At 44.6% G+C, this 144,179-nt stretch overlaps 1 protein-coding gene across 1 annotated transcript; it reads left to right on the forward strand.

Annotated features, from left to right (window-relative positions):
- Positions 1-35,688: 35,688 nt before the first annotated feature.
- On the forward strand, positions 35,689-97,895 carry LOC136619770 (cytochrome P450 2G1-like). The gene is made up of 9 exons (XM_066594536.1): positions 35,689-35,876; positions 50,573-50,735; positions 50,874-51,023; positions 78,800-78,960; positions 85,178-85,354; positions 86,695-86,830; positions 88,265-88,452; positions 94,254-94,395; positions 97,521-97,895. Exons 1-9 carry the CDS (start codon positions 35,700-35,702, stop codon positions 97,703-97,705), a joined length of 1,479 nt encoding a protein of 492 aa, XP_066450633.1. The 5' UTR covers positions 35,689-35,699; the 3' UTR covers positions 97,706-97,895.
- Positions 97,896-144,179: the final 46,284 nt, after the last annotated feature.

Raw genomic sequence — 144,179 nt, forward strand, 5'->3', positions numbered from 1 at the left:
AAATGCGCGGGTGCTCGTTACTCGGGACGAACTTTTCGCGATGCTCGAGGGTTCGTTTCGAGTAACGAAACCCCATTGAAGTCAATGGGCGACCCGAGCATTTTTGTATATCGCCGATGCTCGCTAAGGTTTTCATTTGTGAAAATCGGGGCAATTCAAGAAAGTGATGGGAACGACACAGCAACAGATAGGGCAGGCGAGGGGCTACATGTTGGGCTGCATATCAAGTTCCCAGGTCCCACTATTAAGCCACAATAGCGGCAAGAATGCCCCCCCCCCGCACTGTCAGCATAAAGATCGTTCTCCTCTGCCATAGCTGTAACAGCTGTGGCAGAGAAGAACGATGTTTGCCCATTGAATTCAATGGAGGCAGCAATACAGCACGTTCCACTGAAAGCAATGGGCTGCCGGCGATCGCGGGATGAATTGTCGGGAAGGGCTTAAATATATAAGCCCTTCCCTGCAAATCATCCAGAAATGTGTTACAATAAAAATATATACCGGCATATAAGGCGACGGGACGTATAAGACGACCCCCCAACTGTCACCTTATACGCCGGGAATACAGCGGAGCAAAGAATAAAAATCATTACTCACTTCACAGGGCGTTCTGCGATGCTCCTGCAGGCTGTCGCTCCCTCCTGGTCCCCGGCAGAGCATTGCTTTCTGGACGCAGTGGTTGAAATCCCCGCCTCCAGAAACACACGTGCCTTCAGCCAATCACAGCCATTCAATGACATCATTGTCATTGGCTGTGATTGGCTGAAGGCACGTGTGTTTCTGGAGGCGGGGATTTAAAGCCCTTCGTAGAGAAAGCAATGCTGGATAGTCAGAGCACCCTCATGTCTATATCTCAGCGCGTTGAGGAGGAGGAGGAGCATGAGGAGGAGGGGGAAGAGACAGCTTGGCCCACTGCTGAGGTTACCCATGCTGCTTGCCTGTCATCCTTTCAGCATGTATGGCATGAGGAGGAGGAGGAGGAGGAGGATGATCCTGAAAGTGATCTTCCTAGTGAGGACAGCCATGTGTTGCGTACAAGTACCCTGGCACACATGGCTGACTTCATGTTAGGATGCCTTTCTCGTGACCCTCGCGTTACACGCATTCTGGCCACTACAGATTACTGGGTGTACACACTGCTCGACCCACGGTATAAGGAGAACCTTTCCACTCTCATTCCCGAAGAGGAAAGGGGTTCGAGAATGATGCTATACCACAGGGCGCTGGTGGACAAACTGATGGTAAACTTCCCATCCGACAGCGCTAGTGGCCGAAGGCGCAGTTCCGAGGGCCAGGTAGCAGGGGAGGCGCAGAGATCAGGCAGCATGTACAGCACAGGCAGGGGAGCACTCTCCAAGGCCTTTGACAGCTTTATGGCTCCTCAGCAAGACTGTGTCACCGCTCCCCAGTCAAGGCTGAGTCAGCAGGAGCACTGTAAAAGGATGGTGAGGGAGTACGTATCCGATCGCATGACCGTCCTCCGTGACTCCTCTGCCCCCTACAACTACTGGGTGTCGAAGCTGGACACGTGGCCTGAACTCGCGCTGTATGCCCTGGAGGTGCTTGCTTGTCCTGCGGCTAGCGTCTTGTCAGAGAGGGTGTTTAGTGCGACTGGGGGAATCATCACGGATAAGCGTACCCGCCTGTCAACTGACAGTGCCGACAGGCTTACACTCATCAAGATGAACAAAGCCTGGATTTCCCCAGACTTCTCTTCTCCACCAGCGGACATCAGCGATACCTAAGCAATACGTAGGCTGCACCCGCGGATGGAAGCATCGTTCTATATCACCATCAAAAATGGGGACCTTTTCATCAATCTGTGTATTATATTCATCCTCCTCCTCCTGCTCCTCCTCCTGAAACCTCACATAATCACGCCGAACGGGCAATTTTTCTTAGACCCACAAGGCTCAGTCATATAATTTTTGAAAACAATTTTTATACGTTTCAATGCTCATTAAAGCGTTGAAACTTGCACCTGAACCAGTTTTTATTTTAACTGGGCTGCCTCCAGGCCTAGTTACAAATTAAGCCACATTAACCGAAGCGATTAATGGGTTTCACCTGCCCTCTTGGTTGGGCATGGGCAATTTTTCTGAGGTACATTAGTACTGTTGGTACACCAATTTTTGGGGGCCCTCGCCTACAGTGTAATCCTATTAATTTTTAGCCCACCTGCATTAAACCTGTCATTACCTCAGCTGTGCTGGGCACTGCAATGGGATATATTTATGTACCTCCGGTGGCTTCCTGGGACCCACCCATGCTGTCGGTCCACAGGGAGTTGTAACTGCATGTGTCCACTTCTAAAGAACCCCAGTCTGACTGGGGCATGCAGTGTGGGCCGAAGCCCACCTGCATTAAACCTGACGTTAGCTTTGCTGTGCTGGGTACTGCAATGGGATATATTTATGTACCGCCGGTGGGTTCCAGGGAGCCACCCATGCTGTCGGTCCACACGGAGTTGTATCTGCATGTGTCCACTTCTAAAGAACCCCAGTCTGACTGGGGCATGCAGTGTGGGCCGAAGCCCACCTGCATTAAACCTGACGTTAGCCTTGCTGTCCAGGGCACTGCAATGGGATATATTTATGTACCGCCGGTGGCTTCCTGGGACCCACCCATGCTGTCAGTCCACACGGAGTTGTGACTGCATGCGTCCACTTCTAAAGAACCCCAGTCTGACTGGGGCATGCAGTGTGGGCCGAAGCCCACCTGCATTAAACCTGACGTTAGCTTTGCTGTGCTGGGCACTGCAATGGGATATATTTATATACCGCCGGTGGGTTCCAGGGAGCCACCCATGCTGTCGGTCCACACGGAGTTGTAACTGCATGTGTCCACTTCTAAAGAACCCCAGTCTGACTGGGGCATGCAGTGTGGGCCGAAGCCCACCTGCATTAAACATGACATTACCGCAGCTGTGCTGGGCACTGCAATGGGATATATTTATTTACCGCCGGTGGACTCCAGGGAGCCACCCATGCTGTGGGTCCACATGGACTTCACAATAGGGAGTTGTACCTGTCTGTGTCTATGAATTAAAAACCCCGGTCAGGTTGGGGCATGCAGTGTGGGCCGAAGCCCACCTGTATTTAATCTGACATTAGCTCTGCTGTCCAGGGCACTGCAATGGTATACATTTATGTACAGCCGGTGGGTTCCAGGGAGCCACCCATGCTGTGGGTGCACACGGAATTCCCATTGCGGAGTTGTACCTGCCTGTGACTATTTATAAAAAACCGCGGTCTGACTGGGGCATGCAGACACCTTGACAGAATGAATAGTGTGTGGCACATAGGTTCCCCATTGCTATGCCCACGTGTGCAGCTCCAGATGGAGGTGGCACAGGATTGGATTTCTCATTGCTTCTGTACAGCATTGTGGACTATCGCCCCGCCCCTTTTAAAGAGGGTCGCTGCCTTGCCGTGCCAACCCTCTGAAGTGTGTGCCTGCGGTTCCCCCTCATGGCAGACGCACTTATAAATAGACATGAGGGTGGTGTGGCATGAGGGCAGCTGAAGGCTGCGCAGGGACGCTTTGGTGTGCGCTGTGGACACTGGGTTGTGCGGGGGGGGGGGTTGGGCAGCATGTAACCTAGGAGAAGTGGCAGCAGAGTGTCATGCAGGCAGTGATTGTGCTTTGTTGGAGGTAGTGTGGTGCTTAGCTAAGGTATGCATAGCTAATGAGGGCTTTTCAGAAGTAAAAATTGTTGGGAGGTGGGGGGGCCCACATTTGCCGCTATTGTGGCTTAATAGTGGGACCTGGGAACTTGAGATGCAGCCCAACATGTAGCCCCTCGCCAGCCCTATCCGTTGCTGTGTCGTTCCCATCACTTTCTTGAATTGCCCAGATTTTCACAAATGGAAACCTTAGCGAGAATCGGCGAAATACAAAAATGCTCAAGTCGCCCATTGACTTCAATGGGGTTCATTACTCGAAAGGAACCCTCGAGCATCGCGAAATTTTCATCCCGAGTAACGAGCTAAGCACCACACAACCTCCAACAAAGCACAATCACTGCCTGCATGACACTCCGCTGCCACTTCTCCTGGGTTACATGCTTACCAACCACCCCCCCCCCCCTGCACGACCCAGTGTCCACAGCGCACACCAAACTGTCCCTGCCCTGCCTTCAGCTGCCCTCATGCCACGCCACCCTCATGTCTATTTATAAGTGCGTCTGCCATGAGGGGGAACCGCAGGCACACACTGCAGAGGGTTGGCACGGCTAGGCAGCGACCCTCTTTAAAAGGGGCGGGGCGATAGTCCACAATGCTGTACAGAAGCAATGAGAAATCCAATCCTGTGCCACCTCCATCTGGAGCTGCACACGTGGGCATAGCAATGGGGAACCTATGTGCCACACACTATTCATTCTGTCAAGGTGTCTGCATGCCCCAGTCAGACCGCGTTTTTTTATAAATAGTCACAGGCAGGTACAACTCCGCAATGGGAATTCCGTGTGCACCCACAGCATGGGTGGCTCCCTGGAACCCACCGGCTGTACATAAATGTATCCCATTGCATTGCCCATCACAGCTGAGGTAATGTCGTGCTTAATGCAGGTGGGCTTCGGCCCACACTGCATGCCCCAGTCAGACTGGGGTTCTTTAGAAGTGGACACATGCAGTTACAACTCCCTGTGGACCGACAGCATGGGTGGGTGCCAGGAAGCCACCGGTGGTACATAAATATATCCCATTGCAGTGCCCAACACAGGTGAGGTAATGTCGTGCTTAATGCAGGTGGGCTTCGACCCACACTGCATGCCCCAGTCAGACTGGGGTTCTTTAGAAGTGGACAGATGCAGTTACAACTCCCTGTGGACCGACAGCATGGGTGGGTGCCAGGAAGCCACCGGTGGTACATAAATATATCCCATTGCAGTGCCCAACACAGCTGAGGTAATGTTGTGCTTAATGCAGGTGGGCTTCGACCCACACTGCATGCCCCAGTCAGACTGGGGTTCTTTAGAAGTGGACACATGCAGTTACAACTCTCTGTGGACCGACAGCATGGGTGGGTCCCAGGAAGCCAGGATGTAACGTCAGCTGTAATGCAGGTGGGCTAAAAATTAATTTGATTACACTGTAGGCGAGGGCCCCCTAAAATTGGTGTACCAACAGTACTAATGTACCTCAGAAAAATTGGCCATGCCCAACCAAGAGGGCAGGTGAAACCCATTAATCGCTTTGGTTAATGTGGCTTAATTGGTAACTAGGCCTGGAGGCAGCCCATTTAAAATAAAAATTGGGTGAAGTGAAAGTTTCAACGCTTTAATGAGCATTGAAACGTATAAAAATTGTTTAGAAAAATTATATGACTGAGCCTTGTGGGCCTAAGAAAAATTGCCCGTTCGGCGTGATTATGTGAGGTTTCAGGAGGAGGAGCAGGAGGAGGAGGATGGATATTATACACAGATTGATGAAGCAAAAAGGTCATCGTTTTTGATGATGATAGAGAACGATGCTTCCATCCGCGGGTGCAGCCTACGTATTGCTTATGTATCGCTGCTGTCCGCTGGTGAAGAAGAGAAGTCTGGGGAAATCCAGGCTTTGTTCATCTTGATGAGTGTTAGCCTGTCGGCACTGTCGGTTGACAGGTGGGTACGCTTATCCGTGATGATTCCCCCAGCCACACTAAACACACTCTCTGACAAGACGCTAGCCGCAGGACAAGCAAGCACCTCCAGGGCATACAGCGCGAGTTCAGGCCACGTGTCCAGCTTCGACACCCAGTAGTTGTAGGGGGCAGAGGCGTCACCGAGGACAGTCGTGCGATCGGATACGTACTCCCTCACCATCCTTTTACAGTGCTCCCGCCAACTCAGCCTTGACTGGGGACCGGTGACACAGTCTTGTTGGGGAGCCAGAAAGCTGGCAAAGGCCTTGGAGAATGGTCCCCTGGCTGCGCTGTACATGCTGCCTGATCTCTGCGCCTCTCCTGCTACCTGGCCCTCGGAACTGCGCCTTCGGCCACTAGCGCTGTCGGATGGGAAGTTTACCATCAGTTTGTCCACCAGCGCCCTGTGGTATAGCATCATTCTCAAACCCCTTTCCTCTTCAGGAATGAGAGTGGAAAGGTTCTCCTTATACCGTGGGTCGAGCAGTGTGTACACCCAGTAATCCGTAGTGGCCAGAATGCGTGTAACGCGAGGGTCACGAGAAAGGCATCCTAACATGAAGTCAGCCATGTGTGCCAGGGTACCTGTACGCAACACATGGCTTTCCTCACTAGGAAGATCACTTTCAGGATCCTCCTCCTCCTCCTCCTCCTCCTCCTCTGGCCATACACGCTGAAAGGATGACAGGCAAGCAGCATGTGTACCCTCAGCAGTGGGCCAAGCTGTCTCTTCCCCCTCCTCCTCATGCTCCTCCCCCTCCTCCTCCTCCTCTGGCCATACACGCTGAAAGGATGACAGGCAAGCAGCATGTGTACCCTCAGCAGTGGGCCAAGCTGTCTCTTCCCCCTCCTCCTCATGCTCCTCCCCCTCCTCCTCCTCCTCAACGCGCTGAGATATAGACATGAGGGTGCTCTGACTATCCAGCAAAATACTGTCTTCCCCCGCCTCCGTTTCCGAGTGCAAAGCGTCTGCCTTTATGCTTTGCAGGGAACTTCTCAAGAGGCATAGCAGAGGAATGGTGATGCTAATGATTGCAGCATCCCCGCTCAGCATCTGGGTAGACTCCTCAAAGTTTCCAAGGACCTGGCAGATGGCTGCCAACCAGGCCCACTCTTCTGTAAATAATTGAGGAGGCTGACTCCCACTACGCCGCCCATGTTGGAGTTGGTATTCCGCAATAGCTCTACGCTGCTCATAGAGCCTGGCCAACATGTGGAGCGCAGAGTTCCACTGTGTGGGCACGTCGCACAGCAATTGGTGCACTGGCAGATTAAACCGATGTTGCAGGGTCCGCAGGGTGGCAGCGTGCGTGTGGGATTTGCGGAAATGTGCGCTGACCCGGCGCACCTTTCCGAGCAGGTCTGACAAGTGTGGGTAGCTTTTCAGAAAACGCTGAACCACCAAATTAAAGACATGGGCCAGGCATGGCACCTGCGTGAGGCTGCCGAGCTGCAGAGCCGCCACTAGGTTACGGCCATTGTCACACACGACCATGCCCGGTTGGAGGCTCAGCGGCGCAAGCCAGCGGTCGGTCTGCTCTGTCAGACCCTGCAGCAGTTCGTGGGCCGTCTGCCTCTTCTCTCCTAAGCTGAGTAGTTTCAGCACGGCCTGCTGACGCTTGCCCACCGCTGTGCTGCCATGCCGCGCGACACCGACTGCTGCCGACGTGCTGCTGCTGACACATCTTGATTGCGAGACAGAGGTTGCGTAGGAGGAGGAGGAGGGTGGTTTAGTGGAGGAAGCATACACCGCCGCAGATACCACCACTGAGCTGGGGCACGCAATTCGGGGGGTGGGTAGGACGTGAGCGGTCCCAGGCTCTGACTCTGTCCCAGCCTCCACTAAATTCACCCAATGTGCCGTCAGGGAGATATAGTGGCCCTGCCCGCCTGTGCTTGTCCACGTGTCTGTTGTTAAATGGACCTTGGCAGTAACCGCGTTGGTGAGGGTGCGTACAATGCTGCGGGAGACGTGGTCGTGCAGGGCTGGGACGGCACATCGGGAAAAGTAGTGGCGACTGGGAACCGAGTAGTGCGGGGCCGCCGCCACCATCATGCTTTTGAAAGCCTCTGTTTTCACAAGCCTATACGGCAGCATCTCCAGGCTGATCAATTTTGCAATGTGCACGTTTAATGCTTGAGCGTGCGGGTGCGCGGCGGCGTACTTGCGCTTGCGCTCAAACAGTCGCGCTAGCGACGTCTGGACGCTGCGCTGAGAGACATTGCTGGATGGGGCCGAGGACAGCGGAGGTGAGGGTGTGGGTGCAGGCCCGGAGACGGTAGTGCCTGTGTCCTCAGAGGGGGGTTGGATCTCAGTGGCAGGTTGGGGCACAGGGGGAGAGGCAGTGGTGCAAACCGGAGGCGCTGAACGGCCTTCGTCCCACCTTGTGGGGTGCTTGGCCATCATATGCCTGCGCATGCTGGTGGTGGTGGCTCCCCAGCTGATCTTGGTGCGACAAAGGTTGCACACCACTGTTCGTCGGTCGTCAGGCGTCTCTGTGAAAAACTGCCACACCGTTGAGCACCTTGACCTCTTTGGGAAACATTTGGTGGATTATTCGGTCTGGCCCTGCCTCTACCCCTGGCCACCGCACTGGCTCGGCCTGTGCCCACACCCTGACTTGGGCCTCCGCGTCCTCGCCTGCGTCCACGTCCTATAGGGCTACCCCTACCCCTCAGCATGGTGTATTACCAGTAGTGCAGAAACAGAATGCTGTAATTAAATGTGCCGCTTATTGGCCTGTGGTTGGAGGCTGACTTCACTTACGGAACGCCAGGAAATAATTTTGCACAAGCCTGCTGTAATACTTAGCTGGCTGCGTATGAATTAGGAGGACTACTTCACCCAGCAGAGACCCAGAACACTGAGGACAGTCACAGGCAGCCCAAATAGATTTTTTTCCCCAAATGTTTTTGCAAAGGCCCACTGCCTATATTCAATCAATATGTCTTCTGTCCCTGCCTCACCGCTACTGGCCCTGGAGTATGTCAAATAACTGCAGAGTGTTGCACTGTGGACTGGAATACAGCGGTGATTTAACAGCCAACAGAGAGCCAGGAAATAATTTTGTGCAAGCCTGCTGTAACACTTAGCTGGCTGCGTATGAATTAGGAGGACTACTACACCCAGCAGAAACCCAGAACACTGAGGACAGTCACAGGCAGCCCAAATAGATTTTTTTCCCCAAATGTTTTTGCAAAGGCCCACTGCCTATATTCAATCAATATGTCTTCTGTCCCTGCCTCACCGCTACTGGCCCTGGAGTATGTCAAATAACTGCAGAGTGTTGCACTGTGGACTGGAATACAGCGGTGATTTAACAGCCAACATAGAGCCAGGAAATAATTTTGTGCAAGCCTGCTGTAACACTTAGCTGGCTGCGTATGAATTAGGAGGACAACTACACCCAGCACAGACCCAGAACACTGAGGACAGTCACAGGCAGCCCAAATAGATTTTTTTCCCCAAATGTTTTTGCAAAGGCCCACTGCCTATATTCAATCAATATGTCTTCTGTTCCTGCCTCACCGCTACTGGCCCTGGAGTATGTCAAATAACTGCAGAGTGTTGCACTGTGGACTGGAACACAGCGGTGATTTAACAGCCAACACAGAGCCAGGAAATAATTTTGCGCAAGCCTGCTGTAACACTTAGCTGGCTGCGTATGAATTAGGAGGACTATTACACCCAGCAGAGACCCAGAACACTGAGGACAGTCACAGGCAGCCCAAATAGATTTTTTTCCCCAAATGTTTTTGCAAAGGCCCACTGCCTATATTCAATCAATATGTCTTCTGTTCCTGCCTCACCGCTACTGGCCCTGGAGTATGTCAAATAACTGCAGAGTGTTGCACTGTGGACTGGAATACAGCGGTGATTTAACAGCCAACACATAGCCAGGAAATAATTTTGTGCAAGCCTGCTGTAACACTTAGCTGGCTGCGTATGAATTAGGAGGACAACTACACCCAGCAGAGTCCCAGAACACTGAGGACAGTCACAGGCAGCCCAAATAGATTTTTTTCCCCAAATGTTTTTGCAAAGGCCCACTGCCTATATTCAATCAATATGTCTTCTGTCCCTGCCTCACAATATATGTCTTCTGTCCCTGCCTAACCACCACTTCTGGCCCTGGAGTATTACTACAGGGCGCAATGCTCTGCACGGCCAATATACCAAAAAAAAAAAAAGTGCAACACTGCAAAAAGCAGCCTCCACAGTACTGCACACGGTTAGATGTGGCCCTAAAAGGACCGCTGGGATTCTTGAAGCCTAAAATACTCCTAACGCTCTCCCTATAGCAGCTCCGGCACCAACAGCACTTTCCTCCTCTATGTCAGAACAAATCTGTGGCGAGCCGCGGGAGGGGCCGATTTTTATACTCGGGTGACACCTGATCTCGCCAGCCACTCACTGCAGGGGGGTGGTATAGGGCTTGAACGTCGCAGGGGGAAGTTGTAATGCCTTCCCTGTCTTTCTATTGGCCAGAAAAGCGCGCTAACGTCTCAGAGATGAAAGTGAAAGTAACTCGAACATCGCGTGGTACTCGTCACGAGTAACGAGCATCTCGAACACGCTGATACTCGAACGAGTATCAAGCTCGGACGAGTACGTTCGCTCATCTCTATTTTGTATAAATTACCCCTATAGATGGGTCAGAATTGTAGGTTTAAGAATACATCTCTCACCTGGCACATAGGAAATTACATCACCCTATAACCAACAGTTGATTGCGATTATTGAACTGTGCTCTAAATGACCAGACCAGCAAAAAAAAATTTTTTCTATACATAGTGTTGAAAATATTTGCAGTTACCAATTAGTGTCTTGATCATACACAAGTTGGAGCGTAAGGCCTTTTTATTTTGTGTGTGTATATACATATATACGCAGCTAACACATGCCAGCTATGCAGAAAGGCAATTGTCTACTGCTTTATGGTCATTCCTGCTTATATACAATTAAAAAGTCCTCCCCCTCCCATCAAGTAAAAAGTGCTGAGCTAATTCAACCCATTATCCACATGTTGAAGTTAGCCTTAGCCTAAAGGTTGTTTCTCCAGACACACTAACCTTGCCACAAACCATCTCCTTATCATAAAAGCTTTATTGAAGAAGGTCAGTGTCTTTACAGACTAAATACACATTAGGAAAACTAAATAATGATCTCATATAGTATAGTATTGCATTTGATCTATATATGTATAAAATTATTCCAACATTCCCCCCTTTAGATCAATACATCAATAGTCTTTTGTTCAAAATCAGGGTTGCTCCTTAAAGAATTTTTGGCCTTGATTCAACATTATCCGATTGATGTTTCATCTTCTTCATATAGTAGAGATTGTTGTCCATCATGATACAAAGTCTCACTTATTAAAGTATCAATCAGTCTTTGGAGCAATCCTCTGATACAAGGGATACAACAGCAACTAAAACACACTAATGTGAGGGTTATGAACATATTAATTTATATATGTATGTATCTTTGATATACGTTTCCGGAGGCTTTAGGCCTAAATTGTACACTCTATTCTGTGTCCTATGAAAAGCTCTGATAAATGCTTGTACATTTAGGTTAGTACTTAATTACATTAAGTAGAGGTGTAATCTTAAATGTCCATCATGTCTCCAAGATCTTGTTAATCTCGTTACAATGATCAAAGGATAATGGAATGCTTCGATCATTAACTGCTGTCTAGGGCATGTGATTAAAATGTAGATTGTGATAAAGAATCAAGGTACTAGACAGTCAGTCTACATTCCAACAAAAGAAGCCATGTTTATTGAGAAAACGCAATTATTCACCACCTTAGTACTTTGACCTCAGTATAACAGATTGAACTTTGTAACACTAGCCTTTGCACTGATACGCCTACTGATACGCCTACTGATACTCCTTCTATTTTTTGTATAAGAAATGACAATGTACAGAATAAACACAGATTGCTTCTAGACACAGGCCTGATCTCTGTGTTTCATTGCTTTCTCACGGCGGCCGCCATAACCACCTCTGATTTGGAGCCTCACAGCATATTGACGGAACATTGAATTCCATAACAGTAATTGGTGCCCAGAACGTGGGGCTTGAAGGAACAAGAGGACCACCTGCACCTCAAACCCCCCCGGACCCAGATGGGATAAGGAGCCACTCGGAACCACGGATTTACAAAAACTGCGCAGTAAGGTAAGGCTTTATCTTGCCACAATCTATCCGTGCTTCTTGGCTGCTCCTTTCCTGTCCGAGGGGTAAGAAGTGCATGCCTCTTATAAATCTTCAAGCTTTTTAAGAATTCATATGGTGGGCTGAATATGCTGTGCAGGTGTTCTTTAACTGTTATTGTCTTTATTTGTTACTTTGCATGGTCAGTGTACAGAATATGAAACCCTCTTGCCGATCTCTGGAAGGCATGGTATAAATTGTACCAGGGAAGCCTAAAATTTTCAGGGGATAAAATCCCTGATGGGAGCCTCTTATAGGTATAAGAGAAGTAGTTGAGACGGGGGAAAAATAAGCAGGGTTGGGAGGTACCGACACTTACAGACAAGTGAGGAAGTACTGACACTTAAAAAAGTAGTAACTGACATTCAAATGTTTTTGTCTTTATGTGTGCCTGTTTATGCACGAGTGAGTGATTGATGAGTTGACCTGATCGACGGAACCTGACCTCCGTGGTGCAAATATAAATCTCTGTGTCCCGTGTTAACAGGAACCTGATCAGTGACGCTGAAAGGAGTCCCTAACAAGGCCACGATTCTGGACAGGGCCCCCTGCAGTTCCGTTTGTATATTTCAACGGTCAGGGGATGGTTTTATGTGTGTGAAAGGATAAAATAATAAGCCTCTTGGTGTACATAAACCGCCAGCCATGGGCAATACTGCTGGTAAAGAGGATAAGGTATGGAAGACAGCTAAAGAAATTGTACAAGAAAGAGAAGGCAGAGCTGCAGTTGGTAGAGGATGTGATAAATTGTTTAAGCACATAGGATATAAAGGGACAGGAGTATTAGATCTCCAGCAGTGGGAAAGGTTTTCAGACAGTCATGCTGGGTGGGCAAAAGATAATGGATTACAGGAAATGTTGAATAGTTGGAAAAAGGCAAGTAGAGATATAGAAGATGCAGGATATCAGAGAAAAGAATTCAAAGGACAGATATATTATGCTCCCCCATTGCCAGGTCAGTTCCCTCTTCCACCTCCACCCCCTCCTTCATCTCAATTCCAACAGTCTCCCCCACCCTATGCCAAGCCATCCACTCCAAGGTCAAACACTGGACAGGAGGGATGGACCTGCTGGCATTGTGGACAACAAAACCCGGATTGGAGAGAGAGCTGCCCTGCTTGCGGAGCTCCTCGGCACAAACCGGTTATGCCTATGCTCACTAGATCCAAGGCTAGTGAGTGGAAGCATGGAGAAGAGGACAAGGAGGAGATGCAGGGAGCGGAGAGTGGTATAGGAGCTGATGTAACACAGGGGGAAGGCAGAAGGAGCCAATATGGTATGACCTCACAAAAAGTTAAATATAGACCATGGACACCTCAAGAGCATATGTCACTTATACAGCAATTACCAGACCCCATGACCAGACCTATGCCTTTCTTTAGACAGATAGCACAAATACAAGACACATACTCTGCAACATCAGCTGATCTGGGTCCTTTGATTATGTTAAAAACAGGGGAGGCAGTGGGAACTATAATTTTAAATTATGTGAAAGACTATTGTGGCACAGATTGGGATAAAATTAAACATGGAGAATTAAAAAGTGGTAAGATATTTTTAATTGGTCTAGAACGTTGGGCAAAAGAAAAAAATTAAAAGAATCCCCCCTGTCTCTTTCTAATGTCACACAAGAGAAGGATGAAAGTGTAGAGCAATTTTATGCCCGCCTTCAACAACGTTGGTCAGATCTGGGGTATAGGGGCATACAAGAATTGGGTGACCATGTACTTAGCATGGCCTTTGTAGAGGGGTTGCGAGAACCCTTGAGGTCTAAACTCATGGATAACAAGCCTGAGTGGAGACAATATGAAGCAGCAGGCCTGGTGCAAGCAGCCAAGGGCATTGAACTAAATTTAAAAATCAAAAAAGGACATAGCTCTGTTATGATAGCACAATACAGCACAGGAGAGAACAAAATAAAATGGGGCACCCATCCCAAACATAACCTTAAGTGCCATTTCTGTGGTAAGCCTGGGCACTTTAAACGGGAGTGTAGAAAATTCCTCCAGCAGAGGGGTAGTGAACAACCCACAAAAGCACGAGTCGCCAAGGGAGAAATAGAAAACCAAGATTGAATAGTCGGCGACCCTCTGCCCTTCTTCCCCATGAGCAATGTAAAAGAGGGTGTGGCCATTTTTCTTAAAGGGGAAGTACTCAATAAGGAAATTCCTTTCCTTGTTGATACAGGGGCAGCAACCAAAGCCACCTAATTCCTCCAGCATACCGGCAAAATACAGCTCAAACTGTTGTAGGTCTTGAAGGAGTTCCTAAGAAACTTCAGGAAACAGACCCTCTCCCCATAAAATTCAGAGACCAGACAGTTTTAACAAAACTATTGGTGAGTGATGATATTCCACTGTCAGTTATGGGCACAGACATACTCTCTGCCCTGTCAGCTTCCATTCAGTTTACTGAAGAAGGAACAGTGCAGATTGATTTTGCAAAAACAAACGCAGAACAATTTTGCCAGATGGTGGCTTCTCTAGATGATCCACAGCCAATTTTCCTCTTAACTACAGAAGAGGAAATAATATTACAGGAAGTTCCACAGGAACTCTGGGCCAAGTCCAAAACAGATATTGGTCATATGAATGTGACACCCATGGTAGTCACACTAAAACCAGGATGCGTAGCCCCCCAAGTAAAACAATATCCATTGGGTAGGGCCCAAGAGGATTCTATAGGCCCACAAATTACAGACTTAATTCAAATGGGGGCACTACGGGAAATAACATCACCAGCCAATACTCCCCTCTTCCCAGTTAAAAAGAAAACACAAAAGGGACAACCAGATGTTTATCGCATGGTACATGATCTTCGGGAAATTAATAAAGTAACTGTACTCGACACCCCAGTAGTGCCAAATCCACATACGCTTTTAGCACAAGTCCCGCCCACTGCGACATTTTTTACAGTGATAGATCTTGCAAATGCGTTTTTCAGTGTACCAATCCATCCGGATTGCCAGTACCTTTTTGCTTTTACCTTCAAGGGTAAACAATACGCTTGGACCGTCCTGCCACAAGGTGCGCAGAATTCTCCAAACATGTACACCCAGGCACTCCAGTCTGTTTTGCAGGCCTGGACTCCGCCTGATGGAACTGTGCTGTTGCAATATGTTGATGACCTTCTGCTTTGTGCTGAGGATCTGAAAACATGTCAATCTGCATCCATTTCTCTTCTAAAATTTTTAGCAGAAAATGGCTGCAAGGCTTCAAAGGAAAAATTACAGCTTTGTAAACAAAAGGTTGTGTTTCTAGGCCATTGCCTAGCTCAAGGAACCAAACATCTCACAGAAGAACGAAAAGCTGCAGTTCAAGCCATTTCTGTACCTTCTTCTGCTGCCAAACTCCGCACCTTTTTGGGGCTTGTCTCATACTGCCATCCTTGGATCCGTTCTGCCTCATCCCTGATGCAACCACTCTATGATTGTCTTCCAAGTGTTCCTTTCTCTCTCACTCCTGAAGCAACTGACAATTTCCATACACTAAAACTCTCTATTCTCAGTTCTCCAGCACTGGGAATTCCTAATTACACTCTACCTTTCACTCTCTTCTGCACTGAACTTTCTGGTCATGCGACGGCAGTGTTGACACAAAAACATGGAGGACGTCCACGGCCACTTGGGTATTACTCCATGAGATTGGATCCGGTGGCCCGAGGAGCCCCCTCCTGTGTCCGTGCGGTAGCAGCAGTACAAGCAATGGTTGACAAATCTTCTGAGTTGGTCCTGGACTACCCCCTAGTGGTTCTCACCCCTCATGACATCCAGAGTATACTCACTCAAGTACAACCTAAACACCTGTCTCTAGCTCGTCAAATAAGGTTACAATGTGCCTTGCTCATGCCTCCTAACATCTCCTTCCAACGGTGCACTAACTTGAACCCGGCTACTCTTCTTCCAATCGAGTATCCCGATTCAAATGGGGGGGGGGGGGATTTGGGTACTGCAGATCAGTTATTTTTAAATTCTGTACAGCATGATTCTGATTTATTTGATTCAAAACACCAGCATGATTGTCTAGAATTGATGCAGCAAGAAACTGCAGGTTTTGAATCAGTTACTGAAACGCCTATTGACAATGCACATTTTGAGCTTTTTGTAGATGGTTCACGGTACCAAGGTGAGGATGGCCGATTCCATACCGGGTATGCAGTAGTCACACAACATGATGTCCTAAAAGCAGAAGCTCTGCCTCCGCATGTCTCAGCACAAGAAGCGGAATTGAAGGCCCTCACTGAGGCGTGTAGAGTGGCAGAAGGTAAAACAGCAAACGTTTACACTGATTCCAGGTATGCATTTGGCATAGCTCATGATTACGGCCCAATATGGAAGGCCAGACAATTTTTAACTTCTGTAGGACAACCCATTAAGAATGGTGCAGCAGTACAGAACCTTATGAAAGCCCTACTCCTACCAGATAAAGTAGCAATCCTAAAGGTGAAAGCTCATACTAAAGCCGACACTGCAGAAGCAAAAGGCAACGCCCTCGCAGACTTCACAGCAAAGGCAGCGGCCCTCAAACCATGGAAGAAAGAAGAAAAGAAGATACTGACCGCACAAGTCAGAGACTATGATTTGGACTTTGATAAAAATATGGACATTGATGTACTAAAGACATTACAGTCACAAGCCAGCAAAGAAGAAAAAGATAAATGGACTAATATGGGAGCAGTAGAACAGGGTGGCGTATGGCAAACAGTCAGTAGAACTTGCCTACCACGATCCCTGTACCCCATGATGGCCCAGCTGATCCATGGAAAGACTCACCTATCGAAGGCAGCTATGCTACTGACGCTTGAGAGAGAATGGGTGGCCCCTGGGTTCTCTGTAACTGCTGCATCATTTGTCCAATCTTGTATGATCTGTGCCGTGAGCAACCCAGGACAGAAAGTAAAGGTCCCGCAAAAACACTTGCCTAGGCCACTCTACCCATTTCAGAGATTGCAAATTGACTATATTCAGCTCCCACGTGTGGGGAAATATGAATATGTGCTTGTTGTTGTTGATATCTTCTCAGGTTGGGTTGAGGCCTACACCATCACCAAGGCAACTGCTCAGGCAACAGCAAAGAAGCTCATGAATGAGGTAGTCTGCAGGTATGGGGTACCAGAGGTAATCGAGTCAGACAGGGGTACACATTTCACAGGTGAAATAATGCAACACATCATGTCTGCCCTGGGTATTTCCCAAGCATTTCACACCCCTTATCATCCACAAAGTAGTGGGAAGGTAGAAAGGATGAATGGTACCCTAAAACTAAAAATACAGAAAGCAATGAAAGAAACAGGCAAACCATGGATTGAGTGCCTCCCATTGGCCCTTTTCTCAGTCAGATATGTGCCTAACAGAAAAACAGGATTATCACCATATGAAATCTTGTTTGGGTGTGCACCCAGGTTGGGTCTGTACTTTCCACAGGTACTGCAGGCCCAGTATGGTACTCTAACTGACTATGTTATGTCCTTAAATGCACGCTTAAAGGCAACACACAATCAAGTGTTTTCTTCAATTCCAGATCCAAATTCTCTTGAAGGAACGCATGATCTGCAGCCCGGAGATTGGGTAGTGACAAAGAGACACGTGAGGAGGACATTGGAACCAAGGTTTGACGGCCCGTATCAAGTGCTGCTCACAACCAGTACTGCCGTCAAACTAGAGGGTAAAACCAATTGGGTACATGCCTCACATTGCAAAAAGGTTAAGAAACCACAATATGAGAGAAATGAGACTATTCCTGGTGCTTGGAATTCTCCTGCTTATCGCCAGGGCCTGGACCCTGACGCCAGCGGGAAAGTTGAAATTGGCACAAACTAAGGAAGGAGGTGTTGTTAGAAGCTACTGGGGTTGGGCAAATAAAACTAAAGCCAGACAGCAAGACGAGTTCATATGTGAAGGCAATCATAGGTGCATAATAGCCAATTTTACACTAGGAGAGACCAGTGGCTTATATATCCCCTCCAATAAATTTAAAGGTCGTTCATATGTCATACAGGAAGGAGAGCATCCTTGGATAAACATTATCAGTAGAGTAAATATCTCATGCTATAAACTAACCCAAGGATGTGTGGCTCATATAGATAAGCAGTTCACATATGAGCATCTTTCAAAAACGTTAATGTGTAAGGGTGACCAAGTTGGAAGAGGAGGCACAAACCAGACAATATCTTTAAAAGATACATATACTCTCCTGTGCATTAATGGTACTCCTATAGCTAACTCTCTAATGTGGTTAAACCTTTTGACCGTCCTGGAAACAACCCCTGTGGTACACACTGACAATTTAGTTAGGCTCCCCCATACATGTAAAAATGTCTCAACCAAACAACAGAGGACCGTAGTGCAGTTTAATATATCTTTCCCTGTAATGAAATCATGCTCTAGAATGAAGAGATAATGGTACGATACTCTTCTTGGAGGAATAGGAGCAGGCACAGGGGTTTTAAATTCAATAGATTTAGAAGTAATGAAAAATAAGATGGCAGGGGAAGGAAGAGATGTGTCTAATCTGGTCAATATTCAGGCACAATGGATGCCCTCCATATTCCTCCCCCAACATCTTGCATTAGGATATAATAAGGATGTATTAACGCTTTTTAATCTGAGTTTTGGGGTTCAAAATGATTTGTTTGTAAATATGAGTAAATTCATAAACTATACACAATGTAGCCTGCAATATGTATATATGATTCACGAGAAGGATAAAGCACAGTCAGATTTGATGACAAATAATGAAAAATTGTGGAGAAATATTTTCAAGAATGTAATTCCAGTAGCATCCTGGATACGGCCCCGGGCTGATAGTGTAGAATGCTCTGATGAATATTGCACTGGAGAAATGACTTTTTATGATGTAAAGGACACAAGCCTGATGTGTAAGTTTGTAGTACTACCTGTGGTGTTCGGACCGCCTCTATATGCTTTCCAATATTGGTTGCCCAAGTTCACAGGTACTATGATTGATAGTGAAAATAAAACCCATGGCATAGAGAACTGTGAAGAAACACTGGATGGCCTAGTATGCGGACGGAGTACAGCCGCATATGAGCCATGTTTCCTGCAGCCTTCAGTCAGCATATGTGATTGGACGGTGCTACCTGCGTCTTTCCATATGCTGATAGAAGTTGGCCCCCAATATATATGCTTTGTTACCAACCAAACTAAAACCACCAGTATGTATAATCTCACCACTCCATTTTCTGGATGTTTACAGAACATATCGGTGATACATTGGTTTAAAGAAACTTACACCTTTTTGCCAGATGCTGAAGCTGCAATAAAGTATTACTGGCACCCAGATGCTATCCCTATGTCAAATCTGACTATATCCTTGGTAGAATTGTAAGACTAATGAAAGACACTGAACACCTTCAAAAGCATTTGGATGTTACTAACCTCTCCCTTATGGAATTAGAAAAACAAACTATATGGGTAGGAGATAAGTTGGTCAGCATAGGTAATAAGATCCAGATAGACACAGAATATAACTGGTATGATATTTTTACTGGATGGTCACCTACAGCAGGAAAGATGATGGATTTTATGTTTCACCCATTACTAATACTGTTTCTTTTGTTCATTCTTTTGAGTGTTTGCAACTTATGGACATTCTGTGGGATACGGAGACAAGCAAATTATCTGGAATCGCTCCCTCTACGATATCGTTAAAACAGTCAAAAGAGTAAAAGAGCAACAACAGTGGGGATCCGGCGAAGAGGATAGAAAGACCGGCAGGGGTGGCTTAGCACCCTTGATAGTACCACAACAAAGGCTCTTTTCAAGATGGACTGTTTCAAATGGGGGATTGTGAGGGTTATGAACATATTAATTTATATATGTATGTATCTTTGATATACGTTTCCGGAGGCTTTAGGCCTAAATTGTACACTCTATTCTGTGTCCTATGAAAAGCTCTGATAAATGCTTGTACATTTAGGTTAGTACTTAATTACATTAAGTAGAGGTGTAATCTTAAATGTCCATCATGTCTCCAAGATCTTGTTAATCTCGTTACAATGATCAAAGGATAATGGAATGCTTCGATCATTAACTGCTGTCTAGGGCATGTGATTAAAATGTAGATTGTGATAAAGAATCAAGGTACTAGACAGTCAGTCTACATTCCAACAAAAGAAGCCATGTTTATTGAGAAAACGCAATTATTCACCACCTTAGTACTTTGACCTCAGTATAACAGATTGAACTTTGTAACACTAGCCTTTGCACTGATACGCCTACTGATACGCCTAGTGATACTCCTTCTATTTTTTGTATAAGAAATGACAATGTACAGAATAAACACAGATTGCTTCTAGACACAGGCCTGATCTCTGTGTTTCATTGCTTTCTCACGGCGGCCGCCATAACCACCTCTGATTTGGAGCCTCACAGCATATTGACGGAACATTGAATTCCATAACACTAAAATAGAAGCAAATACTGACATGGAAATTAGTACAGAGTAAATAACTTTTGACCATTGTCCAAATATGCTTTCTAGCCAGCCAGCAAAAGGATTCTCAATACCAGAATTTTTAGCTACTTCATTAGAGAGGGCTGTGAGGCCCTCCAATGCTTGTGTAACATTACCATCAGGAGCAGTATTATTGGGAATGAATGTGCAACAGTAACCTCAAATCATTTTATAAACACCTCCTTTCTCTGCTAGCAACATATCCAGAGGCATTCTATTCTGCCTGGCTATGAGTGATGTAGGGCCCAGTTGCTCAGTTATACCTTTAACAGCATCTCTGGTGTAGTTGACAAATCGTTGCTGATTATAATATATGTAATTGATCCAGTCAACATTTTTATTCACTGTCACCCACCAGACCAACAGAGATTCAAACCCCGCTGCAATCTGATTCCGGGCCTTGTATTCATCTGGCTCTCCTCGGGGAACTCCTATTGTATCGATGTAAACATTGGCATCACAAGATCCTTTAGGAGAAGTGTCTCTAGTCTTCCTGATGTGGTATTTAACAGTCCCAGCAGTCATGAGGTTCATGGGCATCACTATTTGTACTAGTGCACAATCCCCATTTGAATTGTGTTGCTCACAATTTCCTGTCTCCACACAACCACCAGACATGTGCATGAGGTCTCTGTGAGCCACTTGGGAAGTTGGAGAAATCCTTTATCTTGTCCACGATGATCCTCTCAGCACAGTAATCTTCAGGTAGGCTCCCGTAGTCTACCCCACTTTGCTTGCCAGATAAGCGAAGACAAGTGTAATTTTCAGAGTATGAGACCACAGCGGGGGGAATCTGACTCCTGGCCACGGGGGAAAACAGCAAACTCAAAGTATGACATAAATCATTAGTATGAGGTTTGTAGTTATGGTCAAACAGTTTTATCATGCATTTCAACCCTTCAGGATCTATGGTATAACTAAGTGGAAAGGGTATTGTGCCTAGGTGTGGCCTTGCTGTAGCACAAATTATGCAATACTCTTTTCTTAAGTTATGTGCAGTGTATCTTAACCATTCCAACCACTCATTTTTTCCTTCATAACCCACTTCTAAGGCTAGCTGATCTTCCATTGTGAGATTTGTGAACCTTACAGTGTCACCCAGGTTTTCAACCATAGTTTCACTCTGTGCTTTTGTTATTTCTTTATATTTTGTGGTCTTATTTTGCTTTATCTGTATAAAGAAATATCCTATTAGATCTGTTCCAGAAACCCAGGCTCCTATACCAAACAGCCTTTGATCTTTTAGAGTAGGATTTTTTAGTGTGCTCAACAATTGGCTACAATCTTTGTTATGTGTGCATGGTGAGTGCCCTGCCTTTGTTAATGATAACCTTTGCTTCAAACTTTGTGCATCTCTCCTTGACATTGTATAACCCAATCCTGGGCCGCAGAAGTCCATAATGCTTGGGGCCAACCTGTGCATTCAGTTCCAATATCAAGAAAACAGATATATTTGTCTGCCCAGGTAAGTTTCTTTGCTGCTGTATGATCCCCATAGTTCATGGGGATCATACTGTCTACCAGTATGGTGCTTGTCACTCCTTCTATAAAAGTTAAATTCAGAGCTCTACCAGCACCATCCCATCATGTAGGATCCAGGTAAATATGACGATGACCTCTGAAAATTTCAGGGCTGTCATCAATAGCGTTTCCCAGACTCAACAATACACCGAAAAGAAATGCTATTCCTTTCATTTTGTCCTTACTGAGGAGGTCCAATGGGAAAGGGGTGTGGATTTCCTCACTGGGTTGAGATGGAGACCACCTAATGTGGAACCCCCCTTTGTAGCGGACTGGACTAGAACCCCCTCAGTACAATGTCTCTGCTCGGCCTGTGTTACCTTTTTACACAGAGATTGGTGACTCCAGGTCTGCCTTTCAGCAATCTTTATTACAGTAGGAGTAATCAGGAGTACCTGGTAAGGTCCTTCCAACTTGGAAGTCTTCCAATTCTTTTTCTTTATAACCTTGATGAGGACTAGTGATGAGCGAGCACCAAAATGCTCGGGTGCTCGTTACTCGAGTCAAGCTTTTCGTAATGCTTGAGAGCTCATTTCGAGTAACGAACCCCATTGAAGTCATTTTTCAAGTTGATGCTCTGCATAGGGGAGGGTGTGTGATTCACCTGAAAACATCAGAAAGTAATGAAAACACCACAGAAATGGATAGGAAACAGCAGGGGCAGCATGCATGGATGCATCTGAGGCTCCCAGGTTGCACTATTAAGCCAAATTGTGGGCAAGAGCCTGGTGGTCACCCCCCTAACAATTCACTTGGGCCAGACCATAATCAGCAAGGCACACGTGCTGGCACATCTTACCTAAGCACCACACTGCATGCAACGAAGGCCAATCACTGCCTGCGGGTGACACCACTGCCTCTTCTCCTGTGTCACATGCTGGCATTGCTGTCCAATCCCCCCCCCCCCTTCCAGAACGCAGGCACGAGCCTGCATCCACAGCGTACTGAAATCTTTTCCCAGCGCAGTGTCCGCCTGTCCCTATCCCAGACGGGGTAAGGCAGACCCCTTCGCCTACTCAGTATTCCACAGCGTACTAAAATGTTTCCCAGCACAGCGTCCAGCTGTCTTCATGCCACACGGTCGCTTGATAGCCACACCACCCTCATGTCTATTTATAAGTGCGTATGGATGAGGAGGAACAGGAGACACACACTGCAGAGGGTTGGCAGGGCCTGGCAGCGACTTGCTTTGAAATTGAGGGTGATAGCCCACAATGCTGATGAGAATGATGTGTACCAAGAGTATAGGCGAACCCCTTGAAACATTTGTGTACTAATAGTATAGGCAAACTCCTAAAAGGATTTGTTTACCAAGAGTATAGGTGCCCCCTTGAAAGATTTGTTTACCAAGAGTGCAGGTAAAAACCTGAAAGATTTTTTTCAGTGACAGCTCGTACTTGCTTAATGGGATCCAGGTGGCGGTCCACCAACAGGCAAGCTGCCGCCTGTCCCAGCCCCTGCCTCTCCCAGAGGGGATTATTAACCAGTGGGCCAGGGAAAGACACCACGTACTATGAAGAAATTAGAGTGGCCAAACCAGGCTGTGTTTCACCTCGCCCAGGACCTCGGCCTCTACCCACACCCTCATGCAGAAGCCCACGTCCACGTCGTCGACCCTTACCCCTAAGAGTATTTTGCCTACATTTTTAGCCAAAAATAGATAGGGTAAAATGTGTACAGTCTTGTTATATAGTGTGGATCGATAGGACACAGACTAAGGGTATTTTGCATATGCTTTAAGCCAGAAATAGACAGTGTAAAATGCGTACAGTCCTGTTATATAGGGTGGATCGACAGGACACACACAGGGGTATATAGCGTACGCTTTAAGCCAAAAATAGACAGTGTAAAATGCGTACAGTCTTGTTATATAGTGTGGATCAACAGGACACACACTTGGGCCTATTATGCAAATGCTTTCAGCCAAAAACAAATAAAAAAATGAAAAATGAGAGGAGTTTTGTTAGTTCCTATATAGTCTGTGTACACCAGTAGCAGTATACTTAATAGAACCGGTAGCAGTATGCAGTATACAGCCAGGATGCTTGTGAATGCTTTGTGCATACTACTGGTCCCAGGCAGCCAAACTAATGATGCACAAAAGTGGAGTTGTAGTCCTAAAAAGGACAGTTAGGTTCAAATAATTCCAATCCCATGCCACCTCCATCCCAAAATTTCATGAGCCACAAACGTGGGCATAAAGGGGACTCAGATGCCAGTACTTCTACCCATCTCCACAATTAAACAACCCATTCTAAGGGCGCCCACCCACTGGCGTTTGCGATTTCCGTGCATGAAAAACACAGCGTTTTCCGCGCGTTTTTGGCGCGTTTTCCGCGCGTTTTTCGCGGCGTTTTCGCGGCTTTTCGCGGCTTTTCCGTTAATTTCCATTGACATTCATGGGTGCATTAAGAGAAAAATAAGGACACATATGCAACTGACAGTTCCTATGTTAAAAATCGCAACGGACCAAAAAAAAAACGCCAGTGGACAGGAACACATGTTATCTCTATGCCTGTGCAGGAAAAACGCAAAACGCAAAACGCAAACGCAGGTAAAAAAAACGCCAGTGGGTGGGCGCCCTTAAACAAAAGATTTTTTTTTACCCAGCGTGTAGGTGAACCCCTGAAAGATTTGTTTACCAAGAGTATAGGTGAACCCCTAAAAAATTTGTGTACCAAGAGTATAGGCGAACCTCTTGAAACATTTGTGTACCAAGAGTATAGGTGAACCCCTAAAAGGATTTTTTTACCAAGAGTATAGGTGCACCCTTGAAAGATTTGTTCACCAAGAGTGCAGGTAAAAACCTGAAAGATTTTCTGAGTGAAAGATTGTACTTGCTTAATAGGATTCAGGTGGGGGTCCACCAACAGGCAAGCTAATTTCTCATCTATTACTTTTTGTTGTGTCTTTTTTAGCCTGGAACCTATAATTAGGTACCTTCTTATGTACGCTTTTTGGGCTTCCCTTACAGTTGGTATCCCTAGATCCCCCATGGAATTTATTTGGAAATATTCCTCTAGTAGCTTTTCAAGGTGGGATCTATTATCCAATAATGAGATATTTAAGTGCCACCTCCACTCACGAGGTGATGCCTGAATTGGCCTTAGGTTTAAATGAATGGGTGTGTGATCTAATACTGTCATCGTATCCACACTCAAGCTCTCCAGATATGTCAGAAGGCCCGAAGAGATGAACAGATAGTCCAGTCTCTGGTAAGAAGAGTAAACCTGAGAGAAGTAGGTATAGTCCTTAACAGAGGGATGCATGGTCCGCCACGCGTCCACGACCCCCAGCTCAACCAGACAGTGATTTACCTTTCTCAGTTTTAACTGCGAGATCTGGGACTTGCCTACCGAAAAATCTAAAAGGGGGTTTAGGGTGATATTTAGGTCCACCTCCGAACTGACAGTGAAATGCTTAAGGTTATCTAATTGCTCAATGAGCCAGGAAGCTTGGTCCGAGTTGGGGGCGTATAAATTTGCAATTGTCACTTTAGCATTGCTAAGTGAACCCTTTAGGAAAAGTACTCTGCCCTCCGCATCTTTATACTGGGACTCACAAATAAAATTAGTGGATATGTGAATAAAAATAGAAACCCCTTTAAATGCAGAAGTAGGGTGTGAGCTGTGGAATCACTGGGCGAATTGTTTCCCTAGCAGGCTAAAACATCTGCCTCCTTTGTAGTGTGTTTCCTGCAATAGAAGATTCCCGGTGCCATACCGTTTCGTGAGGAGAGCCACATTATGCCTTTTGAAAGGAGAGTTAAGACCCCTCACGTTAAATGAAGTAAGACGTAAAGAATCTCCCATTACAAGGACAGAGAGCAACAATCAGCTTTATTCAGAGAACTCGGGAAGACAAAGAAAGTAAATTAGCTATCAGTAGAGCACAGAGTAATACTTCAATGTAATTAAATCACCAATCAAGAGCTACTTGTATAGGGGAAGGGGAAGGAGAGGAAAGAGGGAAAAGCAACAGCAAAAATACAAGGGTAAGTTACTGTTAGATTTGGGGGCAGCCAGATCCAGAATCTCGAGCCTAATCGGGAAACGACCCCTTAATTTCAGGAGCCCCCTCCCAAGCGAGACATTAAAAATCGCTTGTCTGGGGGAGAAAAACAATTAAAAAATCAAGAGAGATGAGCAGGTACCAATCACGGCTCCCTGAAATAACCAGCGGGTCAGACTGGAGGAAGGACTATTGCAGCCCTAGGAGAGAACATTGATTGCACACTTCGGGTCAAGCGTCCGCTCCCAGAGTGTCCTCTCTATTCTTTTTCTTTTTGCCTCTTGGCGATTTGGTGCTGCCCATGGTCGTCCAGCTCTCTACATATCAATTGTATGCAGGTTACAACACTTATGCCGTCCCTGCTCTTCCAGAGTTAACCCTATCCTCATCACTCATTCAATTAGTAGTGGGATCGCAGTAATAAAGAGGAGGGTAAATTAAGTGCGGCATAACATTGAATATTGCGCACCTATCAGTCCTCCTGTACTATAAATTGTCTGGTTCTTTTTGGGACAATTTAAATTAATCTGAAGGGTGGACATTAACTTCAATTCGCATCTTACTTACTGCCTACTTAGGCAGACAGAGAGAAAGGGGCACAATTTAAACACAGTGGGCTAACACAAATATAGGAAGGGAACCGCGGCATCAGAGTCTCTGAAGTCACAAAATATAGGCAACATTAAAATAGTTGCTGCTCTCTCTTCAGATTAAACAGTTTGCGACCTCTGAACCATATAAACTGAATACTCAGACAACAATTATTTGCTTGAAGTCTATGGTATGTGAGCCAAAATATGAAGGCTTTCAGATAAAAAGGAAGTGCCATCCTATTCATTTAACTTCTATAAGGTGCGCTTGACTATTGTACTTCCAAAACAGGCACAATTAGAAGAAATAGGTTATGAAGTGATAAAGTTTCTGGTGCCCATCCATAAACCAGTACCCCACCTCACATATATATGTTTTAAATCTGTCCCAAATAATTTTTAAAGTATGCCTAATTAAGTTAGTTTTTAATATTTTTTCTTTTTCGGTGATTAGCTATTTAAATTAAAAGAAAGTAACTGTCTCTTTAAATAGAACCCTATTTTAGGCTTAAAGGGGTTGTCCCGCGGCGAAATAAAAAAAAAATAATTTTCTACATAGCCCCTTATTGTGCCCTGTTAAAAACAATCCCTTTGTTATTTAAAAAAAAAAAGCTTACCTGCATCCCCGTTCAGGCAGCTTCTTCTTTTCTTCTTTTAAATATGGCCGCCGGTCCTTTCCCAAGGTGCACCGCGGTTTTCTCCCATGGTGCACCGCGGGTCTTCTCCCATGGTGCACCGTTGATTATCTTCTCCTGTCTTGCGTTCCACTGCCGATTACAGCCACCTAATTGGCTGATCGGCACCACGTGACGGAGGCGGAGCTACGATGACGCGGAGAAGAGGGAGGAGCCAGGACGCAGCTCGTGAGCCCGGAGGTACACAGAAGAGGAATCTTTCAGGGCGCAAGCGTGACTGTTCGTGCAACTAAAGAAGCAGCTTTAGTCGGCGCCATGGAGACGGGGACGCCAGCAACGGAGTGGGTAAGTGTATAACTTCTGTATGGCTCATATTTAATGCACGATGTATATTACAAAGTGCATTAATATGGCCATACAGAAGTGTATAACCCCACTTGCTTTCACGGGACAACCCCTTTAACTTTGTTAAAAGTTTGGTTCAGCGCTAAGCCCGAACCTCCAGCGGTTTGTCTCTGCTGATCCTATTAAATTTCTTCTTCCTCCATTTCAAAAGTTTACTCATCGCTTTTGCCATTTATTTATAAATGAATAACTTCTATTTGTTTACCCGGTTGCTAGAAATGCTGATATCAGTCATAAAATATGTAGCAGGACGAGATCAGAAAATAAACAAATGCTTGAGTAAACACACTGATTTCATCATGGAGCGAGTAAAGATGAACAAGGAGTCATTTGACGCCAACTCACCCAAAGATTTCATTGATTCCTTCCTCATCAAACAGAAGGTATATAAATTTGGGTAATGAAAGGGTTAAGGGCCATTTACACAAGACGATTATTGTGCAAAGTCCTTACAACCAACAAATTTGTGCAATAATCATTTATAAATGCACAGTCAGTGTGCAGTATGTGTTTACAGTTCACTGGTTGCTCACTTACAATCAGCATAAAAATCCTTCCTTGTTTCTCGTTGAATGTAAATGCTAAAATGTGAAGGATGTGATCTAAATGCTTTGCACGAGTGCTTACAATCTAGCAGTGATGTCAGCGCTCATGCAGTCATTTAGCCCAGTGTTTCTCAACTGCAGTCCTCAGGGACCCACAACAGGCCATGTTTTCAGGATATCCTATAGTAAGAACACCTGTGGCAATGTCTGAGGCACTGACATCACTTGTGCAATACTGAGGAAATCCTGAAAACTTTACTTGTTGAAGGTCCCTGAGGACTGGAGTTGAGAAACACTGGTTTATCCAACATTGTTCCATCTAAATGGGGCATTAGACAGTGGAGATGAGGGCTGGGTCTATCTGCATTTAGCTGGGTAAGATGCAGAGTCCTATCCTCATTGGCATATAGCATATAACTAGAGTGTAAGATTTGGCCTCTTTGGTGTCCAGCTCAAAGGCGGTCAATATGCCACTGGGAAATAGGAATAGACTGATGTCAGCAACTTTGTAGGTCTCAGGGGATTGTCCTATCATTCGAATGTACTGATGACTGATAAATATTGATGCATGCACAAGACCTGAGAATGAAAGGATGCCTTCCTCCAGACTGTCAAACAGTAATTGCTGATTTACCCATACAACAAACTGCAATGGATCACATGGTTCTGTGCATATGATGTCAGCAAAATTTGCTTAGATTTTATGATGGGATCACGTGACCAAAGTACTGATTGGGGAAACGGAATCCCTTTGCAAAATTAGTAAATTGAAAATGTGTTCACTGAAACATAAAGAGTGGAAAAAGGACCATTTTAGTTCTTGGACAACCGCTTTAAGATTTAGTACACCAGATTAGTGCAATTGTAATTACAAAGTCACCTTAATGGCATGACTTGGCTCCCTTCACCTCCCTGAACAGCACCATAACTTAGTTGATGGTGCTGTTGGAAGCTGACAAGTCCCTCTTAAAATATTTTTTATTATTTTTCCTGCAACATTTTTTTTATCCAGCTAAACTGCATGAGGAAATAGACCGAGTGATTGGGGAAAATCACATCCCAAACATTGAAGACCGCCCTAAAAGGCAATAAATGGATGATATAATACATGAGATCCAGAGATTCTATGATATCCTCCCAGTGAATGTACCCTATGCAACAACGTTGTTGTTGTTAGCCATTGATGACCCTCAGCCACCCTGAAAGCAAACTCCCTCTATGTTTCTTTAAGTTGTATGATATCCATGCCAGCATCAGCTTTGACAGTATCAACCATCATGTTCTTTGGTGGCCAGGTTTTCTTTTGTCACTGATCTGTCCAAGCATTGTAAATTTTTCTAGTGACTGTGTACGCATTACATGGCCAGAGTACGTGAGTTTGAGTCTGTTCATCTTGCCCTTTAGTGATATATCGGGTCTTATATGATTCAGGGCTTCTCTGTTTGTTCCTCTCTTTCGCCAGCACCACAGCTGAAACGCATCAATCCTCCTTCTATCAGCTTTTTTCGCAGTCCAACTTTCATATCGCCCCAATGCTATCCTATTTTTTTTATCTCTGACATAGTTTCTCCAGTCTGGTCAGTTTTTGAGCCAAGAATAATAAAGTCTTGCACACATTCTATGACCTCTTTGTCAATTTTGATTTGAATTTGGCCACTTTTTGCAGTTGTCCCTTGCAGTTTTAATCTAATCAGCTGCTTCAGACCTGCCTCTGTTTCTGCATGCAGAGTTGTGTCATCTGCATAATGGAGATTGTTGATCCTTGAACTAGCTCGAGGAAATTTTCAGGTACAACAGCAGGCTAGGGTGCATTCTGCAAAGTCATACAGGGGTAGATTGCATTTACACACAAGTTTAACACATCATTGACCATTTAAAGGCATACACACACAATTTACCTAAAGTGGCGGTAGCAGTGCTGTGAGACCCTGACTCTGGGGTACTACACTTACATGGGCCGCTTGTTGTTTGATTTGTATGCCTGCACAAACTGGATGAATGATAAGGGAACAAATATTGTTTGTCGTTTATTTGCTGGCAGTATTTACACTGAACGATTATCATTCACTTTTGCATGATCCGGTGGGCTCTAATTGCCCTTTTACACTGAATTATCATCACTCAGATTCTTGCTGGATCGTAAAAATTTGAAAGATAATTGTTCAGTGCAAATGCCTGTACGCTCTGAAAGACAAACAATAATTCTTTTTGTAGTTTAGATCCTTCAGGCATAAAACTCAAATGACGACTGACCTGTATAAACAGGCAATTATTCATTTATGAATTACACCTTGTTTACTGTGAATGAAGGCAAGTGAGTGGAGTGATCTGCATCTCACTCCACCTTCATTCAATGAGTGATGATCACTCCTGTATTACAGCACAGCAGTGTTATCACTGGGATGACTGTTGGGCTCTTCTGTGCCTGAAAGTATTCCAGAGTAAATTGGCGCTAAGTCACGATAAGAGATCCATCAGCGTGCCGGACTTATGGAGCCCTTGTTTCTTTTCCCCTTCCTTTTTTGTCAGCTAATTTTTTTAACACAACAAAGATAAACCTTGTTGTGGTTATCAATAAGCTAGTTAGAATGTGCAGGAGAGGAGAGGTAAGGGCTAAAAACCAAGCATTATTCCATTATTCCATAGTTGACTGTATAAAGAGGAGCGTGTAAAAGCTGCAGAAGACAAATGGTGCAACATTTTTAAAGGGGTTGTCCAGCTGTATGGCCTATTCTCAGGACGAGTCATCAATATTGAATCGAGAAGGATTTATCACTTAAGACCTCCACTGATCAGCTGTTTGCTTAGTGCTCATGCATTGTGCTGATTTCTGCAGGAAGCAGATCTAAGATGGTGAAACAGTCCTCCTGCTGTGAATGTCCCTGTTTCTGTTGTAACTGTCATTTTGTTTTTTGACCACAAGAGGTCACTGTGCTCTGGACTGGGACAGAGAAAAAAGAAGTACATCATGACCAGAGAGAGGAGCAGGGAAGGAGGAGGAGAGGTGCGTGTGAGCGAGCTGGGATGTGCTGGTGAGGACTGCAGCTAGCGAGAGAGACACTGCGATCCACCGGGAAAAGGACCCCAACGAGGACCGGAGCTACCGTGAGGGGAACTGCATTAGAGACTGTTCCAGCGTTTGTCAGACTACCATCTTAACGGAGAAAATGGTCATTGCAGACCGGGCTCAGAAGTAACGGCGTCAGTGAGTTCATATGGTTCTTGGATGAAATCCTATTCCCGCGTTCCGGACAAAGTCTAAAGGTACCCACCAGACCCGGGTCAGCCAGAGAACTAAGGCCTCTGGTGTAACCGTGCACGCACCGCCAATCTGACTGAGACTAATAACAAGGCCGGCAGTTAGCTAGTTTAGTTAGGCATACTGATGGCTGCCGGACGCACTGCTGGGGACTGAGCTGTCCGACATAGTCCTAACACACAGAGAACTCTATACTCGTAGAGCTGGTTGGCGGCTTACACAGACAGCTCTGTTCTTATCATAGTGGACAGGCTTAATAAGTTTCTACCCACTTCATTGGGAATTTTGCCTGTAATAACAGTCCGGACTACTGCTGTGAAAACGGAGCTGTGTGCTTCCTGCAGAAATCAGCTTGATATGTGAATGCACTGGCCTGATCCCAGTAGGGGGACCCTCGTCGATCCATTGCTGATGACTTGTCCTGAGGAAAGGCCATAAATAGTTTACAGCTGTACCACACTTTTAATTAAAGCCTACTGCAAAACTGATTATCAGCCCAAAATACATGGTGAGAAAAAAAAATTGCCAGCCAAGGAGGTCAATAGCCTTTAAGCACAGTGTTACATTTTTCGGGTAACCAAAACCTAAAGTTTGTCTATAGTTTGTTCATAATTCTGTCTAAACCTGTGTAAAGACCATAGCAAGTACTGAAAAAGAAATGCATACTGGGAAATATGATGCAAATGCAGGCAACTCATTCTATTTTTATTAAAATAAAAAGGTAATGAAACACCACCTCGTGCGTCTTGGATATGCAGATCATAAAGAAAGTATAAGAAGAAAGTGTATACACACCTAGTGTCAGGTGGGATAACCCAAAGGAAACCCAGCTGCACCTAGAACCCGGGTTAGCATGTCAGAATTATAATTTGCTTTTCCATGATCCAGCAAGTGGGCTGGAGAGACATCCAGGAGTCTGTGAAGGCTCATCAATCAGGGGAGCCTTGCAGCAAATGAAGATCAAAAGCTAAAGTAAAAAGTGTAAGCTCCGCGGTCTGGGAAGACTATAAAGAGTAATTCAAAAAGGTATAAGTTAATAGCTTTGATTCTATTTGTAATGGAATGCAATTAACAAATTATAATTTCCAGCTAACGAGGTTTTTCTCTTAGGGCTCTTTCACACAAGCATATCGATTTTCGGTCAGCTGTGTCACGGCCACAGTGCAACCGAAAATCACGTGAACGGGCAAATAAATCTGCCATTTTTGCACCCGTTCAGACGGCTCGGGTCTGGTGCATTTACACCAAGCCCGGATTGCCAACGGGCAGGGGGAGACAGTTTAGCGATGCCGGAATACGCCCATCTGAACTGATGCATTGTAAACTAATACATCAGATGGGCAGCATATATCAGCCAGGTGAGAAAGCGCAACCGATATACGCTCATGTGAATGAAGCCTCGGGAAACGGATTTGTCTCAGAGAGAGTTTGGCCAGAATGGAGCTGTTTATTTTCTTTACAGCTATCTTACAGAACTTCACATCAATCCCAGAGAGACAAAGACATCAATCCAGTGATGGCCGGTTTTGCAAATGTTCCCAAATTTTATCGTATGTCATTCAAACTCTGAACTCCGTCTGCCGGGACCAGGTGAGTATATATATTTTTTTTATTTTTACACATTTCTGGATGAATTGCAGGGAAGGGCTTATATATTTAAGCCCTTCCCGACAATTCATCCCGCGATCGCCGGCAGCCCATTGCTTTCAATGGAGCCGGCTGTATTGCCGGCTCCATTGAATTCAATGGGCTAACATCGTTCTGCCGGGACAAGGTGAGTATATATTTTTTTTATTTTTACACATTTCTGGATGAATTGCAGGGAAGGGCTTATATATTTAAGCCCTTCCTGACAATTTATCCCGCGATCGCCGGCAGCCCATTGCTTTCAATGGAGCCGTCTGTATTGCCGGCTCCATTGAATTCAATGGTCAGTGCTCCTTTAATCGAGACGAGTACCGCGTGGTGCTCGTCTCGAGTAACGAGCATCTCGAGCACCCTAATACTCGAACGAGCATCAAGCTCGGACGAGTATGCTCGCTCAGCTCTAGTCCTGATGCAAAAGATCAGCAAGGCTCCCCTCTTTCTTGCCACTTCTCTTCACAGTCATAACTTACTCACAAGTTTTAACTACCTTGCTGGATATTTTAAGTAGCCCACTGATGTAGCTCTAGCAGCCAGATGCATTTGAAAGGGACTTTGAACTGGGATTCAGGGTGGCAGGGTCAGTGTCAGCTGTCTGGGGGTCTTGCTTCATGGTTTCTGGACCTGGGGATGGGGGACTAACTGGTATTACTGATAGCTACATCTCCTTTATTTTCTCTGGTTTCTCCTTTGCCAGTTCATTCTCCAGTCTCCCGACTACCAGAGTGGCAGTCATTGTCCATGTACCTAGCTGGGCTACCTCCTGGTCTCCATGATTATTGTTTGCGATGCTGTCAAAAAAATCACCACACTGTATATTGTTGTACAAACCCAGGAACAATGTATTGAAGGAAGAGGTCACGCTTGATGCAAACTCTCTGCATGCTGAATGGAGAGGCCTGCTGCACCGTCTCAATGCCTTTATCTTGGGCCTTGTAAAGTTGTCACAAATTCCATACTCAGCCTGCACCTTGCACTGAACTCTTTCACTTCTGGCATCTCCTCCCTGAAAGAGCAGAAACTCCCAGATACATCTCCCAGTTTACTGGGGCAATGGAGGCTCATGTGCCTAGTGCCGCTTGCAGGCAACCCCCTTCCAGCAAAAAGAGGGCACAAGAACTTAAACGGTGAATGGAAGATCAGCTGATGGGTGGATCACCACTGATCAACAATTGATGATGTTTCCTGATAACAGCTCATCAATGATAAAAGGATGTACAACCTTTTTAAGTTTTAATTAGGTATTTTCTAGTTCTCTTTGTGCCTCCTAGAACTATAGTGAATGGGACCAGAAAATGAGGGATGGGTGTGTGTGTGGGGGGGAGTGAGGGGTAATAATTACAAGTCCGGCAACTGGTATGATGAAATAGGATCTTGAATGAGCATTCTGGGTTTATATGGCCCTGTTACCATTGGTTTGGATTTTGACTGGAAATTAGCCGCATATCCACAGCTAATTTCATACTATGCTGTGCTCCCCTTCATCTCCTCCGTAGGCTTCCTGCAGTCAGCACTCCTTGGCTTCCGGTTCCCAGCGGCTTGCTCAGGTGCAGCGCCACTAGTCAGTTGATGCTGGTCAGGTGAGGCCACTACAGGCCACTGAGAACCGGAAGCCGGGGAGCATTGATAGATGAAGCCTTTGGAGGAGGTGAGGGGGAGCACCACATAGTAAAATCAGCTGTGGGTACGTGATGGATTTTCAGTCAAAATCCATTTTGACTGTTTCTGGATGAAGAAATGCTGCGGAATTTGCCATGGAAATGTTTGCTGTGAACATTCTGCAGCATTTCCGCCATGTGTAAACATACCCTAAGTTATCTAGAGGTACACTACCATGTGCAGAGTGGCCTCGGTAGTAATAGTGTCCCCACAGTGGCCCCAGTAGTAATAATGTCCCCTATATCAGCCCCAGTAGTAACAGTGACCTCCACAGTGGCTTCAGTAGTAAGTGTCCCCTATATCCTCCCCATTAGTACTAGTGTTCTCTATATCGGCCCCAAAAGTAATAATGTTCCCTTTATTGGCCCCAATAGTATTACTGAAGCTGATAAAGAGGACACTATTATTAATGAACCCGCATTCCAAAAGCAGCATAAAAGTGGGACAGTTGTCCTGAAAAAGGGACAAATGGCTTTCCCACTTGGAACCCTGGAAAAGCGTAACACAGAGTCCCAAAGCGGGACTGTCCTGCCTAAATCGGAACGTCTGGTCACCATAAATATACCTAAATGAAAGGTGGCTCCAAGACCCAGTCCTAGCTGGCTCATCTAAAAAACTAAAAGAGGTAAATTCATTTTGCACCTCTTCTGCTGTCATGGATACTTCTTTTCCAGATACAAGGTTTTGTGGATTCTAGGCCTTTGTGACTTTACATCATTCCTGTGTCAAATACATAAAGACTGCTGCTTAGGATTTTTTTTATTTTTTCAAATTTTAAATGAGCAAATACATTAATCTCCCCTTCCCTTCTTTGCACAAAATAGGAGTGCCGTTCCCACACATTTTTTAAGATCCATTTGTACAATTTCTATTTCTTCACTTTCATCTACTACTGCCCTCATTACACTGATATAATAAAGCTGGGTACACATATTGCGCTACATGTTTTGATTTGTCTTTTGGCAAGAAACCTTATTGACTGTTCTGATAAAGACTCCAAGCACTTGCCAACCAATGATTAAGTTTAATCAGGGGTCATTGATGAATATAAAACCCATGATCGGGTGGAACACGCATAACATTCTCTACAAGGCAGTAACATGAGATGGATCTTTCCTGGACTGTAACCTTGCTCCTGACTGTGATCATTTCAGCGTTCATCTATTCCACATGGAATTCCATATACAGAAGACATAATCTGCCTCCAGGACCAACACCGCTGCCCATTGTTGGAAATGTCCTGCACATTAAGAGAGGGGAGATGGTTAAATCATTGATGGAGGTTAGTTTTTTCTGGGTATGATCTAAAAATATAGATTAACTGCTTACATTCAACTTCTTAGATCATATTTACATGGGCGAGCGCAATATCGATCCAAGAAACTCAGGTTGTTATTGTGCTTCTAAAATCCCACAAATTCCTGCAAATGCAATGCATTTCACACAATTTCTTCACATGGGTGAAAATTATGTTTCAATTGTAAAGATAGAAGAATCGCATTTCCATCGCATGGCATGCGCATGCGAAGCAATTTTTTTGTTTGGGCCCATAGAATACAATGGGTAATATTACCCTAAAATAGGACAAGCTGCAATCTTTCGATCTTATACTGAGGGCTAAAACAGATGGGCGTATGCACAACTTTGATTGCCATTACGGAGCATAGTTGTTAATGGACTGGTTTTTTTTTTCGACTATTAAAACTCGCACGCAAAAAAAAAGTGAGAAGATAGGTCCTGCCCTATCTGTCTCGCATGTACTATTAATCCCTTAAGGACATGGCCTATTTTGGGCTTAAGGACCAAGCCTTATTTTTCAAATCTGACATCTTTCACTTTATGTGGTAATAACTTTTGAATCCTTTTACTTATCGATGTAATTCTGAGATTATTTTTTCGTGACATATTGTACTTTATGTTAGTGTAAAAATTGCATAACTAAATTTTGTCCTTAAAAAAAATCCAAATTTACAGAAAATGTGGAAAAATTCACAATTTTCAAACTTTGAATTTTTCTTTTTGTAAGATAGAAAGTCAAACACCACAACGTAGTTAATAATTAACATTTCCCATAGGTCTACTTTACACAGCAATAATTTTTAAGTGTTATTTTGTTTTTTGCAGACTCCACAAAGTATATAAATTTAGCAGTAATTTTTCACATTTACTTCAAAATCTGAATTTTTTAAGGACCAATTCAGTTCTGACATGAATTTTAACAGCCTGTATATCAGAATCCCTCATAAATTGCCCCATTTTAAAATCTGCACCCTTTAAAGTATTCAAAATGGCATTTAGAAAGTTTATTAACCCTTTAGATGTTTTACAGGAATTAAAGGAAAGCGCATCAAAAATTAGAACAGTTCCATTTTTCTACAGATTTTCAATATAAAACCTTTTTTTTCTATAAAACAGCAGGAGTTAGCAAAGAAACAAAACTTGGAATGTATTACCCAGATTCCGCAGTTTTTAGAAATGCCCCATATGTGGACGTAGCCTGTTGTATGGGCACATGGCAGGGCTCAGAAGGAAAGGAGCGCTTCTTGGCTTTTTGAATGCAGATTTTGCTGGAATAATTTTCAGACCCCATATAATGTTTGCAGTGCCCCTGAGGTGCCAGTACATTTGAAGCCCCAACAACTTACCCCATTTTGGAAACTACACCCCTCAGGGAATTTTTTAAGGGGTGTATTGAGTGGTTTGAACCCACAGGTATTTGAGGAATTGTTTTAACAGTTTGAGTTCAATACAAAAAAAAACAAATTTTTCACATAATGTTTAGCTTTAGGCCCAGATTTTTATTTTTTACCAGGGGCAGAAGGAAAGAAACGTAGTCCATGATGCGTTACCCAGTTGCTCTCGAGCACAGAAATGCCCCATATGTGGCTGTAACCTGTTGCATGGGCACATGGCAGGACTCAGAAGTAAAGGAGCGCTTCTTGGCTTTTTGAATGCAGATTTTGCTTGAATAATTTTCAGACCCCATGTAGTGTTTGCAGTGCCCCTGAGGTACCCGTGCATTTGAAACCCCCAACAACTGACCACATTTTGGAAACTAGACCTCTTAGGGAATTTATTAAGGGGTGTATTGAGTGGTTTAAACCCACAGGTGTTTGAGAAATGCTTTTAACAATTTGAGTTGAGAATGAAAAATTCAAATTTTTCCAATAATGTTCATCTTTAGGCCCAGATTTTAATTTTTTACCAGGGGCAGAAGGAGAAAACATAGTCCATAATGCATTACCCAATTACTCTCGAGCGCAGAAATGACCAATATGTGGATGTAAACAGTTTTTTGGGCACATGGCAGGGCTCAGAAGGAAAGGAGCAATTTTTTTTGAATGCAGATTTTACTGGAATAATTTTCAGACCCCATGTAGTGTTTGCAGTGCCCCTGAGGTACCAGTGCATTTGAAACCCCCAACAACTGACCTTATTTTGGAAACTAGACCTCTCAGGGTATTTATAAGGGGTGTAGTGAGCGGTTTAAACCCACAGGTGTTTGAGGAATTTTTTAACAATTTGAGTTGAGAACAAAAAATTCAAAATTTTCACATAATGTTTAGCTTTAGGCCTAGATTTTTATTTTTTACCAGGGGCAGAAGGAGATAAAGTACCCCATGATGCGTTACCCAACAGGGAAATGCCCCATATATGGATGTAAACTGTTGTTAGGGCGCAGGGCTCAGAAGGGAAGGACTTGGCATGTGGTTTATGTATAAGCTGTGCGAAGTACATCAGGGTAAAACGTCAGGGCAATAATAAAATTAAAATTTCAGGGACGTGTGGTAGATCTTAAAACAATTGTTTATACAGAGGCCGGGTTGCGTGGGGCACGTTTCACTGTGGTATACGGTGTCTTTTCTTATCCCCTGTTTATAGCCGGCTCTGCACCTCTTTGGGGTCCTTCCCTTCATCGCAGTGGAGGGAATTTCACTGGGAAAATGCTGCCCTGGTACAATCCTCGTGGCCTCGCTTCCAGAAGTACTGGGCCTCTCCCCCACCTCCTGGTCCCCAAATATTAGGTTCTTGATTACTTTTTCCTGAAATTCAAGGAATGTCCCCCTATGGCCTCCCCCTCGGAACAGCATCTAGGCATTATACAGTGCCATCTGTACGAGGTGCACGGCCAGTTTTTTGTACCACACTCGTGTTTTCCACATGGCTTTGTACGGCTCCAGTACCTGATCTGATAGATCTACCCCTCCCATGTACTTATTATAGTTGAGGACGCAGTCTGGTTTGGGGGTCTCTGCACTGGTACCTCGTACTGGGCAGGGGGCACTGCTGTGGCCGTGTATTGTCTTCAACATAAGGACATTCCTCTTGTCCTTATATTTGATGCACAATACATTGTCGCTGCATTGGGCCCGGCTCTCACCCCTTCTGATCAGTTGCCCAAACAGCGTGTTAGGGAGGCTTTTCAGATTTTTTCGAACAGTGCCACATGCCACTGTTCCTTTGGAAGTGAGGCACTGAAACAGGGGGACACTGGTATAAAAGTTATCTACGTACAGATGGTAACCCTGCTCTAATAGTGGGTGCACCAGTTCCCACACTATTTTTCCTGTTACTCCCAGCATGGAGGGGGGGCATTCTGGGGGCTCAATTTTAGTGTCCTTCCCCTCATAGATGTGGAACTTGTGGGTGTATCCTGATGCTCTAATCGCTTTTTTTATGCACAGTAATACAGTAGATGCTCTGTCTACAAGCACCGGAAACACACTGAGGTGCTTGCAGACAGAGCCCCTACTGTAAACAGCGCGAACTCTGCTGCTGCGCTGTGATTGGTCAGGAAGTTTTTCCCTGACCAATAACAGCGATCGTGGGGGAGGGACCGCTGTGATTGGCCCCCAGCCCGCACGCAGCGCGTGTCTGCTGTATATGTCAGCAGGCATCACTGCTGTGTCACCGCGATTGTCACCGCGACACTTTAATGACATGACGTACTGGTACGTCATGTTGCGGGAAGTACCCCGCTCCCATGACGTACCGGTACGTCATGAGTAGTGAAGGGGTTAATACACCAGAATGCTAGTGAAAACTAAACCATTGAAATCCATGGTTTGCTTCGTCCCGTTACATGGCTGTGAGTTTAACACACTCATGTCTCACTAGAGAACGTATTAGTGCATGAATCAAGGTTTGTTTTTTTTGAGTGTTCAAACTCAGCGCTATTGAGTGCAAGTTTGAATAAAAAAGTGGGAAGATAGGTCCTGCCCTATCTTTATCGTAGGAAGGTTAAGTGCAAGAAAGATAGGGCAAGTCCTATCTTTTCTTGCGAGTAGTATTAACATGTGAGAATCCCGATAATGAAAACAAAACTATTGAAATCAATGCTTTTGTTTTATCCCGTTATACGGCCGTGATTTTCACGATCACATAATGAGACAAAATTACGCCCATCTGATTAAGCCCTAACAGGTATATTCAAATTGAAAACACCCTCCCAGAAATTACAGCTCTTTTAATTGTAGACTTTGAATTTATATTTCATTTTATGTGCATATTATTCCCTACGGGCTTAGGGCTCAGTCACACGGGCGCCGATCCGTCTGTGTTTCTGCAGGATAAGACAGCTGCATTGCAGGTGTGGACGACTCTCCGCACCGGCCGGCAGAAAGAAGACATGGCCAGCAATGGAGCCGGTAATGCAGAGAGTCGTCCGCACGTGGTGCGGCTGTCTTATCCAGCAGAAACACGGGCGGATCGGCGTCCGTCTGACTGAGCCCTTATTCACATGTCAGTATTTTTTAACAGCATTTTGTAAGCCAAAACCAGGAGTGCAGCATACAGAGAGAAAGTATAATGGAGAGACTTACGTTTCTTACATATATTATACCTACTCCTGGTTTTGGCTTACAATAAACTGATGTGTGAATAAGCCCTCAGTAAAAAAATTTAGCCTTAGGGTGGACAGCCACTTGCGATTTCTTTTTTCCCTGCGATGCGACAACGATGATTTTGAAAGCAATGATTTTCATTGGTTTCATACTCCTTTGCGATGTTTCAGTAGAGCTTCACATCGCAGAGCAGAAATCTGCGATATCGCTTCTTGATTTCAACGGGGCCAGCGGCAGCTGCACTAGCCCCACTGAAAACACAGGGAGTATATCGCGGACTTTTATTCGGGACCGCAGGGATGAAGGAATCCTCTGCCACAGCTGTCACAGCTGTGGCAGAAGTCTGCGATATACTCCCTATGCTTTCAATGGGGCTGGTGTTGCTGCTGCTGTCGTCCCCATTGACAGCTTTTGCCATATCGCAGTGTTTTTTTGCCCTGCGAGGCAAGAGTTTTCACTTGCTCTTGCAGTGCAAGAAAAATGGAAGCCGTCAGTGCGTACAGCCCGTCCTCACCCGCAGAAAATAGAGCATGCTGCGGGTGAGGACGGGAGAAATCGCGGTGCGTAATTCCGCGGTGGAATTACGCATCGTGAGCATTGTGCTATTAGGTTCAATAGAACCTAATAGCTGCGGGCAACGCAGCGGATTTTCGCCGCGAATTACGCGGCGGAAATCCGTTCGTGGGAAGGAGGCCTTAGGGTGCCCACCCACTGGCGTTTGCGATTTTCGTGCGTGAAAAACGCCACGTTTTTGCGGCGTTTTCGCGGCTTTTCCATTGACTTTCATGGGTGCATTAGGAGAAAAATAAGGACACATATGCAACTGACAGTTCCTATGTTAAAAACGCAACGCAACGCAACGCAAAACGCCAGTGGACAGGAACACATGTTATCTCTATGCCTGTGCAGGAAAAACGCAAAACGCAAAACGCAAACGCAGGTAAAAAAAACGCCAGTGGGTGGGCGCCCTTATTATGATTATTTTCACAGTTGTGCATGCTTTTGCTTGCAGAAATCACAGAGAATAAAACCCAAATATGATGTGCTGAGGCGAGCGTTTTTCACGCATATACTCTTGTGAAGCCGTCATAAGAAACCAGTGAATCATTTTTTTCTGTTTGTTTCAGCTGTCATAACTTTTTTTTAAAAGTCCAGCAGTGTATAGATTATTTTCTATTGCCATCTTCTGACGGCAATAACTTTTGAATTTTTCCTTCGACCTAGTTGTGCAAGGACTCATTTTGCACGGTACGTCCTGTAGTTTCTGCTTTTGAATACATATGAATTTTTAATTCCTTTTTATTGTATTTTTTTATTGGAGACAGGGTGACCAAAAAAAATACAATTCTGATGTTCTTTATTTTTCTGATGACTTTTACCGTGCAAAGTAAATTATGCATTACTTAGATAGATCAGACTTTTAGGGATGCAGCGATACTAAATATGTATTTGTTTTATTTAGATTATTTTATTATAAATATGTCAAAAGTTTTTATTATTTTAACTTGTATTACTTTTTATTTTATTAAGAATTAGTAAAACTTTTTTAAACTTATTTTTTATTTGTTTTTTAGTCCCCAGAGGGAAAAAGAACATGGAATGCTTTGATCACTCCTCAGTATAGTGTAATGCCATAGCATTACATTATGCCAAAATCTGACAGGCATTCTATCAAGCCATGCCACAGGACTCTGGCTGCCATGACATCTAAACAGAAACCAACAACTTCATTGACAGCTGCATTTAATGGGTTAACAGCTCCAAAGAGCCTTGTTGCTTATCCAAGCTGTTGTGGGTGTGTGTATGAAGGAAGATCACCCCGAGATCTCCACCCTCATCCCCTGTGAAAATGTTGCTGTTGTGAGCAGGTGTCTGCTGTAAGAAAAAGCTGGCACCTACATTCTGTGGAGCGGGATCGACCCCCGATCATCCTCCATACAAACCCCAAACCTACAGGATGTAAATGTACGTCTCGTCCTGCAGCATTAAGGGATTAAATGTAGTTTACAATGCTATATGTATAGCATAATATTTTATGGTCCAGGTTGTTATAGTTGTGACTATACCAATTCTGTGTAGTTATCTTTAGTTCTCTTTATTTTTCCAATATTTAAAACTCCTTGCAAAGAACCAAAAGTATTTTTTTTTTCATTTTTCTGTGAAACTACTTAGGTGCTTTGGTCAGCATGGTCTGTGGCATGTGATGGGTTAAACGGCATAAATGAGTGATTAGATAAGCATGTGTTCATCTTCTCATTCTGAAAAAAAATGTTCATATCACTCCTTCCCCTGGGATGATCTAAAAATCAGACATGTACAGGTGAAGGATCTATGTTTCTTCTTGTCTCCTTGCATTTTTCCTACATATCTCCCACTGGTGCCCCTTCTCCTCCTTCACAAAGGCTGAAAAGCTGCAGATATATGCAGCTCTCACTTCATTCTGCTCTAACTCTTGTTAGATTGTGGTTAGAGCCATGGTTCTGATCTTGCCTTGAAGCTAAGAATCTAGCTAGAGCATAACCAGAATAACAGCCTTTAGAAGTAGCTTCCCTCAACCACACTGAAGGGTGTGGAATGAGCTGGGATTGAACAAAACTGTGGTGTTAAATAAACACAGCTCACAGCTTATCCTAATCATTGGTCTAGTAAGCACAATAGTTCTTGAGAGATACGTGAGTATGATATTGGATATGGGATAAAAAAAACCAATCCTTTTTATGTAAACAAATAGTTATTGGCAGAAGGCTTAGCACAAATGCCAATTCATTATTCACTTTATGGGCATTCTAGCAATCCAGACTTGTTCATTTCTTCTACTGTATACACTAGCTCATTAGCTATTTGACTTATGGTTTTTTTTAATAGTTGGAGTCATGTATCCATAGAAATAGTCTCCTCACTGCTGGACAACAAGCTTCAAATAGTTCTTCTGAACCACCCCAATTTCCATAATTTTGGGAACAATTATTCCTTATGATAAGCATTATCATACTCAATGAATATATTCTTTGTTTGTATGTTTTGTGTTGGTGATTTTTTTTTACCATTTATTTATTTGCAGATTTATTAGTTGTTATCCATTCAACAGGTAGGAGGAGGGAGGACTTATGAGTCACACATCCTTTCATTTCTATACTAATTCATAAGCTTTGACATACAGAAGCTTTCTATCATCTGCGTAATAAAATATATATTCTGTTCATTGTTTTTTTCATTTTTGTCATTTTTGTTTTGTTCATTATACTTTATAAGGGATAAATGTAAATGAGATCATAGAAGATGGTGCCTTTTTACATGCATACATGTACACGCAGCAGTGTGCCAAAATTAGTAAATCTTCCTATATACTTCCCAATAAAGCAACAGAGGATCCAAATATAAAGAGCTCAGAGGTATAGCAGTAAAGCACAGCATCAGCAGTAGAGCAGTCACTTACTGTTGGGAGTTAAGCAATCATTTGTGTAATTTGGGTTAAAGTACATTAGGCAGCAAATGAACAGTCATTTTTTGAAGTTGATGTGTTGGAGGCATAAGAATGGACAAATGTAAGTGCAGCGTACGACAAGCAGAAAGAGACCTGCTCTCTCTGAGCAGTTTCTAAAATGTGGCTTGAGGAACCAGGTGGCGATGAGTGGTGATGACTTCAGCACGCTCTTTGTAATCTCCCACAATGATCAAGGTAAACAACAGGATCTGAACGACTAATGGAATTCGGTAATCGTGACAAAAATGCCTGGATTTGAAGAGCTTGGTAGCGAAATAAGACTAACACATGTACGTAGGTAAATGACAGGCACACCATTTACTTTCAGGCACATGGTTTTCTGTATTAATATTAAGCACCAGAAATTGCATGTATAACTTGCATATATACAGTTTAACGCTTTATACATGGATAAACAAACTTTAAGGAGGTAGCATCTAAGCTACAGGAGAGCCATAAAAAGAGATCTCATGAGAAAATACTCCCTTTTTCCAACTAACAGTAAATTACCCACCATGAAATACCATGCTCAAGTTTTCTTTAGTTCTTACAAAATTCCTATGAAGATTCTCTACTGCTTGTCTGAAGCTTTGTGCCTGTGATGCTGTCCGGTAGAAAACATAGCTGGCTTGAATGGGCATCAGGTTTGGAAAAACAAACAGTTTCTCTCAGTATCGGGGTAATTTATGAGCTGCTGCACACAGGATTTCTTAAAAGTTTACATAACATCTCTTATTTCAGCAGGACAGAGGATAAGGAAACCTAGCTGCGGCCATTCCTCTCTCTGCTTCTCGCTCTCCATCTCTCTCCACTCTGACTTTCTGACTTCCGACTCCTAACCCTGTTATAAATTTGTAACTGCGCAACACGAAATGAGACAAAAACAACCTCCTTTTTACCTCACTTCGGGAACTTGTCATAGCTGAGCTCCAACTACATAATTTACAATAGTGTCTAAACAACCTTAACTCTTTAGGTTCCTGACTCCCTCTCCTTATTAAATGAAGTCCAGCATAACTATCCTTTGTTAACCCATTAAGGACCACATAAATTTACGGCGCTTGGTCCTGGGCATTAATCCTAACAGAAAGTAAAAAAATATGGCAGGGGATTACCCGGAGGAGGAGGGAGAAGTGTTTTTTTTAACCCTTTCTGACTTCTCCTTTCTTTAGTACACAATGCTCAATGAGTACTATTTACTAAAGAGTGAAAGAGGAAGTGTTTCTTCCACTACGTGAGCCGGCAGTTACATGACTGCCAGGATCCATTGGCACAGCAGAGCTGCAGGGTTCATCCAGACCCTGATCAGCTCTGCCAGTGAGTACTGTCACTACAGGAGGATGTTTTCCCTGAACTGTGGCTCATATAAATACCCCAGCTACAGTGAAAAAATGTCAAATAAAAAAAAATAAAAGACCATATGAATGTCCCCCAAAGGTCTTATATGATATCATGGAGCACATAGATAGTAAAAAAATGATTGCAAAAATAAGTAAAACAAAATTACAGAATAAAATAAAAAATATATAAATAAGAAAGAAAAAAAACCAAAGCCAACGCCAACCAGAACGGTTGCTGTATGCACCCTATAATCCAAAACCATACATATTATATATCACAACGCCCGAAAGAAAATGAGGAACCCATTCCCATATTTTTTTAGCATAAATATACTAATTAAAAAATAACTAAAAATGTTACAAAAATCTTTATTTTTGTTTTACCCCCAATAAAACAAAAAAAAAAACGTAAAAAAAAAGTCAGTGAAAAATATATTAAAAAATTAGCCCTATATGTCATGGAACAAAATGCAGCAAACATAAGTTTGGTAACTAGAGATGAGCGAGTATACTCGCTAAAGGCAATTGCTCGAGCGAGCATTGCCTTTAGCGAATACCTGCCCGCTCGAGACTGAAGGTTCGGGTGCCGAGGGCGGGCAGGGAGCTGCGGGGGAGAGCGGGGAGGAACGGAGGGGAGATCTCCCTCTCCCCCCCCCCCCCCCCGCTCCCTCCTGCTGACTGCTGCTACTCACCGCTCCCCCGCGCCAGCACCCGAACCTTCTGTCTCAAGCGGGCAGGTACTCACTAAAGGCAATGCTCGCTCAAGCAATTGCCTTTAGTGAGTATACTCGCTCATCTCTATTGATAACTGAAGGAAAAAACATAGGGCAGTTAAACCACTACGTGGGTAAAATCCCTAAAAAGTGTCTGCTCTTTAGGATGCTTTCAGACAAGCATGTGCATACATAGGTTGCGCACAAAACCAAGCACCCACAAACGTGCACAAACACGTGTGAATGCAGGTCCGTGCACATTGCCTTCAATGGGCCTGCGGCTGCTGCCAGCCAGCAACCCCTTGAAATATAAGCCCTTCCCAGAAAATAATCCCTGTTTGTGACAAATAATAAAATATATATATATATATATATATATTTTTTTTTTTAACTTTTAACACATTTTAGGGATGATTTTTCAGGGAAGGGCTTATATTTAAAGCCCTTCCCTGAAAATCCCTGCAGGGTTTGCTAGCAGCCTATTGCTTTCAATGGGGCTTCAGAAGCGCCGGTGCCATTAAAAGCAATGGGAGAACATCGCAATCCTCTGCCACAGCTGTGGCAGGGGAATTCTTCAGCCCCGCTGGGAGTCCCCTTGTTACTGAACACTGTGACAGTGCGGTCACAGTGTTTAGTGACAAGGGAACTCCCCACAGAGATGAGGAAATCCTCTGCCACAGCTGTCACAGCTGTGGCAGGGAATTCTTTACTCCACGCTGGGAGTCCCTTTGTCACTGAACAGTGTTCAGTGACAAGGGAACTCCCCGCTGGGAAATATTGACATGCACTCCGGACCTATGGTGCACGCATGTTCTATATTTTGCATGTATGTGCGTTTGTATGCCTATGAACACATCATAGGGAACCAATGGTTCTAATAGATGCGTGGTTTTGTGCGCACCTATGTACACACACACTCGTCTGAAAACACCCTTAAGGTACAAAACAGCCTGGTCCTGAAGGGGTTAAATGATCTAGTAGTTAGAATAGTTGCTCTTAACTTGCAGTTAAAGTACTTCTATTCTGTAGTGCCAGTACAGATCACTACATAAGGAAATGAGCAACTTTGACAAGGTACAAATTAAGATGGCTAGACAACTGGGTCAGAGCATCTCCGAAGTGTCAGGTGTTTTTGGATGTTCCCAGTATCCAGTGGTTAGTAACTCTCAAATATGCTCTAAAGAAGGACAACAGGAGAACCAGAGACAAGATCATGAGGGCCCAAGGCTCACTGATAGTGGAGCCCCTCTTAGTAGTTTACAGCACTTAGAGGATCTGCACATTTGCGCACAAACAAGGGTTATCACACTCTTCCCCTTGATTTGTTTCAACCTGTAATAGACGTCTATGGCAGCTTTCTGTATAGCACACAGAAAGATTGGTATGGTCCTATTTTTTCTCACATGCAGGATTTGCCTGTGAGAAACACATTTGTGAGAGCAAACCCATTAAAATCAAAGGGATTTGTTTTGTCACGTTTTTACAGGCATGAGTGTCATGCGCATAAAAACATGCGCTAACACATTAGTCTGTTTAAGCCCTCAGGGCCACATACTGCAGGACATCTTCATCATATTTGTGAAGTACATGCTTCAATGAGTAGGAGCTGTTTAGGCAGTAGAGTAGGGACCTACACAACATTAGGCAGGTGGCAATACTATTATGGCTGGTTGATGTATAATGATGGGGGAAACCCTTATATTGTAATGTTCCCCATGTGTGATGTATAATGTAATGTACTGTATATTATGTGTTTTAACCCAATTACAACTGAGTGCTATATTTTTGTATTACTTGATCCTGGTTTTTAAGCTCAATAGGATTAAAAAATAATCTTTAACTTTGATTAAGGCCCAATGCACATGGGCGTATTTGCAGAGCGGGAACCAGAGCGAGTGTTCGCCACCGGATCCCGCAGCAAATAATGCCCATAGGGCATGCTAAGCAAAACACTTTTCCTTGCCCACGAGCAGAAATCAACTGCGATTTTCTGCTCACTGGGAAAAATCACAGTATGTCCTATTCTAGTGCCAGCCAACTGCAGGATGGCAGCGCCCTCTACTGGGGCCTGTGTTTTATGGAGACTAGGACATGTAGGTCACCTGGTCCTTGTTTCAACGTTGGGCCCCCTCGGTGTTTCTCTGGTGACCCACCCATTGATATAGTGTGAAGGAGCCCACTCCCTGTGTTTTGTGTTGCAAAATTGGGAGTAACACCCGGCCTGTGGCCGAGGGAGTGGTCTGCGTTGGGTTCTTTTGCCACACCATGCCCGCTGGCAAGATGGTGATGCCCATCAATGGAGACTGGACCTCTTCCAGACTAGGCTGCATGGGCTCTCTGCTCACCACTGCCTCTGGATTTTTTTCTGGCAGCCTGCATCCAGAAGGGGAGTGGGTGAGTGCCCCCTAATCAGCATCTTTCTTTTTGTCAGCAGTGCCCTGTCCTGTGGGTGTGCATGTGGGCCCGGCTTGTGGGAGCATCCCTCTGGTAGTGGTGGGTGAGCAGCTGGTGGCAGTTGGGAACTTCCGTCCCCCGATTCTCCTCTGCTTGTTTGTGGGAGGGTGGGGGAGATCCATACCACTCTGTGGCTGACGCCTGCGTGCCCTGCCATTCCATAGCTCCCTCCTCTGCCTCCATCATGAACTTTTGTATCCCACCGTTAGATTCCCAGAGTTTCAGGTGGTTTCTTGGGACCTTTGGTCTTCTTTTGGTTACCCACGGTGTGTAGGTCTTAGGTAGCCTTCTTTGGGCTCCAGCTGAAGAGCTCAAGCTAGCCGCTTCATTAGCTTTTCAAAGCCAGGCTATCCCCCCACCCACCCCCTTTCCCTCATTGAGTCAAATTTAATGCATTAGAATCAATTTGTGAGGGGTATTACACACAGTCAGCATCTATTTTGGCTGTAGTCACTTTGGTTTTCCATTGAGGATATAGATTAAGTCTGTGGATACGTATTTGTATTCTGAATCTTATATAACACGTTGGAACCCATTTGCGAGTGTTATACACAGTCAATATCCATTATTGGCTGGCACTCAGTTTGATTTTCCACTGTTGATTCAGAGTAAATCCATAGACATAATGTGTTCTATAGGTGAGCTATGCTAAGTCAGTATTAAGTGTGGCTAGTATTTAGATCACCAACCATAGGTAGAGTCTTTGACATAATGTTGGAACCCATTTGTGAGCATCATGCCTAGTGTGAGGTACTGAGGGGCGTGATAGTGGATGGTCGCTACGTCACCCCTAGGTTCCGTTATTATGCCTAGTGGGGCTGGAGGAAGTCCATGTCCCGCTGTTAGAGACATGAAAGTCCAGGAGTGCAATGTAATCTCCAGCAAGTAGTTGCTGGAGATGGTTTCTTTAAGAATCCTTGGGCCTGGATTTTCGGAATGGATGGCAGGTTGGTAGTGGGGCCATCCATTCCACTTCCTCCACTCCGGGTTAAGTGCAAGGTTAATCAGCACAGGTGCTGAGGGTGGGCCAGGAAGTGTTGCATATAAATAGCAGCGTGCACTGACACAGGGTGAGACTGGATGGCTGCTGGACCCAGGCAGCCTGATATACCTGCTGGAGGCAAAAGCCCTGCTGTGTGGTGCACCTGCTGAACGTGACCTGTATAGGCAGGGACTGCCTATTACCCTAATGCTGAACTATTGTTTTCTTGCCTGACGCTAAGGCTGGATTTGTTTTGATTTTCGGGACTGAAATAAACGCAGATCACGCCTGTACTTGGACTTTAAATACTTGTCTTCATCTCTGACTGCCGCAAAGCCGCACTCTACCGAGCTGTCTTCCCACACTAGATAACATTCACTTGGCTGGCACTCACTTTGGGTTTCCATGGAGGATAAGAGAGCGTCCTAGACATATGGTGGTACTTTGTGAAGGGGGCTAATGCTATGTCATTACTCAGTCTGGCTAGCAGCTGGATCACCGAAGATAGGTATCCACCAAGAATCAGAAGAAATCTAGTAGAGTGGCTTTTGGGAGATACAAAATCTGATATTTCTATGGTCATAATAGATTTTTCACCTTATTGATTTTTGCTTGAGAGGGTACCCTTGAGGTGACACCATTTCTGGTGACTGCTTTTCGTGGAAGGGGCCTCTCCTAAGTTTAGCATCATTTTTGGTGGCAAGTAATTCCCGTTTAAGGCCTCGTTCACACGAGCATGGTTTTAGTGCCTTATAGGACTGCAATGAAAGTGCTTCTATTAGAACCAAAAGTAAGTAGAAAGTAGAAGCCGAAAATTATACAAATATATTTCTAATAAAATATTGCTGACTTTAACCTAAACCGTTGTGTTAGCCAATCCAAAATCTAAGACTACACAAGTTATATGACAAAATATTCAAAACAAAATGTGAAACTCATTGCTATATTATTTGTAGTGTAAATTAAGACATTACCCCTATAAAATACAAAACAAAAATTATATAAAAAAGGTATCAAAACATAAAAAGCTGCAAAATTTGTGGTAGCGCAAGGAAAAAAATTAGTGCCTTTAAACCTAAACACATGTAGCATTGCTAAAACATGTCTGATTATTTAGGACTGAAACACTCTGGTTAATATTTTTCAACTTGTTTTTCTGCAGTTTAAAGAGAAATATGGCTCCGTATACACGGTATATTTTGGACACAATCCAATAGTTGTCCTGTGTGGCTACAACACTGTCAAAGAAGCCTTAATTGACCGAGCGGAGGAATTTTCTGGTCGTGGAAGACTTCCTACTATTGATCAATCTATAAAAGGATATGGTAATTTCCTCAGTGTTCTATACATTTGCATGTTTTGCATTCAGTAATGTAGCAAGTCTGGCTACCAGATGATGTGTGGAGAGGTTCATCGTTTATTACAATGTAATCACATAAGCCAATGTTTTTTTTATATTTCAGGGTTAGTTTTTTCTAATGGGAATAGATGGAAGGATCTGCGCAGATTTTCCCTTTCAACTCTAAGAAATTTTGGCATGGGAAAGAAGAGCATTGAAGAAAGGATCCAAGAAGAGGCTCATTTTCTCATAGAAGAGATCAAATCACAAAAAGGTACTTAAATATTAACCAACTAGCTTACCCGTTGTGCCTTGCTGCGATCTCAGGAGAAAGGAAATTCAAGGAAACTCGTTATGATAACATTGAATTAACATTGTGTCATTTTTATTGAAACTTATTTAATTTCATATGGAAAACATTTCAAAGTGTCATTTTAATTCTATTTATTTATTCGAGTGCTTGTGATTACACGCACTCGAAGTAGCAACTACTTACAGCGCAGCTTTCATGTTACCTCAGCAGTGTAATATATAACAACTAGAGATGAGCGAACACCAAAATGTTCGGGTGTTCGTTATTCGTAACGAACTTCCCGTGATGCTCGAGGGTTCGTTTCGAACAACGAACCCCATTGAAGTCAATGGGCGACCAGAACATTTTTGTATTTCGCCGATGCTCGCTAAGGTTTTCATGTGTGAAAATCTGGGCAATTCAGGAAAGTGATGGGAATGACACAGTGACGGATAGGGCAGGCGAGGGGCTACATGTTGGGCTGCATCTCAAGTTCACAGGTCCCACTATTAAGCCACAATACCGGCAAGAGTGGGGCCCCCCCCCTCCCAACAACTTTTACTTCTGAAAAGCCCTCATTAGCATGGCATACCTTTGCTAAGCACCACACTACCTCCAACAAAGCACAATCACTGCCTGCATGACACTCCACTGACACTTCTCCTGGGTTACATGCTGACCAACCGCCCCCCCTCCCCCCCACAGCGCACACCAAAGTGTCCCTGGGCAGCCTTCAGCTGCCCTCATGCCACACCACGCTCATGTCTATTTAGAAGTGCGTCTGCCATGACGAGGGACCGCAGGCACACACTGCAGAGGTTGGCACGGCTAGGCAGCGACCCTCTTTAAAAGTGGCGGAGCGATAGCCCACAATGCTGTACAGAAGCAATGAGAAATAGAATCCTGTGCCACCGCCATCAGGAGCTGCACACGTGGGCATAGCAATGGGGAACCTATGTGCCACACACTATTCATTCTGTCAAGGTGTCTGCATGCCCCAGTCAGACCGGGCTTTTTAATTCATAGACACAGGCAGGTACAACTCCCTATTGTGAAGTCCCTGTCGACCCACAGCATGGGTGGCTCCCTGGAACCCACCGGCGGTACACAGAAATATCCCATTGCATTGCCCAACACAGCTGAGGTAGTAATGTCGTGCTTAATGCAGGTGGGCTTCGGCCCACACTGCATGCCCCAGTCAGACTGGGGTTCTTTAGAAGTGTACAGATGTAGTAAAAACTCCGTGTGCACCTACAGCATGGGTGGGTGCCAGGAAGCCACCGGCGGTACATAGAAATATCCCATTGCATTGCCCAACACAGCTGAGGTAGTAATGTTGTGCTTAACCCTTTCCAATCCAATTTGTATATGGTTTTCCTAGGGGGCTTACTCTTTTTCTGCCGTTATACATCGGCGCTATATGCTGGCTAAAGCCAGTACTGCATGAGCTGACACGTAGGATAGGCTCCGACAGCAGAGAGGCTGGCAATATACAGTAAGAGAACCCCGACGGACGTCTACCAACAACGGAGCTGTACAGCCTTAAAACCCTAATGTCTTCACAGGTCACACAGTGGACTGGAAAGGGTTAATGCAGGTGGGTTTCGGCCCACACTGCATGCCCCAGTCAGACTGGGTTTCTTTATAAGTGGAAACAGATGCATTTATAATTCCCTGTGGACCCACTGCCTGGGTGGGTGCCAGGAAGCCAGCGGCGGTACACAGAAATATCCCATTGCATTGCCCAACACAGCTGAGGTAGTAATGTCGTGCGTAATACAGGTGGGCTTCGGCCCACACTGCATGCCCCAGTCAGACTGGGGTTCTTTAGAAGTGTACAGATGTATTAAAAACTCCGTGTGCACCTACAGCATGGGTGGCTCCCTGGAACCCACCGGCGGTACATAAAAATATCCCATTGCATTGCCCAACACAGCTGAGGTAGTAATGTCGTGCGTAATACAGGTGGGCTTCGGCCCACACTGCATGCCCCAGTCAGACTGGGGTTCTTTACAAGTGGACACATGTAGGTTAAACTCCCTGTGGACCCACTGCCTGGGTGGGTGCCAGGAAGCCAGCGGCGGTACACAGAAATATCCCATTGCATTGCCCAACACAGCTGAGGTAGTAATGTCGTGCGTAATACAGGTGGGCTTCGGCCCACACTGCATGCCCCAGTCAGACTTGGGTTCTTTAGAAGTGTACAGATGTATTAAAAACTCCGTGTGCACCTACAGCATGGGTGGCTCCCTGGAACCCACCGGCGGTACATAAAAATATCCCATTGCATTGCCCAACACAGCTGAGGTAACGTCAGCTGTAATGCAGGTGGGCTAAAAATTAATTTGATTACACTGTAGGCGAGGGCCCACAAAAATTGCTGTATCAACAGTACTAATGTACATCCAAAAAATTGGCCATGGCCAGCCAAGAGGGCAGGTGAAACCCATTAATCGCTTTGGTTAATGTGGCTTAAGTGGTAACTAGGCCTGGAGGCAGCCCAGTGTAACGAAAAATTGGTTCAAGTTAAAGTTCCAATGCTTTTAAGCGCATTGAAACTTATAAAAATTGTTCAGAAAAATTATTTGACTGAGCCTTGTGGCCCTAAGAAAAATTGCCCGTTCAGCGTGATTACGTGAGGTTTCAGGAGGAGGAGCAGGAGGAGGAGGAGGAATATTAGACACAGATTGATGAAGCAGAAATGTCCCCGTTTTGGATGGTGAGAGAGAACGTAGCTTCCATCCGCGGGTGCAGCCTACGTATTGCTTACGTATCGCTGCTGTCCGCTGGTGGAGAACAGAAGTCTGGGGAAATCCAGCCTTTGTTCATCTTGATGAGTGTTAGCCTGTCGGCACTGTCGGTTGACAAGCGGCTACGCTTATCTGTGATGATTCCCCCAGCCGCACTAAACACCCTTTCCGACAAGACGCTAGCCGCAGGACAAGCAAGCACCTCCAGGGCATACAGGGCTAGTTCAGGCCACGTGTCCAGCTTCGACACCCAGTAGTTGTAGGGGGCAGAGGCGTCACCAAGGATGGTCGTGCGATCCGCTACGTACTCCCTCACCATCCTTTTACAGTGCTCCCGCCGACTCAGCCGTGACTGGGGAGCGGTGACACAGTCTTGGTGGGGAGCCATAAAGCTGGCCAGGCCCTTAAAGACTGTTGCACTGCCTGGGATGTACATGCTGCTCGATCTACGCACATCCCCTGCTACCTTGCCCTCGGTACTGCGCCTTCTGCCACTAGCGCTGTCGGCTGGGAATTTTACCATCAGCTTGTCCGCAAGGGTCCTGTGGTATAGCAACACTCTCGAACCCCTTTCCTCTTCGGGAATCAGAGTGGGCAGGTTCTCCTTATACCGTGGATCGAGCAGTGTGTACACCCAGTAATCCGTCGTGGCCAGAATGCGTGCAACGCGAGGGTCACGAGAAAGGCATCCTAACATGAAGTCAGCCATGTGTGCCAGGGTACCTGTACGCAACACATGGCTGTCCTCACTAGGAAGATCACTTTCAGGATCCTCCTCCTCCTCCTCCTCCTCCTCCTCCTCAGGCCATACACGCTGAAAGGATGACAGGCAATCAGCCGGTGTACCGTCAGCAGCGGCCCAAGCTGTCTCTTCCCCCTCCTCCTCATCCTCCTCATGCTCCTCCTCCTCCTCCTGTACGCGCTGAGAAATAGACAGGAGGGTGCCCTGACTATCCAGCGGCATACTGTCTTCCCCCGCCCCCGTTTCCGAGCGCAAAGCAGCTGCCTTTATGGTTTGCAGGGAATTTCTCAAGATGCATAGCAGAGGAATGGTGACGCTAATGATTGTAGCATCGCCGCTCACCACCTGGGTAGACTCCTCAAAATTACCAAGGACATGGCAGATGTCTGCCAACCAGGCCCACTCTTCTGAAAGGAATTGAGGAGGCTGACTCCCACTGCGCCGCCCATGTTGGAGTTGGTATTCGACTATAGCTCTCCGTTGTTCATAGAGCCTGGCCAACATGTGGAGCGTAGAGTTCCACCGTGTGGGCACGTCGCACAGCAGTCGGTGCACTGGCAGCTTAAAGTGATGTTGCAGGGTGCGCAGGGTGGCAGCGTCCGTGTGGGACTTGCGGAAATGTGCGCAGAGCCGGCGCGCCTTTACGAGCAGGTCTGACAAGCGTGGGTAGCTTTTCAGAAAGCGCTGAACCACCAAATTAAAGACGTGGGCCAGGCATGGCACGTGCGTGAGGCTGCCGAGCTGCAGAGCCGCCACCAGGTTACGGCCGTTGTCACACACGACCATGCCCGGTTGGAGGCTCAGCGGCGCAAGCCAGCGGTCGGTCTGCTCTGTCAGACCCTGCAGCAGTTCGTGGGCCGTGTGCCTCTTATCGCCTAAGCTGAGTAGTTTCAGCACGGCCTGCTGACGCTTGCCCACCGCTGTGCTGCCACACCGCGCGACACCGACTGCTGGCGACATGCTGCTGCTAACACATCTTGATTGCGAGACAGAGGAGGAGGAGGAGGAGGAGGAGGGTGCTTTAGTGGAGGAAGCATACACCTCCGCAGATACCAGCACCGAGCTGGGGCCCGCAATTCTGGGGGTGGGTAGGACGTGAGCGGTCCCAGGCTCTGACTCTGTCCCAGCCTCCACTAAATTCACCCAATGTGCCGTCAGGGAGATGTAGTGGCCCTGCCCGCCTGTGCTTGTCCACGTGTCCGTAGTTAAGTGGACCGTGGCAGTAACCGCGTTGGTGAGGGCGCGTACAATGTTGCGGGAGACGTGGTCGTGCAGGGCTGGGACGGCACATCGGGAAAAGTAGTGGCGACTGGGAACTGAGTAGCGCGGGGCCGCCGCCTCCATGATACTTTTGAAGGACTCCGTTTCCACAACCCTATACGGCAGCATCTCAAGGCTGATGAATTTTGCGATGCGGACGGTTAACGTTTGAGCGTGCGGGTGCGTGGCAGCGTACTTGCGCTTGCGCTCCAACAGTTGCGCTAGCGACGGCTGGACTGTGCGGTGCGAGACATTGGTGGATGGGGCCGAGGACAGCGGAGGTGAGGGTGTGGGTGCAGGCCATGAGACGGTCGTGCCTGTGTCCTGAGAGGGGGGTTGCATCTCAGTGGCAGGTTGGGGCACAGGGGGAGAGGCAGGGGTGCAAACCGGAGGCGGTGAACGGCCTTCGTCCCACCTTGTGGGGTGCTTGGCCATCATATGCCTGCGCATGGTGGTGGTGGTGAGGCTGTTGGTGTTGGCTCCCCGGCTGAGCTTTGCGCAACAAAGGTTGCACACCACTGTTCGTCGGTCGTCAGGCGTCTCTGTGAAAAACTGCCAGACCTTAGAGCACCTTGGCCTCTGCAGGGTGGCATGGCGCGAGGGGGCGCTTTGGGAAACACTTGGTGGATTATTCGGTCTGGCCCTGCCTCTACCCCTGGCCCTGGCCATCGCACTGCCTCTTGCAACCTGCCCTGCTGATGCCCTTGACTCCCCCTCTGAAGACCTGTCCTCCTGAGTAAGCGTTGCACACCAGGTGGGGTCAGTCACCTCATCGTCCTGCTGCTCTTCCTCCGAATCCTCTGTGCGCTGCTCCCTCGGACTTACTGCCCTTACTACTACCTCACTGCAAGACAACTGTGTATGATCGTCATCGTCCTCCTCACCCACAGAAAGTTGTTGAGACAGTTGGCGGAAGTCCCCAGCCTCATCCCCCGGACCCCGGGAACTTTCGAATGGTTGGGCATCAGTGACTATAAACTCCTCTGGTGGGAGAGGAACCGCTGCTGCCCAATCTGAGCAGGGGCCCGAGAACAGTTCCTGGGAGTGTTCCCGCTCCTGAGCAGGTGTCATTGTAGTGGAGTGAGGAGGCTGGGAGGAAGGAGGAGCAGCAGACAGAGGATTCGGATTTGCAGCAGTGGACGGCGCAGAACTGCGTGTTGACGATAGGTTGCTCGAAGCACTTTCTGCCATCCAGGACAGGACCTGCTCACACTGCTCATTTTCTAATAACCGTCTCCCGCGTGGACCCATTAATTGGGCGATGAATGTGGGGACGCCAGAAACGTGCCTCTCTCCTAATCGCGCAGCAGTCGGCTGCGACACACCGGGATCAGGAGCTCGGCCTGTGCCCACACCCTGACTTGGCCCTCCGCGTCCTCGGCCGCGTCCACGTCCTCTAGGCCTACCCCTACCCCTCAGCATGCTGTATTACCAGTGATTTGATTTCACAGGCAGGAAATAAATTGGCGCAAGACTGCAGGCCAAATATAATTTTTTCCCTTTTTGGAAAACGAAAGGCCCCACTGCCTCTAGTGAATGAATAATCTAAGTTTAATAACTGTGCTGTGTCCCTGCTAATGTGTCACAGAACGTGAGGGTAGCAGAGTTATTATAACTCTGGCAGAGCAGGTATTTTTTTTCCCAATTAAGGAAAGCAAATGGCGAAGCCAGCAGTAAAGCGTAGCTGGGTGCGTCTGATTTAGCAATGTTTTTCACGCAGCTCACACGTGTCCACAGGCGTTAGGACGGACAGAGGCTGGACAAATAGATTTGTTTTCAGTTTTTTTCCACCAAAAGGCAGCACTGCGTATATTCAATGAACATGAGAAGTTTAATAACTGTGCTGTGTCCCTGCTTATGTGTCACAGAACGTGAGGGTAGCAGAGTTATTATAACTCTGGCAGAGCAGGTATTTTTTTCCCAATTAAGGAAAGCAAATGGCGAAGCCAGCAGTAAAGCGTAGCTGGGTGCGTATGATTTAGCAATGTTTTTCACGCAGCTCACACGTGTCCACAGGCGTTAGGACGGACAGAGGCTGGACAAATAGATTTGTTTTCAGTTTTTTTCCACCAAAAGCCAGCACTGCGTATATTCAATGAACATGAGAAGTTTAATAACTGTGCTGTGTCCCTGCTTATGTGTCACAGAACGTGAGGGTAGCAGAGTTATTATAACTCTGGCAGAGCAGGTATTTTTTTCCCAATTAAGGAAAGCAAATGGCGAAGCCAGCAGTAAAGCGTAGCTGGGTGCGTATGATTTAGCAATGTTTTTCCCGCAGCTCACACGTGTCCACAGGCGTTAGGACGGACAGAGGCTGGACAAATAGATTTGTTTTCAGTTTTTTTCCACCAAAAGGCAGCACTGCGTATATTCAATGAACATGAGAAGTTTAATAACTGTGCTGTGTCCCTGCTTATGTGTCACAGAACGTGAGGGTAGCAGAGTTATTATAACTCTGGCAGAGCAGGTATTTTTTTCCCAATTAAGGAAAGCAAATGGCGAAGCCAGCAGTAAAGCGTAGCTGGGTGCGTATGATTTAGCAATGTTTTTCACGCAGCTCACACGTGTCCACAGGCGTTAGGACGGACAGAGGCTGGACAAATAGATTTGTTTTCAGTTTTTTTCCACCAAAAGGCAGCACTGCGTATATTCAATGAACATGAGAAGTTTAATAACTGTGCTGTGTCCCTGCTTATGTGTCACAGAACGTGAGGGTAGCAGAGTTATTATAACTCTGGCAGAGCAGGTATTTTTTTTCCCAATTAAGGAAAGCAAATGGCGAAGCCAGCAGTAAAGCGTAGCTGGGTGCGTATGATTTAGCAATGTTTTTCACGCAGCTCACACGTGTCCACCGCCCGTAAGGACGGACAGAGGCTGGACAAATAGATTTGTTTCCACTTGTTTTTCCACCAAAAGGCAGCACTGCGTATATTCTATGAATAATAACTGTGTTGTGGCCCTGCCTATACAATTCTTTCCCTGCAGTATCAATGGAGGGTGGAATGCTCTGCAGAGGCGATTTTGAGAAGCCCAAAAAAAATGCAGCACAGCTAACAGCAGCCTGAACAGTACTGCACACGGTTAAATATGGCCCTAGAAAGGACCGTTGAGGTTCTTGAAGGCTACACTCACTCCTAACACTCTCCCTGCCTATGCAGCACTTCTGTCCCTAATGCCAGGTGCAACGCTCTGCAGAGCCGATTTTGAGAAAAAAAAATGCCACTGCTAACAGCAGCCAACACACAGCTATCAGTGGCCCTAATAAGGACCTTTGGGGGGTCTTGAAGCCTACACTAACTACCAATTCTTTCCCTACAGCAGCTCCGGTATAAACAGCACTGTCCCTCATCTAACTCACACCGCATCTGAGGCGAGCCGCGGGAGGGGCCGACTTTTATATTAGGCGAACACCTGATCTCGCCAGCCACTCACAGCAGGGGGGTGGTATAGGGCTTAAACGTTGCAGGGGGAAGTTGTAATGCCTTCCCTGTCTTTCAATTGGCCAGAAAAGCGCGCTAACGTCTCAGGGAAGGAAGTGAAAGTAACCAGAACACCGCATGGTGTTCGTTACGAATAACGAACATCCCGAACACCCTAATATTCGCACGAATATCAAGCTCGGACGAACGCGTTCGCTCATCTCTAATAACAACCAATCACAGCGCAGCTTTCATGTTATTTCAGCAGTAAAATATATAACCACCAATCACAGCGCAGCTTTCATGTTACCTCAGCAGTATAATATATAACCACCAATCACATCACAGCTTTCATATTACCTTAGCGGTATAATTTAAAATAACCAATCACTGTGCAGTTTTAATTTTACCTCAGCAGTACAATATATAACAACCAATCACAGCACAGCTTCCATGTTATCTCAGCAGTATAAGAAGTAGCAACCAACCACAGTGCAGCTTTCATGTTACCTCAGCAGTCTAATATATAACAATTAACCACCAATCACAGCACAGCTTTCATGTTACCTCAGTGGTTTAATATATGGCAACCAATCACAGTGAAGCTTTAATTTTACCTCAGCAGTATAATATATAACAACCATTCACAGCGCAGCTTTCATGTTACCTCAGCAGCATAAGAAATAGCAACCAATCACAGCGCAGCTTTAATTCTGCCTCAGCAATATAAGAAATAACAACCAATCACAGCGCAGCATTCATTTTACCTCAGTGGTATACTATATAGCAACCAATCACAGCACAGATGTTACCTCAGTAGTATAAGAAGTAGCAACCAATCACAGCACAGCTTTCTTGTTACCTCAGCAACATAAAGAATAGCAACCAATCACAGCAAAGCTTTCATGTTACCTCAGCAGTATAAGAAATAGCAACCAATCACAACGCAGCTTTTGTTACCTCAGCAGTATAAAAAATAGCAAAAAATCTCAGCGCAGCTTTCATGTTACCTCAGCAGTGTAAGGAATAGCAACCAATCATAGCACAGCTTTTATGTTCCCTCAGCAGTATAATATATAACAACCAATCACAGCACAGCTTTCAGGTTACCTCGGCAGTATAAGGGTGCATTCCCACGAACGTATATCGGCTCGGTTTTCACGCCGAGCCGATATACGTCATCCTCATGTGCAGGGGGGGGGGAGGATGGAAGAGCCAGGAGCAGGAACTGAGCTCCCGCCCCCTCATTGCCTCCTCTCCGCCCCTCTGCACTATTTGCAATGCGGAAGAGGCGGAACGGAGGTGGGGCTAATTCTCAGAGCTTAGCCCCAGCCCCGTCCCACCTCCTTTCATTGCAAATAGTGCAGAGGGGCAGAGAGGGAGCTGGAGCTCAGTTCCTGCTCCTGGCTCTTCCATCCTCCCCCCCCCCCTTCAGATGAGGACGACATATATCGGCTTGGCGTGAAAACCGAGCCGATATACGTTCGTGGGAATGCAGCCTCAGAAAGAGCAACAAATTACAGCACAGCTTTTATGTTCCCTCAGCAGTATAATATAGAACAACCAATCACGGCGCAGCTTTTATGTAACCTCAGTAGTATAAGATATAAAAACCAATCACAGTGCAGCTTTTATGCTACCTCAGAAGTTTAGAAAGTAACAAGCAATCACAGCGCAGCTTTCATGTTAACTTAGCAGTATAAAAAATAGCAACCAATCAAAGCACAGCTTTCATGTAACGTCATTAGTATAAGAAGTAGCAACCAATCACAGCACAGCTTTCATGTTACCTCAGCAGTATAACAAAATAGCAACCAATCACAGCTCAGCTTTCATTATACCTCAGCCGTATAGGAAATAACAACCAATCACAGCACAGCTTTCATTTTACCTCAGCAGTATAAGGAATAGCAACCGCAATTGTTTTGCAAAATGTTCAGCGGATGCATCATTTTGTAGTTGAACCAGCATCCCGATACACGTTCCTTCGGGCTTGAGATGAAATCGAACAATCTACGTCTAGGGGGGCATAACTGTCGACGATGCTCGCTCGCACGCATGCCATGTATCGTAGGATAGATGTATTATGCCAGAAACCTTTGCAGGAGTGTACTCAACAACTTCCCAAAATTCCATGGCGATCGGATGAATGGTGTAGTAATGCATAAAGAACAAACAGACCTACATACATATATATATAGACTAGCTGATATACCCAGCTTCGCCCGAGTTAATTTGGTACTGGTGTTTATCTGGAGTTCACACGGAAAACTACACAGAATGTCCACCTCACACACACTGCTCATAACACACAGATCAGATAGATTCTTCTCAGTGTATAGGCAGATAGGAGAGAGATTTATCTCAGACTATATGTGAAAATGTCACCCCACAGAATGTGCCACCTCACACCTGAGTTGGGACCCGTTAACTTTCCCTATTTATGACATAATCAATGCCCGTTCCAAATTTCACATTTCTATGACACGGGAAAGTGAGAGAATTACATTCTGTACGTAAAATTTGGACACTAATTCTTTTGCGCTTAGAATTGAATAATCGAATTGGGACACATTAGCTCTTCCTATTTATGACATAATCAATGCTCGTGCCAAATTTCAAGTTTCTATGACATCGGGAAGTCAGAGAATTAGATTACATACGTAAAATTTGTATGCTAATTATTTTGTGCTAGAATTGAATAATCGAGCTGGGACCCCTTTACTTTTCCTATTCTGGACATAATCTATGCTTGTGCCAAATTTCATGTTTCTACGACATCGGGAAGTTGGAGAATTAGTGGCGAGTCAGTCAGTGAGTCAGTCAGTCAGTGAGCTATTTCGTCTTTATATATATATATATACATATATATATATATATATATATATACATATATATATATACATATATATATATATATATATATATATATATATATATATATATATATATATATATATATATATATATATATATATATATAGACTAGCTGATATCCCGGCTTCGCCCGAGTTTATTTGGTACTGGTGTTTATCTGGTGTTAACACGGAAAATCTTATGAAGTCGTCGTTACTTTAGAGATACTGGGAAAAAAATATGTTCACCATTTTGCATGGTTCTTTGCGTTACCCAGGAAACACCATGTGGAGGTAACCATGCGACATTTCCTTTATATAAAATGACATCGGGAAGTGAGAGAATTAGACTACGTACTTAAAATTTGGACGCTAATTCTTTTGCGCTTAGAATTGAATAATCGAGTTGGGACCCATTAACTTTTCCTATGTATGATATAATCAATGCCCATGCAAAATTTCACGTTTCTATGACACCGGGAAGTAAGAGAATTAGATTCCGTACGAAAAATTTGGACGCTAGTTATTTTGCGCTTGAATTGAATAATCGAATTGGTACCCATCAACTTTTCCTATATATGACATAATCAATGCCTGTGCCAAATTTCAAGTTTCTATTACACCAAGAAGTGAGAGAATTAGATTTTGTACGTAAAATGTGGACGCTAATTCTTTTGCGCTTAGAATTGAACAATCGAGTTGGGACCCATTAACATTTCCTATTTATGACATAATCAATGCTCGTGCCAAATTTTAAGTTTTTATGACATTGGGAAGTGAGAGAATTAGATTACGTACGTAAAATTTGGACGCTAATTCTTTTTCGCTTAGAATTGAATTATTGAGTTGGGACCCATTAGGTTTTCCTATTTATGAAACAATCAATGCTCGTGCCAAATTTCGACTTTCTATCACACCAAGAAGTGAGAAAATTAGATTCTGTACGTAAAATTTGGACGCTAGTTCTTTTGCGCTAGAATTGAATAACAGAGTTGGGACCCATTAACTTTTTCTATTTATGACATATTCAATGCTCGTGCCAAATTTTAAGTTTCTATGACATTGGGAAGTGAGAGATTTAGATTATGTACATAAAATTTCGACGCTGATTCTTTTGCGCTAGAATTAAATAATCGAGTTGGGACCTCCTATTTTGGACATAATCTATGCTCTTACCAAATTTCATGTTTCTACGACATCGGGAAGTTGGAGAATTAGTGGCGAGTCAGTCAGTGAATCAGTGAGTGAGTCAGTGAGGGCTTTCGTCTATATATATATATATATATATATATATATATATATATATATATATATATATATATGACTAGCTGATATACCTGGCTTTGCCCGAGTTTATTTGGTACTGGTGTTTATCTGGTGTTCACACAGAAAATCTTATAAAGTCGTGGTTACTATGGAGATACCGGGAAAAAAATATGTTCACCATTTTGTATAGTTCTCTGCGTTACCCAGGAAACACCATGTGGAGGTAACCATGCAACATTTCCTTTATATAAAATGATATTGGGAAGTGAGAGAATTAGATTTCGTACGTAAAATGTGGACGCTAATTCTTTTGCGCTTAGAATTGAACAATCGAATTGGGACCAATCAACTTTCCCTATTTATGACATAATCAATGCCCATGCCAAATTTCACGTTTCTATGACACCAGAAAGAGAGAGAATTAGATTCTGTACTTAAAATTTGGACGCTAGTTCTTTTGCGCCTAGAATTGAACAATCAAGTTGGGACTCATTAACGTTTCCTATTTATGACATAATCAATGCCCTTGCCAAATTTCAAATTTCAATTACAGCAAGAAGTGAGAGAATTAGATTTTGTACGTAAAATGTGGCTGCTAATTCTTTTGCACTTAGAATTGAATAATCGAGTTGGGACACGTTATCTTTTCCTATGTATGACATAATCAATGCCTGTGCCAAATTTTAAGTTTCTATGACACCGGGAAGTGAGAGAATTAGATTCCGTACGTAAAATTTGGACGCTAATTCTTTTGTGCATAGAATTGAATAATCGAGTTGGGACCCATTAACTTTTCCTATTTATGACATAATCTATGCTCGTGCCAAATTTCAAGTGAGAGAATTAGATTACGCACGTAAAATTTGGACCCTATTTCTTTTGCGCATAGAATTGAATAATCGATTTGGGACCCGCTAACTTTTCCTATTTATGACATAATCAATGCTCGCGCCAAATTCCAAGTTTCTATGACACTGGGAAGTGAGAGAATTACATTCCGTACGTAAAATTTGGACGCTAATTCTTTTGTGCTTAGAATTGAATAATCCAGTTGGGACCCATTAGCTTTTCCTATTTATGACATAATCAATGCTCGCGCCAAATTTCAAGTTTCTATGACATCTGGAAGTGAGAGAATTAGATTCTGTACTTAAAATTTGGACGCTAATTCTTTTGCGCTTAGAATTGAATAATCGAGTTGGGACCCATTAACTTTTCCTATTTATGACGAACTTTTCGCAATGCTCGAGGGTTCGTTTTGAGTAACGAACCCCATTGAAGTCAATGGGCGACCCGAGCATTTTTGTATATCGCCGATGCTCGCTAAGGTTTTCGTTTGTGAAAATCTGGACAATTCAAGAAAGTGATGGGAACGACACAGCAACGGATAGGGCAGGCGAGGGGCTACATGCTGGGCTGCATCTCAAGTTCCCAGGTCCCACTATTAAGCCACAATAGCGGCAAGAGTGCCCCCCCCGCACTGTCAGTGTAAAGATCGTTCTCCTCTGCCATAGCTGTAACAGCTGTGGAAGAGAAGAACGATGTTTGCCCATTGAATTCAATGGAGCCGGCAATACAGCAGGTTCCACTGAAAGCAATGGGCTGCTGGCGATCGCAGGATGAATTGTCGGGAAGGGCTTAAATATATAAGCCCTTCCCTGCAATTCATCCAGAAATGTGTTACAATAAAAATATATACCGGCGTATAAGGCGACGGGGCGTATAAGACGACCCCCCAACTGTCACCTTATACGCCGGCAATACAGTGGAGCAAAGAATAAAAATCATTACTCACTTCTTCTGACGTTCTGCGGTGCTCCTGCAGGCTGTCGCTCCCTCCTGGTCCCCGGCAGAGCATTGCTTTCTGGACGCAGGGCTTGAAATCCCCGCCTCCAGAAACACACGTGCCTTCAGCCAATCACAGCCATTCAATGACATCAATGTCATTGGCTGTGATTGGCTGAAGGCACGTGTGTTTCTGGAGGCGGGGATTTAAAGCCCTTCATAGAGAAAGCAATGCTCTGCCGTGGACCAGGAGGGAGCGACAGCCTGCAGCAGCACCGCAGAACGTCAGAAGAAGTGAGTAATGATTTTTATTCTTTGCTCTGCTGTATTACCGGCGTATAAGGTGACAGTTGGGGGGGTCGTCTTATACGCCCCGTCGCCTTATACGCCGGTATATATTTTTATTGTAACACATTTCTGGATGAATTGCAGGGAAGGGCTTATATATTTAAGCCCTTCCCGACAATTCATCCCGCGATCGCCGGCAGCCCATTGCTTTCAATGGAACCTGCTGTATTGCTGGCTCCATTGAATTCAATGGGCAAACATCGTTCTTCTCTGCCACAGCTGTTACAGCTGTGGAAGAGAAGAATGATTTGTCTTCTATATGTTCTCAATGGGGTCGGCGCTGCTGCCTCCGGCCCCATTGAGCGCATATAGAGAAGAGAACAGAAATCGCAGATCGCACATAGGTGCGATCTGCGATTTCTATGGCCTTAAGAAGGACCGTTGGGGTTCTTGAAACCTAAAATCACTCCTAACACTCTCCCTATAGCAGCTCCACCAAGATACCACTTTCCCTGAACTAATGTCAGAATGCATCTGTGGTGAGCCGCGGGAGGGGCAGATTTTAATACTCGGGTGATACCTAATCTCGCCAGCCACTCACTGCAGGGGGGTGGTATAGGGCTTGAACGTCGCAGGGGGAAGTTGTAATGCCTTCCCTGTCTTTCTATTGGCCAGAAAAGCGCGCAAATTTCTCAGGGAAGAAAGTGAAAGTAACCCGAACACCGCGTGGTACTCGTCACGAGTAACGAGCATCTCGAACACCCTAATACTCGAACGAATATCAAGCTCGGACGAGTATGCTCGCTCATCTCTAAACATAATCAATGCTCGTGCCAAAGTTCAAGTTTTTATGACATCGGGAAGTGAGAGAATTAGATTCGGTACGTAAAATTTGGACGCTAATTCTTTTGCGCTTAGAATTGAATAATCTAGTTGGGACCTATTAACTTTTCCTATTTATGACATAATCAATGCTCGTGTCAAATTTTATGTTTCTACGACATCGGGAAGTGAGAGAATTAGTGGCAATGATGGAAATCGAACGATCTATGTGGGGGGGGGGCTTAACTGTCGACGACGCTCGCACGCGTGCAATTTATCATAGGATAGATGTACTATGCCCGTAATCTTCCCAGGAGTGTACTCAACAGCTTCCCAAAGTTTCATGGCGATCGGATGAATGGTGTATTAGCGCATAAAGGACGGAAGGACGGACACGAATACATTCAATTTTATATATATATATATATATATATATATATATATATATATATATAAAAGCATATTAACTATAGCAAAGGTCTGAAACTGAGATATTGCAGATATATTGCTGACTGCCAGGGCTCTTGGACATATTACATACCCCAGAAATTACATACCCCAGAAAGGACACTTGCTGAGTGCCAAGCAGACATTTTTCCAATTTGACAAACAACTGGTACTCAAGTAACCGGGTTAGTACCAACCTAAGGTGCTGCACATGAGAGTCCCAGTCAGGAGAATATACCAGGATGTCGTCTAGGTAGATGACTAAAAACACCCCCAGGACGTCGTGGAAGACCGCATTCATAAACCCCTGGAAGACAGCAGGGGCATTACAAAGGCCAAATGGCATCACAAGACATTCAAAGTGTCCCAACGGGGTATTGAAAGCCGTCTTCCATTCATCCCCCTCGCGGATACGGATCAAATTATAAGCCCCTCCTAAATCTAGTTTAGAAAACCAGTGGGCTCCCACCACTTGATTCAGAAAGTCAGGAATCAGAGGCAGAGAGCACTGGTTCTTGACTGTGATCTGATTCAAGGCCCGATAATCTACACAAGGCCTCAATGTCCCATCCTTCTTCTCGACAAAGAAGAGACCCGCCCCAGCAGGGGAACGGGATGGTCTAATATGATGTTTGGCCAGGGACTCCGTAATGTAGACCTTGAGAGCTTCGTGCTCCTGCCTGGATAAATTAAAAATAGCTCCCTTAGGGATGGGCTTATTTGGAATAAGGTCTATCCCACAATCCCACTCCCTGTGAGAAGGCAGGGTCTCTGACAGGCTTTTAGAAAACACATCCCGAAAGTCCGACAAGTATTCCGGAATGAGCGCGGTATCTACTGAGCAGAGAGGAAGGGGAGCAAGATGGCTATGGCAAGATGGTCCCCAATGAGTCAGTTCCCGGGTGGTCCAATTGAATTGGGGGTTGTGCAACGCCAACCACGGCATCCCTAGTACCATGTCTACCGACATTTTTTCCATCACCAGGAATGAGAGTTCTTCCGAGTGGAGAATCCCCACCGTGAACTGTAACACAGGGGTCCTCCATCGTACCAGGCCAGTAGAGAGAGGGGTAGCATCAATACTGGTAAAATGAATTGGCGTCTTCAGCGCCACCAATTCAGCCATCAGGGGTCTGACAAAACACAGGCTTATCAGGTTAGCGGCTGCTCCGGAGTCAATAAACGCCTGTCCTGGGTGGAAATATTTCCGGAATCTAACCAGACACGGTACCAGAAGTTTAGGACGTACCTGAAGTCCTAGACGATCCTCCCTACAATCACCTAGAACTCAGAGTTTTCCGCCGGTTCAGGCTGCGAGCGCTGAAGCCTCAGGGGGCAGGTTATCACCCGATGTCCAGCTTTCCCGCAGTAGAGGCAGAGGTGATGCAACAATTGAATCCAGCGTCGCTCTTTGGGGTCCAGCGGATCCACCTCCATTGGCTCGGGAACCGAGACTGGTAAGGAAGAAGAAGGAACAGGACTAACGACCTCCCTGACTCTACGGGCCTGTCTATCTTGCTTCCTAGACCTGAGCCTCCTATTTGCCTTCACCGCTAGCTCCATAGCCTCCTTTAAGGACCCGGGAACGGGATGGGAAATCAACAGGTCGTTTACCGCGTCCGAGAGGCCCTGCAGAAAAACGTCTATCAGAGCGCTATCGTTCCATGCTGTATCACCCGCATAGTGTCTAAAGTTGGAGCAATAATCCTCCACACACAGCAACCACTGACGTAACGCCAACAGCCGAGAAACCGCCAACCCCGCTCGGTCCGGTTCATCGAAGATACCCCCGAGTTCCTGAAAAAAGGAGTCCACGGACTGCAGGCAGGGGGAACCCTCGGGAATGGAAAAAGCCCAGGTCTGGGCAGAGCCCCGCAGCAGGGACATTATAAGCCCGACCCTCTGGGCCTCCGACCCGGAAGAACGGGGACGCATCCGAAAAAACAGGCGACAAGCTTGTTGGAAAACAAAAAACTTGTTCCTCTCCCCAGAAAACACCTCGGGAAGAGGGCACTTGGGTTCTGGACTGGTCGAGGCGTCCGGACCTTGCGATAAGCCCCGCTGCTCCTGGGCCATCCAAGCGGATAAATCCTGGATCACTGGCACCAGGGCTTGCAGCTGGTTCGCGAGGGAGCTGATCGCCTCCATAGAAAACAGTTTAAGGGCCAGTTATTATGTTACGGCACTCTGACCCCCGAGCGCCAGATGGGGTGCCCTGAACTACCGCACCCCACTGTCCCTGCCTACTTGCCTTGACCTGGCTAACCCCAGGCGGACAACTGGACGGCGGTCCCTACTCTGGCTAGGGACCTGGCGACTGACTGCACAAGATGCAACTAACTAACAGGGGACAGAGTGCCGACAAGAAAGGCAGATGGAGTTACCAAACAGGAAATGCTGAGCACTAGACAAAGCTAGGGAAAGGAAGCTGACGAGCAGACTAGCGGACTGACTGGAGAGAACTACAGACAGGATTAACTAGGAGCTGACAGAACCAATAACTGGCAGTGAGCTCAGGTCACTGCCAGCCTTATAACTACAAGACTCCGCCCGGCGGCGGAGAGTGGGAGGAGCCAACTCCCCTACTCAAAGTAAAAGAGAGAGGGAGGGGTGCGGCCGGCACCCTACGGGCGGACCCGCCCGCACCGCCGCACACCGGCCGCCCCACGTCGCCGGGAGAGCCCTGATGTCACAGCTCCGGCACGCTGGAGCCGAAGCCGGAGTGGCGCGCGCTGCCCGCGGGACCCCACGCCGCACTGCATGGTAACACCTGTGGTGGTTACTTTTGCGACTCCTCCTGCTTCAAACCAATCTTTGGTGTTAGTATGTGCTGCTGCATTGTGGAGATGTGTAGAAGTGCTGGCACCTGAGTCACCTTTATGCCTACGTTTGTGGCGCCTGACAATTTTGTGACAGAGGTGGCACGGGATTGGAATGATGATCGTATGTCAATCTATCATCAATTCTCAACAGCATTGTGGGCTATTGCCCACACTTTCAAAGAGGGTCGCTGCCTGGCCCTGCCAACCCTCTGCAGTGTGTGCCTCCGGTTCCTCCTCATCGCAGATGCACTTATAAATAGACCTGAGGGTGGTGTAGCTATGAAGCGAGCGTGTGGCATGAGGGCAGCTGAACGCTGCACAGGAAAACGTTTGTGTGCGCTGTGGATGCAGGGTCGTGCGGGCGGTTGGACAGCAATGCCAGCATGTAACCCAGGAGAAGAGGCAGCGGTGTCACCCGCAGGCAGTGATTGTTCTTGGTTGCAGGTAGTGTGGTGCTTAGCTAAGGTATGCCTTGCTAATTAGGGTTTGTCAGAAGTAAATTGTTAGGGTGGTGACGCCAGACTCTTGCCCCTATTTTTGCTTAATAGTGGGACCTGGGAGCTTCAAATGCAGCATGCATGCTGCCCCTGCCCTTCCCTATCCATTTCTGTGGTGTTTCCATGACTTTCTGATGTTTTCTGGTGTTTGACAAGTCATCAGCTATGCAAAGCATCGGTCCCATACAAAAATGCTCGAGTCGGCCATTGACTTCAATGGGGTTCGTTACTCGAAACGAGCTCTCGAACATTACGAAACGTTCGACCCGAGCAACGAGCACCCGAGCATTTTGGTGCTCACTCATCTCTAATCGGTAACAATACGTGATCTTTTTACCTCCTCATAGCACAGCTTTAAGACGTTGTTTGTTATGCTCAAAATATCAATTTGCTCATTAATGACGTGCCTCAGCTTGGGGCGTGGAACCAGTCAGCGAAAGAGGTGGAAATTCAACTGTAAAAGGGTGTGTGTGGTTATCAAGCTATAAAAGGGTTGGGGCAGCTGTCACTTTGCATTTAACAAGATATGTAGACATTTTACTACTGACATGATTTGCTTATGAAAAGTCAACTTAAATGGAAGAGAAAAGTATAATGATAATGGATAAATTTATTGTTTGCTAACTAATCCAAAACTTATGCCTAAAGTGGCAAGCATGTGAGGGAATGTGAAGCTGATGGTGATGATCGTGGCACTGCTCTTCTCCTCACAAATGGCAGCTGCCAACAGTTGTAAAAATATAAATCTCTAGTTTGGCGTTTTGGTGCTACCCATCATTCGTGCAGGGTATGATGGTATATAAATGTCAAGTTTGTGATGCCAGTCCGTACATGTGCTGAAACCTATTCAGGGCAAAATAATAAGTAAAAATAAAAAAATAAAACAAAATCGGGGATCTAGTCCTTTTTTCCTGGAGGGTGGTGTATTACCTCAGAGCTGATGGTGAATTGGTGAGAAGGGAACTCCAGGAGTCAGGATGGACAGAAAAAAAAGTTAGAACAGTTTATTTGGTAGAGAGATCTTCAATAAATGATTTCCAATATCGGATCTATCATTATGCATACAATCAATACATCTGTATCTATTCTCTTTCTGAGTTATATTATTGAGACTATTATATTATTATTATTATTGAGATTATTATATGAGATGAGTGAGCATACTCGTCCGAGCTTGATGCTCGTTCGAGTATTAGGGTACTCGAGATGCTCGTTACTCGAGGCGAGCACCACGCGATTTTCGAGTCAATTCCATTTCCTTCCCTGAAAGTTTTGCGCCATTTTCTGGCCAATAGAAATGCAGGGAAGGCATTACAACTTCCTCCTGTGACGTTCCAGCCCTATCCCACCCCCTGCAGTGAGTGGCTGGTGAGATTAAGTGACCCCCGAGTATTTAAAGTGGGGCCGCCCGCGGCTCGCCACAGTCACACACTGGGAGAGATCAGGGACAGTGCTGGTGCTGCTATAGGGAAAGTGTTAGTGTAGGATCCTGTGTACAATAACCCCAACGGTCCTTCTTAGGGCCACAGCTGACCTAGTGCATTACTTTTGTGGCTGCTGGTAGCAGTTTTGCAAATTTTTTTTTTTTTCTTTTTGTATATCGGGCGTGCAGGCCCATTACAGCTATAGCGTTCTCAGGCTGCAATCTGTACAACATAGTATAGGGACAGCATTGCTGAGATAGGGAGAGTGGTAGTGTAGGATCCTGTGTACAAGAACCCCAACGGTCCTTCTTAGGGCTACCTGTGACCGTGTGCATTTTGCAGGTTGTCTGATGGGAGTTGTAGTCCATCACTATTGCACTTAAGCCTGTTTGCGACCTTCCTGACTATTTTTTTCTGCCTGGAGTTTGCCTTACTAGACTGCTCTCAGCGACAAAGTCTACGCGCATAATTCCAAGATTATTTACACCGGCCTGTGTCTGACGCACAGCATACGGCCACAGCGACTGATAGAGGGAAAGCGATATACACAGTATATAGCCTGTATTCTTTTACCAAAAAAACAAAATCTCCTTGATTGGGCTACCTTTGTGTCTGGTGGGAGTTTTAGTCCATCACTATTGCACAGTTAGGTCTGTTTGCGGCCTTCCTGACTATTTTTTTCTGCCTGGAGTTTGTTGCTGAGAGCGTTATAGTAAGGCAAAGTGTACGCACATAATTCCAAGATTATTTACAGCGGCCTGTGTCTGCAGTGAATTAGAGACGCTCCGCGTACGGCCAACACAGGTACTTATAGAGAGAAAGTGATATACACAGTATATAGCCTGTCTTCTTTTTAAAAAAAAAAAACAAAAGCTCCTTCGTTGGGCTACCTCTGACAGTCTGCATTTTACTGGGTGCCTGGTGGGAGTTTTGGTGCATCACCATTGCATTGCTAGGCCTGTTTGCGGCCTTCCGTCAATTTTTTTCTGCCTGGAGTTAGCATTACAATTCCGCTCTCTGCACTGTAATTCCATAATTATTTACAGTGGTTTGTGTCTGCTCTATTCGTAATCCACCATGCTGAGGGGTAGGGGTCGAGCATGTGGACGCGAGCGAGGATGCGGAGTTCCAAGTGGGGGTGTGGGCACAGGCCGAGTTCCTGGTCCAGGTGTATCCCAGCCGGCTGCTGTGGGATTAGGAGAGAGGCAAATTTCTGGGGTCCCCAGCTTCATATCACAATTTATGGGTCCACGTGGTAGACCTTTATTGCAAACAGAGCAGTGTGAGCAGGTCCTGTCGTGGATGGCAGAAAATGCATCCAGCAATGTATCGGGCACCCAGTCTTCTACGCAGTCCACTGCTGAAACTCTGAATCCTCTGGCTGCTGCTCCTCCTTCCTCACAGCCTATACTGCTGCTACAAAAATGGTACTGGGGTCTGCCTATACCGCTGCTACAGAAATGTTCCTGGGGTCTGTTTATACCTTTGCTACAGGAATGTTACAGCGGTCTGTCTTTACTATGGGTGCACTAAGTCTTCCCATCGTGGTGTTTTACCTATGTGGCACAAATAATACAGTGACTGACTAGGCCAGAATTGCTGGCTGAGGCAAAGTTGCTTGGCGGGGCAAAACTCTCCCATGGTTGGGCACTCCGATTTCGTCCTGTGTAATACCATCTTTGTGCACTTACAGCATAGGCTAGTCCAAGGAACTCAAAGACTGCCCCTTCCAGTGTTGAGCTATCTATGTTGCGACACATGGATTTCCCGTTGCTATGTAACTCAGGGCACCTTGGGTCCCACACAGACTATAGCGGGTCCTGGTCATGGTGTCTTGGGCTTATAATGCCACCTCGTCCTCCTGCTTGGGGTCAGGGGATCAGCACTGGGCATCATGTATTTTCTCCCGTGTTACCACAGTTATCTGAGACACTGGTTTGGGCCAAAGAAGAGGAGCGTTACTGCATTGATGAGACCTTCACAGCTGTACTAGCATCGGAGTCTGCTCTATGCCCACGATTGCTGAGGGTGTGTGCAGAGGCCTATGTACTCGGCACAGTGAAAGTCTGGCATGTTTGGGCACTATCATTTCTTCCTGTTTATTACTGTCTTTGGGTTCCTTCGGCTCGCCTACGCTGTGGGTGCACAAAGACTTCCCATAGCGGTGATTTACCTGTCCGACACAAAGTCACTGACTGACTTGGGTAGGGTGCATAGTGCAGATGGCTTTCCCCTTGCGATGTGGATAGAGCTATCAGACACCTAGACAGAATGAATACTGTGTGGGCACATGGACTTTCCATTACTATGTCAGTCGCGGCACCTTGGGTCTCACAAGGTGTTTGCTGGGACCGAGCCTGGCCAAGGGCCCGCTCACATCCTTCCCACACAGGCTACAGCGGGCCCTGGTCATGGTTTCTTGGCCTTGTAAGGCCACCTCCTCCTCCTGCTTGGGGTCAGGGGATCAGCAATACGCATCATGAATTTTCTCTCGTGTTACTACAGTTATCTGAGAAACTTGTTTGGGCCAAAGGAGAGGAGCGTAACTGCATTAATGAGACGTTCACTGCTGTACTAGCATCGGAGTCTACTCTATGCCCGTGATTGCTAAGGGTGTGGGCAGAGGCCTATGGCCTCGGCGCACTTTAAGACTGCCATGTTTGGGCAGTCTGATTCCTTCATATTTAATGCTGTCTTTGGGTTCCTTCGACTCGCCTATGCTGTGGGTGCACACAGACTTCCCATAGCGGTTATTTCCTTGTCCTGCACAAAGTGACTGACTGACTTGGGTAGGGTGCATAGTGCAGATGCCTTTCCCCTTGTGGTGTGGATAGAGCTATCTGACACCTAGACAGAATGAATACTGTGTGGGCACATGGACTGCCCATTGCTATGTCAGTCGCAGCACCTTGGGTCTCACAAGGTATTTGCTGGGACCGAGCCTGGTCAAGGGCCCGCTCACATCCTTTCAACACAGGCTACAGCGGGTCCTGGTCATGGTTTCTTGGCCTGGTAAAGCTACCTCAGGTGATCAGCAATGCGCATCATGTAATTTCTCTCGTGTTGCCACAGTTATCTGAGAAACTTGTTTGGGCCAAAGGAGAAGAGCGTAACTGTATTAATGTTACAGGGGTCTGCCTATACTTCAGCTGCAGAAATGTTACCGGGGGCTGCCTATACTTCAGCTGCAGAAATGTTACAGGGGTCTGCCTATACTGCTGCTACACAAATGTTACAGGGGTCTGCCTATACTGCTGCTACACAAATGTTACAGGGTTCTGCCTATACTGCTGCTACACAAATGTTACTGGGGTCTGCCTATACTGTTACTACAGAAATGTTACTGGGGTCTCCCTAGACTTCTGCAACATAACTGTTACTGGGGTCAGCTTATACCTTTCCTACAGGAATATTACAGGGGTCTGTGCATACTATGGGTGCACTAAATTTTCCCATAGCGGTGTTCTACGTATCTGGCCCCCCAAAAAACACCGACTGACTAGGGCATGAAGTGTGGGCCGAAGCCAACATGTATTTTCTCTCACGTTACCACAGCTATCCGGGGCACTGCAATGGGATTTCTTTATGTACCTTCTCTGGGTTACTGGGACCCACCAATGCTGTGGGTGCACACAGACTTCCCATAGCGGAGTTGTACCTGGCTGGCACTTAAAAAAAAACCCCAGACTGACTAGGGCTGGAGTGTGGGTCGAAGCCAACATGCATTTTCTCTCACGTTACCACAGCTATCCGGGGCACTGCATTGGGACAAACAAGAGGAGCGATACAGCGCTAATGAGACGTTCACAGCTACGCTAGCATCGGAGTCCGCTCTATGCCCGCGATTGCTGAGGGTTTGTGCAGAGGCCCATGTCCTGGGCGCAGTGAAAGTCTGCCATGTTTGGGCACTCTGATTTCTTTATGTGTACTGTCTTTAAGTTCCTTGGGCCCACACATGCTTAGGGTGCACACAGACTTCCCATAGAGGTGTTTTACATGTCTTTCCTCAAAAGACTGACAGACTCGGGTAGGGTGCAGAGTGCAGATGGTTTACGCCTTGCGTTGTCGATGAGGTATCCGACACCCAAACAGAATAAGAAGTGTGTGGACACATAAATTCCCCATTGCTATGTCACTCGCAGCACCTTGGGCCACACAAGGTGTTTGCTGGGACCGAGCCTGGCCAAGGGCCCGCTCACATCCTTTCAGCACAGGCTACAGTGGGTCCTGGTCATGGTTTCTTGGCCTTGTGAGGCCACCTCCTCCTCCTGCTTGGGGTCAGGGGGTCAGCATTGCGCATCATGTATTTTCTTTCATGTTACCACAGTTATCTGAGAAACTCGTTTGGGTCACAGGAGAGGAGCATAACTGCATTAATGAGACCTTCACAGGTGTACTAGCATCGAAGTCCGCTTCCTGCCTACGATTGCTGAAGCTGTTGGCTGAGACCTATGTCCCGGGGGAACTGCAACGGCGCCAGGTTGGGCCTGTGGAACTTTTTCCTGGCTAATCCAGTCTTTGGAGCGGTGAAAGAAAACGTAACGGATTTACTGAGACCTTCACAGGTCTACTAGCATCGAAGTCCGCTTCCTGCCTACGATTGCTGAAGCTGTTGGCTGAGGCCTATGTCCCGGGAAAACTGCAACGGCGCCAAGTTGGGCCTGTGGAACTTTTCCTGGCTAATGCAGTCTTTGGAGCGGTGAAAGAAAACGTAACGGATTTACTGAGACCTTCACAGGTCTACTAGCATCGAAGTCCGCTTCCTGCCTACAATTGCTGAAGCTGCTGGCCGAGGCCTATGTCCCGGGGAAACTGCAATGGTGTCAGGTTGGGCCTGTGGAACTTTTTCCTGGCTAATGCAGTCTTTGGAGCGGTGAAAGAAAACATAAGGGATTTAATGAGACCTTGACAGGTGTACTAGCATTGAAGTCCGCTTCATGCCTACGATTGCTGAAGCTGTTGGCTGAGGCCTATGTCCTCGGCGCAGTGTAAGTCTGCCATGTTTGGCCACTCTGATTTCTTTATTGTTCATGTCTTGGGTTGCGTTGGACCCACCAATGCTGTTGGTGCACACAGACTTCCCATTGTGGTGATTGACCTGTCTGGCACAAAGACACTGACTGACTTGGGTAGGGGGCAGAGTGCAGGTGGCTTTCCCCTTGCGGTGTCGATTGAGCTATCTGACACCTAGACAGAATGAATACTGTGTGGGCACATGGATTCCCCATAGCTATGTAACTCATGCCCACGATTGCAGCTCCTGACGGAGGTTGGCACTTTATTGGAATGAAGATCGAACGTCAATTTCTCATTGATTCTCAACTGCATTGTGAGCTATCACCCCACCCCTTTTAAAGAGGGTCGCTACTTGGCCCTGCCAACCCTCTGCAGTGTGTGCCTCCGGTTCCTCCTTATCGCAGACGCACTTATAAATAGACATGAGGGTGGTGTGGCTATGAAGTGAGCGTGTGGCATGAGGGCAGCTTAAGGCTGCGCTGGGACACTTTTGTGTGCGCTGTGGACACTGCGTCGTGCGGGGGCGGGGGGGGTTGGACAGCATGTAACCCAGGAGAAGTGGCAGCGGAGTGTCATGCAGGCAGTGATTGTGCTTTGTTGGAGGTAGTGTGGTGCTTAGCTAAGGTTTGCCTTGCTAATGAGGGTTTGTCTGAAGTAAAAATTGTTAGGGGGGGGGGCACTCTTGCCGCTATAGTGGCTTAATAATGGGACCTGGAAACCTGAGATGCAGCCCAGCATGTTGCCCCTCGCCTGCCCTATCCGCTTCTGTGTCGTTTCCATCATTTTCTTGGGTTTTCCAGATTTTCACAAATGAAAACCTTAGCGAAGCATGGGTCATATACAAAAATTCTCGAGTTGCTAATTGACTTCAATGGGGTTCGTTACTCGAAACGAACTCTCGAGCATCGCGAAAAGTTCGACTCGAGCAACTAGCACCCGAGCATTTTGGTGCTCGCTCATCTCTAGTTATATTCACTTATAAAAGCAAGCAGATACAAGATACATCTAGCTCAGGGCGCCCACTTTTTTTCTCTGCAGTGGTCTATGGGACTTGTAATGTTAGGGCGCCCACCCACTGGCGATTTTTTTTTTCTTTGCGTTTTTTCTCAAGAGCAATTAGAATTGAATGTACTCCTGTCCACTGGCGTTTTTTTTTGCGTTGCGTTGCGTTTTTTAACATAGGAACTGTCAGTTGCATATGTGTCCTTATTTTTCTCCTAATGCACCCATGAAAGTCAATGGAAATTAATGGAAAAGCCGCGAAAACGCGGCAAAAAACGCGCGAAAAACGCGCGGAAAACGCAGCGTTTTTCACGCACGAAAATCGCAAACGCCAGTGGGTGGGCGCCCTTAAAATCGCGATCGCGCAAAATCGCAATTTACCGCGAAATCGCGATTTTGCGCGATCGCGATTTTAACATTACAAGTCCCATAGACCCCTGCAGAGAAAAAAATGCTGCGAATTTCGCAGGGAAAAAAATCGCCAGTGGGTGGGCGCCCTTAGGGCGCCCACCCACTGACGTTTGCGATTTCCATGCGTGAAAAACGCAGCGTTTTCGGCGCGTTTTCCGCGCGTTTTTCGCGGCGTTTTCGCGGCTTTTTCGCGCCATTTCCATTGACATTCATGGGTGCATTAAGAGAAAAATAAGGACACATATGCAACTGACAGTTCCTATGTTAAAAATCGCAATGGACCAAAAAAAAACGCCAGTGGACAGGAACACATGTTATCTCTATGCCTGTGCAGGAAAAACGCAAAACGCAAAACGCAAAGGCAGGTAAAAAAAACGCCAGTGGGTGGGCGCCCTTACTCTGCAGACATTATTATTACATATTTTTACTATATTACATGGGGAATGTTTTATAAAAATGTTCTAGATTTCTTTACGGACGATTTCTAAAGAAATGATCAGATAGAGGCAGACTTAGTAAAAAAAATAAGCTGTGTCATGTAAAAACGACTTTCCCCGATGTTGCATTTATAAAGAAGGCTGAAACTGCTTTTCTAGCAAAAGCATGATTTTTAAATCCGCAATTTACATCACAGTTTGTACATGAGCTTTCAAGTTAATCTACACTTTGAGGTTTCACCCCTGTTGTGATACAAGAATACTGACAATACATAGACTGTTGTTGTCGCACTAGCAAAAAGTATGTTCGCTGTCTCTAGGACTTTCCCCGGTATGCCCAACTCCTTTCCATAAAGGGGCAGAGCAACTGTCACTTCGAGTGACGAGGTATGTAGACTCCTTGCTTACTCTCTGTCTACCTCCCTTTCCTCTTATCTTCTTCTCCAATCTCCAAAGTGATGGAAAAAAGCAACACCTTTTATGTCTAACAATAATTTTTGTGTTGCTTTTTACAGAACAATTCATTGACCCCACCAGTTTTCTAATCCAGAGTGTCTCAAATGTAATTTGCTCCATTGTGTTTGGAAACCGGTTTGAATACACCAATGCTAGTTTCCAGAAGCTCCTGACCTTGTTCTCTATGGTGTTTCAGGATATGAGCAGCATTCCTGGACAAGTAAGTGCCACTACATCACCACATTATGAGCTAGACACCTGCATTTAGAAGTGTCCAATCTGCTGCATATCTGAAATCTGACTAAACAATATTTCTCAGCAACCGATTTAGCACCTTCAAAGTGGGAACAAGGCACATGTGTAACTACAGAAGTTAGTCGAAACTAGGAGCTAGTGTCTGAGGGGGCCGCAAAAACACAGTACCAAAATATAGATCACTAATGCCATATGATAGTTAGGGGGTGGGGTGGGGGGTGTTGTTACAGATTTTGCATTGGGAAGCTTCAACTTACATCTCTGGTGGGTGCTGAACATTAAAATTCACTACAACACTTGTGAAGTACAAAAAAGTCATTTAGTAGTGCCACTCCAATCAAAGTCAAAATTAAACTCCTGGGTATGCGCAGTATTTACATTGTTTTCCATAGGAATGAAAACTCGTGATCTTTTTTACATGAGCCATTACATTGCAGAAGAAGCAAGCTAATCAGACGTTAACCCCTTAGTGACCAAGCTTTTTTTCCATTTTAGTTCTTTCCTCAACCCTTTAAAAAAATCGTAACTCCTTTATTTATCCTTCGACGTAGCTGTATGCGGGCTTGTTTTTGAGGGGCGAGTTGCATTTTTCAATGGTGCTATTTAATGTATCATATAAGTAAAAACTTTTGAAATGAAAAAAACGACATTCCGACATATTTCGGTTCGTCTTGTTTCTAGGGCACACAAACTGTGACAAAAATAATATGATAACTTTATTCTATGGGGCAGTACAATTACTACGATACCAAACTTAATTTTTTTTTGCTGTACTACTTATATATTTTTTTTAAAGATATTTAATTTTAAAAAATTATTTTCTGTCTCCATCTGCTGCGCACAATAACTTTTTTAGTTTTCTGTCAACGAAGTTGTGCAAGGGCTCATTTTGTGCGGTACATTCTGTAGTTTCCGTTGGTACCATTTTTAAATAGATACAAAAAGAATGCAACTCACAGGTATACGCTGGATGCGTTTCGGCCATAGTAGCCTTTGTCAACAGCCTTTGTCAGGCTGTTGACAAAGGCTACTATGGCCGAAATGCGTTCAGCATATACCTGTGAGCTGCATGCTTTTTAACTAATAAAGAATATTTTTTTAAGTGGTAGAAGCTCCCCTCCACACCTTCTTTTCTTCTATGTCAGATCTGACAGCAGCATTTAAAGGGTTAACAGCCCTGATCGCCCGCGCGGCTCAATGGGGCTGTTGTCCACAGGTGTCAGCTGTAATAAACAGCTGACACCTGTGAGGTATGGAGGGAGATAGCAGCGCTATGGCAGGACGTAAAAACACGATAGAGTGGTCACTAAGGGGTTAAAGAGGCTTTTCAGACACAAATACTATTAATTATCTATTCTCAGGATAGTTGTGTAGTCAGGGTTCACTGCTTAGGAACCTGGCCAATCAGCTGAGTGGGTGCATGCTGCCCCAAACCCTGTGTAGTGGCTGACACTTGTAATTGCAGGTGAAGATCCCATTGATTTCAATGAGACCCTTGACTTGCTACGGATTGACTGTGAATGCCCCGCACAACCAGACCGTTTGGTTTACTCTTCCATAACTGCCTGTTTTTAGTACTGGCAATAGCCAGTCCACAGCCTTCTATTACATTACCTCAGCAAGCTCCAATTCCAATGCAAAACAACTAAGGTGGGAATGGAAGCTCCAATATATCACAGCCTTATGCACCACTGGCATCTTAGTATTCCCTTACATCGTAACATAGTATGTAAGGCCGAATGAAGACAATGTCCATCTAGTCCAGCCTGTTTATCCTCCTATGTTGTTGATCCATGTATTTATACATAGTTATTTGATCACCCCTTAGCCGTCTCTTTTCCAGGGTAAATAATCCCAATTTTGATAGCCTCTCCAGATATTCCAGTCCCTTCATTCCATGTATTAGTTTAGTTGCCCTTCTTTGAACCCCCTCCAGCACTGTAACATCTATCCTGAGCACCGGTTACCAGAACTGTACACAGTATTCCATGTAAGGCCTGACAAGTGCCTTATATAGTGGAAGAATAATGTTCTCGCCCCTATACCTCTTTTAATGCACCCCAACACTTTATTAGCTTTTGCAGCAGATCACTGGCATTGGTTACTCCAGTTTAATCTACAATACACTAGTACTCCCAGGTCTTTTTCCATCTCAATTTTCCCTAGCGGTACCCCATTTAGTGTTTATTGGTGACACCCGTTTCTCTTGCCCATGTGCATAACCTTTCATTTTTCAACATTAAACTTCTTTTGCCATTTTTCTGCCCAAGCTCCCAGCTTATCTAGGTCTGTTTGTAGCCATACATTGTCCTCCATTGCATTGATTATCTTGTATAATTTTGTGTCATCTGCAAATATTGATATTTTGCTGTGCAGCCCCTCTATCAGGTCGTTGATAAATGTATTGAACAGAATGGGGCCTGATACTAGCAACGGTGGCCCAATCAGAGTATGAACCGTTTATTACCACCCATTCTTTACCCAGATCCACACGTTTTCATCCAATCCGAGCTGCCTCATTTTATATATCAACCTATAATGCAGCACAGTGTTAAATGCTTTAGAGAAGTCCAGATATACAAGATCAATAGACTCTCCCAGGTCCAGCCTAGAGCTTACGTCATCATAGAAGCTGATCAGATTGGTCTGACATGATTGAGCCTTCATGAACCCATGCTGGTGAGGAGTTATTCTGTTGTTCTCCTTGAGGTATTCTACAATGGCGTCTCTCAGAAACCCCTCGAATATTTTTCCAATTACTGAAGAGAGACTTACCGGCCTGTAGTTATCAGGCTCACTTTTGGACCCCTTTTTGTAAATTGGAACCACATTGTCAATGCGCCAATCCAATGGTACAACCCCGGTCTTGATAGTATCCATAAATATTAGATATAGCGGCCTAGCTATCTCGTCACTTAGTACCATAGAACCCTTGGGTGTATTCCATCCGGGCCTGGCGACTTATCGATTTTAATCTTCTTTAACCGGTTCCGCACCTCCTCCTGCATTAGGTATGAGATATTTTGTGATGGGTTCATTTTATTCCCCTGCATCTCATGTGGTATTTCCTTTTCGTTTGTGAATACGCTTGAAAAGATACTATTTAATAGGTTTGCCTTCCCTCCATCATCTTCAATGATTTCTCCTGCATGATTTGTTAAAGGGCTAGTGCTCTCAGTGCAAATCCTTTTGCTGTTAATATAGTTGAAAAATAGTTTCGGGTTGTTTTTGCTCTTTTTGGCCACCAGTCTTTCTGCCTCCTTCTTAGCAATTTTGATCTTATCTTTGCATATTTATTTTTTTTCCTTGTATGATTTTAGCGCTTTTTCGCTGCCTTCTAGCTTCAGACCTTCTGTCTGTAGATGACTGTTGGGCTTTGCCCTCCAATCTATCAATCACTCAGATGATAGCAACATGCCTTATATATTTTGCAACATGTGAAAATAGTGCTCTTAACCCCTTACATGACATGTACAATGCACATAGCAACATGTAAAGGGTTCACAGAGGGAACAGGCTCCCTTTGTAATGTCATCTGCACTCCACAATGTGTTTGCATGGCTTGCGATTGCTGCTATGAGTGATAATGCATTGCAGTCCAGAAATACTGCAATGCATGATCATAGCAATCATAGCTTTTATGGTTCAAGTACTCTACAGGGACATAAAAATGTTTAAAAAAATTAAATTGTGTAAAAGAAGACATACAAAATGATAAAAGTATATTTTTTTGGTGCAGTTTCGCCAGTTTGCATGACATTTAAAAAACAACACTTATTTGGTATCATCATATCAATAATAAGCTGTACAATCAATTGAACACACTATTTCTCCTGCATGGCAAAATCTATAAAAAAACAAAAAAACAAAAACAGAGCCAAAATGCTTATTTTGTTCATTTTGCCCATAAAGAAAATGCAATAAAAGTGATTAAATAATCCGTATTCAAATCTTTTGAAATCGGAAATATGTCAGCAAATAAATATACAGAAAACAAGCCTTCACTGAGCTTGTCCATGGAAAAAAAAGTAAAGGGACTTTGAATGTAACGATGTAAAGAAAAATCGAAAAAAAAGGTTTCTATTGTGCAAAAACTATTATATCGTCATAATCGTACCAGCTACAGAAAAAGTAAATCATGTCATTTATGCTGCATGATTACCACTGTAAAAAAAATTATGTCAGAATTGATATTTTCTCTCCCTGTCCTCCAAAAAATTAATACAAGATTTACAATACATTTTATATACCACTTCAATGGAAAAATAGGAAAGTTAAGGCTTTTGAAAAGCGGGGATGAAAATCTGCCCAAAAATTGTTAGGTCCTTTGGGCCAAAATAGGCCATGTCTTTAAGGAGTTAACCACTATGTCTGGCTACTATAACTGCCTGGAAGGCACTGGAGAAAGCTTTATGCCCTTCCTATTATCTGGCCATGAATCTTTGAGTTTTCCTCAGCAGTATTTTAATTAATTATTTATGAACACTTTATCTATGATGTGAGCTAAGAAATGACATAAGAAGTTACTTCCAAGAAGGACTACCACAGTAACAAGTTAGGCAGTGTTTATTGCAGGTAATATACATAGAATCATAGAAGGTAGAGTTGGAAGGGACCTCCAGGGTTATAGGCTCCAACCCCTGGCTCAATGCATGATTCACTAAATAATCCCAGACAGATGTCTGTCCAGCCTTTGTTTGAAGACTTCCATTGAAAGAGAACTCACAACCTCCCATTTTAACCTGTTCCACTGATTGATGCCCCTCACCGTCCAAACGTTTTTCTAATATCTAATTTGTGTCTCCTGCCTTTCTGTTTCATCCCATTGCTTCTTGTCTTTCCTTGTGTAAATAAGAATAGGGCTGATCCCTCTGCACTGTGACAGCCCTTCAGATATTTCTAGAAAGCTATTAAGTCTCATTTCAGCCTTCTTTTTTGCTAGCTAAACATTTCAGATGCTTTAACCATTCTTCATAGGACATGATTTGCAGACCACTCACCATCCTGCTAGCTCTTCTCTGAACTTGCTCCAGTTTGTTTATGTCTTTTTTAAATTGGGTTGCCTAGAACTGGAAACAGTATTCCAGATGAGGTCTGTCTAAGGAAGAGTAGGTGGGGGATAATTACCTCACATGATCTAGACTCTATCATTTTCTTAATACATCCCAGAATTGTGTTTGCCTTTTTGCTGCTGCATCACATTGTTGTCTCATGTTCACTCTATGATCTATTAGTATATCCAAGTCTTTTGCACATGTGCTGCTTAGCCCAATTCCTACCATTCTGAATGTGTTTTTTTCAATTTTCTTGCACAAATCTAGGACTTTGCATTTCCCCTTGTTAAATACCATTCTGTTAGTCACTGTCCACTGTCCAAGCTTTTTTAGAGGTTTTTGAATCCACTCTCTTCCCTAGTGTTAGCTATGCCTCTTAGCTTTGTATCATTGGCAAATTTGATCAGTTCCCCTCAATTCCCTCCTCCAGATCAGAACCTTGACAGAACCTTGTGGTACCCCCCTTGACACATTCTTCCAATGTGCAGCCATTTATGACCATTCTTTGAGCAAGATCACTCAGCCAGTTATGAATCCACCTAACAGTCGTCTTGTCAATCCCATATTAGGTCATTTTTTCAATAAGTATACTATGAGATACTTTTTCAAATGCTTTACTAAAGTCAAGATATACTATATCCACCGCATTTCCCTGATCAACCCAGTCGGTGATTCTGTCATAGAAGAAAATTAGATTCGCCTGGCATGACTTGTTTGCTACAAACCCATGCTGGCTCTTTTTAATTACTTTCTTTCCACTTCTAATAGCAAGGTATTCAAATGTAATAAATAGCTGTATATGTTTATCTGGCCTTTCCCTTCCCTTCACATATTGTTCTTGTTGAAAGCTCCCCTGATAAGTGTAGCAAGGCATCTGCCAATTATATGCTTACTTTTGTTAGTGTTACTACCAATAATCTTAATACCATTATTGCCATTTAATGTTGAGGAGCTAAAACAATTGAACCCCGTTTCAGGTTGAACTTTGCTAAACGCTTGGGTCAGCACTAACCCGAACTTCAACTGGTTTGTCTCGACTGATCCCACTAAAATTCCTCCTCTTTATTAAAGTTACTCACCGCTATTGCCAATAATTTGAAAATGAATAATCTCTATTTCTTCACCCAGTTGCTGGAAATGCTGCCCTCAATCATGAAATATGTACCGGGACGACACAAAAGAATAATCGAAAGCTTGCAAAAACTGAATGATTTCATCATGGAGCGAGTAAAGATGAACAAGGAGTCATTTGATCCCGACTCACCAAGAGATTTCATTGATTCCTTCCTCATCAAACAACAGCAGGTATCTGAATTAGGCTGATTTCACATGAGCTCTAATCTTGTGCAAGTTTTGTGCATTGTGAGACTCACAAAATTCATGCGACTAGGAATCCCATTCTTTTGAATGGAGTCATGCACATAAGCCATGTTTAACATTAGAAACACTTCTAATTCTTGATCGTACATGAAACTCGCGTAAGAGGATCGGAAAATTACAGAAGCGATGGAAAGGCATTTTTGCCTAAAAAAATCGTGTGTTTTGCCTCACATCTGTGGGTAAAACATATGTTGAGTGCGAGTTCAGGACCATTTTCTTGGCCTGATATCACTCTCGCCCATGTGAAGTAAACCTAAGGGTAATGATAGGGTTAGGCAATGCGGATGAGGAATTGGTCTAGCTGAATTTGGCTGGGGTGGGATTTAGAGTCCTATCCTCATTAGCATGCAGCATAATTAGAGTGTAAGATTTAGCCTGCTTGGTGTCCAGTTCATTTAATAATTCAGCTAGGGTATGGTAGTACAGCGGAGCCTATGCCAATGGCTGGCAATATGTCACTGGGTAATGGGAATAGACTGACATCAGCAACTTCGTAAGTCTCAGGAGACTGTCCGATCATTTCAATGTACTGATGATCGATAAACATTGATGCATGCACAAGACATGCAAATGAAAGAATGCCTCTTTCCAGACGGACATACAGTAGTTGCTGATGTACCGATACAACAAACCGCAAAGGATCATAGGGGTCTGTTTATATGATGTCAGCAGAACTTGATGGATTTCATGGCTTATACATGATTGAAAATGTTTTCACTGTAACACAGAGTGGAACAAAAACAATTTGGGGTTTTGGACAATCCCTTTAAGATTTGTACACCAGACTAGTGCACTTGTAATTTTACTTTCTTTGATTTTGAGTTACCCTAAAAAGGTCACTGCAAAATGCAGCACCTCTTTAAAGCATAATGCATAAGTATAATATAGAAGGGGAGATTAATTTTACTAAGTGCAACAAAAAAAACTAATGTACATGCTGTGTGCCAAGTTTATTATGTTTTTCAGTCACCTTTTGCACCTCACTAGAGAGTTTTGAAAAACATTGAGAAAAAGATGACATGGCCAAGAGGATTCGTGAAATGCTCCAGATCTATTCATAGCGTTAGCCACAATTTAGGGCGCAAAATATTGGTCAGAAAATAAGTCAACCAAGAAGTCACATAAGGAAGAGAAAAATGTCTGACACATCAAGGAATATGTGCCAAATCTATCACACAACGTGCGCCATGGTGATAAATTTGGATTGATCTAGTTCTATACTGTTTAAAGAAAATGATGCTGAATCTCCTCAAATCTGTTTTCAGGAAGGGAACAATCCTAACTTTGACAATGAGAACATGTTGATGACCCTACAGAACATGTTTTTTGCCGGTACTGAAACAGTCAGCTCTACCCTAAGACATTCGTTAATGATAATTATGAGATATCCTGAAATACAAGGTCAGTATTAAATTTGTAATGCACTTTTTGCTATAAGGATCCCTGGATGATAAGCTGACCACAGGATATCAAACTGGCTGGCATCCCACCGATCCATTTTAACTCTTAGGCCTCATGTCCACGGGCAAAAGAAGAATTAAAATCCGCAGCGGATTTTAACTCTTCTCCTGCCCGCGGATCCGCACCCCATAGGGATGGATTGACCACCCGCGGGTAGATAAATACCCGCGGATGGTCAATAAAAGTGATTTAAAAAAAAATGGAGCATGAAAAAATCTTGACCATGCTCCATTTTCGTGCGGGTCTCCCGCGGGGACGGCTCCCGCAGGCTTCTATTGAAGCCTATGGAAGCCGTCCGGATCCGCGGGAGACAAAAATCAGAATTTACTCACCCGCTCCGGTTCTTCCCTTCGCCGCGGCGCCATCTTCTCTCCATCGCAGCCGGATCTTTTTTCTTCGGCCCGGCGCATGCGCATCCGCTGGGCCGAAGAAAGAAGATCCGGCCGCGACGCAGAGAAGATGACGCCGCGGCGAAGGGAAGATCCGGAGCGTGTGAGAGGTGAGTTTATTCTTATTTATTCTTATTTTTTAGCATCATGTCCGCGGGGCAGGAGGGACCCGCTCCGGATTCTCCATGGAGAATCCGTAGCGGGCCTGATTTTCCCCGTGGACATGAGGCCTTAGAGGAACCAGACAACAAGGGTTCAATTTTTTTGCAGCATCTCCACAGGGAAAATGAAGTATTACAAGGATCTCAAAAATGAATTGGTAATGCATGTAAGGCTTTGTTCATGTTGCATCCAACTCTTACATTGGAAGTAAATGTTGTAAGCATCACCAGACACCATTCAGAGGCATACATTGACCATTAGCTACACTGCAAAAAACAAAACCAGTGGCCCACCATGTAGGAAAGCACATACTATGAAGGGCTATATTATAGCTAATGGATGTTTATTATTTCCTCACTCACTGCACTATGACTATCTTTTTATAAAGATACTTCTTATTTGTAATTTAAAAGAAATCTGTCACCTCCCAAAAGCATCATAATATAAGTTATGGCGCTGTTCAGGGAGGTGACGGGGAGACAAGTGATGTAATTTTTATTCTCACCCACTCTCCCAATCCCGCAGTGTCCCCAGATGAAGTCTATGTGTGGCACGAAAATCTGATTCTTTTCAGATTGCTATGCACTTGCTCTCCCATAGACATCTATGAGAGAGTGCATGCATGGCAATCTGAAAAAAGTCAGATTTTTATGCCGCACGCAGACTTCCCTTAAATGAGAGCGGGTGAGTATAAAAATAACATCACTTGACTACCAATCACCTACCTGAACAACACCATAACTTAGTTTATGGTGCTGTTGGAAGGCAACAAGTTCCCTTTAAACTATGCTTTATTATTTTCCTTGCAACGTTTTTTACTCAGCTAAAATGCATGAAGAAATAATCCAAGTGATTGGGGAAAATCGCATCCCAAACATTGAAGACCGCAGTAAAATGCCATATATGGATGCTGTAATACATGAGATCCAGAGATTCGTTGATATCCTCCCACTGAATCTACCCCATGCAACAATAAGGGATGTTAACTTCAAGGGATACACTATTCCCAAGGTAAGAAAATGAGATAATGCATCCTTAATGACTAAATATTATTAGTACTTGGTTTCTCTTGCTGAGAAAAATCATATTAAATAATATTAGTGAAACGGTAATTTTCAAAGATGTTTTAGGGTTTGTCTGCTCTAGGTAAACTTTTTTTTTGCAACTATACAATGATCACAGAGTCCCACTTCTGTGAGTCTTTGTGATCAGGTGGAATCTGAATAGACCAACAAACAAGTGCTCCATTTCTCTGCAGCACCACTGCAGGTGAAATGAAGAATGACATGGTGCCCAATAAAATTACTTAGCTCTGTGAATGAATGAGTTCCAAAGAGATAGACACTATGCTATCATTTGGGGCCGGAGATGCCGACACAGCCCTCCTGGTGGCTACGGCTCTCATTCAGCCTCCTCCAAGTGCAAATGTCTGCCACTGGCATCTGTTTTCAGGCACAGCAGCCTGCAGGGTGTGCACATGCTTCTGGCTTGTTCTTGGTGGGAGAGTACACGTCAAACAATTTAAATCAGCTTTCCCCTACAAATCATCTTTGAGCCCTGATTATATCTGGAATCCTCCCTCTGGGTGCCTGAGTATTGTGGTCTTTTGTCACTCATGGTGCTATTAGTTTGTCCTAATTCTCCAGTTCCCTACATTTGGCTATTTCTGACTAAATTTCTAAGTTTGTCATCTGTGAAGAGACTTGGCAATGTTAATGGTACAATTGTACCCTGAAGTCTCCTGTGTCAAGGCAAGGGCTCTTCTCACTGAGCCACTGGTTTTGCTGGACAGCTCCTTGCTAAGATCATTGACCTAGTTCCTTGCTTTGTTTTGCCTTGACTGACTAAATTAGCTCCACCTTTTGACTTCCTATAACAGCCACAACCATCCACTTCCAGTTTGTGAGACTAATATGCTTAAAGAAGAACTCATTTTTTGTTTTCTTTGGGAAATCCACCACAGTATCAATGTGGTGATCTCTATTGTGAATAATTTCGTTTTGTATTCTGTCCCTTCTAATAATACAATCTATTACCTGGGTTCGAGCATTAGAAAATGTGTCTGCAAAATGAGCCCTATTTCCTATTCCTATAGCAAGCCTGTTAACATACCATCTTTAACCCTTCCCTTGGTGTGCACACCTGTTGTCAGACTGAAGGTTAGCCTCAAGCCTTCAGTATACTCATTTTGACTGACCCAGTCTGATTGCCATTAGAGAGTCGGGAAGGAATTTTTTCCCCAAAAGGGCTGATTGGCTTCTGCTCTTGGGGTTTTTTGCCTTCCTCTGGATAAACAAAATAGGAGGCTAGACAGGCTGGACTAGATGGACATTGTCTTCATTCAGCCTTACGAACTATGTTACTATGTAGATTAATCTAGAGTCAGGCACGCTCTTCTACCACTATTTCCACAGATCCTTGTCACTGTCCAAATTTCCAGCTTGTCTTAAGACACAACGTTGTCTCTCTCTCTCTTTCTCAGCTCCAAACACCAGGCAGTCTTCAGTCACTATCCTATCTTATCAGCTCCATCAGCTTCCCCTCACACTCAGCAGCTGCTCACCTCTCTTAGCACCAGCTCCAGTTTACTCTGCTTAGCACTGTCTCTCCACTGTGACTCCGCACAAAAAGGTCTCTTTTATTCTCAATACTCCAGTCTCTAGAATGTTTCTACTGAGCATGCTCAGTTACAGTCAGCTGAAAGTTGTGATTTTTTTACATAAATCATAGTCTGTCTCCATGTAATTATTTTAACCCTTTAGAGTAGCCTTTTACACTCCAAGGGAAAAAAAAACTTCTTAAAAGGAGTGTTGCCAATAACTCATTGATGGTTCACTGTGCAGTAATTGTAAAAATCATTAATCTTTCTAAATGCAATACATTTTCAAAAAAGCATCAATTTTTCTGTGTACTCACCCCTGTGAATGAGTTGGAATGCAGTTTTTCCTCACATAGTTATTCAACTCATCCATCAGTAGTTCTCTGTAGCGAGTACAAGCATGTATAGTTTGTCACGTCTCTCTCTTCATTACGGTACCAGGTCTCTGGTAGTACAGATATCCCCAGCAAGCGCAGCATTGATGCCCTTAACATACAGGGCTAGCATGTGCATTGCAGAGCCCAAGTGTTGTGTTCAGACATAATTGCTCCTGCTATATAGATGGAGCTTTAGCGCCTCCTTCTCTCCTTGTCTCACTTGGCTGTTTGCAATAAACTAGGATTTGGGGAATTTCAGTGATGGTCACTTGTGAGACTGAGCTGGACTTTCCTCTCTGAGTGCGACTGGAGGAACCAGGGACCAAAAAGGAAGTTAAAAAGTAGTAAGTAGGTAACAAGATGTATCTGTTTCTATAAAGGTGAAAGTCCTCAAGGACTGACTGACTGACTCCCCACTAATTCTCTATCTTCCCGGTGTCATACAAACATGAAATTTGGCAGGAGCATTCTTAAGTTCCTAAATAGGGAACGTTTAGGGGTCACAACTCGATTATTCAATGCTAATTGCAAAAGTAAATACACCCCTAAATAATGTAACTTTCCGGTGTTGTACAATTGGGAATTTTGGCACAAGCATTCTTTAGGTTCTATGTAAGAAAAGTAAAGCAAATGGATTAAGCAGCAAATCACAATGAGGTACCTATTATAGAGGACTTTAATTATCCGTTTTGAACTAGAAAGCCGAAACCTGTAAATCTCATAACGGTAACAACTTACTGTTGACTTCTAAGCATAATTACCTAACCCAACTAATACAGGACCCAACTAGAGGGCCAGCCACTTTAGACTCAATATTGACCCAACAGACCTGACAAAATAACAGGGGTGCAGGTTGGCGGGTACCTGGGAAATAGTGACCATAATGTAATAAATTTTAACTTGTCTTTCAAAAGAGGGTTTTATAGAGGAGCTACGAAAATACTAAATTTTAGGAAGGCTAAGTTTGATCAGCTTAGAGTTGCACTTAACCTTATTGATTGAGACAATGTCCTCAAAAATAAGAGTCCAGACAATTAATGAGAAAAGTTCTAAAAACATCCTAATTGCTAAGTGTGAGAGATTCATACCTTATAGTAATAAAAGGGTTTGGAATAGAAGAAAACAAGTGAGTCTCAATAAAGATGTAAAGCGAACAACAAACAGCAAAAAGAGAGCATTTGAGCTACTAAAACAAGAAGGAAGCGAAGAAGTACTAAAAACCTATTAGGAAAAGAATAAATTATGTAAAAATCAGATAAAAGCAGCAAAGGTGGAGGCAGAGAGTTACTGCCACTGGATTGGAGCATTGGCAATGTGGTGCCGATATTCAAAAAGTTGTCAAAACTATAGACTGGTAAGTCTTACTTCTATTGTAGGTAAAATGTTTCAAGGGTTTCTAAAATATGCTATCCTGGAGTACCTCCAGGAAAATAGCTGTATAACTCTATATCAGCATGGTTTTTATGAGAGATTGCTCCTGTCAAACCAACCTTATCAGCTTCTATGAGGAGGTAAGTTCTAGACTAGACTGGGGAGAATCATTGAATCTTGTGTATCTGGACTTATTTCAAAGCGTTTGATATTGTGCTGCATAAAAGGTTGGTATATAAAATGTCAATGCTTGGTCTGGGTGAGAATGTGTGTAACTTGGTAAATGACTGGCTCAGTGATTAGGTCACCGTTACTAGTCGGATACCACAGGGGTTGGTTTTGGGCACTGGTCAGATCACACATGGAATATTGTGTATAGTTTTGGGCACCGGTACATAAGAAGAACAGAGCTTGAGAGGGTAAAAGGCGGGCAACTTAAGTAATAAATGGAATGAATGGACTACAATACCCAGAGTAGTTATCAAAATTGGGATTATTTAGTTTAGAAAAAAGATGGCTGAGGGGCAACCTAGTGACTATGTATAAATATATCAAGGTTTAATACATACAAAATTACAATGCTTGTCAACAGCACTCACCACACCAAGATATGCAGAACGAATGGTGCACGCCTCAGAAGAGACTGGATCCCAAATCCCATGCAATCCAGTAAGAAGTAAATAGTGAAGGCAGCACTCCACACAGCGATTTATAATAGGTATATAACCTTTATTGAGCCCATGGTCTTGAGCGTCAGCGACGTTTCCACCCAAACTGGGTCGTTTTCAAACTTGAAAAAGACCCAGTTTGGGTTGAAACGTCGCTGACGCTTAAAGGAGATGTCTCGAGGAAGCAGTGAATTTTTTTTTTTGCCCAGTCCCCCTAATTAAACATACATTACTAATTACCCCTGTAAATGACTTTCCTAGCTGGTTTCTACTTACCGTTCCAGCGTTTCAGCAACTTATAAAACTTTTTCCCAAGATGGCCGCCAGCTCTTTTCGCATCGCTTGCTGTAGCCCGACGTGCGCGCTCCCGAGACGCTACCAGCTGTGTCTCCATGACAACCAGACGCCCCGCAGCCGCCGACCGGACCCCTGGAGTGAACACGGCCGACCAGTCACCCACCGCCAGGCAGAAGGTAACCGGCGCAGCCCCCCCCCATCACAGCGGCAGCCCCCCCGGCCCAGCGACAGCCCCCCCCCGGCCCAGCGCTAGTTCCCCCGGCCCAGCGACAGCCCCCCCCCCCGGCCTAGCGCTAGTTCCCCCGGCCCAGCGCTAGTTCCCCCGGCGCAGCGACAGCCCCCCCCCCCGGCCCAGCGCTAGTTCCCCCGGCCCAGCGACAGCCCCCCCGGCCCAGCGCTAGTTCCCCCGGCCTAGCGACAGCCCCCCCCGGCCCAGCGACAGCCCCCCCCCGGCCCAGCGCTAGTTCCCCCGGCCTAGCGACAGCCCCCCCCGGCCCAGCGACAGCCCCCCCCGACCCAGCGCTAGTTCCTCCGGCGCAGCGACAGCCCCCCCCCATCGCAGCGACAGCCCCCCCATCGCAGCGGCAGCCCCCCCCCCGGCGCAGCCCGGCGCAACGGCAGCCCCCCCGGCCCATCACTTACCAGGACAGCTGGACGGCGGGACAGCTGGGCGGCTTCTCCGGACAGCTCGGCAGCTCTGCACCTTCCTCTAACAGAGGAAGGTACAGAATGGCCGCTCCAGCGCGCTCCCGAGCAGTGACAGCTCGTCTGCGCATGCGCAGAAGAGCTGTAGCGGGGAGCACACTGAAGCGGCTCGTGCTGAAAGGAGAAGACCGGACTGCGCAAGCGCGTCTAAAAAAGCAAGCTGCCAGCGAATTTAGACGGAACCATGGAGACGAGGACGCTAGCAACGGAGCAGGTAAGTGGAATAACTTCTGTATGGCTCATATTTAATGCACGATGTATATTACAAAGTGCATTAATATGGCCATACGGAAGTGTATAACCCCACTTGGTTTCGCGAGACCACCCCTTTAAGACTATGGGCTCAATAAAGGTTATATACCTATTATAAATCGCTGTGCGGAGTGCTGCCTTCACTATTTACTTCTTCCAGGGTTTAATACATAGATCTTTCCCATCATCTATTTATACCCATGACTGTGACTGTAACAAGGGGGCATCCTCTACGTCTAGAGAAAAGAAGGTTTCATCACCAAGATAGAAACCGCACACCCACCCACAATTGTACGCACATAAACATTCTCGTGTGAATCCACCCTAAGAGGAATGAAGAGTATAGTAGTAATCTCCATCACCTTTACCCTTCAGTCTACAGGTGCATTTACTTTTCTAGGACAGGTTTCCACAGGTTGTTTGAACAATGGTCATTTTGTGGCATTCATGGACAATTCCTTGAAGTATTTGGAGTAGTGGTGTCTCATCAACTTAACAGCCCCTTGTGATCCATAAAGTAATGTTCATCTTTTGTTTTCTTAGGGCACAGATGTCTTTCCATTGTTGTGTTCTGTTCTTCGAGACCCCACCAAGATTACCCGCCCTGACACTTTTGATCCTAACAACTTCTTAGACAACAAGGGATGTTTTAGGAAGAACGATGCCTTCATGCCATTCTCTGCAGGTATTAAAGTGTAAATTGTTCACATGAGCCAAAGTAAAGAGTGATGGGATGATTTCTTAGAAACCTACAGCTAATAGTAAAATGGGAGTTTGTATAGTTTTCCAAGGATGTTGAGTTGATTGCTACAAAGGGGAAAAAAGTGATATTTTCATATACAGATGTAGCATGAATCCAGTAACAGTATTTAATCTTGCACAGTTTCACATAAAGTAATAGCAAATCCCTAGGAAATTCCATCACATTGTGATCAATAGGAGTCTGACCTCTGGAAACTGCACTGACTCTAACATTTTTTTTTTCTTACTCAAAGGCACCTCACTTGCTCTACAGGGAAACTGTGGCACAACTCCAAAATAGGAAATGGGGCTAGCTGCAGTTCCCTGCACAGCTGCACTCCTGGCCATCCAGGGATGCCATGAGATTTAAAAGCATGACCACTTTCTTCCAGAAACAGCACCACTTTGTCCATAGGCTGTGGCTAGTATTGCACCTGAGTCATATTCAAGGAGTGGCACAGTTTCTGAAAAAAATAAGCCATCTTTTCCTAATCTTATATAACCCACTTGTTGAGCTTGCAGTTAACTACTGTGTTTTCCCAATAATAGATCCTACCCTGATTTTCAGGGAGGGGGAATACCTTGAAAAATAAGCTCTCCCCTGAAAATAAGCCCTAGCTACACTACATGAAAAAAAATATATATATACTCACCTCGCAAGCGGCGTTCTGGTCCCTCACACTGGGCTGTGGCACTCCGGCAGTTTTCCGTGATGTCCTCAACGCTGAGAAAGCAATCTATTCCTGGTAATATGGGTTGAATACTCCACCTCCAGCAAGAGATTGCTGTGATTGGTTCATCGGGTGCAGCATCAGCCGATAAGAGTTGGCGCTCAGTTAACTAATCAGAGCCATTCATTGAATGTCATCATTGAATGGGTGTGATTGCTTAATCGAGTGCCAGCTGTGATTGGCTGATGTGGCTGCTCCCAATGTGATGTTGCTTGGTCCCTGATGACCTTCACTTCCGGGTGAAGAACGATGATTCGTGGAGTTGGAAGGGACCTTCAGGGGTAACCTGATCCAACCCCCTGCTCAGTGCATGATTCACTAAATCATCCCAGACAGATGTTTGTCCTGCCTCTGTTTGAAGAATTCCATTGGTAACCTGTTCCACTCATTGATCACCCTCATTGTCAGAAAGTTTTTTTGAATATCTAATTTGTGTCTCCCCCCCTTAAGTTTCATTCCATTGCTTCTAGTCTTTCCTTGAGTAAAAAATAATAGCACTGATCCCTCTACACTATGACAACCCTTCACTTCAACCCTGGCTCACTTCAACTGGTGACTAGCTGGTCGAATTGCTCTGGTGTCAATGACATCATGACTCGAAACAGCTTTTGGAAAACAAAAACCTCCCAGGATAACCTCTTTAATCCTAATTCAGGGTCTGAGGTGGTGATGTCTGATACTAAAGAACACAAAACATAGAATCACTGTGTCATGTACCCCTCTCAAACCTTGCACTTGACATAACAGAGTGTTGCCCATAATCTTCCTTTAAAGGCTATGGAAACCTTAGTGGAGGGCGACTGTTTCCATTAAATTGATGCATTTTGGGCTGATGATCAGTTTTGCAATAGAGTTTGATTAAAAATGTTGCACCATTTGTCTTCTGCATTTTCTACATATCACTGTATACGGATCCTGCAATCTAAGGCTTCTTTGACACAAATGTCATTTTATCACTCTGAAAGCTGCACTAAAGCACTAATTGCAACTAGTGGAGTTTAAAATCGCATGTATGAAGAATAGCCGCGACCAGTGCCGACTATTTTCTGTGCTTTTATCATCAATTCACATGCCTAGCTAGGTTGAAAACAGCCCTGAAAACAACTTTTAAATGACTTAAATGCCTCAACTAGAGGCACCTGTCATTGCTCGCTGCTGCTAAACTCCCTCACCCTCCCTTTGCCAGCCGGCTCCCATAGTCTCACACAGGAGTCTACAGAGTCTCCTGTGTTGTGCCATTAAAAGATAGGATAAGTCCCTTCTTTTAACTCAGAGAAATTTTGGCATTAATGAAACGTGCCTATTGTGCTATCTTTTGACGCGTTAAAAATTTTTTGGCTAAAGGAACCCATAGGAAACCATTGGTTCTTTTAGATGTGTCTATTTTGCATTAAAATGACATTCGTGTGAAAGAGTCCTATGGGTACTTTTAAATGGGATGACTGGTGCGTATAAGCTGACAGTCATCCCAACAATTATTGTTCCTGTGCTTTTACACAGGAGAGATAATCACTCACTGAATAGAAAGCAGAGCAAATCGGAAATCTCTTCTGGCCGCCTGCCTCCATTCAGAGTAAACAGGCAGTCATTCTTAGATAAACAACTGCCTGTTTACATGGGCTGATCGTTGTTTAATTTACATGCCTGCACAGACTAAATGCATGATAAACAAATTATCATCTGTTGTTCGGTTGCTGGTAGTATTTACACTGAACGAGTATCGTTCACTTTTCAATAATCCAGTGGGCATTATTTACCCTTTTACACTAAATGATTATTGCTCAGATGATTGCTGGATTAAGGGAATCTGAATCATGATTGTTCAGTGTAAATACCTGTATGCTCTAATTATTTTGTAGTTTAGTTCATGCAGGTATAAAACTCAAATGACGATTAGCCTGTATAAGGAGAGCAATGCCTTATAAGTCTCCTCACTCACCTCTCAGGTGTGTCCTTACACCCCTTCTGGGTGCTCTCCTTAAGAAGAGACAACACCCCTCTTAACCACCGCTACAGGTCTCTCACCAGCCAAGCCAGAAATCTACTGTACACTCATGAGGGGAAAACACCCCGAAACAGCTGACTGTGTATGGTTTTCTGCCTTGGTTTCCTATTCCCAATCATTGTTTTACAGACTTGTTAAACAGTTGTACATTGATTTGAAGGAATGCTGCAATCTAATAGGTGGTGCTGCAGAGGTATTGTTCCACCTTCCTTATCTGAGAAAGAAATGCATACTGGGTAAATTTATTATGGAAATGCAGGCAACTTATGCAATTTGTAATGCAATTTACTCAACCAATTATAATTTCAATCTAATGAGGTTTCTCTCATTTAGGGAAGCGGATATGTGCCGGAGAAGGTTTGGCCAGGATGCAGCTGTTTATTTTCCTAACAGTTATCTTACAGAACTTCACATTAATCCCAGAGAGAGAATTCACAGACAAAGACATCAATCCAGTGATGACAGGTTTTGCAAATGTTCCCAAATTTTATCGGATGTCATTCAAACCCCGAATTTAATTTTGGGTATACATGATATGCAGTGTTACTTCACGTGCATCAGATGTGATCTTTGGGGTAGATGGGTCAAGCAAATAGTCACAGAAAACAAAAAATATATATAATTACAAGTGATTTGTTTTCAATGTATCATGACTAACATGTAGCGCAGCCGTCTGATTTGCATTATTCAGAATATGTACATGTAAACTGAAATAAATCATTGTGGTTGTCTGTGTCAAGTAAATCATTGATTACGTTTCATTTTTAGTATGGTGTCCCCATCATGCAGAAATATCTTTAAAATCAGTGACTGTAAAATGTTGCACATTAACCCCTTAATACAGCACATATTTTACTATTTAAAGTGACCCACCAGTCACGAGCTCCAATTTTATATGCCAGTCAGTACCTTTGGGTAGAAGTATAGCTAAAGACTCATGGGTCCTAATTAGAGATGAGCAAGCACCGAAATGTTCGGGTGCTTGGTACTCTAATCGCACTTTTCGTAATGCTCGACAGCTCATTTCGAGTAACAAGCCCCATTGAAGTCATTTTGGGCATTAACTTCAAGGGAATTTTTGTATGGGACAGATGTTCCGCATGGGGAAGGTTGTGTGAAACACCTGAAAACATCAGAAAGTCATGGAAACACCACACAAACTGATAGGGAACGGCAGGAGCAGCATGCATGGGTGCCTCTGAGGCTCCCAGGTTGCACCATGAAGCCAAATTTGGGCCAAGAGCCTGGCGGTCACCTCCCCTAACAATTTACTTGGAGAGACCCTCACTAGCAAGGCACACGTGCTGGCACATCTTAGCTAAGCACCACACTAGCTGCCACCAAGGACAATCACTGCCTGCGGGTGACACCGCTGCCTCTTCTCCTGGGTTACATGCTGGCATTGCTGTCCAACCCCCCGCACGACCCTGTGTCCACAGTGCACACAAAATTTTCCCTGCGCAGCGTTTAGCTGGCCTCATGCCACACGCTAGCTTCATAGCCACACTACCCTCATGTCGATTTATAAGTGCGTCTGCGATGAGGAGGTAACGGAGGCACACACTGCAAAGGGTTGGCAGGACCAGGAAGCGACCATCTCTGCTGTTGACAATTGATGATAAATTGACATACGATCATCATTCCAATCCCTTGCCACTTCCGTCACAAAATTGTCAGGAGTCGCAAACGTGGGCCTAAAGGGGACTCAGGTGCCAGCACTTCTACACATTTCCACAATACAGCAGCGCATAATAACACCAAAGATTGGTTTAAAGCAGAAGGTGTTGCAAAAGTAGCCACCACAGGTACAAAGTGACCCTGTGAAAGTCTCATCAAATCCGTTTCGCTTCCTGTGAATGCTCCAATCTAGTATCTCGGATAACTGTGGTAATTTGTATCACGAGAGATAATACATGTCGCCCAGTGCTGATCCTCAGACCCCAAGCAGGAGGAGGAGGTGGCATAATAAGCCTGAGAAACCATGAGCAAGGTAGGATCCGCAATACTCTGTGTGGGGAGCACGTGAGCGGGCCATGAGTCAGTCTCAGCCCCAGCCTCCACCTTGTGTGACCCAAGGTGCCGTGAGTTACATAGCAATGGGAAATCCATGTGTCCCCACACACTTCATTCTGTGTATGTGTCAGATAGCTGAACACTGCGCTGGGAAAGCAGTCTGCACTCTGCACCCTACCCAAGTCATTCAGTGTATTTGTGCCAGATAGGTAAAACACCGCAATGGGAAGTCTTTGTGCACCCACAGCATAGGCAAGCCCATGAAACTCAAAGACGGCATTGCACATGGAGAAATCAGAGTGCCCACACATGGCAGAGTTTTACCCCGCCCAGGACCTCGGCTCACACTTCTGCCCTATTCAGTCAGTGTATTAGTGCCAGATAGGTAAAACACCACAATGGGAAAGCTGTCTGCACCCTACCAAAGTCAGTCAGTGTATTTGTGCCAGACAGGTAAAACACCGCAATGGGAAGTCTTTGTGCACCCACAGCATAGACGAGCCCATGGAACTCAAATACAGTATTACACATGAAGAAATCAGAGTGCCCACACATGGCAGAGTTTCACCCCGCCAAGGACCTCGGCCCGCATTTCTTTTTTGTAAATACTTTCTTTATTAAAGCATTCAAGAAAGATTGACATACATTCAGTTGGCATAGAAGGGTAATCAGAATGGTTATTATGCATGTACAATTCAAGCAAAGTCAGTATAGTCACTTATTTTTAAATTTTGACAATCCAATAACATAGAGATATAAGAGCATTGAACAATCATGAAAGAAAAAATAAAAACTTAAAAAAAGGAGAAAAGAGATATTAATAAGACAAATAAAGAGGAAGAGAGGGTATAGGTTGAGTGGGGGTAAGGTTGGAGGGGAGGGGATGGGAAGGAGTAGAGTTTGGATCTCCATTCTGAGAAGGGGGTGTTCCAGTGTAAGCAGCAATAATTGTGTGTGGCTCTGAGAGATCAAGATTCTTTATTAGAGTCTTCAGTGGACCAAGGGTCCCTAGACTAATTGTGATTGAGAGGTCTTTTTGACAACCATGGTTTCCAGGTTAGTAGGAAATTGTCGTGTGTTCTGGAGGTCTTACTTGTGAGTTCCTCAAACCTGCAAAGTTCGTTTACTTTGGCTAGCCATTGATTTATTGTAGGAATGTCAGGTGTTAGCCATTTTGTGGGTATTAGTGCCTTGGCCGCTGTTATGAGGTGAGTAGTTAGGTTGGTCTTACTAGGATTGTAGCTTGAGGAAGGTTTGGCTAATATGATATATTCAGGTAGGAGTTGAAAGGGGTTAGCTATGGTTTCTTGGATCTTTAACTCTATTTGGTCCCAGAAGGGCCTTATTACTGGACAGGTCCACCAGATGTGTAGTAAGGAGCCCACTTGACCACATCCACGCCAGCAAAGGTTGGAGTCAGCCAGTTTAAAGGCAAAGAGCCACTTTGGTGTCCTGTACCACCTTGTTAATAACTTGAAATGATTTTCTTGCAGCCTAACACACGTGGAGCGGCCATGTGAGCTACCCAGCACGACTCTCAGGTCCTCATCTGAAAGTTTAATGTTAAGCTCCTTCTCCCAGGTGAGAATGTAAGCTGGTCTGCTTGTTATTTGCGCTGTTATAAATTTCTTTTTGATTTGCGAAAGTTTCCTGCTGGAGTTGCTGCAAGTTGTCATCACTCACTCCAGCTCTGTGTATGAGCGTGAGGATGGGTAGGCCTGGTTAAATTTCTCTAGTTTTTCCTTAAAATAGTTTATCAAATGGGTGGAGATAGTCTCCAGGGCTTCTTGGTTCTCTAAAATTGTTTCATTTAGTCTCCAGCTCCAGGACTTATGTAGAGATGGTGGTAAGTTAAGGGGTTGAGTGGTGGCAATGTAGTCTGGGAAAGTAAGTTTTCTATATATTGTTTACCTTTGGGTATACGAGCTACCCAGAGGTGAGTGATAGTAAGCTTCTCAAAGGCGGACCATAATTTCTCTGTGTGGGGGTCCAATTTTAATCCCAGATAGTCTGGTATCAGAGATAGAGGGGCCACTGGAGATGGGTGTGGTGCTAGGTCGGCACGGAGAGTATCCCACATCTTGCATGCATCTTTCAGGAGCGGATCAAAGGTGGTCTTCCTGTAAGTATTTTGTTTGGGAAGCCACATGTCTCTTAAAAAATATTTGCCATAGGTGGCCTGCGCTAAGTTTCTCACTATTCTATTTTTTGAGGGGTTGGTGAGTTCCAGCCATCTGGTTAGTTGAATTGAGTTATAGTAGTGAGATATGTCCGGCAAATTAATTCCCCCAAACTCCCTCTTCTGTGCCAGTAAGTTGTGGGTTAGACGGGGTCTCCTATTTTTCCATATAAATTTGGAGAATTTTGTTCTGATCTGTTTAAAGAAGGAGTCCAGGAGGAAAATTGGAAGCATTTGCATTTTGTATAAGATCTTAGGGACTATGTATGTTTGTAAGAGGTTTCTCCGGCCAAACCAAGAGATTACTGGTATGTCGTATGTTTGCAAGGAAGAAGAGATATTTTCTAAGAGTGGGACAAAATTTCTGTCGAAAAGGTGATCTAGATTTTTTGTTATCCTGACACCTAGATATTCGATAGAAGTCTCAGACCAAGTGAAACCTGAGTTTCTTTTTAGTTTTTTGGCGACTTCAGGAGATAGAGATACATTTAGTATGGTCAACTTAGCTTCATTGACTATAAAGTTGGAAATGCATCCATAAAGATTGAGGATGTTTTTTAATATTGGGAGGGCTTGTTCTGGGTTGCTGAGAACGAACAGGATATCGTCGGCAAAGGCTACGGATTTAATTGAAAGGTGTTTTAGGTGAATTCTCTGAATGTCTTCATTCAGGCGTATCAGTTGAAGCAGGATTTCTAGCGAGAGGATAAAGAGGGTTGGGGAGAGTGGGCAGCCTTGACGAGTTCCATTGGAGATAGAGAAGGGTGGAGAAAAGGAGTCGTTTACTTTGATTTTGGCATAGGGGTTTGAATAAAGTGCGAAAATTGCTTCGATTAGGCAGGGGGGAAGTTAAATTTAGTTAAGGCTGCTCGCATGAAATTCCAATCTACCCTATCAAACGCCTTTTCGGCGTCTATACCTAGAATGACTAAGGGGATTTTTTGTTTTTTGGCATAGCTAATTATGTGAAGAAGTCTAGTCGAATTATCCTTACCCTTTCTTCCTGTGACAAAGCCGGACTGCTCTTCATTTATTAGGTTGGGGATAAATCTGTTTATTTGTTTGGAGAGGATTTTTGCCCAGAGTTTGATATCTAGATTTAAGAGAGAGATTGGCCTATAACTTCCACATGATAGTGGATCTTTACCTTCCTTGTATATAAGTGTGATATAGGCTTCTTGCGTCTGTCTCGGCAATTGTGCACCCGCTAATAGTGCATTGAAAGATAGGGTTAGGTGAGGTAGGAGTATGTCTTGAAATTTTTTGTAATAGATTAAGGGTAGTCCATCCGGGCCTGGGCTTTTGTGAAGAGAGAAGCTATTCAATACAGAAGTAGCTTCCTCCAAAGACACTGGAGCGATTAGGGAGTCTGCTTCTGCTTGGTTTAAGTGGGAAAGGTCCAGGGAGGCAAATAGTTTGCTTAGTTTCCTGTTTTTTGTTCCGTTCGAATGATCTTCTTCTAGGTTCAAGTTATATAGTTGTGAGTAAACTTTTTGGAAAGTCTTTGCTATCTGAGGGGTTTCACTGTGCGTCTTTCCTTCTGAGTCAGTTGTTTTATGTATGTGTGTTTTTCCCGTAGCTTTTTTTTATTAAAGAGGACATGAGTCTGCCTCCCTTGTTACTGTGGGCAAATAGTTGATGTTTATAATATAGTAAGGATTTTGCAAATTTACTATTTAGTATATCTTTAAGAAGTCTTAAGCTTGTTAGTTCTGGTTGGGTTTCTTTTACTTTATTTTGTGTGGCTGCCTGTTCCAGTTTGGAGATTTGTGATAGTATATCATTTATTCTTTTGAGTTTTTGTTTTTTCTGTGCGGAGCCAATGGAAATGAGGATACCTCTTATATATGCCTTGTGGGCTTCCCACACCAAGGGATATTTTTCTGGGTTTAGTTGATTTTCCTTAAAATAGTTTATCAAATGGGTGGAGATAGGCTCCAGGGCTTCTTGGTTTTCTAAAATTGTTTCATTTAGTCTCCAGCTCCAGGACTAATGCGACGGAGGGGCCAAGTTGATGGAGCTTGTGACCGGGGCATGATCGGAGACTGTTATGCTTCTTATGTGGCCATGTTTTAGGTGTTGGATTAGTGATGTGGAGATGAGAATGTAGTCAATTCTTTGAAAGGATTTGTGGGGGGCAGAGTAGAAGGTATAGTCCTTGCCTGTAGGGTTCAAAGTCCTCCAGGTGTCAGAAACTTTTAACTAGCTCAGGGCCTTATGAAGTCTTTGAGAGATCTGAGATCTTCCTGAAGATGCATCTAAGATAGGGTCTAGGGTCAGATTTAGGTCTGATCCTACAATTATTTTGCCTTCTGCAAAAAGTGAGAGTTTATTTAGTGCTTCTATCAGCCAGGTCACTTGGTTATTATTTGGCACGTAGAGATTTGCTAGGGTAAAAGTTTCTGACATAATCTTGCCCTTTAAAAATAACAGGCGACCCTCTTGGTCAGAGAGGCTCCCTGTCTCGATAAAGGGTACTGAAGGGTGTAGTGCAATTGCTACCCCTTTGGAAGCACTCCTAGGGTGGTTGCTAAAGAACCATCTGTCAAACATTTTTTTGGGAAATCTCTGGGGTGCCACGTCTTTAAAGTGGGTCTCCTGAAGAAACGCAATAGAGGTTTTAAGTCTCTTCAGGAGCCACATCACTCTATTTCTTTTTTGAGGGGTATTCAATCCTTTGGTGTTTAGAGAAGTAAAGATGAGTTCGTTTGTCATTTTAGTTACAGAGTCTTGTTTCGTGTAAATGGTAGTTTGTGATTTTTGGAGAAATCAGAACGAGAGATCTTTCGGTGTTGTTTCTTATAGGGGAGAAAAGGGTAGGAAGGGTGAGTAAGGTACCTGTTAGGGTTGGGATGAAGTTAGAGGTCAGGGTTAGAAACTGAGCTTTAAGAGTAGACGTTTTAAGGGTTGAAGTTAGGTGTCTGCTACCTCAACAGACTACGGTTAGGTCTGCGAGGGAGCTGGTCAGGTAGTGGGTACAACAGTACAGTACAGCAGAACAGTCAACAGTTATCTAGTACTAGATTTAAATTAGCTTGTTGTGCACCTACATAGTGCAGGTATGCGACTAGCTGAACATATTTGTATTAAAGTGAACACAATGGCAGAAAGAAAGGAGGCAATCGGCTAATGAGGGCCCGAGGGGGACAGGGCAGTTCCGGGGCGTGAAACAACAAGAGAAACCCCAAACAGCAGCGGGTGTCGCAAGCTGGGCGCTACCTCCCCCAGGGGAGCTCCGGGGTGCCGTAATGTCTGGGAGAGTCTCCCCGTCCCTTCATCTAGCATGAGCTCCAGGAGCGATTAGTGATAAACAGGCACACCCAACATTTAAATGGTTTCCAACGAAGAGCCCGCCCGATTGCCCCATCTCTCCCACGGCTCCCCCCCAGGTGGTCAACCCCGCCAACAAGCCCTATGGGGTCCGGTGGACGGTACGAGCCCTGGGAGGAGACCCGCGGGCAGGGAGGGAGGTGAAAAAGGCCAGGCTCCCACATCCCGCCATATATAAGTGAGAACAGTATGGTCCCGAACATATCAAGCAAGACAGACAATTATGTATATACAGATAAATGGATACTTATAGTATTGATGTAATTGTCCTATCAGAGGGCGATTGGTAAAGAGTCCTCCACGTCTCACTGCCTGAAGGCAGGGCTTTATAGGGTCCATCCTGACGTCCGCGTCACCACTGGATTAACTCCGTACCAGGATCCTAGTGCTACAAGAGAACTAAAACAAGTAGAAGAAAGCGAGAAACGTTGCACTCAAAGAGTTTGTCTCTTAACTGTCCTGGTGTTGGTAGCTCATCCGGATGTCGGCCAACCCTGACTAAATGTGGACGGTGAACAGGGGCGCCACCGTCGGGTTAGGGTGGCAGCTCAGTTTGGTTCAAGAGGAGTTGCCTAAGATTCTGGTTGGTTCTGTGGGAAGTCCAATCTCTTGTATGATCTTCTATTTTTGGGGGATTTGGATCGGTTGGCCTTGCTCCATGGAGTGAGGGCAGCTGCCATAGGTAATATTTCTTTTTCCCCTAGTGGCATCCAGCATGGGATTTGGATTGGTGGAATGTCCAGGACAGACCATGCTTTGTCTAGGTCAGCCAGGGTGTTGATAATAATGCATTTTCCATCTTTATGGATCAGGAGGCCGAAGGGGAACAGCCAAGAATATTGTACGTTTTTGGATCTGAGGGCCTGTAGCAGAGGTCTCATTTGTCTTCTTTTTGCTAAAGTAGATGGGGCTATGTCCTGGTAGAGTTGGATCGGAGTGTCTTGATAGGTAGACTGTCCCTTTTCCCTCGAGGCAGATAAGATTGCATGGGTATCGTTAAAGGAGAGGAGGCTGCAGATTATGTTGCGTGGTGGTTCCCCCTGTTTTGGTTTTGGGCGTACTTCTCTGTGGATTCTTTCGAATCAGGAGGCTGGAATCGGCACATGTGACGGGGCGGAGCTACACGATGATGCGTAAAAGGGGCGGAGCCAGAATGCCGCTCGTGCCGGACCGAACAGATGGGAGAAGACCCTTCTGCGCAAGCGCGTCTAATCAGGAGATTAGACGCTGAAATTAGACGGAGCCATGGAGACGGGGACGCCAGCGCAGGGAAGGTAAGTGAATAACTTCTGTATGGCTCATATTTAATGCACGATGTATATTACAAAGTGCATTAATATGGCCATACAGAAGTACTTAACCCCACTTGCTTTCGCGAGACAACCCCTTTAAGGCTGTGTACAGTCTCTACCAGGGGAATGCACTCGCCTCCTATGCTGAGTAATGGGAGACCTGCGCTGTTTCTTTAGGGAATGGGACTCTTGCCTCTTCTGGGCACTGTTACCTGCGGGCCCCGGTAAGTGTCTGGCTCTCTTATGTTATCGGGCTTGCTGCCCGACTCCCGCGCCCGCCGCCGCTTCAGGGGCTATTTCCGATGCTTCCCTTACCCTTCTGATGTTCCGCTGGTGCAGGGGATGGAGCGGGGGAAGTTCCGATCGAGCGGTGCGCTCCGGTCGCTTCTGGTAAGTTGCGGTCGCTCGCGGCTGTAAGGTGGCCGGAAATTTAGTCCACGTCTCCGGGAGGTCTGTCAGGCCTCACTCGCTAGGGTGCTTCCCGGCTCTCCTCACGTAGCCGCAGGGTCTCCAGCTGCTCACTGTGTCTCCAGGAGGTTTGTTGGTGGTTTAAGGAGCTTTGGGTAGGTGGAGAGTGTGTTTATGAACACAATTTTGTTGGGTTCTCCAGCGAGCTCTTCTGCTGTTGGTCTTCCCGCTATGGTGGTTAGGCCACGCCGCCCCCTCAGCCCACATTTCTGCCCTAGTCATGCAGTGCATTTGTGCCAAACAGCTGAACACCGCTATGGGAAACCTTTGTGCACCCACAGTATAGGCGGACCCCTCCAACCTTTTAGTAGCAAGTGTATAGGCGAACCCCTGAAACTTTTCTATTGCAAGAGTATAGGCAAAGCCCTCAAACCTTTTTAATAGCAAGTGTATAGGCGGACCCCTGAAACTTTTCTGTAGCAAGAGTATAGGCGAACGCCTGAAACTTTTCTGTTGCAAGACTATAGGTGAGCCCCTCCGACCTTTCAGTAGCAAGTGTATAGGCAGAACCCTCCCACGTTTTAGTAGCAAATGTAAAGACGAACGCCTCCAACCTTTTAGTAGCAAGTGTATAGGCGGACCCCCAAACCTCTTAGTAGCAAGTGTGTAGGCGGACTCCTGAAACTTTTCTGTTGCAAGTGTATAGGCGGACCCCTCCAACCTTTTAGTAGCAAGTGTATAGGTGGACCCCTCCAACCTTTTAGTAGCAAGTGTATAGGCGGACCCCTCCAACCTCTTAGTAGCAAGTGTATAGGTGAACCCCTCACACCTTTTAGTAGCAAGTGTATAGGCGGACCCCCCCAAACCTCTTAGTAGCAAGTGTATAGGCGGACCCCTGAAACTTTTCTGTTGCAAGAGTATAGGTGAACTCCTCAAACCTTTTAGTAGCAATTGTATAGGCGGACGCCTCCAGCCTTTTACTAGCAAGTGTATAGACGAACCTGTCAAACCTTTCAGTAGCAAGTCTATAGGCGAACCCCTCAAACCTTTTAGTAGCAAGTGTATAGGAGCACCCCTCGAACCTTTTAGTAGCAAGTGCATAGGCGGACCCCTCCAACCTTTTAGTAGAAAGAGTATATGCGAACCCCTCAAACCTTTTAGTTGCAAGTATATAGGCAGACTCCCCAAACCTCTTAGTAGCAAGTGTATAGGCGGACCTTTGAAACTTTTCTGTTGCAAGAGTATGGGTGAACCTCTCAAACCGTTCACTAGCAAGTGTATAAGCAGGACTATGAAAGATTTCTGTTGCAAGAGTATAGGCGAACCCCTCAATCATTGGTGTATCAAGAGTATAGGCAAACACCTGAAAAAATTTGTTTGCAAAGAGTATAGGCGAAGGCAGAAAAAAATTTGTTGGCTAAGAGTATAGGCGAAGGCCTGAAAAATTGGTGTACCAAGAGTACAAGTGTACTCATGAAAAATTGCTTAACCCCGAGGGCAGGTGAAAGCCAAACATTTTTTAAAGATACAGTTCGTTGTTCCTTTATTTGTAACAGAGCCTGGAGGCAGCCCTCCGAAAACCATAAGGGATAGACCAAGCTACTTCTCCCCTTTTTTGGGGTTAGAGAGAGGATTAGAGATGAGCGAACGTACTCGTCCGAGCTTGATACTCGTTCGAGTATTAGTGTGTTCGAGATGCTCGTTATTCGAAACGAGCACCACGCGATGTTCGAGTTACTTTCACTTTCATCTCTGAGACGTTAGCGCACTTTTCTGGCCAATAGAAAGACAGGGAAGGCATTACAACTTCCCCCTGCGACGTTCAAGCCCTATACCACCCCCCTGCAGTGAGTGGCTGGCGAGATCAGGTGTCACCCGAGTATATAAATCGGCCCCTCCCGCTGCTCGCCACAGATGCATTCTGACATTGTTCAGGGAAAGTGCTGTCTTGCTGGAGTTGCTATAGGGAGAGTGTTAGGAGTTATTTTAGGCTTCAAGAACCCCAACGGTCCTTCTTAGGGCCACATCTGACCGTGTGCAGTACTGTTGAGGCTGCATTTTGCAGTGTTGCACTTTTTTTTTTTTTTTTTGTATATCGGCCGTGCAGAGCATTGCGTCCAGAGCATTGCGTCCTGCAGTAATTTTACATGGTCCAGGGCCAGCAGTGGTGAGGCAGAGACAGAAGACATATACAGTCTATATAGGCAGTGGGCTTTTCCAAAAAAATTTGGGAAAAAAAATCTATTTGGGCTGCCTGTGACCGTCCTCAGTGTACTGCGTCTCTGCTGGGGGTAGTTGTCCTAATTCATACGCAGCCAGCTAAGTGTTATAGCAGGCTTGCGCAAAATTCTTTCCTGGCTCTGCGTTGCCTGTCACATCACCGCTGTATTCCTGTCCAGAGTGAAACAGTCTGCAGTAATTTTACATAGTCCAGGGCCAGTAGTGGTGAGGCAGGGACAGAAGACATATACAGTCTATATAGGCAGTGGGCTTTTCCAAAAAAATTTGGGAAAAAAAATCTATTTGGGCTGCCTGTGACCGACCTCAGTGTACTGCGTCTCTGCTGGGGGTAGTTGTCCTAATTCATACGCAGCCAGCTAAGTGTTACAGCAGGCTTGCGCAAAATACTTTCCTGGCTCTGCTGTGCGTTCTGTAAGCGAAGTCAGCCTCCAACCACAGGCCAATAAGCGGCACATTTAATTACAGCGTTCTGTTTCTGCACTACTGGTAATACAGCATGCTGAGGGGTAGGGGTAGGCCTAGAGAACGTGGACGCGGGCGAGGACGCGGAGGCCCAAGTCAGGGTGTGGGCACAAGCCGAGCTCCTGATCCAGGTGTATCGCAGCCGACTGCTGCTGGATTAGGAGAGAGGCACGTTTCTGGCGTCCCCACATTCATCTCACAATTAATGGGTCCACGCGGTAGACCTTTATTAGAAAATGAGCAGTGTGAGCAGGTCCTGTCGTGGATGGCAGAAAGTCCATCCAGCAATCTATCGACCACCCAGAGTTCTGCGCCGTCCACTGCTGCAACTCTGAATCCTCTGGCTGCAGCTCCTCCTTCCTCCCAGCCTCCTCACTCCATTACAATGACACATTCTGAGGAGCAGGCAGACTCTCATGAACTGTTGTCGGGCCCCTGCCCAGAATGGGTAGCAATGGTTCCTCTCCCACCGGAGGAGTTTGTCGTGACCGATGCCCAACCTTTGGAAAGTTCCCGGGGTCCGGGGGATGAGGCTGGGGACTTCCGGCAAGTGTCTCAAGAGCTTTCAGTGGGTGAGGAGGACGATGACGATGAGACACAGTTGTCTATCAGTCAGGTAGTAGTAAGGGCAGTAAGTCCGAGGGAGGAGCGCACAGAGGATTCGGAGGAAGAGCAGCTGGACGATGAGGTGACTGACCCCACCTGGTTTGCTACGCCTACTGAGGACAGGGCTTCAGAGGGGGAGGCAAGTGCAGCAGCAGGGCAGGTTGGAAGAGGCAGTGTGGTGGCCAGGGGTAGAGGCAGGGCCAGACCGAATAATCCACCAACTGTTTCCCAAAGCGCCCCCTTGCGCCATGCCACTCTGCAGAGGACGAGGTGCTCAAAGGTCTGGCAGATTTTCACTGAGAGTGCAGACGACCGACGAACAGTGGTGTGCAACCTTTGTCGCGCCAAGATCAGCCGGGGAGCCACCACCACCAGCCTCACCACCACCAGCATGCGCAGGCATATGATGGCCAAGCACCCCACAAGGTGGGACGAAGGCCGTTCAGCGCCTCCGGTTTGCACCACTGCCTCTCCCCTGTGCCCCAACCTGCCACCGAGATCCAACCCCCCTCTCAGGGCAAAGGCACTACCGTCTCCTGGCCTGCACCCACACCCTCACCTCCGCTGTCCTCGGCCCCATCCACCAATGTCTGTCAGCGCACCGTCCAGCCGTCGCTAGTGCAAGTGTTTGAGCGCAAGCGCAAGTACGCCGCCACACACCCGCACGCTCAAGCGTTAAACGTGCACATAGCCAAATTTATCAGCCTGCAGATGCTGCCGTATAGGGTTGTGGAAACGGAGGCTTTCAAACACATGATGGCGGCGGCGGCCCCGCGCTACTCAGTTCCCAGTCGCCACTACTTTTCCCGATGTGCCGTCCCAGCCCTGCACGACCACGTCTCCCGCAACATTGTACGCGCCCTCACCAACGCGGTTACTGCCAAGGTCCACTTAACAACGGACACGTGGACAAGCACAGGCGGGCAGGGCCACTATATCTCCCTGACGACACATTGGGTGAATTTAGTGGAGGCTGGAACCGAGTCAGAGCCTGGGACCGCTCACATTCTACCCACCCCCAGAATTGCGGGCCCCAGCTCGGTGGTGGTATCTGCGGCGGTGTAAGCTTCCTCCACTAAACCACCCTCCTCCCCCTCCAACGCAACCTCTGTCTCGCAATCAAGATGTGTCAGCAGCACGTCGCCAGCAGTCGGTGTCGCGCGGCACGGCAGCACAGTGGTGGGAAAGTGTCAGCAGGCCGTGCTGAAACTACTCAGCTTAGGAGAGAAGAGGCACACGGCCCACGAACTGCTGCAGGGTCTGACAGAGCAGACCGACCGTTGGCTTGCGCCGCTGAGCCTCCAACCGGGCGTGGTCGTGTGTGACAACGGTCGTAACCTGGTGGCGGCTCGGCAGCTCGGCAGCCTCACGCACGTGCCATGCCTGGCCCACGTCTTTAATTTGGTGGTTCAGCGCTTTCTGAAAAGCTACCCTCGCTTGTCAGACCTGCTCGGAAAGGTGCGCCGGCTCTGCGCACATTTCCGCAAGTCCCACACGGACGCTGCCACCCTGCGCACCCTGCAACATCGGTTTCATCTGCCAGTGCACCGTCTGCTGTGCGACGTGCCCACACGGTGGAACTCTACGCTCCACATGTTGGCCAGGCTCTATGAGCAGCATAGAGCTATAGTGGAATACCAACTCCAACATGGGCGGCGCAGTGGGAGTCAGCCTCCTCAATTCTTTACAGAAGAGTGGGCCTGGTTGGCAGACATCTGCCAGGTCCTTGGAAACTTTGAGGAGTCTACCCAGATGGTGAGCGGCGATGCTGCAATCATTAGCGTCACCATTCTTCTGCTATGCCTCTTGAGAAGTTCCCTGCAAAGCATAAAGGCAGACGCTTTGCGCTCGGAAACAGAGGCGGGGGAAGACAGTATGTCGCTGGAGAGTCAGAGCACCCTCCTGTCTATATCTCAGCGCGTTGAGGAGGAGGAGCATGAGGAGGATGAGGGGGAGGGGGAAGAGACAGCTTGGCCCACTGCTGAGGGTACCCATGCTGCTTGCCTGTCATCCTTTCAGCGTGTATGGCCTGAGGAGGAGGAGGAGGATCCTGAAAGTGATCTTCCTAGTGAGGACAGCCATGTGTTGCGTACAGGTACCCTGGCACACATGGCTGACTTCATGTTAGGATGCCTTTCTCGTGACCCTCGCGTTACACGCATTCTGGCCACTACGGATTACTGGGTGTACACATTGCTCGACCCACGGCATAAGGAGAACCTTTCCACTCTCATACCCGAAGAGGAAAGGGGTTCGAGAGTGATGCTATACCACAGGACCCTGGCGGACAAGCTGGTGGTAAAATTCCCATCCGACAGCGCTAGTGGCAGAAGGCGCAGTTCCGAGGGCCAGGTAGCAGGGGAGGCGCGGAGATAAGGCAGCATGTACAGCACAGGCAGGGGAACACTCTCTATGGCCTTTGACAGCTTTATGGCTCCCCAGCAAGACTGTGTCACCGCTCCCCAGTCAAGGCTGAGTCGGCGGGAGCACTGTAAAAGGATGGTGAGGGAGTACGTAGCCGATCGCACGACCGTCCTCCGTGACGCCTCTGCCCCCTACAACTACTGGGTGTCGAAGCTGGACACGTGGCCTGAACTCGCGCTGTATGCCCTTGCTTGTCCTGTGGCTAGCGTCTTGTCAGAGAGGGTGTTTAGTGCGGCTGGGGGAACCATCACAGATAAGCGTACCCGCCTGTCAACCGACAGTGCCGACAGGCTTACACTCATCAAGATGAACAAAGCCTGGATTTCCCCAGACTTCTCTTCTCCACCAGCGGACAGCAGCGATACCTAAACAATACGTAGGCTGCACCCGCGGATGGAAGCATTGTTCTATATCACCATCAAAAACGTGGACCTTTTAGCTTCATCAATCTGTGTATAATATTCATCCTCCTCCTCCTGCTCCTCCTCCTGAAACCTCACGTAATCACGCCGAACGGGCAATTTTTCTTAGGCCCACAAGGCTCAGTCATATAATTTTTGTAAACAATTTTTATACGTTTCAATGCTCATTAAAGCGTTGAAACTTGCACCTGAACCAATTTTTATTTTAACTGGGCTGCCTCCAGGCCTAGTTACAAATTAAGCCACATTAACTAAAGCGATTAATGTGTTTCACCTGCCCTCTTGGTTGGGCATGGGCAATTTTTCTGACGTACATTAGTACTGTTGGTACACCAATTTTTTGGGGCCCTCGCCTACAGTGTAATCCAATTAATTTTTTGCCCACCTGCATAAAAGCTGACGTTACATCAGCTGTGTTGGGCTCTGCAATGGGATATATTTATGTACCGTCGGTGGGTTCCAGGGAGCCACCCATGCTGTCGGTCCACACGGAGTTGTAACTGCATGTGTCCACTTCTAAAGAACCCCAGTCTGACTGGGGCATGCAGTGTGGGCCGAAGCCCACCTGCATTAAACATGACATTACCTCAGCTGTGATGGGCAATGCAATGGGATATATTTATGTACCGCCGGTGGCTTCCTGGCACCCACCCATGCTGTCGGTCCACAGGGACTTCACAATAGGGAGTTGTACCTGCCTTTGTCTATGAATTAAAAAGCCCGGTCAGGTTGGGGCATGCAGTGTGGGCCGAAGCCCACCTGCATTTAATCTGACGTTAGCTCTGCTGTCCAGGGCACTGCAATGGGATACATTTATGTACAGCCGGTGGGTTCCAGGGAGCCACCCATGCTGTGGGTGCACACGGAATTCCCATTGCGGAGTTGTACCTGCCTGTGACTATTTATAAAAAAACGCGGTCTGACTGGGGCAATGAGACACCTTGACAGAATGAATAGTGTGTGGCACATAGGTTCCCCATTGCTATGCCCACGTGTGCAGCTCCTGATGGCGGTGGCACAGGATTATATTTCTCATTGCTTCTGTACAGCATTGTGGGCTATCGCCCCGCCCCTTTTAAAGAGGGTCGCTGCCTAGCCGTGCCAACCCTCTGCAGTGTGTGCCTGCGGTTCCTCCTCATGGCAGACGCACTTATAAATAGACATGAGGGTGGTGTGGCATGAGGGCAGCTGAAGGCTGCGCAGGGACACTTTGGTGTGCGCTGTGGACACTGGGTCGTGCGGGGGGGGGGGGTTGGGCAGCATGTAACCCAGGAGAAGTGGCAGCGGAGTGTCATGCAGGCAGTGATTGTGCTTTGTTGGAGGTAGTGTGGTGCTTAGCTAAGGTATGCATTGCTAATGAGGGCTTTTCAGAAGTTAAAATTGTTGGGAGGGGGGGCCCACTCTTGCCGGTATTGTGGCTTAATAGTGGGACCTGGGAACTTGAGATGCAGCCCAACATGTAGCCCCTCGCCTGCCCTATCCGTTGCTGTGTTGTTCCCATCACTTTCTTGAATTGCCCAGATTTTCACAAATGGAAACCTTAGCGAGCATCGGCGATATACAAAAATGCTCGGGTCGCCCATTGACTTCAATGGGGTTCGTTATTCGAAACGAACCCTCGAGCATCGCGAAAATTTCGTCCCGAGTAACGAATTTTGGTGCTCGCTCATCTCTAGGAAGGATGTATATTTCTCCTGTTGCAGCTAAAAGAATCATTAGGTACCGATGCTTTTCAACGGTGGAGAAGAGAAGTCTGGGATATCCAGCCTTTCATCATCTTTATGAGTGTAAGCATGTCGGCGTTGGCAGTTGACTGGCGGGTACGCTTATCCGTGATGATCCCTCCAGCTGCACTAAACACCCTCTCTGACAAGACGCTATCGGCAGGGCAGGCCAGCACCTCCAGGGCGTACAGCGCAAGTTTGTGCCACGTTTCTAGCTTTGACACCCAATATTTGTATGGAGCAGAGGCATCACAGAGGACGGTGGTACTCCCTCACCATCTTTTTACATTGCTCCCTCCGACTCACCCTTGACTATGGATTGGTAACACAGTCTTGCTGGGGAGCCATAAAACTGGCAAAGGCCTTGGAGAGTGTTACCCTGCCTTCGCTGGACATGCTGCCTGATCCCCGCACCTCCCCTGCTAGTTGGCCACCTGAACTGTATCTTCTGCTGCTGGCGTTGTCAGATGGGAGCTTTAGCATCACTTTTCCACCAGGGCCCTGTGGTATTGCATCACTCTCGTACCCCTTTCCTCTTCGGGAATGAGAGTGGAAAGGTTCTCCTTATACCATGGGTCTAGAAGGGTGTACACCCAGTTGGCCAGAATGCATCTAACGTGAGGGTCATGGGAAAGGTAGCCTAACATGAAGTCAGCCATGTGTGCCAGGGTCCCAGTATGCAACACATTGCTGTCCTCACTAGGAGGATGACTTTCAGAATCTCTTCCTCTTCAGCCTTCCACCTCTTCAGCCCATACACGCTGAACAGTTGAGAGGCAAGCAGCATGGGTATCCTGTGCAGTGTGGCCAACAGTCGCTTCCCCCTGCTCCTCCTCCTACTCCCCCTTCCCCTCCTCCTCCAAAACACGCTGAAATATAGACATGAGGGTGGTCTGGCTATCAAGTGACATACTGTCATCCCCCCTCTCCTTTTCTAACCGCAAAGCGTCAGCCTTTGTGCTTTGCAGCAAACTTCTTAGCAGGCAAAGCAGCAGGATGGTAATGCTAATGATGGCCACATCGCCACTCACCATTTGGGTAGACTCCTCAAAGTTTCCGAGGACCTCGCAGATGTCTGCTATCCATGCCCACTCCTCTGTAAAGGCCTATGGAGGCTGACTGCCCATGCTGCAGCTGGTATTCCGCAATTGTTCTACGCTGCTCGTACAGCCTGGCCATAATGTGCAGCGTTGAATTCCAGCGCGTGGGCACATCGCACAGCAGTCGGTGCTCTGGCAGCTGAAACCGACGTTTCATTGTCCTGAGGGTTGCAGCATCCATGGTGGACTTGCGGAAATGTGTGCAGACAAGGCGCACCTTGCCGAGCAGATCCAACAAGTGGGGGTAGTTTTTCAGAAACTGCTGAACCACTAGATTAAAGACATGGGCCAGGCATGGCACGTGTGTGAGGCTGCCAAGCTGCAGAGCCACCACCAGGTTCCGGCCGTTGTCACACATGACCATGCCTGATTGGAGTGGCGAAAGCCAGAGGTCGGTCTCCTCTGTCAGACCCTCTCGACCCTTGATGATCAGCTGATTGAAGAGGCCATGGTGCTTGATTGAGCATTACGGCCTCTTCTCAGGCATGTGACATCACATTGAGTTGGCCTGATAGCAACTATATGAGACACACCTGCTATACATTGTACAGCGGTTTAACTGATCTCATCATGAGGGGAGACATTTGAGGGACAGAGGGAACCCCCTTCCCCCTATCAAGCCATTTTTAAAAAGTTAATGATATTCATGTTTGAAATGCCATGTAAGGAGCAGGCTTGACACCCAAGCCCACTCCATACTAAACTCATTCACATCTGAAGTTTATTCATGTTGGATTGAGTGAAAGGGTTAAAACAAAATGGGGTCCATTGTTCTTGGAGAGCAATAGTGAAATTATATGTGAGAAAATGCACTGCGTGGACAAAAGTACAGGTGTAGCCACCTTTAGCCTTCCGCAAACTGCATTTCTCACTTTCTCACAATACAAATTCAACATGCTATCCCAAAATACTAACAATTTGCTCAGCAGGCTGCAATTTACATCACAACCACTGGTTGGCCACATACAGGCACACACAGCATAAATATTCCCTGACAGAGTTTCGCAGAATCATGTTTTTTTTTCAAAGCTGGTCATCTTGTGAGCCACTAATCTCGGGATATGTGAAGCCTAAAGGCAAGGCAAGGAAGAACATGCTGTTCCAAACACATAAGTGTAATGCTGGAACAAGAAATTACCTTCCCCGAACTGTTGCCACAAAGTTGGTGTCTCGTCTAACAATGACTAGATGAGACAGGGAGATGGGATATGCACCTTGCCAAAAAACCCTGATCTTTCTCAATCGATGATCTAAAAATGTCCGAACCTGCCTAACAAAAGCAGCATCCGCTTTGAAAAAGGCAACCCCATATTAGCAACCTGTGGCTTCCCTGAAATGCTCCTAGATGGAAGAAGAGATAATAAAAGCACCCAACGATGGTCAGATATGATAGATCTAGTAACAAATGGTGAACACTAAATAGAAGATACACTAGACCGGAATTGAATAAGACGATAACAGTACATGGAATACATGCTGCACATAACTTGAGCCAATAACTTGAACCAAAATAACCACTCTTCACCACACAGGACCAGGATACAAAATAGTATAACCGTCACTCTCTGCTCAGAGGAGCCAGTATAAATCTCAAAGAATGTTGCAGAATGGCTGGCTGGGTTGACCTTTACCCCAGCCAGCCAACAGCCCACAGACAGAAAGAAGAAGTTAACTACTTGGTGTTCAGTGCTGAATGATACCCCGTGAATGATACTAGGTGCATCATGTTAGACGGGCCCAATGCTGTGATATCACCCCTGATTTGTGTCCACCCATCAGATCCCACTGTGCTGTGACAGTTGGAAGCAAATATTTATCTAAAATTAAAATACTGCTATCTCTCCTCTGCTAAATATTATATTAGGCACTATGCATTCAAGTAGGTAGTGTTCCCCAGGCATCCACCAAGCCCAAATATATCCATTCGACCTCCAGATAGTAAAACTCAATCACAGAAAATGGCCATTACGTACTGAGTGAGGAGTGCATATAGATGCATCCTCCTCTCACCATGCAGGCAGCTGACTACCAAATGGAGGAGCAAATAACACCTGTGCAGGACACCGAAAAGTCAGGTGCATGTTCAGATAGGTCAGCTAAAGAGGATCCTGTGTTTAAAGCTTTAAACACAGGATCCTCTTTAGCTGACCTATCTGAACATGCACCTGACTTTCTATTAATGTCAGTGCATCTGACTAGAAATTCTACATTAGTGCTGCTAACATTGCAACACTTGTAGGAGGATAGGTATACAGCGCTAAATACAGGATCCTTATAGCTGACATATCTAAACACGCATCTGACTTGTGACTACTGTCAGTGCATAAGTTCTTTATCCGAGTCCTCCTTCCTTCTTTACCAACGTAGCCACTATACCATCGTACCCTGCTGGCTTTTTGTCTAACGGTGTCTGGTATATATATATACCTGTTGGCGACATCTTCGCAGACAACCCACTTTCTTGCCAATTTAATCCTACTGATTATATATCCTAAAAGAGGAAGATAGCTTAGTCAATTAAATGATTGACGCTATTAATCCCACTAAAGATTTTTTGGTCAAATATACATCTGTGGCTCCTGATGAACCGCTCTAAAGCGAGCGGAGAAACGCGTTGAGCCGTATTTCTCTGTGACTTCACCAGTCATTCAGAGCCGTAGTTCTCTGCGACCTCTACATACGACTGTCACCAGTCATTCAGTGCAGGAACTCTGTATATGCACTAAAGTTATCCACTTATACTGACCATGCTATTGTGACCATTATCTACATTGGAGACATTGGATGCATAATTCAAACTTGCACCGAAATATATCTTCTCCTCTTTTTTGTGTTAATGTATGTTAGTACTGTTAGTCAGCCCGTATATGTTTTTTAAGAGTTTCTAATAAACTATATTCTTTTAGTCTATACCTGTGAAGGGCTTTTTAGAACAGTTGTTGACTTTTACTTGCCATTAAAGCATAGATGGATTATATGGGTTTCTTCATTTAAGTTGACTGAATAATGTCACTGCTTACATGAGTGAGTCAATTCTTAGCATGTTTAATATTTTGGGTGGAGAGTCTAGAGATGAGCATGCACGCTCGGATATAGCAGTTACTCGAGCGAGCATTGCTTGTCAGCTCGGGCGGGGGGGGGGTGGCGGGGATGAGCGGCGGGGAATAGCGGGGGGGGGGAAGAGAGAGAGAGATCTCTCTCATTCTCGCCCCTGCTCCCCCCCACTGCCTGCCACTCACCCCCTCCCCCCGCCGCCCCCCCCCGAGCACGCTCGGACCAGAAAGCAGTTACTCGAGAAGAGCGATGCTCGCTCGAGTAACTGCTGTATCAGAGTGTGCTCGCTCATCTCTAGTGGAGACCCAATGCCTACATAGTAAAACTTGATTCAGCACTTGCGAAAACATTGTTTCTACTTCTTCAAAGTCCAGTGGGAAAGTCCTATACACCACTTCAGCTTATGCTTGGCATTGCGTAAGGTGATCTTATGACCATAGAAACCTTTTTCATAAATCTCTCGATGCAGAATTCTTGCTTTGATGTCACTTCCAAAGGCAGTTTCAGGACTCTGTAGTGAATGCTCTTACATTGGAGCCATGTGATTCAGAACTCATTCTGTTTGTTTGCATTGTCTACCACTTTTTGACTGAGCTGTTACTCCTATATGCTTCCATGTCACAACAATAGCACAGTTGACTGAGAACTGACTAGCGACAAAGACAGCATCCTATGACAGTACCATATTTAAACTCATTGAGCTCTTCAGTATGACCCATAATACTACCCATGTTTGTCCATAGACATCACATGCCTGTGTGTGTGATTTCATGCAACTATTGGCAATGGGTGTGGCGGAAATGTATAAACTCATTAATAGGAGCTGTCTACATACTATACCTTTGGCCAAGTAGTATATTTGGTTTTGCTATGTGTAGTAGAGATACATCATTGATTTTATGATAGAATATTATTGAGTGTGTAACAGATGGGTGGTATGCGACAATGAGGAGGTAGCACACGTTCTTCAAGCTACAATCTTTACTAAGAAGTTGGCTGTTTCAATCCATCGGAGGGTACAAATTCTTTACCCTGACTATATCTTCTGCCATCAATTTTAAACATCTGATGGCAGACACTGTTGCACTTGTAGGTAGAGTTATGCTGTAAATATGCACCCATCCCACAATGTGTATAAAGCTATTCAATTCCAATTTTTGCATAAATTTAGCATACATAGAAGAGTTTGTAGAGTATCAATGTACATTACATTGTCATGTTACTACGTTACATTAATTATATGCAAAAAAATGCCAAAGTTGCATCCTACTACCGTAATTGCATCGTGCTCCGAGTTATGAATTATTTACAACTTAAAATTAGACGTTGTTCTGGAAATCTCTTGTTGCTCCAATTGCATCATAAGAACGCATGCATGGCAGTGCTTTTAATAGAAAATTCATGCCAAATTTAACAAGACTATTTGGAATTTTTTCTACACAGTTTCTTGCTTCCCTTGATTGTTCTGTAGATGTTTCTTTCTGAAGACGCTATGGTCATTTCTAGTAAAGTTTAATGCCAGTTTGTGGAGTATTATTATTCTCAAACAGCATTCGATCTGGTTGGCTTCACTGCTAACAGTGATTTAAGTACAATATATGATCTTGATTACATTTGGTTCACCAGTGACAGAACCATTTCATTTCAACCAGAAGAAAAGCTGCCAAGCCTTTCACATCTTTATAATGCCTTTTGTTTGCCTTTAGGAAAGAGCTGGAATTACTGTATGCGCATCTCATTTTAGAAGGAAAAATAGCACAATCTCTTTACACAAAGATTTTGTAAGAATATTCTTTACAACGTAGATCATTAAGAAGACTCCAGAGGACCTCTTTTATATTGTACTACAACAAGAGAAAAAAATTTTTTCACACTAAATAGCGAAAAATTGAGACCCATCAATATCAGCCATAGACTTGTTCTCTAAGGTTAATGTTAATTTTATATTTTTATATCTAAATTGACTTATAGGTAGAAGTATTTTTTCTTTAATAATGCAATGCGACTTTATAAGTGAGACATAGTTGAATCATGAGTCAAAGCTTTGCCATTATACAATTAAAGGCAATCTTACTCCTATATACGTGTCGTGGGTGGTGGTACAACATAAAGTTCAGGATATGAAGTGGACATCGGACATATGAACAAAAACACTAGACATCATGTTCAGCATTTCCGTCATTGGCAATTGTACTCCTTGAGTAGACAAACCAGTTGACCTCTTGCAACCGCTGTTGTTGGTTGACCATGATTGAGGCATTTGTGGATGTGGCATATCCAACTTGTATAATCTGTGTCTTCTCGCAGTTAATCAGTAAACCAACCATCGCTGCTTCTTGTTCCGGAACTGAGGGTTTTCATGACACAGACATTGATTTTTGGGATGAACAGGCTAGCAGAAACATTAAATAAAGTATAATTCTCAATTGGATTACAAGTAGCGGCTTTATTATCCGTATTCTAAGCATATAGTAGATTTTGCATTTGATAGAAGTCTGAAAAGTCAGCAGAAAAAGCCACATGAATTCAATTTGAGATGATCCTTCCAAAGCGTTCCACAAGTAAGATATTTCTTAAAGAACGATCAAGCTGAGCAAAGAGGATTGTGGTATAATTCATACCATTTAAAATGCATTTCCTTAAAATGATTCATCCGTACGTGCATGTTTAAATGTAAAATAATGCAATTTAAATGAGATATTACAAAGAGGTTTTTTTCTTTCTATAAAGTTAGAGTGTTTAATGGCCTTATAGTTTAAGTGAAAACTTTAATAGGATTTTGCACTACAGTAGGTATAAGTTCTCAAAAAGGATGTGCGGTAGGTATAAATTATCACTGTAGGGTTTAGGGTTAGCAAAGGAGCTTTAGTTAAATCCCTGCAGGTCTAGAGTAGTAAAGGGAGATAATAATGAAATCCCTAGTACACTAGTGCATTGAAGACATTAAAGATAACATCTACATTTCTATATTAAAGCAAAAGAGGGCAACTTCCTGCTGAAGGAGTTAATTGCCTCTGCAGCTAGCAGGAGTTGGTGAGAGTAGCTCCAGTGGGTGTGCTAACTCTAACCTCTTCAGGGTGGTTGCTACTCCACCTAAAATGGACGCTCGTGCAGCAGCTGGATTGCAATTGGGTTATTTGCAATGACAATTAGTAATTCCTATATTGCCTGATGTGATGCCAGTGCCTTTGAATGCATTGCGTAAGCGAAATAATGAGATGAGTCACAAAGAGCTTTTTTAAAACCGAAGGCACACAGTTTACTTATCTCCTCAGAACTGAATACAAAGTCCACACTTTCTTTGCAACAGGCAATAACTTCCACAGCAACTTTGTAGACATAAAGAACAGTGTACACAGACTTTCCAAATCCCTTGCAGGAGGAGTGAGATGGCCTGACCAAGCTAAGTGGAGATGAGCGGGAAGGGTTTTTGTTGAGGAATGGAGAAAGTAGGGCAGACTCTCCTGTGGGGATGCTGGCTTCTGCTGTTGTTTAACTCACAGTTATGTGGGATGTCACTATTACTACTGGGCCTGCTGTGGGATGTCACTATTTCTACTTGGGGCTTTTGTAGAATGTCGCTATTACTGCTGAGGCCGCAGTGGGATGTCACTGTTACCACTATGGGAAGTCACTATTAATGCTGGGGCTGCTCTGGGAGGTCACTGTTACCGCTGGGGCTGCTCTGAGTGTCACTGTTACTGCTGGAATATGTTTATACGTAGCAGAAATGCTGCAGAATGTCCTCAGCAGAAATTTCTGTGGCAAATTCAGCAGCATTTCTGCTTCCAAAAAGCAGTCAATATCTGCATGCTGTCTATTTTAAAGTGGCCCTGTCCTTTTTAGAATGATGGGGGTAAAATCATACATAGTGATAATCCCCGCCCCCTGACGTGTTGGCACTTTGCGATAAATAAGTGAGTTTTGTGTTGCAGTTTGGGCAACTGAACCACTCACTGAAATAAACAGCAAAGAGAAAAGGGAAGAGTAGGAATATAAAGCCCTCCACACCTGCTGAAAGGTAGAGCAGATAGAGAACCACACTCCAAACCCTCTCTCAAGGTATGACTCATAGTCAGCATACAAGTATGCATTATACTGGGAGATAGCAGGACAAGGGTTAATGCACAATGTGCATTAATCCTTGTCTTGTATAGAAACAGGGTGACAGGTCTGACTCTGTGTCGTGGCCACCATGCCACAACGCCGTCGCGACCAACAAGCATGAACATTGCAAAATGTAATGTGAAAACATGCTTATATAGTTATTCTCATAAGAAAGGACTAACTCATGCAGGCACTACACAGCAGCACACCAAGTGTCTATAGGTTTTTACTCATGACTAGTGATAAGCAAACTTTTAAAAAGTTCAATTCAGGCAGCTTGAATTAGTGTGAACTAAATAGGAAGTTCAGCAAAACCTGAGCGTGTTATATGGGGCTTAGATGGCTCTTAGACAGTGATCTACATTAATGTTAAGCAAACTGAACCAGAAGAACCCACTTACAGGTAGAACTTTGCTAAAAGCTTGGTTCTGGTTTGTGCCAAACTGAATGTTTAGCACAGTTCTACTTGAAAAAGTGTCTTACTGGTTTGGTTTGCTCAACACTGATCTGTAGGATGTTAGTCATCATATAAGATCCATGGCACACAACTTTACTTTTTATGTGCTCTCAGAAGAAGCATTTCACAGATTTTTCCAAAGAGAAAAAGATAGAACAAGCCCAAAGATAGTCTGCAAAAAATAGTGGAAGTTCTCAAAGACAAAACTTATCAAGAATGACTTAAATAACTTTATCTGTATAGTCTGGAGGAAAGAAGGGAAAGAAGAGACGTGATTGAAACCTTTAAATATGCTAAAAGGTATAAATAAGGTTCAGCAGAGAATTGTTTTTATTAGAATGTTAAGTACTATAATAAAGGGGCAGAATCTGAGATTAGTTGGAGAAAAAATTAAAAGTAATGTCAGAAAATTATTATATTACTTAACCCCTTAATGATTACTCTTACAGCTTTTGACGGCAGCCATTAGGGTTGTATTCTGATGCGCTGTCTTTTGACGGGGACTGCATCAGAAGCCTTGCACGGGTCTCCCGTGCCAGGGAGAGCGGGTGCTTAGCTGTTAGATAGCAGCCTGGCACCTCCTCAGACAGTGGGGAAGAAAGAAACTTCTGATTCCCACTGTTTAACACTTTACATGCCACGGTCAGTCCGACTGCATCATGTAACGCTAAGAGACGAGGTTGCTCCCTCTATCACCCATCGGAGCCCCGAGATGTGATCTTGCGGTCTTAAAAGGCTGCTATAGCACCCGGAGGCTTGAATATGGCCTCCAGGTTTGCCAGATATGGTGACCTATGAGGCTTTGAATTCAGCGATGATTTTTTTTTTTTTTTTTTTAAGCGTGAAAAAGTTTAACCCCTTAATAGCGCAGACCCTTTTTTTCCATTTTTGTTTTTTCCTCCCCCTTTTAAAAAAATCGTAACTCCTTCATTTATCCATCAACGTCACTGTTTGAGGGCTTGTTTTTTGTGGGATGAGTTGGATTTTTCAATGGTGCTATTTAAAGTACCATATAATGTACTGAAAAACAGGAGTAAAATGAAAAAAAAACAACATTCCACCATCTTTCAGTGCGTCTTGTTTCTACGGTGCACAAACTGCAACAAAAATGACATGATAACTTTATTCTATGGGTCAGTACGATTGCTACCATACCAAACTTGTATAGTTTTTCTTACTATACTACTCTCTTTTTTTTTCAAAGACATTTAATTTATTTCAATTATTTTCTGCCGCCATCTTCTGCGCGCAATAACTTTTTAATTTTTCCGTCGATGTGGTTGAGCAAGGGCTCATTTTTTGTGGGATGTTCTGTTTTTTCCGTTAGTACTAATTCGGAATATGTACGACTTTTTATCGCTTTTTATTGCGTTTTTTCTGGGGGACAGGGTAACTGAAAAAGTGCATTTTTAGCATTCTTTTTGGGACGACGTTCACCGTGCAGGGTAAATAATGTGCTAGTTTGATAGATCGGATTTTTACGGATGTGACGATATCAAATACATATTTTATGATTTTTATATTTTTAATTTAAAATCTTATAAAAGCCAAAAAAGCCCCCGCGCTCGTGGACTCCACGGGAGTCCACGAGCGCAGGGGCTTTTTTGGTTTTTATAAGATTTTATATGCGACAGCCGGTCCAAGGCTGTTACCCCTCTGATCGCTCTCCGGTGATCCGGATTTGAGACCAAGGAACTGCTACGAGCCAACGAGGACAAAAGGTGCCGGTGGACCCTCTAGGCAGGGGGTTTCACCGAGCACCAGGTGAATACAATAAGTATTCACACAACCTGTGAAATTGTCAAGATCGAGTAGGCGCTGATTTTGCTTTCTATATTTTTAATATAGATATGGCAAAAAGGGTGTGATTCAAACTTTTATTTCTTTTTTTTTACAATTATTATAACTTTATTGATCTTTTTTTTTAAGTCCCCCTGAGGGACTACAACATGCGATACTTTGATCACTCCTGCAGCATGACTTAATGCTATAGTATTACGTCATATTGCATTCTAACAGGCAGCCTATTAAGCCACCCTACGGTGATGGCTTGATAGGCAGTCTCTCAAGGCAGCCCTGGGGCCTTTCTTTTACAGAAGGCCCCGGCAGCCATGACACCTGCACGGCTCCTCTGATCTCACCGCGGGGGGGGGGTCGTATAGTTCGGGGCATTTAAAGGGTTAATAGCCGTGATCGACGGTACAGCCGATCGCTGCTATTGCCCGCGGGTGTCAGCTATTTTAAACAGCTGATGCCCACGCTGTATGAAGACCTCTCTTCATACATACCCCGATGCTCCAAGACGTAAATGTACGTCCTGGAGGGGGAAGGGGTTAAAACAAAGAAAACTATATCAATTTTGTATTGGTGTAATTGTACTGGCCTGTAGAATTAATTTAACATATTATTTACACTGCACAGTGAATGCTGTTAAAAATAAAAAAATATGCCAGAATTGCAGATTTCTCCCCCCCCCCCCCCATAAAAAAGGAATAAAAAGCAATAAAAATCTTATATGTTCCCAAAAATTGGGTTAAGGAAGACTAGAGTTCATCCCCCAAAAAACAAGTCCTCATGCATTTCCATTGATGTAATAAGAAAAGTGATATGGCCCATTATTGCCCCAATCAGTGATAAGCTTCTTCTGTTGCCCCAATAAGTAAAAATGACCCCACTGTGGTCCCAATAATTAATAGTGAGTCCTTTGTGGCTCAAATTAGTGGTAAGATCATTATGTGGGCCCACTTGGTAAAATGACCCCCTCTGTGGCCCCATTTAGTAATAGAACCCCCGCTGTAGCCCCAATAAGTAGTAAGAACCTTCTGTTGCCCCAATAAACAATAGGACCTCTGCTGTGCCAACAATAAGTAGCAAGCAGACATCCCTCTGGCCCCTTCAATTAATGAAAGACCCCCTCTGTGGACCCAGAAATCCAACCTGTGTCTTTTGCTGCACTTCCGATTACCTGATCTTTGTAGCATATCATTACTCACTCTATTGATATATTTCTCTCTATCTCTCTCCATATCTGAGTCACAGAGCCAGGGGGAAGGAGCAGCAAGGTTATGCTGGAGAGAGCATGCAGTGTCGGACGTCAGGTCTTGTCTCCTGTGTGAGTGCGTGTTCTGAGGCTACAGTAAATTCTGCAAACAACCAGTCTCATAGGAACGGGTCTGGGCAGTCCCAAACACTTGCAAGGGACCTGGCCACGTGCCCCTACATCTATCCTAATCGAAAAATTTCAAGGAAATCATATAAGGGCAGACTAGATGGACCATGTGGTCTTTAACTGCCATGAATTTTCTATGTTTCTATAAATCCTGCACAAGAAAGCTGAATAATACTGCAAAATTATAATTGCCAATTGTATTCATTTTCCTGTTAATTAATTCTAGCCATAGGTGTTGACTTAATTCATGCAAATTCCTTTTTATATTACTTTTAAATGATTTCAAATCTTGAACTGCATCTGCCGTGTAAAATATTCAGTACTATCGGTGCCCCGAGTAAGATGTGCTATTAGTGTTTCGCCTTTTTATTAGTAAGGTTTTTCTGTGCTCTTTAAACTTTTCTTTCCAAATGCATTATTGCTTTGCCCCAGTGGCTTAGTCATATAGTTATATCATTTTTAGCTTGGTTGCAAGTATGTTAATAGAAACATTCATTTTTTAATTACAATGATGTTCCTCCTGACAAATAAGGGTGCCGTCCTAAGAGTTCAGTCTTTCATAGAAGGTCAGCAGACTCAATAAGCTTGTTCATCCGGCTCTGGCTAGGAAATGCCACTATATGTCACTAAACATTGGATGCCTATGGTAATTTAACATTTTCTTAGCAATTTTATGTAAATAATGCAAAAACTATGCTGAATCGTGTAACTAATTATAGATATTAGATTCCACTGATTTAAATCTGCTTTGACATATACATGTCAGATTTTTAGGTCCACTTGGTATCACCCTATTTCAACATTCTTTTTTTAAACAAAATCTTCCCTTTACTACCCAGTTTAGTTGAATATTAGATTTATGATGCTGCCCATCAATCATATAGACACACCCGCTGTCCAGATTTAGGAAAATCACTTTTTTTTTTACCCCGAAACACCATAGTTCTTGTCCATTGGCCATGCCTGATATTGTAGCTATTACCATTTGGGAAAATGGAACTAAGCTGCAATACCAGATACAACCCATAAACAAGAATGGCGCTGTTTCTGGATAGAAGCTGACCACGTTTTCAAATTCAGACTAACTAATGTAACACAAGCAAATAAAAGGGCAGGCCTTCTACAAGATTAAGGCCGGCTTCACATGAGCGTATGCACAATTGCACATGCCTAAGTTCACTTTTTTTTTCGCTATAATCAAGGCTTTTCTGTGTGTGTATCGGCGTATATTACTGTACTTTTCTGCCCGCAAGGCATATTCATTTGCATTTGTGCGCGGTAAACAAACGCACTGATAGAAATGGCTAATTAGTTCCAGATATGTTCTTCTTTCAGTGGAATTGCGCAGTGTTTCACCCATCTCCTTGTATATTGAGTGTGCATTTGCGCACCCCCTATTGACTACTATGGAGAGCTACGGTTCGTAATCACACAGAAAAATAGAATATGTTCTATTTTGGCAGGAACACAATGCACGCACCAAAACATGGAGATGTGAACAAACCCGTTGACAATAACAGGTTCTATTCTCTGCATATTGCGCATGCATGTTATAGGATCAAGTTATATGGCCATTATACGATGAGCATTTAGAGTTCTTTCCCAATTTGAAGACTTGTTTGGAAGAGGACATGCAAAACATGATATTTCTCATGATATGAATGATTTCTCCCATGGAAATTTGTTTGCAGTGTAGAAAATATTATGAATTTGGATTGTCCCTTGTGAATTTTTTATAGATGATAATTAAATGAACACTTTGATTATAGAGCATATCACTAATAGCCGCCAATTTCACGTCCGGCCGATATATACGCTACCATCTGAGGCATTGGATTCCAATGGAATACGTCGGCCGCTGCATAAACTCCTATGGGAGCTAATGACAGCGGCTGGAGGTGGGAGAGAGTTTAGCAGCATGACTGCTAAACTCCCTCCCCTTTCTCTCCTCCCTTCCGGCTGTTTGCAATGGGATTGGGAGGTGCAGAGCTTAGCTCTGCCCCTGTCCCGCCCACTCACATTGCAAACAGACGGAGGGGAGGAGAGAGGCAGAGAGTCAGTAAGGGTGAGGGAAGGCATTGCGGCCTCGGCATATATATGCCAGGCTCGGACAATCTGAATGGGCGCACAAACGTTAGATTTGTGCGCCTGGTCATACGTTTTTAAGGCGCCGGTGGGCGCACGTAAAAATGCCTACGGCCATGTGATTCCAGCCTTACTCATACACTGTAAATGATATGATACATTTTTTTCCATGGGCTGGTATCATAACGACAATACCAATATTTTTTTTAGGTTCTGCTAGCTTTAAACAATAAAAATCCTTTATTTTATGATTATTATTTTTTTACATCGTTATATTCAAAGTCCCATAATTTTTTTTAATTTTTCCATGGACTGAGCTCTGTGAGGGCTTTTCATGATGAACTAAAGTTTTTATTAATACCAGTTTGGGTACATGTTGGCTATTTTGATCACTTTTATTGAGTTTTTTTTTTTTTGGAGAAGCTCCAGCCGTCTAAACGGGTGTACAAACATTAGATTTGTGCACCCGTTCATGCATTTTTATGGCGCTGTCGTGCACATGTAAAAACACCTATAGCCATGTGAATCCAGCCTCAGAGCTTATTTATATTTTCCCGGCTGGCCAATATACCCTACAATCTGATGCATTGGATCAGATCACCACATCAGATTCCAATGCATCAGATCACACAGGTGTATTCCCATGGCGTGAAAGCACTTGGCTGGGCAATATAGCGCCAGGCAGGAAAGATGGTCCAGGAATACGTTGGCTGCTGCATACACTACTATGGGAGCCTATGACAGCGGCCAGAGAAGATAGGTGGAAGGGAGTTTAGCAGTGTGACTACTAAACTCCCTCCCCTTCTCTCCTCCTCTCTCTTCCCCTCTGGAGCTTTGCAATGGGAGGGGGCGAGAGTGGGGTCCGCCCTGCTTAGTCCTCTCCCATTGCTGGCTGGGGACAAGGGGCGAGGAGGGGGCAAAAGCTTAGCTGTGCCATGTCCCACCCCCTCCCATTGCAAACAGCCGGAGGGTAGGAGAGAGGAGGTGAGCAAGCAAGGAGGAGGGAATGGGGAGACAGCTTAGCAGAGCTAAACTGTATCCCCATGCCCAATAGCATTGCGGCCTCAGCATACATGCGCCTGGCCTGTGCCATCTAAATGGGCGCACAAACCTTAGATTTGTGTGCCAGTTCACACCTTTTTACAGCGCCGGCGGGCGCACGTAAAATCCAGCCTTAGCACCATAGACAAAACAGCTATTGTAAGGGTAGGTGCACACATCGCAGCACTTTTTCCAAAAGTAAATCCTCATACAAATCTGCACCAAAATCCACAATGGATTCCATATGTAGCAATTTCCTCACTGCAATATCGCAGTGCTCATGTGGAAGTGGCCTTAAAAAAAACCACAGTGAAAATCTACGGCATTTCCATGACAGATGGAGTATGCAACATGGCTAGAATCTGCAGCTATTTTTTTTCTACTGTGAGTGGTTGGGGTTTGTTAAAACTCTATACACTAAGGGCAAAAACACATGGGTGCATGCGTTAATACACTCACCGCTACAGAGTGTATTAGCACATAAGCAGGGATTTTTAAAAATTATTTTGACTATTTAAATTCCACGCTATTGCACACGAATTTAAAAAAAAAGAGAGGTAGGTCCTGCCTTATCTTTCTCATGTGTAGTTTTATCTACGTGCGAGAAAGATACAGCAAGTCCTATCTTTTCCCATGCATACTATTAACGCACAAGAATCCTGATAGTAAAGAGGAAACTATTGAAATCAATGGTTTTGTATCATCCCCTTATGCGGTCGTAAAACACACCCATCTGTTTAAGCCCTTACATTGTACTTCACTTTATTGTGGAACTTCAGGGAATATTCTGCACCCGAAATTCCACAACAAATACTCAATATGTTAATACACCGTTAAAGTGTTCAGATTGTGAAAGGTAATCATTACATCTCCGTAAAGCTTGATAAAGCTGTACAGATGTAATAGTCACCAATGTAATTGTCAGCACGCTACATTAATAGCGTTGTGCGCTGAAGGCGCTTTGTAAGAGTCGCATAGTGCAGTCACTCCTATTCACTTTGAATTAGCGATATACTACACGAATAAAGTAGGCATGCTACATTACCTTTGTAGCTTGCAATGGCACTCATATTAACAATTGCTGTAGTTCAACCTCTAATTCAACCATATACATTACACCATTGGTGGATCTCATCAAAATCTGCTGACCTTAATCTAATGCATATGGGCAGCTGGGAAGATGAAACAACAAGCATTTTATAATAATAATAATTGTCATAAAAAAAATAACATTCTTTGTTTCTAAAATGCCAACATGTTTTGTAGCATTTTATACAAAATACAAGATGGGCCATGGAAAAGTAACCCGCATTTGACAATACTGTAACAGAAAGAACGAGCAACCGGATTGTTTTCTTCAATTGTTACAACAGGTGCTAGAAGCGGACCCTGTTCACAACATGTTGGTTGATACTGCCTGCAGCTCTTCAACAGTGATGCTAAGGACAGTTCTCCTTGAGTTCAACCAAGATATGTAGATTATTGGTGTACACTTTATGATTTAAATTTCCCCACATATAAAAATCTTGCGTGTGGACAATTCTGGGGAACTTGATAGCCATAACCCCTTGCTCACAGTTTGTTCTTCTGTAAGCAGTTCATGAACCTGTACTTGTGAGTAGTGAGAGGTGTGGCATATTGCCCCATCTTCTTGGAAAAAAAAACAGTTGGTTAGTTGGTTGTGTCAAAGTTAAAACAAGTCCAGATAAAACCATGGTATTCGCAGTTGATTTGAAGAAAATTGGGCCCTTTATGTGTTCCTTACACTGTACACTAAATTCCAAATTTTGGTTGTGCAGTAGTGTTTTGTGAGTACCTGGTTTTCTGTGAATTCACATGAACTGATAAATGAAACCATGCTTCGTCCATCATAAAGTACAGCAAAGGGTCCAAAAATCCGATAGCACTCATAGCAACCACGTAGAAGTAATTTACACATTCAGCTTTGTCAAGCTCTTTTAGTCCCTGCACATGTTATTCCATATGGTTTCAGGCTCAGAGATTTCAGCACTCACTGGCACGTTGATTGTGATACACTAACTTGCTGGTTCAGTCTCCGAGTTGAATCTCAAGGGTTATTTGTAGAGATGAGCGAGTATACTCGCTAAAGGCAATTGCTCGAGTGAGCATTGCCTTTAGCGAGTATCTCCCCCGCTCGAGACTGCAGGTTCGGGTGCTGGCGCGGGGGAGCGGTGAGTAGCGGCTGTCAGCAGGAGGGTGCGGGGGGGGGGAGAGGGAGAGAGAGATCTCCCCTCCATTCCGCCCCGCTCTCCCCCGCAGCTCCGTGCCCGCTGCCGGCACCTGAACCTGCAGTCTCGAGCGAGGGAGATACTCGCTAAAGGCAATGCTCGCTCGAGCAATTGCCTTTAGCGAGTATACTCGCTCATCTATAGTTATTTGCAATCCACTGCTGAATGTCCTGGATGACTTTAGATGTCCGGACTGGCATAGGCCTCGGTTTTTTCATGTATGCAACAGACCCAGTTTGGCATCATTTCTAAACCTGGCTCTGAATACAATGTTAAGCAGGTCATTTTTAGTGCTTGTATGCTTGTCAAATGAAGACCTCCTGCATTTCCATAATTGATCTGCTTCACACAAAACCTTTTACAATAACTATTCACTATTGCAGGGAGAAGACTATTATTGGAGTAATCACTTAATTTAGGTGATACTGAAAGGGTATCAATCAGGTATGCCTAATTGTATATACAATATATCGGAGAAGAATACAGTGTGAAACAGAGAAGTTGTGCTTCAAGATTCACTTCCTCCTCTGAAGCTCCTTATTGAGTAAAAGGTATATATTGAAAAAACACTGTACCACAAGCTGTTCATGAGCAGACACCGCCCGGGTATCGTGTGACAGAGGGGTTAGTTTCCTCCAACTCAGCAACAGTCATCAAATTATTCTAAAAGTTACAACTAACGTGGCAGTTACATTATCACAAGCTTACATGTGAATACTTTTGCTAAAGCTGACAATTATCTTATCTCAAGCTTACAAGAATGCACATTTTTGCTAAAGCCTTCCCAATTGATCTGGTAACGTCTGTTTTTGACTACTTTTATGAGTCAGTTATGAACCATAATAACCCTGAAATAAAATAATGTGTAAAACACTACTTTAGGTTACTCTAACATTATACTTTCTCACGCGATGTGCCCAGAAGGACTAAATCACAGGGTAAAATAAAGCCAGAGTTCTGCACATGGGGCAACACAACTTCACCAGACAGGATGCAAAATGCTACAGCCTCCTCTAAAGAGTGTGATGCCAGACTCGGAGGTGGGCTACTTTCTGTGACACATGCTGTACAGTACATTCCAAGTCTTGTATGCCTATCATCATTCCAAGTTAAAGCATGTGACAGTGTCCACAGTAATCGATCAATCAGTCAGCAACTGCTCTAATTTTCAATTAGTAACATGTAATCTTCCACAATGAGCGCAATTTGAAGAAAGTTCTCGGTAAGCGGGAGTTGAGACAAGCTTAGCTTGCACTATGTAGATACAAGCTGTACTTCGATTTATTTGTACATGCATCTCTAGACAATCTGACCTAGAAATTGTAATGCACTCAAAATTTCTCTGTACTTGAAAAGTAGATCACTCCAACCAAAGTTTTTTTTGTTCAAAATGCTGTCAAAGCGGTAACAATGACATTAAGAACAAAGCCTTTGCTTCTGAGACGTCTAGAAAATGCAGCAAACATGTTTTTCTGATTTGACCAATCCCTGGTGTTCCCGGAACAGTGTTCAACTGTTATCATGGGATTTTGAAGCAGAAAATAATATTGAAAAATATCTTCTATAATATATTCCTTATAGAATGCTGTTGTAAACTTCCCTTATGCAGACAGCATAAAAAGCCTCAAATTCATAACTGATACCTCAAGTGAGCAGAATGTATTTCTTTTCTGCCCTATAAACATGATAGCAATACCATTTTTTAGTAATTCATCTGCTTAAAGGGTTTGTCTCATTAACTGATTTAGCAGAACGAAGTCATGGCCAGCCAGTCATTTTCCCCAGTGGCAGTTACTACAAGGAAAATGTAAAAAGCATGGCGGCTATGCAGAAAAATGGGCAACTATATAGTAATACTACGCTTGAGTTTGCTAGAACAAGAGTTGCTCTAGTAAAGTAGCTGTCAGGCCTTTCTTAACCCCTTAGTGACCAAGCTTGTTTGCGCCTTCAGGACCAGGCCAAATTTTGGAAATCGGACATGTGTCACTTTAACATAGAATAACTCTGTAAAGGTTTTGCATATCCAAGTGATTCTGACATTGTTTTCGTACTTCATTTAGGTGGTAAAAATGGTTTGATATAATTTGTGTATATATATTAAAAGTGCCAATATTGGGAACATTTTCATTTGTAATATATCAAATATGTGCAAACCTACTGTACAAACTTTTGCTAAGATATATATTTCCATCTGTTTACTTTATTCTGAATGAACATTTGAAAAACTTTTATGTTTTTTTTAACCATTTAGGAGACATACACATTTAACATTACTTTTCAGCATTTTGAAGAACACTTTGTTTTCCTACACCAAGACAAGATTGCAAAGGCTCATAGGTGTCAGAATGATAGATACCCCTACAAATGACCCCATTTAAAAACTACACCCCTTAATGTATTCACTGAGGCGTGTCATGAGTATATTGACCCTACAGTTTTTTTCAGGAATTAATTCAATTTAGAGGAGAAAAAGTAAAATTTCATATTTTTGCAAATATGTCATTTTGAAGACATTTCTTTCCTACAGTGCACATGAAAATGTGGATTTTCACCCCAAAATGGATTACCGCGGTCCCCGGTGACATCTCCTGGTTCCTGGCTACCTTCAAGAGCCGGGAGCCAGGAGATTTTAAATTTGCCGGTGCCTTCCCGGCCTTCTGCACATGCGTGTGACATCATCCGTCTGGCGCTATCCATTGGATAGTGCCGATCGCATTACCGGGGGGACTGCCCGCAGCCCAGGATGACAGCTCCATGCTGTCGGCTACCTGTGGGCACCGACAGCATGGAGCTGTCACGTCCATAGCCCACGTGACTTTAATCCCTGCAGGACACATGTTTTTACGTCCTCAGGGAATAAAGCCCACTTGAGCAGGACGTAATGGGCTCATCACTAAGGGATTAAAGATGGGGTCCTGAATGTGAGGACACTCCTCTGTGATGTCCATATGCCCTAAAACAAAGTAGAATATACAGATAAGGGGTTGCCTGCATCAGTCAACCCCTTTACACAATGAAGACAACAGTGTATTCTCTCTCTCTCTCTCTCTCTCTCTCTCTCTCTCTCTCTCTCTCTCTCTCTCTCTCTCTCTCTCTCTCTCTCTCTATATATATATATATATATACCAATTTCCTATAAGTATATGGGAGCCTCTTCCTGACCAGAAGTTTTACCTATCTTCCTTATCAGACATGGCCTACCAGGATGTATATAGTCCAGGAGCAGTCACAAGCTGATCTTGAAGGGAACCTGACAGCAGTTCTAGAGCCATTAAACCCCCTACGCTGATAAAACACTGTTGTAACATACATTTCTAAAGTTATCCAATTAGACTTCCTGGGCAAAGCAAACCTTAAAAACAAAGGCATTTACATTTCCCTCACTCCATGTAAATTAGAAGCAAGTGGTCCAATGGGCGGGCCGTACCAACTCTAGAGGGTTGGCTGGACTATCACTGCAGGCCTGTATACCTCCTCCAAATCCACCCCTCTCTGCTACTGTAATGTGGAGATGTCCTCTATGTCATTAACACAGCAATCAAACTCCAGGACAGGTGCATGCACAGTGCACCCATATCAACTGCACAAGGTTGCAGTCCCAAAGCCCCAAGAGTTTGATCGAGAAACAATACCCTTTCTGATTTTGATTGCTGTGTTGATGATGTCTCATATCACAGTAGTAGAGAGGGGCGGTGTTCAGGAAGGCACACATGCCTGGAGAGACAATCTGGTCTTTCCCTGGAAATGGTCTGGATCTCCCATTGGACTTCTCGATGGTGATTTACATGCGTCGCAGGAAATGTAAATACCTTCGTTGCTAAAGTATGCTAGCAAAATAAATGTAAATAAGTGTATTGCATAATTTTATCGGTGTAGGGGGTTTAATAGCTCAAGTGCTAATGACAAGTTCCTTTAAAGAGGTTCTATCACCATTCTCGACCCGCTAGTCTTAGGGATTAATTGAATTTTCCACAGTATAACCATTCTGGAACATCTTTTCTTATAACTCTGTACTATGTCATTTCAAAGCTCATTTCTCACATTACTTCCATATAGATAAGCACATGTCAGTGGGTGTCACCATTTTCATCACAACATTGTAATATTCAATATGCAGGACCTTTTTGGAAATTTTTTTATAGCATGGTGGTCCATAACACTGGCGTTCTACCACCTAGTGATTGGTTCCCTGCAATCTACAACGTTTCTGACCAAACTACATAATTTTTAACACTAGTTGATTTTTAATTTTCTCATACTGTGCTTCTATCAGACCAAGTTCACAGATAGTATATCCTTTTATATGCTGCTCACAGTGTATTTAAATGCAGGTTAAAAATAATTATGCTGTGAAAACATTCTTTTCCAAAAATAGATCAAATGATGACTTTTGGATTTTCTCTTACTTTATTTCAATTTAATCCTGTGAAATTGCCTATTTTATAGTCAATTAATGATGTGAAATACTTTCCCCTGTGAAAATGCTTGATAGGCACTCAAATAACCATGGGAATGAACAGACAATCTGCTCTAGAGTTTTGCTTATTCTAAGATTCATTTGTTATTCCAAAGCATATATCTTAGTATGGTATACCATGTATCCAAAAATTCACTGTATATTTTTGACCTCATGGATGTAGCCTCAGGTATGGGGTACATGCCATATGGTTTCTTTGTGTAACTTTATATTGTCTCCTATAAGTATTGCTTAAGGAATTCTGTGATAAGAAAGAGATGGTGGATGGTATTGCACCTACCAAGCAGTTGCCCAAATGTTTTTTTGTTTTTTTTTGGGGGGGGGGGGGGGGCTTCTAAAAGGGTGCATTGTGGTTTCATACCTCTCCCCGCTCAGTGCTATTATTTCACATCTCGGCAAGATCTGCACTGCATTTGTCGTAGAATTCCTTTGCGGAACCACGGCTTACTCAATTTGGAATGTTTACACCCTTCCATATTAATTCTGAATTGATAATGCGCATAAGAAGTTTTCACACTGACACAAGGTTCAGCATGTATAGCTTCCTCAATTCTAACTTTAATGTTGGGCGTGTAGCCTCTTTTAAGAGTTTAACATCTGGGCAGGTCAAAAGATTACATAGATACAACGTATTGTTTAATTATTGGATAAGCATCTTGCAATTCTTCCATCCTCCGGTCATCTGTGATTGGCCATCAGGTGGTGGATGAAATGACTGGGTTGTCTTAGGCCCACGTGTGGTTCCTTCGATATAATTGGCTGTTACATCATGAGTTAGTAATAGCATAGACCTCCCATGTTATTTGCATACGTTTCCAGTAAAATTGCTTGGGTAATTTCTGCGGTAGCTGTTTCAGACTGCGGTTGTCCATGTCTGAGTTATACTGTCTTCCAAAGTTGCAAAACAGATGGAAAATGTAACGTGTTTATACTATATATTATCTTGTCAGCGTTTTGAGAACAGAAGTTTCATAAGAGTATTGCAAGTATTGCATAAATGTAAGAACAGAAGGGAAACATGACATTTGGTTATACAGAATGTTAGATTTACGAATGTCCACTACCAAAAGCCCAAAGTCCAGAATATAGATATATTGGGTTTCCACTACACATTGTTAAGGCAACCAGGCATTTGGCAATTCTGTCACCAGCTAAAGTGTATAATTGCCATGACAATTCTGACAGCCTGTTTAGTTGGCAGGAGGTCCTGATCCTTGCCTGAGTATCAGTAGCCATTCCTGGATGCTGTCTCTAGTCTGCAATTAAGTTTTTCAACCTGCCTGTGTTTGACACATTGATTTGTGTTGGCACTCTGCCTGTTGTCTTGCCCCTTGCATTTCCTGCCTGAGTGTATCTGGTTTGTCCTCTGGCTTAGACTACTGACTCTACTCTCCTCTGCTTAATTTCTGATCTACTTCCAATGTGTGACTATTCAGAGTATCAGAACCCAAGGATAAGACTGGTTAAGTTCAAACTTCCCTGCAGGTATCCCTGATGAAGAATGAAAGATCTATAATACCCTTTCACATGGGCATATGCAAGTTGTGAGCTTCGTGTGACGCAGAGTGTTAGGGCAGCAGAAATGCAGTTCTAAGCTCTTGCTTACAATCTGAAGGTTGTGGGTTTAATACCTGTGTGGTTCCGAAAAAGGAAAAACAAAACGTGGAAGACGGGGAACGTAACCCTAAACCTTCAGATACAAGACCCTACCTAGAAACAGAGCTCTCGCTCTGATAAGGGCAACTCTACATCAGTAATGTGGAGTGACCCTGACTTTCACTAGGTGGTGACAAAAATTAGTGGCAAAGGTTAGATGACACTCAATGAATAATCAACCATTAGAGTACAGGCAAATAGATATACAAACACCCCAGATAAATCAGTAGATCACTGGCAGACTTATCTTCACTGAGAAGCAGGTCAAACACAGGAGCTGCTGACAGGACCAGAAACACCTTCTAAGGCCTCGTTCACACGAGCGCTGTTTTAGTGCATTAGAGGTGGGCAAAGAGAGAACCAATGGTTTCCTATAGAACCATTCAGATGAAGGAATTTTAGATGCGCTAAATACTCACACTCACAAACTTACTGGGACTCCACATGCAGACATAGAGGTGACATGCACATAGCTCTGCTATGTATTTGATACTTTGGTCTGTTTTTACAGAGATTGTTAAACCAGAGATGAAAATATTAATTCGGTACAACTCATCTGTCAGCGAAGTCATTGTTCTGTTATGATAATAGATTTTGCATGGGAATTATTCAGTTGCTGTATCAGACTAGAGAAATGTGAACAATTTGTCATTTTAATTTTATAACTTTTTTTTTTTTTAAAGGATTATCAAGTTCAGCACTTGTAGCCACTTGGTCATCTCATCTCCATGCTATGCAATCATTTCTGTATTCATTTTATCATCCCAGGTGCATTAAAGGATTCTGATTTCCCTTCAATAGCATTTAGCATAAACTTCATTAAAGTGGCTATTTTATGCAGTGCACAGAAGGCGAAAACACATCAACAAGATTTCCCTTTTATCTTGATGAGCTCACATGCTCCTGAGTCATTGGCTTCTTCACTATAATCCCGTAGACGGTACATTATAAATAGTCAGGAGGTGGCTCAAAGGCTGCTGTGTGCATCTGTTTAGCAATGTGGCGATATTAATGAAGTAATTATTTTATTCTGCACTTTCTATTATTAATATTATTTTTCTCTCTTCTTGCGGTCACACAAATATGGCACTGATGTCTCCGAGCACAAGTGGATTAAATAATTTCTTAACCTCTTTCATATCCAATTTGCTTTGCATGTACAGCTAGCTTATTACTAAGGGCTTCTTTTATTGCTATGAACAGTATTTGCATTTAGGCTTTCGATTTTAACTAAGTTTGGAAACCAAAGGACTAAATATAAATAGGATCTAAAATGGAAATCCATCAGAGTACCTCTGTAATGAAAATGTATCACGACTGTATATATTTGAGTACCTCGATTCCATTTGACTTGCTCTTTGCAAGGCAGGAACTCGGTAGGGGATTGCTCTTTTATTCTTGGAGAGCAATGCCAATTTTGGTCACTCCAGTCTAGTCAAGCTGGTTTCAAGAGGAAGCCAGATACAAGTTAAACCTAATAACTTAAGTTGCCCCCATCACCAGATGTGTGAAGAAAGTACAAGAAGGTGGACTGTCAAATATTCATTGACTTTGCCTCTTGTTACGTGCCTGCCCAGTCCTAGACTAGAGATTCACTCTAAGGGGTTGTACCAGGTTATAAAGTTATCCCTTATCCCATCTATGATTGGTGGGGTCTAACTGCTGGGACCCCAACTGATCTTGAGAACAGGGGTCCGGTTACTTCCCAAGTGAATTGGACAGAGGTCGCATAGGTGCTCCGCTACTCCATTCACTTCATTGGCAGTGCTGGAGATTACTGAGTTTAAGTGCTTTGGCAATCCCTATTATTAAAGTGAATGGAGCAGCCATACGCCTAACCAGACTGACCAGATCCCGATTCTTAGGATTAGTGGAAGTTCTAGTGATTGGATTCCTACTGTTCATAAAGTTATTACCTATCCTGTGCATAGGGGATATTTTATAATTTGGCAAAACCCCTTTAACCGCTTAGTTCCAAAGCCTGCTTGTGACTTAATGACCAAGTAAATTTTTCAGTTTTTTTCATCGTTGCATTCAAAGAGCCATTACTCTTTAGTTTTTTCACCAACCTAGCCATATGAGGGTGAATTATATAAAAAGACATGTTGAAAAATGGGACAGTGTCATATTTGATGAGGTCAGGAAACGGTTAAAAAAGAGGGGGTGGAGCAATACCCAGTAAGAAAAATGCAGGTAACTTCATAATTTTTCTTTTCTTTTTTTTGTTCTCCCAAAGAAGGGAGAACGGGGTTGATTACCCCAGGGTCACTAACCAGTGCAGCCAACGCAATAATCATCACAACTTTCGAAGGAGGATGCATGTACAAGCCAGTGAAAATAACAAAGTGGGTGTAGGTGCAATCATCTTTCAGTGAAGCCTGTTCCCTGTTGCCAAATAATGCCATCTATTTTTTGGTGAAAAAACACATCTAATATTTACTGACTTTAATTGAACTGCATTCAGACGGTTAAACTATATAGAGCAATAGAGATTATAGTATCTATACATCATCTCTCTAACCTACATATGTTTCTAAAAATGTTGATTTTATAACACTTTTATCTCTGTTTATGAATTTAATTTTACTCATAAAGTCAATAAAAAGTTTTTTATTTTTTATTTTATTTAACATGCTTTTTTATCTAGCCATCTCTATTTTTAATCAAGGACTATCCAGTAAACATATGCAGTATGGATGACTTTTAAAAATGAGAATCAATGGACTACTTCAAATTTCAATTGGTAGTCATGTACTTATCTATTTATTTGTTTTATGTGCTGATTTATTTTCATTTTTTTCTCCTTTGTTCCTCATTTTATTCTCTGGCTCTTTTAATATTCATACTCTTTTTTCCATTTCATATTCATTCCATTCTGTGCAATAACCATTCATATTTGTAAAGACCTTTCTTCTCCACTCCCCTTCCACAACCCCTTGACCTTCAATTTGATGTTGTGCCATTTCTCTATGCATAGTGCGTCCCCAGCAAACAGTAAGAAGGAGCAGTACAGCCCTAAAATGCATATGTTTGCTGGTTTGAATAAAACAGACGAGTTGAGCAAAAAAACCTAACGTCTCGTGTTTCTCTAAAAGAAGGCTGTACCTGCACCCTCTTATTTTATTCTCACCCACATTTCATAACGGCAGTTCTATTGTTAAAATGTATACTATTTTTCTCATCCATAATCAGAAACAGAAAGACTTTAGAATGCCCTGTATGTTGTAGGTTTCCATTTTATTTTCATAACTGTTTTCCATTTATTTGTATGTAATTTTATTTTGTCTTTTTATCTTTTCTGTAAGCACTGTATTTTTAGTATTAAAGCTTAAAACTTTGCTAAGTTCGGTCCCTGTTACTCTGTCATGTAAACCAAGTCTGTGAAACCCTGTTTCAGGGCATGAATCCAAACTGAGCTTTTAGCAAAGTTCTACTTGAAACAGAATTCTATTAGTTTTATACCGCTGTCTAAGAGCCATAAAGGCCCTGTATAATGCTTTTAGATTTTTATACAGTGCTTATGTAACTCTTAAAACAGTATTGCACACCAGTTTTAGCGATTTTAGTGAACGTCTGATTTGGTTCCAACTAATTTGGACCGAATCAAATATTTTGCAAAAGTTCAGCAAACTATGCAAACTGAATTTTTTAAAGGTTCACTTATCACTACTCTGAATCTTTAAACCTTTGATGGTGTTAACCCTTTGATTGCTGGAGAACAGTATTTGTGTATGCAGATCTCAGCAGGACCAGAGGTGGAGGCAGTGTATATTTTGGTGTCTATGGACTGTGTTGGGGTGCAACTTATGCTCAGTTTGCAACTTGAGTAGAAGGTAAGTGCAAGATGGAATGAGTGAGATAGGGCGAACCCTTGCAGTTGCACCCAAGTCATATTCTGGTAGACTGAGTACGTGATTAACTTTCCCAAAAAAGAGACCCCTTAAAGATGTAGCATGCCAGTCATTACAGATAGTGGAGATAAACTCTTTAGTGAACAGGTTCTCAGTGCTGACCCCATTGTGCTCTTTTTCCTCAGTGATTCATTGTGGTTATTTTAGTCTTTCACCGAGATACTTATCTTAGAGTATCTGGTGCTTTGGGGGGTACAAAACACCTGTCAGTTCTTTGTCTCTTTCGTTTTTTCAAAATTGCTTTCCTTTTCCCTTTTTTCTTTTAATGTACTTAATTTGGGTGAAATAACAGATAGTTTATATAGAAACTTTTCATCTTGTCTGATCTGTCTATTATCCAGGGCCAACACTGTACACAGTTTGGAGTTGTGGTGGCACCAGGTACCTTCAAACTGAGGTAGCTTAAAAGGTCTCTTTGCTATTGCTGTTAGAGATTTTGCAATGGGGACTAGAGGCTTGATGTTATCTCTCGGCTTTTATCTAAAAGTGTCAGGCAAGGTACTGGAAGCAAAAGGAACTGCAAAATTCTGGTGGGGCTATACTTAACATCTAACCCAGCCATGTAGTTGGAAACAGCTACATTCCGGACCCAAGCCCAGATAAATGGGGAGGGGTGCAGAAAGCAATGGCAAGCTACTCCACCACTACTGCCGAATAGAGATGAGCGAGCATACTCGCTAAGGACTATCGCTCGAGCGAGCATTGTCCTTAGCGAGTACCTGCCCACTTGGAAGAAAAGGTTCGGGTGCCGGCGGGGGGCGGGGAGCGGCGGGGGAGAGCAGGGTGGAATGGAGGGGAGATCTCTCTCTCCCCTCTGCTCCACCCTGCTCTCCCCCGCAACTCACCGCTCACCCGCGCCGGCACCCAAACCTTTTCTTCCGAGCGGGCAGGTACTCGCTAAGGACAATGCTCGCTCGAGCGATAGTCCTTAGCGAGTATGTGGTGGAGTAGCTTGCCATTGCTTTCTGCACCCCTCCCCATTTATCTGGGCTTGGGTCCGGAATGTAGCTGTTTCCAACTACATGGCTGGGTTAGATGTTAAGTATAGCCCCACCAGAATTTTGCAGTTCTTTTTGCTTCCAGTACCTTGCCTGACACTTTTAGATAAAAGCCGAGAGATAACATCAAGCCTCTAGTCCCCATTGCAAAATCTCTAACAGCAATAGCAAAGAGACCTTTTAAGCTACCTCAGTTTGAAGGTACCTGGTGCCACCACAACTCCAAACTGCGTACAGTGTTGGCCCTGGATAACAGATCAGACAAGATGAAAAGTTTCTATATAAACTATCTGTTATTTCCCCCAAATTTTAAGTACACTAAAAGAAAAAAGGGAAAGGGAAAGCAATTTTGAAAAAACGAAAGAGACAAAGAACTGACAGGTGTTTTGTATACAAAAATCCACTGACGCGTGGAGTGCTGCAGACCCCCCAAAGCACCCGAACCTTTTCTTCCAAGTGGGCAGGTACTCGCTAAGGACAATGCTCGCTCAAGCAATTGTCCTCAGCGAGTATGCTCACTCATCTCTACTGCCAAAGTACTTTATGGATCATAACAAAATGCTTTCAAATATGGTGCTGGAAGGTGGGCCCCTGGGCCGGAAGGCACCCCACATGTGACCAGGGAAGGGCAAGGATGAGTTTCAGATAGCTCAGGCACCTATGACACAGGCCAGACAAATCCTTCAGGACTCCAGTCTGCCGATGCAGCCTTGTGTGAAAGAAACTGTCTGCATCTCACAAAAACGCATAGCATTGGAACTTGGAAAGTCTGTGGAATGAATACAGGCAAACTGCACATTGTAAAAACTGAAATGGACGGGCTCAAAATTCATATCCTTGGTATTAGTGAGCTCCACTGGACAGGTAGTGGCTATTTCTACAGTGATGACTGCACAGTCTATTACTCTGGAAATGCCAACACCAAATGCAACGGAGTAGCTTGCATCACAAACAAGAAAACTGGAAACTCTGTTTAATGTTTCAAGGCCATCAATGACAGAATTATATCTATCCATCACCAAGTAAAGCCTCGCTGTACCACAAGCCTGCAGGTATATGCACCAACTACTGATGTAAAGGAAGAGGACATTGAAAAAGTCCACACAGATCTCCAGGAAATAAATTCCAGCCAACGACATCATCTTCATTGTTGGGGACTTCAATGCAAAAGTAGGTGCCAGAGAAGAATCGCCAGCTGTGGGCAAGTTTGGTCTAGGAAATCATGATGAGGCTGGTGACTGCCTGATATATTGCTGTCAAGAAAATCAACTTGCGAATATGAACACATAGTTTGAGCAACCAAAGAGCCATTTATACACATGGACAGCCCCAAAATGAAAAGCACCGCAACCAGATTGACTATTTCCTATGCCAGCAACATTGGCAGAGCTCAGTACAAACAGTTAAACCCTCCCTGGTGCAGGCTGCGGCTCTGACCATCAACTACTTGTTGCAAAAGTCAAAATATGTTTCAACATGATTCAAAGACCACCCACACCAGTTACATCCCAACGCAATATGCAGTTGAGGTTAAAAATAGATTCCAGACACTTAGCACATATGACAAAGATCCAGATGAACTATGAG

Source organism: Eleutherodactylus coqui, chromosome 3 (assembly GCF_035609145.1).
Source record: "Eleutherodactylus coqui strain aEleCoq1 chromosome 3, aEleCoq1.hap1, whole genome shotgun sequence".
In the NCBI taxonomy this organism is placed as follows: Eukaryota; Metazoa; Chordata; class Amphibia; order Anura; family Eleutherodactylidae; genus Eleutherodactylus; species Eleutherodactylus coqui.

What these genes read in the sequence shown, in the direction of transcription:
- LOC136619770 (XM_066594536.1), top strand. Translation starts at nt 35,700, where the DNA reads ATGGATCTTTCCTGGACTGTAACCTTGCTCCTGACTGTGATCATTTCA. An exon ending in TGGTTAAATCATTGATGGAG is followed by an intron (nt 35,877 to 50,572) that starts GTTAGTTTTTTC and finishes GTTTTTCTGCAG; the next exon opens with TTTAAAGAGAAATATGGCTC. An exon ending in TGAGCAGCATTCCTGGACAA is followed by an intron (nt 78,961 to 85,177) that starts GTAAGTGCCACT and finishes TTCTTCACCCAG; the next exon opens with TTGCTGGAAATGCTGCCCTC.